Source organism: Doryrhamphus excisus, chromosome 4 (assembly GCF_030265055.1).
Source record: "Doryrhamphus excisus isolate RoL2022-K1 chromosome 4, RoL_Dexc_1.0, whole genome shotgun sequence".
Lineage (NCBI taxonomy): Eukaryota > Metazoa > Chordata > Actinopteri > Syngnathiformes > Syngnathidae > Doryrhamphus > Doryrhamphus excisus.
Window position 1 is genome coordinate 22,031,801 of NC_080469.1, and position 102,500 is coordinate 22,134,300.

At 38.8% G+C, this 102,500-nt stretch overlaps 4 protein-coding genes across 14 annotated transcripts in view; 1 reads left to right on the forward strand and 3 right to left on the reverse strand.

Annotated features, from left to right (window-relative positions):
- Positions 1-982: 982 nt before the first annotated feature.
- Positions 983-14,674, reverse strand: ndc80 (NDC80 kinetochore complex component). Its single transcript, XM_058070585.1, has 16 exons — positions 14,536-14,674; positions 12,378-12,476; positions 11,060-11,143; positions 10,594-10,720; positions 7,726-7,898; positions 7,549-7,651; positions 7,380-7,463; positions 7,225-7,318; positions 7,046-7,146; positions 6,816-6,960; positions 5,353-5,558; positions 3,627-3,863; positions 3,460-3,552; positions 1,665-1,795; positions 1,450-1,552; positions 983-1,371 (listed from the first exon to the last, which is right to left on the reverse strand). The coding sequence occupies exons 1-16, from the start codon at positions 14,541-14,543 to the stop codon at positions 1,243-1,245; spliced, it is 1,917 nt and encodes a 638-aa protein (XP_057926568.1). The 5' UTR covers positions 14,544-14,674; the 3' UTR covers positions 983-1,242.
- A 1,642-nt stretch (positions 14,675-16,316) lies between these two features.
- nipbla (NIPBL cohesin loading factor a) lies at positions 16,317-56,218 on the reverse strand. Of its 3 annotated transcripts, none has more exons than XM_058070478.1 (49): positions 55,831-56,218; positions 52,565-52,639; positions 50,830-50,981; positions 50,562-50,727; positions 49,077-49,177; positions 48,883-48,994; positions 48,643-48,806; positions 46,491-46,639; positions 46,048-46,138; positions 45,044-45,265; positions 44,722-44,973; positions 44,470-44,645; positions 42,648-42,861; positions 42,372-42,542; positions 41,101-41,274; positions 40,868-41,029; positions 39,679-39,782; positions 39,509-39,595; positions 37,962-38,193; positions 36,326-36,477; positions 36,160-36,240; positions 35,971-36,071; positions 34,255-34,384; positions 34,111-34,193; positions 33,901-34,033; positions 33,669-33,812; positions 33,476-33,562; positions 31,515-31,735; positions 31,331-31,433; positions 31,157-31,255; positions 30,933-31,079; positions 28,724-28,858; positions 28,543-28,641; positions 27,171-27,224; positions 26,999-27,107; positions 26,794-26,924; positions 26,566-26,706; positions 25,019-25,112; positions 24,779-24,933; positions 23,758-23,848; positions 22,150-22,323; positions 21,873-22,063; positions 21,668-21,775; positions 19,508-19,708; positions 19,268-19,414; positions 18,841-19,202; positions 18,583-18,757; positions 17,667-17,864; positions 16,317-17,585 (listed from the first exon to the last, which is right to left on the reverse strand). In XM_058070478.1, exons 3-49 carry the CDS (start codon positions 50,891-50,893, stop codon positions 17,223-17,225), a joined length of 7,050 nt encoding a protein of 2,349 aa, XP_057926461.1. In that variant the 5' UTR covers positions 50,894-50,981; positions 52,565-52,639; positions 55,831-56,218; the 3' UTR covers positions 16,317-17,222. The 3 variants fall into 3 exon arrangements, with proteins under 3 accessions (XP_057926461.1, XP_057926460.1, XP_057926459.1); XM_058070477.1 differs by having other exon boundaries at positions 39,679-39,779; positions 43,906-44,645; XM_058070476.1 differs by having other exon boundaries at positions 43,906-44,645.
- Positions 56,219-57,118: 900 nt separating this feature from the next.
- On the reverse strand, positions 57,119-80,193 carry slc1a3a (solute carrier family 1 member 3a). Of its 7 annotated transcripts, none has more exons than XM_058072115.1 (11): positions 80,026-80,190; positions 79,748-79,942; positions 79,258-79,491; positions 73,858-73,995; positions 67,476-67,680; positions 65,767-65,824; positions 65,416-65,684; positions 63,054-63,287; positions 62,788-62,982; positions 61,129-61,263; positions 57,119-59,369 (listed from the first exon to the last, which is right to left on the reverse strand). In XM_058072115.1, the coding sequence occupies exons 3-11, from the start codon at positions 79,439-79,441 to the stop codon at positions 59,165-59,167; spliced, it is 1,623 nt and encodes a 540-aa protein (XP_057928098.1). In that variant the 5' UTR covers positions 79,442-79,491; positions 79,748-79,942; positions 80,026-80,190; the 3' UTR covers positions 57,119-59,164. The 7 variants fall into 7 exon arrangements, 6 of the variants coding, with proteins under 6 accessions (XP_057928098.1, XP_057928099.1, XP_057928100.1 ...); XM_058072116.1 differs by lacking the exon at positions 65,767-65,824 and adding an exon at positions 66,200-66,242 and having other exon boundaries at positions 80,026-80,189; XM_058072117.1 differs by lacking the exons at positions 79,258-79,491; positions 79,748-79,942; positions 80,026-80,190 and adding an exon at positions 76,226-76,334.
- Positions 80,194-91,308: 11,115 nt separating this feature from the next.
- LOC131128823 (G-protein coupled receptor-associated protein LMBRD2B-like) overlaps positions 91,309-102,500 on the forward strand; it is a 16,088-nt gene continuing 4,896 nt past the window's right edge. Inside the window, exons 1-14 of one of the 3 annotated variants that reach the window (XM_058072113.1) lie at positions 91,309-91,456; positions 91,794-92,009; positions 92,083-92,186; positions 93,631-93,729; positions 93,807-93,974; positions 94,047-94,257; positions 94,330-94,404; positions 94,467-94,574; positions 94,634-94,817; positions 96,046-96,227; positions 96,322-96,455; positions 99,973-100,078; positions 100,148-100,245; positions 100,390-100,493. In XM_058072113.1, coding sequence (XP_057928096.1) covers positions 91,836-92,009; positions 92,083-92,186; positions 93,631-93,729; positions 93,807-93,974; positions 94,047-94,257; positions 94,330-94,404; positions 94,467-94,574; positions 94,634-94,817; positions 96,046-96,227; positions 96,322-96,455; positions 99,973-100,078; positions 100,148-100,245; positions 100,390-100,493 — 1,747 coding nt within the window. In that variant the 5' untranslated portion in view covers positions 91,309-91,456; positions 91,794-91,835. Of the gene's footprint in view, positions 91,457-91,770; positions 92,010-92,082; positions 92,187-93,630; positions 93,730-93,806; positions 93,975-94,046; positions 94,258-94,329; positions 94,405-94,466; positions 94,575-94,633; positions 94,818-96,045; positions 96,228-96,321; positions 96,456-99,972; positions 100,079-100,147; positions 100,246-100,389; positions 100,494-102,500 lie in introns of all 3 variants that reach the window. The other 2 variants (XM_058072112.1, XM_058072114.1) reach the window with 2 other exon arrangements.

The following is a 102,500-nucleotide window of genomic DNA, read 5'->3' on the forward strand; positions in this document are numbered from 1 at the left end:
TGTTGGTGTTTAAAGTTATACTTGGTGGTTGTGCAAACTTTGCTGCACAACCACAAACTTCATTTTGACACGCAAGAGCGGTTGAAAAAGAACCCAATAATTCTTCCTGACGTCTCCTTTAAGCAACATGCTGCCCCAAGGATGCATTTAAAAAAAGCCTCAGACAGTACTTGTCATACCGGCTGTATGATTTTAACAGATTCCAGGATGGACTTTTCCAGCTCAGGCGGAACAGGCAAGCGATGGAGGAGACATAAAGCAAACGCCCTTGTGTCCTGTAAACGAGCAAAGAGTGACAAAACAGACATCTTTATTTAAATGGACAATGTTTATGCAAATGAGCTTGTGGCTTTGCCACATAAGACACAGTCAGCAGAGGAATGCCGACAAGATGTTTGTTTCCAACTATTTGCAATAAACGCTCCAAGCAAAAGTGCAAAAAAAGTCTACTTTTTTTATGCTTTAGTAGAAAAAACAAAGTGTCAAGTAGAAACCTTGCTGCTTTAAGTCAGAATAATATAAGTATTAACGGAACTTAACATAACTTTTGATGGCAAAGTGTTGACAAAGAAAATGAGATCAAAGTAAACAAAGCATAGACGTACCACATTTGTGCTGTTTAGATGGCAGTGGTCTTTGCTTCCCTCTAGGGACAGGTTGAGGAAGTGCAGAAAGGCTGAGAACTCACCTCAAGGACACACGACGATTAATGCAAGAAAGGGTTAATCTAAAAGTTCCAATGACATGTTAAGGACGGACGGAAATTCTAATACTACACCTGTATCAAAAAGTCATATGATAAATATACAAAATATTAAAAAGGTGACAAAAACTTGAAGTATAAACTCGCTCTCAAACATGACAATGGCCTGTGCTGCCCCCTTGTGGCAGGTTGAGCAAGCACAGAAAGGCACCAGTTTGTCAATTACATTAAACAATTCAAAATATGCCATAAAAATAAAGCATAAAATATAAAACAAAGCTTTATTACATATTTGAACGCATGTGTATAATAACCAACAACAAGAATGTTAAAATATTAAGGTGAGATTACTAGAATAAGGCATTTGACCTGCATTAAACTGAACAAAAACATATCCTGCAAACATTTGTGTATATATATTTTTTTTAATTCCCAACTTTTTCTATGATAGCAATTAAAAAAGATACAATTCTATCTAAGAACAATTACAAACAATTGACTTCATGCGGCCTTGAAGCTCTTCCAGGCTGCTGTTGCAATTAGGAACGTTTTACCTTGGACTTTATGTCCGCTAAGATTTCCCACATCTTCTGCATGACGTCCTCGTCTTCCTCCACGGCCTTGGAGCACAGACGGTGCACTCGGCCGTGAAGATCCTCCAGACACTTCTACGGTACGACATAAGACGGAGAGCAGAGTGTCTTCACCGGAATACCATTTAGCAAACATATAAACGACTCTTTTACCTCTGTGTCGGACAAATGGTCGGCTGCGATGGTAAACACAGACGCCAGGTTGTTGGCAACGGTTCGTCTCTCCTCGTTGGTCTCCTGCAGGACAATGTGGTACCTAAAATGACAAACGACGCGCTCGGTTCTGCTGCGACGCTACAGGAGGCGTATCGAATACGGCCAATTTTGATTGCAGGTGTGCCTAATGGAGCGTCCGCTCGGCTTCTTACTGCTGCTGAGCCGCCTTCTGCTGCTGCACGGCTTCATCGTAGCCGCAGTTCACCTTCTTCTCCAGGAGTTTGCAATGGTTCTCGGCCGCCTCGATCTCGGCCGCCCAGTCCTGCTCCTCTCTGGCCAGCTCCTTGTGATTTAAAGAAAAAAAAAAGACATACACACACATCATTCCATTTTCTGTGCTTTCCAAAGAGAGAAAAACAGTTAGCATGAGAGGAATGGGACCCACCTATTTGGAGAATAAAAATGCCAAAAATGTTCCATTTACGCACCATTACGCCAAATATGGCCCGCAGGACACTAGTTTGAGGCCCCCGCCTTGATATGAAAGTTTAATGTTTGTGCGGCCCGCGCAAGTTTGATATGGACGCTGTATGGTATCATGTACCCAGAAAAAATTATTACGTTTGATTAATGTTCATGTTAAAGGTTAAATAACTGTTAATAGTTATCCTCCCTATCCGTGTGGAAGTGGTAAGTTTTTGGCTATTTAAGTTTAAAGGAAATAACTTGAAGGCTACCGTTTAGGTCGCTAGCTCTCTAGTTTGCGAGTTAGCCTGTGTCTCAAGACCCTGCAGTTGCGCAATATGTTTTTCTGTCCTTTCCAAAGAGAGAAAACCAGTTAGCATGAAGGGAATGGGACCCACCTATTTGGAGAATAAAAATGCCAAAAATGTTCCATTTACGCACCATTACGGGCATATTAACCATGCTACAGTGGCCGCTAACACCAAAGGACTACTTTTATAGCGTAGTGACACAGCACCAGTCACAAAGGTAACGTTAGCCACCAGATTTGCTACTGCATCGTTTGGAAAAGTTAATGCTCGGAAGACTCGTTTGCTATCAGCATTTTTTTTTTTTTTAAACCTGAGGACTATGCTGAATTTACCAACTCAACAGGGAGCACAAGTCTCGTGCTGGAAGATACAGACATCTTATGTGCTTGCACCCCAGTGACAGCGGACACTCGTGCTACACGCTAACATTATGAGAATAGCTTAGCGTTTCACTGTAGCTGGATCTGCCTGGCACCCAACAACGTTATTCTCTGTCGTTTATTTGCTGCAATGTGATACTTATAGGTTATCACATGGTTTGTCTGGTATCGAGGGCTGATACTGGTACCCGGGGGCATGATACTGAGCCTGATACCAGACAAACCATGTGATGATCTTATTATCACATACTATTTAATCATGAGCTTATTATCACGTACTATTTAATCAAAAGACCATTTTGTTTCCAGAAAATGTTCAGTTTATTACATGTATTATATCTAAACAGTGTAAACACAATAATTGCAAAAATATTTCAACAATAATATTTTATCAACAGTCTTATCTTATCAATGTCTGACAATTAAAGTTCCATTAATCAAGTTTGGGTTTTTTGGTGACTGGAGAAGCACTAGGCACTAAGCACTCGTGTGCTGTTCTCTGATTGGTTGTTTCACGGGCACGATACCAGAGCAGCGCGCTCTGAGTGGACAGCTACGGGGGCTGATACTGGACATGGTTAAACTCTATATTTTATCAGTATCACTGCCCTGGGCTTTGACACAGTATCATTTGGGCCTTTTCCTGTATCATTCATGGGCGGTTTCTAGGGTACAGGGACAATTAATACTGTAGTATGTGATAAAATACAATACACTCAGGAAGGAAGTTCTGCTAATGCTTCAGATGACCAGAATAGTGCAAAAGGTGAATCCCTTGACTTGCATTGTTAGCTGCCTGATGCTAGTAGTTCATGTGCTTTCCTTTAATGCGGTGAAAATGACAAGAATACCTGCTGGTCAGAATCCAAGCGCTCATCCACCTTGCGGATCTGCTCTCTCAGCTGCTTCAGGTCATTGTTCTTGTCCAAGATGTCCAAGTTCAGCTAGAAGAGACCAGTAGAATCAGTAGGGCTATATTACGCAACTAAATTCAGCTGTGTGATGGTTTTTAAGTCACCTGCTCACAAGTCTCCTGCAGGCTGAGCTTCATGTTGGCCAGTCGGCTGTTCTCCTCCTCCACGTCGCTGACCAGCTTCCTCAGGAGCACCTGCGTTTGCGTCGTTCGCTGAATGTTGCCGGGTCCGCATTCAAACGGCCTGAGCTCAAAGTCGTGGCCGCCGGCGTTCTCGGCGGACACTGGTATCAGTTTGAGTTTACGGGCCAGCTTGTGGTAGTCGGCCAGCTTCAGGTCAACCTGGAAACGGTTAACAAGACAGCCACAATGTTATGATATGGATTTCATAGATAATGGTAATGGTTTAATGTTATTTGAACATGCATCAGGTTTCAGTGGGATGCATCACATAACCATTCACAGTTCCACATGTCCAAAAAGGAGTAGGAAGAAGCAAAGCTTATTAAATCCTACCCCTCCATCTGGTACTGTTCGATTTTTCCACTTCCTGCCTTTCTAATGTGTTTTACACATACAGAAGCATAAGGTGATGTAACCACCTTGAATTGCCTCATCCTTGTGCATTGTTTGAGTTCCTTAGTCAATCCGTTGTATGGTTTGATTCCACATACTGAAATGCTATGGCTTTTTAATGTTGTTCTCATATGCAAGTGCTTCAAATTTAGTTATTCCCTGAGATCATATTTTTCCTAGATGACATTTTTAGGTCATAGCTTATTGTTAGCTTTATGCATTATTTTAGCCGTTTGAAAATTAACTATATTAGCAAGTTTTAGTATTTGGGATTTTACAAATAAAAGAGTTTATATGTTCTCAATAGGCAGCATTATGGATTATCCTTACTGATCTTTTTGTAGTGCATTTAGCCAGTGAAGATAGCTTTTAGAATTCATTCATTTTCTACCGCTTATTCTCACGAGGGTCCAGGGGGGGGCTGGGCGGTTGGGTGCTGGAGCCTATCCCAGCTGTCTTGGGGCGAGAGGCGGGGTACACCCTGGACTGGTGGCCAGCCAATCACAGGGCACATATAGACAAACAACCATTCACACTCACATTCATACCTATGGACAATTTGGAGTCGCTAATTAACCTAGCATGTTTGCGGAATGTGAGAGGAAACCGGAGTACCCGGAGAAAACCCACGCATGCACGGGGGAGAACATGCAAACTCCACACAGAGATAGCCGAGGGTGGAATTGAACCATGGTCTCCTAGCTGTGAGGTCTGCACGCTAACCACTCGTCCGCCGTGCAGCCCCCCTTTAAAAACAATCTTTGTACATTTTATTTTTGTAGGATTGATTCCCATAATATAACTTTTTCACCAAACTAATTTTCCAAATACATTTTCCATATTTTCCAAAATCCAGTGTACAGCTGGAATAGGTGCAGATTCCAGAAGGTCTAGAAATCTTTCTATGCGGGTTATGGTGTGTAGCTGCCCTGTAGGAGCCCCCTTTTAAAAACAATCTTTGTAAATTTTATTTTTGTAGGATTAATTCCCATAATATAACTTTTTCACCAAACTAATTTTCCAAATACATTTTCCATATTTTGGACAATTTCACCAATTAACCTAGCATGTTTTTGGAATGTGGGAGGGACCGGAGTGCCCGGAGAAAACCCACACATGCATGGGGAGAACATGCAAACTCCACACAGAGATGGCCGAGGGTGGACTCGAATTGGGGCGCCAACCACTTGGTCACTTTTATACTTATTACCCCATACTTCCAAAGAACTAGATTCCCTTTGCATGTGAACGATACCTTCTCTTTAATTTTAGCCAGCGCAATCTCCTCGTTCCACTTGTGCTGCTCAGCATTTTCTAGAGCCTTGCTGAGGCTGGCGACGGTCTGTTGGAGCTCCCGCTTCTCTCGGTTGATCCTTTCCACGTCGGCCGGCGTGAACTTCTGGTTCTGCAGGATGTTCTGCAGCTCCGCCTTCTCTTGCTTGAGGAGCTCCAGAGAGCTGGCTGCGGAGGATGGTCACAGTAATCATAAAATGAAGACGCTTTGGTTTGTTCAGCAGCAAAGTAGTCGGGGCCTGAATTCCTAGCTTGTCAACAAAAGAAGGCAACTGGACGACTATATTTCCTCAAATAATAATAAGTGCCCCGCTTTTAGCCTTGTTTTTAGCTCTGAATGAATGAATGGATGTTGTATTTTAATGCATCTTTTATGGAATGGCCTTTATTGTCATTATACAAGATGTTACAACGAGATTGGAGAGCTTCTCCTTTCAGTGCAGTACTCAAGTTAAAAAATAAGTATATAAAAGTAGAGTAAAAAAGACAATTTAACAAGATATATACAAGATATATACAAGATATCCAAAATATACACATAGTATTGCACAGGAGCATATGCAGCAGACATACAGTAAACCTCGGATATATCGGACTCGGATATATCGGAAATTCGCTCACAACGGACAGATAAAAAAGAACCGATTTTTCTGTAATGCATAAAATAAAAATTCATTGCATATATCGGATTTTTTATAACGGATTTTGCCTATTTCGGACAAAATCTCCAGTCCCGTTCCCATGCATTTCCATTAAATTTCCCTCGCATATATCGGATGGCCGCATCGTGGCGCTCCGATTCGCCGAATCGTGACAGGCCGCTATACGACGTCATTTGCAGCGTTGCCTGCGCGTCCAGGTACATTGGAAACATAGTCAAGGAAGTGCCTTTTTATAACGGATAAAATGTGATTTACGCATATACCGGATATAAATCCAATATATGCGTAAATCGGATATTTTCCGGTATACGTATATAACGGATTTCGCTTATATCGGACAAAACCAGTGGGAACAATTGAATCCGATATATCCGAGGTTTACTGTATTTACTTTTTTTATCTTTATTATTTTCTTCACTGTAAAGCGTCTTTGAGTACTCTGAAAAGCGCTATACAAATAAAATGTACAATTATTATTATATAGATAAAACTAGAAACTGAGATGTCAGTCCATTACTACGATTGTTTACGCTTTTGATATTTGCGTGGACATGGGATTTCCCTTCTAAATTAGCATCGAGCTAATTGCATTTGATGCAAGTCCAAATTGACACACATTATTTCTGCATGTTCACTATTACAGTGCTGCAAAGTAAAGGCTGGAAATGGAACCCAACTACAACCAAGACATGTGCAGTATTTGAGGAAATTAGGTACTTTGACTTGTACTACATCTTGTCATTTACTGCAACAGATGTCTTACCGGCGTGGTTCATCTCATCCGTCAGCTCCGAGGCTTTGGCCTGCAGGTTATTTTCAAAGGACTCCAGATTGCTGCGATAATCCTGGAGCTTCTTGAGGTCACACTGCAGCTTCATCTTCTCCATCCTCTTGCTCGTTAGACGGTCCTGTGGAGGCGAAGGGATGCGACTGAGGGGATCGTTGCATCGCACGTGACAAACAAAGTACACGCAAGGGAGACGCCACCCTGACCTTTTGGCTCTCCTTCTCGAGCACTTCGATCTCTTCGGTCAGTATCCTGTTCTTCTCCTCCATGGATTTCAGCAGCTCGTCGTCAACGTTGTAGAGCTTCTCTGCGACGGCGCAAACATGGATAATCAATCATCGACCTGTGCATGACGGCTTTACTCCAACTCAGAGGCTGCGCTTACTCAGTTTACTGAGAAAAATGTCGTCGTCGTCCTCAAAGGTGTCGACGCCCTGCATGAATTTGACGTACGTCTCGGCTGTGTAATCGTGGAAGAGCTGCATGGTGAGAAGACATGAGCGAAGAGGGAAGAACATTTTAGGTTTTGACGGAGGTCACCTTGTTGTACTCCTCTTCAATGCCGTCGCTGTCCTCGCGGAAGTCGCTAAAGAGAAGGTCCTGCTTGCTCAGGCTACTGTAGATCTGACAACACAGACAGAGAGGGTGTTCAGGAGAACATTATGCGTTTAAACCACCCATATGAGTTCAAAGGTCGCTTGCCATTCACCTTGACAGTGTCAACCAACCACATGAGGGCGCCCAGCGCCAGAGGCCATGTATGGGGGGCACCAACAGAGTACATGGAGCACTTGGAGAGGACAAATGGATATCTACAAGAAAAAAGGAGATAATTATATATCTTTATTATAGAGGTTTGTTTAAGGCAACTATTATGATGTCTGACCCGAGGCCCTTGAGCAGAGCGGGAACCTCCTCCTCCACTTTGGAGTTGGGCATTTCAAAAGTGGGGTCCAGCTGGCGGTAGCTGAACTCAACCATCTTGACAAACTCTTTGGTGGACGGTGACTGGAGGGCCTTGGGGGACAAGAGGCCCGGGTAGCCGTGCTCTGTCAGGAACTATCACAGGGAAAAGCAATTGTTGATAGTCTTGCATACATCCTAGCCGCAATAATAATAATATATATATAATAATAAAGCTACTACAACACTCTTGATCTAATTTTTAAGACAATTGGTTACATTTTAGCACTGTTGAGGCAGTTCAAAGTGGACAAAATGGGACTGAGGGAGGTGACTGGGATTTTTTCTTGCAATTGTTGAACTGGTCTTAAGACTTTGATCAAGAGTGTATATTGAATCGTAATCGCAAAGTAACAGATGCTTTTACTTCTGCCCCTTTGTGTTACTCAATGAACCGCTGTTACCGGACTTGCTTATGCAGCTCAACAATCCCACCATGTTCAAAGAAAGCTTTTTTTTTCTTTTTTTTTACCTTTTCCTCAAAAGATCATGCCACTGTGAATACATTAGAGCCAAGATTTTGACTTTTAAAGATAGTTGTCTCTAACTTTTGATCAGCTGATGTACAGCATGTATGACTTGGTTTGTGTCATGTCTCTTTTCAATGTCTTCCTTTTTGCATTTGGAGCTCTCCTTAGAAGCGCCTTAAAACAGTGATTCCCAAAGTGTGGGCTGCGGCCCCCTGGTGGGTTGTGGTGGTACAGAGGTGGGCCACGAGAGGTCATGAAAAATATTATTCATTTTCACAATTAATTTTCAAAATTAATTTAAGTTGTAAAATATTTAATGCCCGATTTTAAAACAATATTTATAGGCCTAAGTAATAACCTATTGAGTGTTATTGACCTGTCAAAATATTTTAAGAAAATTATACAGAACGTAGCTCTCTGGTCATCTTGAATGCAGTTATGAAAAGTATGAGAATTAATTCTGTCTTGTGTACACCACAGATTAAAAGTTTGGGCTTCCTTTATCCCCCCACTTTAATTTCAATCAATTTCAATTAATAATAATAATAATAATTATTATTATTATTCACCCTTGGCCATCTCTGTGTGGACTTTGCATGTTCTCCCCGTGCAAGCGTGGATTTTCTCCGGGTACTCTGGTTTCCTCCCACATTCCAAAAACATGCTAGGTTAATTGGCGACTCCAAATTGTCCATAAAATAAAATAAATTTAAAAATAAAATAAATAAATTAAAAATAACAATAATTCATTCATTCATTTTCTACCACTTTTTCCTCACAAGGGTCGTGTGGGGTGCTGGAGCCTATCCCAGCTGTCTTTGGGCAAGAGGCGGGGTACACCCTGGACTGGTGGCCAGCCAATCACAGGGCACATATAGACAAACAACCATTCACACTCACATTCATACCTATGGACAATTTGGAGTCGCCAATTAACCTAGCATGTTTTTGGAATGTGGGAGGAAACCGGAGTACCCGGAGAAAACCCACACATGCACGGGGAGAACATGCAAACTCCACACAGAGATGGCCGAGGGTGGAATTGAACCCTGGTCTCCTAGCTGTGAGGTCTGCGCGCTTTATTATTATTAATATTATTATAATTATAAAATATATTTTAAAATTATTATTGCGTTTAAGTGCTCTGAGAACACAGCATTTCGTCTATGTCAGGGGTGCTCATTAAGTCGATCGCAAGCTACCGGTCGATCGCGGAGGTGGTACTGGTCGATCGCGGCGTGACATTAAAAAAATATCATCCCAGCATCAATGCCGTCACTTGATTGATATACAGGGCAGCCATTCAGATGACAACTGAATGTTGCCCTTCGGGCGACCAATCAAATCAAACAACGTCTCTAAGTGCAGCAGAACTTACGATGTCAGCCTATCATCCATCCCCGTTACTTGATTGACATACAGGACAACCAATCAGATGACAACTGAATTTTGACCTTTAGGTCACCGCTCATGCGTAAACAACGATGCAAAGTGCTAAGCTAGTCGGCGAATTGCGAGATTTTAAGCCCTCGCTAAAGTTTATGGTCACTAAAATGAGTGAAGGAGCTGGACCAAGTAAAAAGGCAAAAACTGGACCAAGTAAAAAGGCAAAAAACATATCACTTCCATACGGATATGGAATATTATACGGATATTATGATACGGATATTATCCATGACTGATAAACATTTGGAAGTGTGCTTGAGGCTGGCTATCAGCAGCTACTGTCCGGACTATGCATCCCTGGCTGGTTCAATTCAGTGCAAGTCATCAAAGTAAACTCAGGTAATTACAAAAAATGTTAATAGTTAATTATGTGTGTTTTGCAACATTGGCTCATTTGGTTATGTAAGGTACATCAACATACATTGTACGTACAAATAATCCTCAATACATTTGAAAATAAATAGATGTTTTGCATTTTTGTAGTGGGTAGATCATTTTGACTCGGTCATTTTAAAAGTAGCTCGCATGCTGAAAAAGTGTGAGCACCCCTGGTCTATGTACTGTTGATAGGACAAAGGTGGACATTTTTTAGAGTTTCAAGTGGGCACTGAATTGGTCAAGTTTGGGAACCTCTGCCTTAAAATTTGGATCCGGAGGATGTAAGTTCTTGTCTTTCTTCATATTTGAAAAAATAATATGCCATGTTGCATAACAATGATGAATGGTTTCCTTCCAGCTGGTAGGACTCAAACCTCTGACGCTCCAATGTTCCTTCTCACCAGTCTGGAAGGCATAATTGCAAGGCAACACAGCCGGCCCGATGATGAAGATATATATATAAAAAATATATACTTGTTGTTTTTTTTTTTTTTTACCTCATGCAGCTGTCTGATGCACTGCTGCAAATAAGACTTGTCATGTAGCGGCCGAGTGTCTTTCATCTTCTCAGTTGCTCCAAAGCCAGACACGGTGCTTGAACGTGGCATGCTGGCTCCACTCATGCTGCAGTCCATCACAAGCACAGACACAATTACATATATATATATATATATATATATATATATATATATATATATATATATATATATATACATACACAATATGTTACATTGTCCCTTCCCTATATAGTTACACATGATTGGTATACAGCAGCCTTGTTTTGCTTTGCCACCTTCAGATAGCTTAGCAAATGTCTTACAGTGGATTGGTTTTTAGCATCTTTAATGCATCAAAGTGACCCCACCCCCTTAATTCTTTTTATATGTCGCCTGGTATATGTGTGTATAGCTACAAATACCACTGATATACGTATCTTGATATTTGTTGATGTGGCTCACCTACCGTGGACCAAAAAAGCTTGTCCTCCTCTCAGACGTCCCAGACTGTGGTTTGGCCATGTTGAGCTTTCCAAATGAAGGCTGTTTGCTGTTCATAAACACAGAGATACGATAAATAACACCATTATAATACGGCCAATCATGTTTCCCACCATAAAGTTCATCACAAATATTTGGTAAATGGAAATGTATATTTTCCCACGAATTATATCAATGTTGTAATGATATGCAAAGTAAGTTGTAACATTACAAAGGAAAAAAAAGAGCAAAAAAACCAACAATTTTAAACGCTACAGTAAATAGGGGTGAGCTATATTGCACATTTTTGTATCTAAAAGATACAAAGTAAACAACACAGACAAATTCATTCATTCATTCATTCATTTTACACCGCTTTTCCTCACAAGGATCGCGGGGGATGCTGGAGCCTATCCCAGCTGTCTTCGGGCGAGAGGCGGGGTACACCCTGGACTGGTGGCCAGCCAATCACAGCCAATTTGGGGTCGCCAATTAACCTAGCATGTTTTTGGAATGTGGGAGGAAACCGGAGTACCCGGAGAAAACCCACACATGCACGGGGAGAACATGCAAACTCCACACAGAGATGGCCGAGGGTGGAATTGAACCCTGATCTCCTAGCTGTGAGGTCTGCGCACTAACCACTCGACCGCCGTGCCGCCCAAAAACAGACAAATTCATTCATTCATTCATTTTCTACCGCTTTTTCCTCACGAGGGTCGCGGGGGGTGCTGGAGCCTATCCCAGCTGTCTTCGAGCGAGAGGCAGGGTACCCCCTGGACTGGTGGCCAGCCAATCACAGGGCACATATAGACAAACAACCATTCACACTCACATTCATACCTATGGACAATTTGGAGTCGCCAATTAACCTAGCATGTTTTTGGAATGTGGGAGGAAACCGGAGTACCCGGAGAAAACCCACGCATGCACGGGGAGAACATGCAAACTCCACACAGAGATGGCCGAGGGTGGAACTGAACCCTGGTCTCCTAGCTGTGAGGTCTGTGCACTAACCACTCGACAGCAAAATGTGTTAACAATGTAACAATTACAATTTGTTTTTGAAAAATAGCTTATTATTATGCCTCAAAGGCTGACTTTGTATTAAATATGGGAATTGAACTTATTGAGAAGTGCAGAGCTGAAACATATCTATCTTATCACGCTACTATCAAGCCATACTGATGCAAATGCTCCTTGACTGACTGACTGATGGACCAAAGCATTGACTATGACCTCTTGAAATAATACATTGATCATATTTGTTTATCACTACTATGCACAGTAACGAGTGAACGAACCTGCGGGGCGTTGTGTACGCCGTGCTCATCCTGTTGCTGTCATGCACTCGCATGGGCAGTTCCGAAGGCCTGCTTCCCGTGGCCCTGCTCAGTCTTCCACTGTCGTGAGAGAAATATAACATCACCAAAATGGAAATTATTATTACACAGGTCATCCAAAATACGGTTTTAATGGTGATGGTTTTATTTCATTTGAACATGCATCAAATTACAATTGAATGCATCACATAATCGGTTCACAGTTCCACATGTCCAAAAGGAGTAGGAAGAAGCAAAACTTATTAAATCCTACCCCTTTTTTATTATTTATTTTTTTGTAATTTTATTTTTGTCATGTACCGAAGTATGTGGTGACCATATGATATGACCATACAATGACATAATGGTTACCATAGTAACTGTCAATATAGTGATATATATATATATATATATATATATATATATATATATATATATATATAGCACATCATGACTGGTTCAAGACTCTTCATCCTTGTATTTAGCAAACATCAACTGCTTGTATTGTTTCTCGAATTGGCTCATCGTTGTGCATTGTTTGAGGGTCTTACTCAATCCATTCCATAGTTTGATTCCACATACTGAAATGCTATGGCTTTTTAACGTAGTCCTAGCATATAAGTGTTTCAAATGTAGTTCTTCTATTGGATGACATGTTTAGGTAATTGGTTATTTTTAGTCTTATGCATTATTTTAGCTGTTTGAAGATGAACTATATTAGCAAGTTGAAGTATTTGTGATTTTAGAAATAAGGAGTTAGTATGTTCTCTGTAGGCGGCATTATGAATTATCCTTACTGACCTTTTTTGCAGTACATTTAGCGAGTGAAGATTGCTTTTATAGTTATTAGCCCATATTTCCACAAAATAAGTAAGATATGGTAGAACCAGAGAGCAATAAAAATTGTTTTGCTTTGTTCAATATTGAAATATTTCTGGCCACCTTATGTTGTATATTTCTAATATGAGGTTTCCAGCTCATATTTTCATCTATTGCGACCCCCAGAAATGTATTTTCCTTCACCTTTTCTTTCAATGTCTACACCGTCTATTTGTATTTGCTGGTGCGTGTCCTTTCTGCTGTTACCAAACAGCATGATTTTAGTTTTATTTAGGTTCAAGGACAATCTATTATCATCAAAGCATCTTTTTAGCGACAATTTCTTCTCTGATCTTTCTAATTATTTTGTCTGTACTCCCTCCAGAACAAAAAGCAGTGGTATTATCCGCCAATAATACCAGCTTTAAGTCTTTCGTGACTTAGGAGATATCATTAATGTACAAGTTTTTACAGTTTTGGTCCCAGTATTGACCCCTGGGGAACTCCGCACATAATGTATGAACTTACAGATGTGTATTCTCCTAGTTTTACGTATTGCTTCCTGTCAGCTAAGTACCTTTTGACCCGGTTAAGAACTAATTCTCTTATTCCGTACCTTTCTAGTTTAGTTATTACTCCGCACATAATGTATGAACTTACAGATGTGTATTCTCCTAGTTTTACGTATTGCTTCCTGTCAGCTAAGTACCTTTTGACCCGGTTAAGAACTAATTCTCTTATTCCGTACCTTTCTAGTTTAGTTATTAGGATGCCATGATTGATTATCAAAGGCTTTTGTTAGATCCATGAATACTGCGACTGCACACTTCCTATGACTTTCTGATAGTAATTCGTTCGCATTAAAACATTTATCCAGCCTATTGTTGAATAGCTTCTCAATAATTTTGGAGAATTATGGTAGTAAGGAGACTGGCCGATAGTTTGTAAATAGGTGTTTGTCATATTTTTTTAAAATTGGAACAACCTTAGCTGTTTTCATTTGTTTGGGAAATCTTCCGGTCTGTCAACCATTGTTATTATTATTTAAAAAATATTATTAAGTTTTTAAGACAGCGTAGAGCGCCTGAAGTTGATGTAAACCATACTAAAGTCCGCCAAAACACACAAAATGTAACAATTTCATAGCAAACTGTCAGCGTTCGGAACAAAAATGCTCGCTAACATCAAGTAACTACACCCATAATTTATCAGTTTCCAAACGCGAGGCTGGCTTCAAGTCGTTTAAAGCCCATAATCGCCTTGCGAAGGTGAATTATAACGTATTCCTACACAGACAGCGACATTTAATTTCGATACATACCGCTCCATTGTTCTTTAACGGAGAGAGCGAAACAAAGTTTAGCTAGCAAACAAAAAAGCTGTAAGCCCCGCCAAAACGATACAAACGGCCGAGTGATGACGTCATAGAACTACGGCGACTCTCTTGGTCCAAACAAGATATTATCGCGCATGAAAGCGGTAATCTGACTCTATAATATAGTTTAGTCACAGGGGGAAAAAACAACTTAATGTTAATTTGAGATTTTTTTAAACCGTTTTGGAAAAAAGAAACACTTCTCTGTTTAACACGATAGTACAACATTGTAACTACATTTATAGGTCAGAAATGTGGAAAAAGCATAATAGGTCCTGTTTAAAATGAGTGTTGTGACATATTTCGTAGTAGAGTATGGGTGCTATTTTCATTACAATTAAGAAAACTGAAGAAAAAAACTAACAATAATAATAATTGAATAAACAAATAATTCTAAATAATTTATAAATAATAAATAACTTCAGACTAATAGTCATAATATTAGATTACAGTCCTGATATTAAGAAAAATATGTAAATTTCTGTGAAAAAGTTGTAATTTCACCAAACATTTTTTTTAAGTCTTAAAATTTAAAAGAAAAAAGTAAAAAAAAAATTGGAAAATTAGGTTAGGGAAAACACAAAAAAAGTAAAAATATTTTGAGAATAAAGTAAATTTTTCACCCCAAAAATATACGAAGAATCACAGGGGGAAAAAACACACTTAATGTTAATTTGAGATGTTTTAAACCATTTTGGAAAAAAGAAACACTTCTTTCGGTTTAACACGATAGTACAACATTGTAGCTACATTTATAGGTCAGAAATGTGGAAAAAGCATAATAGGTCCTGTTTAAAATGAGTGTTGTGACATATTTCGTAGTAGAGTATGTGTGCTATTTTCATTACAATTAAGAAAACTGAAGAAAAAAACAAAAATAATAATAATTGAATAAACAAATAATTCTAAATAATTTATAAATAAAATTCACACTAATAGTCATAAATATTAGATTACAGTCCTGATATTAAGAAAAATATGTAAATTTCTGTGAAAAAGTTGTAATTTCACCAAACATTTTTTTTAAGTCTTAAAATTTGAAAGAAAAAAGTAAAAAAAAAAATGGAAAATTAGGTTAGGGAAAACACAAAAAAAAGTTAAAATATTTTGAGAATAAAGTAAATTTTTCACCCCAAAAATATACGAAGAATCACAGGGGGAAAAACAGACTTAATGTTAATTTGAGATGTTTTAAACCATTTTGGAAAAAAGAAACACTTCTCTCGGTTTAACACGATAGTACAACATTGTAGCGACATTTATAGGTCAGAAATGTGGAAAAAGCATAATAGGTCCTGTTTAAAATGAGTGTTGTGACATATTTCATAGTAGAGTATGGGTGCTATTTTCATTACAATTAAGAAAACTGAAGAAAAAAAACAAAAATAATAATTGAATAAACAAATAATTCTAAATAATTTATAAATAAATTCACACTAATAGTCATATTAGATTACAGTCCTGATATTAAGAAAAATATGTAAATTTCTGTGAAAAAGTTGTAATTTCACCAAACATTTTTTAAGTCTTAAAATTTAAAAGAAAAAAGTAAAAAAAAAAAATAGAAAATTAGGTTGGGGAAAACACAAAAAAGTTAAAATATTTTGAGAATAAAGTAAAATTTTCACCCCAAAAATATACGAAGAAACTGCAAAAAAAAAAAAGTGTATAGCCACAATCATCATTGGGAAAATACAAAGATGATATTGACGCTTTGATAAGACAAGTGACAAAGAGAAGTAGAAAATTTATTGCAGTATTTGTTCCACCAAAAAGGTTATGAATCCCCTTTCCTCTTATTACTAAGGTGACCTAATACAACAAAATCTACATTTACAAAATATCCTCCTGCAATAGGCCACATATACTGCATGCGTAGTTTGAAATAGAATAAATTATATTCAGAGGACTCTTGCCATTGTACAGCATGGACAAATAAAATGGAACAAAAATAAAAATTCTTGTTTTTTTTTTCTTTTTTTGTTTTTCTTTCAAATATCTAAAAGCTAAAAGAAAAAAAAATTAGGTGCTAGTAGTATAATAAACTCGAAAATCACTTTAATAAGAACATCAAAAAGACTAATTTCCAACATTCACTTAAGGTTTTATTCTTTTTTTTTTTTTTTTACAGTTTTTTTGTCTTCAGAGATATAAACATTTTTAGTTTTTTGTTGTGTTAAACTATGATACAGTGGGAGTAGAAATGAGCAACTAGAATCGGCTGCACAACAGCGAAGGAACTCCCATGACAATGTTGACAAAACATTTCCCTCCAGGTTCTCCTCATTTCAGCCAATTATTCCTTTTTAATGCCTTCTGGATCCTAATCCTCTTGCACTTGTACACAGACAAACATAAGCAGTCCCTCTACTATAATAAGTCTTATAATAAGTCTTTTTCTTGAAAGAATAACTCATGTAAAAGTGTGTAGTGTCAAATAGTCTCGCCCTCTTGTGTTTTCTTATAAAAAAAATGACAAAGGAGGAGGGTATGAATCCAGTGAAGTTTGGCTGTGTGGCTGTAGGCGGCCTCTTGAGGTGGAAAAGGAGGAGGAGGTGAACTTTAACAATGTAAAAAATGGGAGCAAGGACAAAACAAAAAAACAAAACAATACAATAAACACGCAGGAGCCATTAGCTAGCTCCTCCTTCCCGCGCTGCATACAGAGAGCGTAAAGTCTGTACTATTTTGTTGCTCAGTTTGTGGTTGCTGGTCAAGGCAATCTTCTTGTAAATGATGTCCGACTCTTTGATAGTGTCCACCCAAGGCACCAGTTTGCGTCCGTCGCGCTTCTTAGCTTCAGCCCAGGGCCCTGAGTAGGAACCCGCCATCCAGTGGATGGTGTAACCGCTGGGGGTCTTCTGGACTACTCGCGCAATTTGCGGTCGGTCCTTGTACTTGGGGCAGCAAAGGCCGATAACGTCCATCACTTCTACTGTCTCGCTCATGCGGCCGGGGTCCGAGGGGTCGCCTACTCGCCTTGACCTCCGAGAGGACTAAGAGAGGAGACAATAAAATGCACAATGAAAGCCACTGTGATTTGTACACAATTGATGTTTCCCTTGCTATTATTTTACCCCTGGGGTCCTTTCGTCGCCATCACTGTCGTCGTCGTCCGTCTCTGGTCCTGCCTGATTGCGTGGACTGGGTCCCGACAAGGAACCCAAGCCTCCAAGAAGAGCGTTTATGGCTTTGTTTCGGATGTTAGCGCTGGCCGATGCTTCTCCTTCCTCGTCCTCCTCGTCCGGGTCCAGATGTTCCATAAGCATCTTGAACTGTGTCGAATTACAAAATAAAACATTTTTTTAGCTAGGAGACGAGGGTTCAATTCCACCCTCGGCCATCTCTGTGTGGAGTTTGCATGTTCTCCCCCGTGCATGCGTGGGTTTTCTCCGGGTACTCCGGTTTCCTCCCACATTCCAAAAACATGCTAGGTTAATTAGCGACTCCAAATTGTCCATAGGTATGAATGTGAGTGTGAATGGTTGTTTGTCTATATGTGCCCTGTGATTGGCTGGCCACCAGTCCAGGGTGTACCCCGCCTCTCACCCGAAGACAGCTGGGATAGGCTCCAGCACCCCCACGACCCTCGTGAGGATAAGTGGTAGAAAATGAATGAATGAATGTTTTGTTATTTTTGATAATTTGAATTATTATTATGAGACCCTTCATTATTGTTGCTCTGCTCGTTCTTCATGAGAGGCCTGGAAGTAGAGTTGACGGGAGGAGTTTAAAAAAAAAAAATTGCAAGTTCTTTCATTACTTATAATATTCCAATACATTTATGCATATCATGTAGACATGTCAAAAGAAAAGTCAATAAAATAATGCAATAATGTGAGTAAAATGGCAGCTGGTGTTGTTTTTTGTATTTTTTTTTAATGTAGTTATTTAGAAATTGGATTGCATGCGAGTATGAATCCCAATCCGAGTTTTATGGAAAACTAACATGAACAAAGGAAGGATAGAATGATGAAAATGTTCATCACTTACGTCCAGGTATTGTTTGACAATACGTCTCTTGACATCTTCCGTCAGCGTGGCGCGAGCCATGTTGTTGGAGATGAAGTCGAGGGTTTGTCGAGGGTGGAAGTGAACGTTGATTTTTCTGTTCACCGCCTTATCGTACACCTTGGCCGACTCTGTTGGAGAGTACTTTTGGATTTTGCTGCAAGAAGACCAAAAATGCGGTGAGGGGTTACGAGAAGAAGTTTGGAATGGAGAACTGAAAGGATGTTTAATAGCTCGTACCCGTCTGAGAAGCCGTACTGGTTCTTCAGATGCTGTTTGAGCACCAGCAGCAAAAGGATGCCTTGCACGGAGTTGGCGAAGTCCAAAAGGCCCGTGGGATTGTCTGGGAGGAGCCTCATGACCTTTTCCGCATCGTCCATATTCAGATCGTCCAGATCGGATTCGGACTCTGAAGTCTCGGAGCCTGCTACTGCTTTTCTGGCCTTTTTGGGCCGCTGTACTACATCGTCTTCGCTGTTGTGTGCATCGTCACTCCTGGGGGAGTCGCAGTTCATTCTGTCCTCGTCGTCCTCCCCGTCTGATGTGCTCTTCCACTCCTTCTTGACGCTCTTCTCCTTCCGCCTCGGCTCCTTTAGCAAAAGCTGGACAGACAGGAAATGAATGTTAGCACAATTTTAGTACCTTGCATTTGTGTTAGATTCCCTACCTCTTTAAAGGTTTGCAAAAGGTTGCTTCCGGACACGGATAAACAGATGTCGATGTGGTGCATGATGAAAAGCGGTTCCTCCTGGCTCTGGTATGGAAAACAGGCCAGGTTGTCCGCTATAAACAGCAACATGTTCACATCTGTCCTCTGAAAAGTAGAAAATAGGACGTGTGTTGAGGGACCAATGCCTGAAAACAAACTCAATTTACTCTAGTTAAGCTTTAGGTCTGCTAGACTCACGGAGCTGTCGTCAAAGAGGTTCAGCAACGAGATGAGGAACGCTCGCCGGTGCTGCCGGTTCCCTCGGATCATGGAGAAGAGGTGCGAGCAGAGAGCCGAGTTGGTCTCGTCCTGCCTGAAGCCTCGTATGATGGTCCTCCGGGACAACTCGATGGACTGCTGCAAATTGAAGGACATCTTCATCCCGGCCACAGCCTTCATCTGATATGAGGGGGGGAGAAAGTTAGCATCATTTCCATAATTAAGAGTCATCAGGTGTAAAAACAAACACCTTTTTAATCAGGCTTTTAACTAATATTTTTAAATTTTTCTTATGTTTGTATCTTTTTAGTCCTATTTTTTGTTCTTAGTCTTCAGCTTTTAACTCCCGTGTTTTGTTTTTATCTTTTTAGTCCTATTTTATGCTCTTAGTCTTCAGCTTTTAACTCCAAGTGTTTTGTTTTTATCTTTTTAGTCCTATTTTATTCTCTTAGTCTTCAGCTTTTAACTCCAAGTGTTTTGTTTTTATCTTTTTAGTCCTATTTTATGCTCTTAGTCTTCAGCTTTTAACTCCAGTGTTTTGTTTTTATCTTTTTAGTCCTATTTTATGCTCTTAGTCTTCAGCTTTTAACTCCAAGTGTTTTGTTTTTATCTTTTTTGTCCTATTTAATGCTCTTAGTCTTCAGCTTTTAACTCCAAGTGTTTTGTTTTTATCTTTTTTGTCCTATTTTATGCTCTTAGTCTTCAGCTTTTAACTCCAACTGTTTTGTTTTTACCTTTTTAGTCCTATTTTATGCTCTTAGTCTTCAGCGTTTAACTCCAAGTGTTTTGTTTTTATCTTTTTAGTCCTATTCTATGCTCTTAGTCTTCAGCTTTTAACTCCAGTGTTTTGTTTTTATCTTTTTAGTCCTATTTTATGCTCTTAGTCTTCAGCTTTTAACTCCAAGTGTTTTGTTTTTATCTTTTTAGTCCTATTCTATGCTCTTAGTCTTCAGCTTTTAACTCCAGTGTTTTGTTTTTATCTTTTTAGTCCTATTTTATGCTCTTAGTCTTCAGCTTTTAACTCCAAGTGTTTTGTTTTTATCTTTTTAGTCCTATTTTATGCTCTTAGTCTTCAGCTTTTAACTCCGGTGTTATGTTTTTATCTTTTTAGTCCTATTTTATGCTCTTAGTCTTCAGCTTTTAACTCCGGTGTTTTGTTTTTATCTTTTTAGTCCTATTTTTTGCTCTTAGTCTTCAGGTTTTAGCTCCAAGTGTTTTGTTTTTATCTTTTTAGTCCTATTTTATGCTCTTAGTCTTCAGCTTTTAACTCCAGTGTTTTGTTTTTATCTTTTTAGTCCTATTTTATGCTCTTAGTCTTCAGCTTTTAACTCCAAGTGTTTTGTTTTTATCTTTGTAGTCCCATTTTATGCTCTTAGTCTTCAGCTTTTAACTCCAGTGTTTTGTTTTGATCTTTTTAGTCCCATTTTATGCTCTTAGTCTTCAGCTTTTAACTCCAAGTGTTTTGTTTTTATCTTTTTAGTCCCATTTTATGCTTTTAGTCTTTAGCTTTTAACTCCAGTGTTTCCTCAGGGGGGGTCCTCCACACTGGGGGCTGTGTCGGGTCTGCTGAGGGGGTGCCATCCTTGGGTCCCTTTGACCCGGCCGGCTGGGGGTTCCTCCCTTTAATGTGGGGGTCCGCCCGTCTGTCGGAGTGCTGGTCCTCCGATGGCACGGCCTGCAGCTCCTCCCAGTGTGGACGGCCCCAAAGGTGGCGTTTCCTTGATCCTCAGTGCCATGCTATGTCTCCCTACTGTGTGTGATTGTGTGTGGTGTGTGTGTGTGTGTGGGGGGGGGGGGGGTCTAGTATGGAGGGTGGGAAGGAGGGGCTTTCTTTTGTTTCTTTGTTTTTTCCTTTTAATTGTGGTAATTGTTTTCATTCTGTAAAGCACTTTGTGTTGCATGTCTTTGCAGGAAAAGTGCTATACAAATAAAGTTGATTTGATTTGAAGTATGCATCAATTCATCAGGGCGTGGGGCCTTTAAGAGTGGAGGCCACTAGATCAGGAAACACTGTCCAAATTATTTTAAATACCTTAATTGTATTTATACATTATACAAATGATAAATAACGAATAATACGCATCGCTATGTGATAAAGATGAATGGATTGCAAGGTTGATGATGCAGATGCCGACTCACATGAATGAACCCTGTGTACTTCTTGTCAATCTCAACCAGCTGCTGGTCAGCTTTGTTCCTCATGCTGGGCTCCGGGTCGGTTCCCATGGCGATCAGGTAAGGTACACACTTGTCAAATTAAATGGAAAGAAAATTAAAGAATGCTATTTAATGCAGTCGATTTGATAATTGAACTCCAAGACAGGAGGGTGGTTTGAGTGCTCACCTGCACCGGATGGATGAGGCCCTGGTTCAGCGTGAGCGCAATGACGTTGAGAGCAAAGTTCCGTACACTGGTCTGCGTGTGGAAAAATGCCTCCAACACCTGTTTCAGATAAAGCTGCATAATGGAGCTGCTCATTCCCGAAGAAATGTCACCCATCTCTTTCAGATCCTCCTGTTTTGAAAGTTTCTTCCCTGCAAAGAAAAAAAAATAAAAAATGACGTATCTCCCTCCTACTTATTGATTGATGTTGCATGAGGTGTATTGTCTTGAAATGTACATTCTCTGTCTGCTTCCTGCATCCTCGTGTCCTCCTCCTGCAGGTATGTCTGCAGGTTTTTGAGGATCTGGATTTTGAGGTTGATGGATGAGGCACTGTCAGCCAGGATGCCATTGTACAAGGACTTCACCTCAGGCACAAACATTTGGCTGGGATGCATGATGACGAGGAAGCCTGAAACAACAAAAACACAAAATTCAAGCCTGAATAAAAAAATCCTTGACTTTAAACTTATACCCGAGAGCAACACAATGCGGCATCATAGTGTGCCGAGTTAATATTTAGACATTTTGGCACTTACAGTAAACCTCGGATATATCAGACTCGGATATATCGGAAATTCGCTCACAACGGACAGATAAAAAAGAACCAATTTTTCTGTAATGCATTTCCAATAAAAATTCATTGCATATATCGGATTTTTTATAACGGATTTTGCCTATTTCGGACAAAATCTCCAGTCCTGTTCCAATGCATTTCCATTAAATTTCCCTCGCATATATCGGATGGCCGCATCGTGGCACTCCGATTCGCCGAATCGTGACAGGCCGCTATACGACGTCATTTGCAGCGTTGCCGGGGCCTAGCTTAATTAACAATTTCTTATGCTCAGAGTCAAATAAAGTTAAATTCTCATTACCTAACGTCTCTTTTCATTGCCCAGTCCAGGTACATTGGAAACATAGTCAAGGAAGTGCCTTTTTATTACGGATAAAATCTGATTTACGCATATACCGGATATAAATCTGATATATGCGTAAAACTGACATTTTCCGGTATACGCATATAACGGATTTCGCTTATACAGTAAACCTTGGATATATCGGATTCAATTGTTCCCACTGGTTTTGTCCGATATAAGCGAAATCCGTTATATGCGTATACCGGAAAATGTCCGTTTTACGCATATATCGATCTATATCCGGTATATGCGTAAATCGGATTTTATCCGATCATTCACTGCTGTGCTAGTATTATTGATGTCACTCACTTTTATATTTGTCCTAAATCTGGAGCCAGGAGAAAGACAATAGCCAGTGACATCAACAAGATTAGCATAACGATGCGGCCATCCGATATATGCGAGGGAAATTTAATGGAAATGCATTGGAACGGGACTGGAGATTTTGTCCGAAATAGGCGAAATCCGTTATAAAAAATCCGATATATGCAATGAATTTTTATTGGAAATGCATTGCAGAAAAATTGGTTCTTTTTTATCTGTCCGTTGTGAGCGAATTTCCGATATATCCGAGTCCGATATATCCGAGGTTTACTGTACTACCTCACTCATATTTATTTATTTAACAACCCATTACAATACACTCATATGTGTACATTCTGTATACACCAGTCATTATTTGCACTATGACCCATTTACCATTGCACTAAAATTAATATATCTGCAATATGTCTGCTCCTGCGCAATACTATGTGTATATTTTGGATATCTTGTACATATCTTGTTAAATTGTCTTTTATATACTTTTACTATATACTTTTTTTTTTTTAACTTGACTACTGCATTGAAAGGAGAAGCTCTCCAATCTCGTTGTACATCTTGTATAATGACAATAAAGGCCATTCCATTCCATTCCATTCCATTACCTAAACCGATGATAGCTTTACTTTTGACTTCCTCGTCCTCGTGTTTGGTGAAGTACAGCAGCAGCTCTAGAACTTTCTCCTTGATGACAACCTGCAGTCCGAAAAAAGATGGTGAAACAACAAACGAATGAAAATGAATGAATGAGTGAATGAGTGAAGGAAGGAAGGAAGGAAGGAGGGAAGGAAGGAAGGAAAGAGGGAAGGGAAGGAAGGAAGCAAGGAAGCAAGGAAGGAAGGAAGGAAGGAAAGGAAGGAAGGAAGGAAGGAAGGAAGGAAGGAAGGAAAAAAGGAAGGAAGGAAGGAAGGAAGGAAGAAAGGAAAAAAGGAAGGAAGGAAGGAAGGAGGGAAGGAAGGAAGGAGGGAAGGAAGGAGGGAAGGAGGGAAGGAAGGAGGGAAGGAAGGAGGGAAGGAGGGAAGGAAAGGAAGGAAAGGAAGGAAGGAAGGAAGGAAGAAAGGAAGGAGGGAAGGAGGGAAGGAAAGGAAGGAAGGAAGGAAGGAAGGAAGGAGGGGAGGAAAGGAAGGAAGGAAGGAAGGAGGGAAGGAAGGAGGGAAGGAAAGGAGGGAAGGAAAGGAAGGAAGGAAGGAGGGGAGGAAAGGATGGAAGGAAGGAAGGAAGGATGGAAGGAAGGAAGGAAGGAAGGAAGGAGGGAAGGAAAGGAAGGAAGGAAGGAAGGAAGGAAGGAAGAAAGGAAAGGAAGGAAGGAAGGAGGGGAGGAAAGGAAGGAAGGAGGGAAGGAAGGAGGGAAGGAAAGGAAGGAAGGAAGGAAGGAAGGAGGGAAGGAAAGGAGGGCAGGAAAGGAAGGAAGGAGGGAAGGAAAGGAAGGAAGAAAGGAGGGAAGAAAGGAAGGAAGAAAGGAAGGAAGAAAGGAAGAAAGGAGGGAAGGAAAGGAAGGTAGGGGGGAAGGAAAGAGGGAAGGAACGGAAGGAAGGAAGGAAGGAAGGAAGGAAGGAAGGAAGGAAGGAAGGAAAGGAAGGAAGAGTGTTTGCTTGCCCCCCCCCCCCATCACTTTTAACTCATTACCTTGTTGGTGCCCTTGAACTCCTCCAGGTCAAAATCAAAGTGCCGGGCCAGGGCGCCCACAGTGAAGAGCGATCGCAGCAGGAAAGGCTTGTTTGCTACCAACGTTGTGCTGTTAGGATCGTCTTGATGCTGGACCTTCAACTTGTTAAGTGCACCTGGAGGTAAAAAAAACAAAAACAAAAAAGGTGAGGTCACGTTTTGTCGTAAAGCTCCATTTGAGCGGAGGAATATGTATCTCACCGTAGAATTTGTTGAAGCACGCCAAGACAAACTTGTAGTTGTGTGTTACTTTGTTAACGACAGCCCCCAGACAGCTAACGCAGTGCTGGACCACCTATAGAAAAGAGGAATGGAGTTAGATAGATAGATGGTGTAATTAGATATTACACTTTGTCAATTATAATAAAAAATAGTAAGAATGGACAGCAAGACATCATTGCTTCAAAAATTGGTTTGAGCACAGACCTAAAACCTTGCTTCTTAATGCACAAGACTAGACACACACAAACTAATAAACACGTCTAAAAACCTCAGGTAGGGCTTAACAAGAAGATACTGATGTTTGGGTTGGTCACCTGTCCAGACACAGTCTCAAGTTCTTGTTTTTTTAATGCATAAGATTAGACACATGCAATCCAGAAAATAAGTAAATGTCACAAAAAAGTGGGCTAATAAATTGACACAAAAAGACTGCGGATTTCAGAAAACAGATGGAATGATACAGCACTCTACAAGAAGCAATGAAGTCTGGAAAATTAAATAATTAAAAATAAAAAAAAATCGAAAAATTGTTAACTACACTAAACCTCGGATATATCGGACTCGGATATATCGGAAATTCGCTCACAACGGACAGATAAAAAAAGAACCGATTTTTCTGTAATGCATTTCCAATAAAAATTCATTGCATATATCGGATTTTTTATAACGGATTTCGCCTATTTCGGACAAAATCTCCAGTCCCGTTCCAATGCATTTCCATTAAATTTCCCTCGCATATATCGGATGGCCGCATCGTGGCGCTCCGATTCGCCGAATCGTGACAGGCCGCTATACGACGTCATTTGCAGCGTTGCCTGCGTGTCCAGGTACATTGGAAACATAGTCAAGGAAGTGCCTTTTTATAACGGATAAAATCCGATTTACGCATATACCGGATATAAATCCGATATATGCGTAAAACGGACATTTTCCGGTATACGCATATAACGGATTTCGCTTATATCGGACAAAACCAGTGGGAACAATTGAATCCGATATGTCCGAGGTTTACTGTATAATGATGAAAATGGTAATATTAATGATGATTATAATGATGTAATAATGATAAAGATTATAACAATAATGATAATAATAATAATAATAACATTACAATGATAATAATAACAGGGGAACAAGACAGTGGCATGAACATGATTATATCTTGCAAAAAGGGGTAGGCATTTATAAGCTTTTGCTTCAGCCTACTCCTTTTCGGCTTGTTATTAGATAGTTGAATACAAATTTAAATAATGTAAAGTTATATTTTGATTGATGTAAGAAATGCACTGTAATGTTTCATATATTTGCCCAAAAGGGAAAAAAAAAATAATAATAAGATGTTGGTGTTTTGTTTTGGGTTCTTTCATTTTCTGTATGTGACCCTCATTACACCTCTGACTTAGTGTATACTACCAAGTGCATGCTACATGCTACATGCTACAGCAGCTTCACTACACTGCTGAATTTTAAGACCATTTAAGACCTTGTCTGATAGATATCTAAAGAAAAGCAGTGGCAACACCTACAGTCATTCCATATTTGATGATGAGCTTCATGAGATCTTCCTCGATGGTGGCAAGGAACGTTTCACTAGGGTGCTCCATCAGCGGTACCACCAGCTCCAAGATCTTGGCCACATTACATATAACCATGAAGTCATTGGCAGTCTGCAGAAGACATAAAAGAACAGCCGTCGGTGTGGAAATACACAGGCAAAGTATTTCTACTGCTAAGTCTGGAAATGCAGTACTTACATTACACTTGGTGGTGAGGTAAGGCTGCATGGTCATGGCGTGTTTGACCATCAGCTGGGCCCTGATCTTGCTGAAGAGGTACAAGGTGGTGATGCAGGCCACCAACCGTGTGGAGTTCACACCCTTGTTCTCTGCAACGCGAAAGAGGACATGCGTGTTTACAAGCACACTTAAAAGTCAAGTCTAAATACAAAGCGTTACAGACCTGCGAGAGACTCTTCGTATTTCAGGATGTGCTCTACTAGATTGTCCACCAGCTGCACGCAGGCCTTCTTGGCTGGTTTATACGACGCGTCCTCCTCAGATTTGAGAAGCTAAAACAAGAGGGACTGTGTTAACTTCCACTTCTGCGTATTTTGCGACAATACAAGACCTACATTCTGAAGAAGCTGCTCAAACCAGTCGTAGCCAGTGTCTCGACATGCGGCGACCTGGTGAAAAAGAAATAGAACGTCACTGAGATAGCTGGTCAATCAATCATTTTATGAAGTGAAACTGTTCCACTTTGCCGTGGCACACTAGTGTACCTTGAGAAACCGCCAGGTGTGCCGTGAGGAATTATCCAATATCACTTTTTTATCATTAACATTGATTAATCATCATTTGCAAATATTATGTCAATAGCCATGAATATATGGACCCAAATATTCCAATTGCATTTGGTATATTTGCGGAAAAACGGAAAGAATTGAACAGGGATGGAATATTCCTTTCCCCAATCCAATTCAGGTATCAGGTATCTTCTTCTTCGTGGTGTTTTTCTTCTTCTGTTGTTTATTGGCGGTTGGCAAGCAGCTTTCATGTGCATTACCGCCATCTGTGGAACAGAATCTAAACCCTTCTATACTTTATTCACAAGTGCAGTTTTATTAAAAAAAGAAAATATATATCTATATAAAACATGTCCTGAGTTTAATTACGTTTGATTAATGTTCATGTTAAAGGTTAAATAACTGTTAATAGTTATCCTCGCTATCCGTGTGGAAGTGGTAAGTTTTTGGCTATTTAAGTTTAAAGGAAATAATTAAAGGCTACCGTTTAGGTCGCTAGCTCTCTAGTTTGCGAGTTAGCATGTGTCTCAAGACCCTGCAGTTGCGCAATATGTCCAGTTTTATTAAAAAAGAAAATATATATCTATATAAAACATGTCCCGAGTTTAATTATAAAATATTAGCAAGATTTGAATTTGATCTTTTCCTGTTTAAATTTATCCCGGGTGTGTTCTTTCAGCGCATGCTGAGATATGACGTAACACGCAGATCCAGACGTTCTTCACTTTTAAAAAATGGAGGCCAGCAATCGGCACTGGACTGCTAAGCAAAGTATGTTTTGAAGACTGGACAGACGAAAAACTGACAATACGGAGTTATTCCAACAAGTGAAAGAAAAACTCGGGGAAACCGGTATCACGTGATGTTGATGTTTACGTTTTACTGGGCATGCTCTATTGACTATTCTGTTGGATTTTCACGGTGCATGTAGACAAGAGATTGGAATATTCCTTTCCATGGATACCATTGTTTCCTGAAAGGTCATTTGGAAAGAGAAAACTCGTGGCTACTGTCGAGTGTCTGTGGTGTAAAGACTAGCATAGCAATGTAATATTGGTCCCTGTGGCAACACCTACCTTGTTCCTCCGATAGACGTATTGTTACATTTTTGGTTAGTGGTGTGCTACAAAATTTTTCCAATGTAAAAAACGTGCCGTGGCTCAAAAAAGATTGAAAAACACTATGTTATGTTACTTACCACGTCTGTGATGTTAAGGATCTTTCTAGTCATGGTCTCTTTGTCGTGGGCCGAAGTCGGAGTAAACCACAACTTCTGGAATGTCTCATTCACTAATTTCTATGAGCAAAAAATATCATAGATAAGGTGGGCTGATGAATTTGCATGGAATATATTGAAATGTTGAGCATTTGGTGCATACCTTGATGCCCTCCTCATCATTGACCCTGCGGATCATCCTCACGCACATCTCTGTGATTTTACTGAAGGTCGGCTGCTCCAAACAAATGTCTCGCAGGATCTTGATCACTCGCTTCCTTACACTGATACCAGTATCCTGTCGGCCAAAACGTACCCGGTCATTAGCATAATAAAATGTGCATATTTATTTATATTTATAACAACCCATTACAATACACTCATCTGTATACACCAGACATTATTGCACTATGACCCATTGATCATTGCACTAAAATTAATATATCTGCTCCTGCATATGCTCCTGTGCAATACTATGTGTATATTTTGGATATCTTGTATGTATCTTGTTAAATTGTTTTTTTTACTCTACTTTATATACTTTTTTTTGTTTTTTTTAAACTTGACTACTGCACTGAAAGGAGAAGCTCTCCAATTTCGTTGTACATCTTGTATAATGACAATAAAGGCCATTCCATTCCATTCCAAATGCATTGAGAACAGTGGTTGTTGTTTCCTGTGTGCAGTTGCATATTTCCAACACTGGGTGGCAGTATATGACTATAATAAAGAGTGTGAACTCTAGGTGAACCCTAGCGATTTCCATGACAACAGGCATAACAATATGAATGTGGCAGTTCCAGATGCTCAGAAGCGATTAACACAGACTGCATTCTGAAATAAACAGCATATCCAATTAGTGACAAAAATATATATTGTTGCATAGTTATTTATAGTCCGTGCAGACTTTTAGAAGTATTTCAAAATAGATGTTTTGTTAGAATGTTTTTCCATCTTTCATGGTTAGAACTCCTCTAGTGTCAACAAGATGCAGCAAACATGACTCTTCCGTTGATGATGGAGCCAACTCGACTGTTCCTGAGGTGACTCAACCAGTCATAGTTTATACTGCAGTAATTCAAAAAAAGTGATATGAAGCGTCTGTGTCACTGTTTGTTAATAAAGCGTCACTAAGTGTCAGTAACATTACACTGATGAGACAATCGCCACCTCAGGTCAAAGGTTACTAAAGGGTTGTTGTTTCATGTCTATGGAGCTAAATAATGGTTAAAAACAGTGTTTACAAGGTCATAAACAGGTTTTTTACTCTCTAACTCAGGGGTCTCAAACACGCGGCCCGCGGGCCAAATGTGGCCCGCAGGACACCAGTTTGAGGCCCCCGCCTTGATATGAAAGTTTAACGTTAGTGCGGCCCGCGCAAGTTTGATATGGATGCTGTATGGTATCATGTACCCAGAAACAATTATTACATTTGATTAATGTTCATGTTAAAGGTTAAATAACTGTTAATAGTTATCCTCCCTATCCGTGTGGAAGTGGTAAGTTTTTGGCTTTTTTAAGTTTAAAGTAAATAACTTGAAGGCTACCGTTTAGGTCGCTAGCTCTCTAGTTTGCGAGTTAGCATGTGTCTCAAGACCCTGCAGTTGCGCAATATGTTGTAAATAAAAAGAGTATAAATGTGACTATAGTCGTGTTTTGTCATGTCTACAGGGCTCTAATAATGCTTTGTTCATTTTAATCTGAAAAAATAATTTGTCTACCCACCAACTATATGTGGTTTCTTAAGTTTTTATTATTTGCCGTTTTATTATTATTATTATATTTATTTATTTATTGCTGATTGATTTTCTTTATTCTTGATTTATTTATTTTTCATCTTATTTTGTGTAGAAAAATAAAAAGTAACATATTTGAGAATAGTGGAATGTTTTATCAGAGCTTTTCTTGTAGAAAATCGGAACCAAAGCAAAGTTTATTATTTTTCTGTTTTTAATAAATGTGTTTTTTTGGAAAACTTGTTGCGGCTCAGTCTCACCCAGACCCTAGCTCCAGTGGCCCCCAAGTAAATTGAGTTTGATAGTAGTAGAGCCCTCTAGACATAGAATAACACCCCTATAGTCACCTTTACACTCATTTTCCCCAATACAGCAAATATAATCAGAAAATAAGCCATTTAAGAGATAAATAAGACTTGTGTGTTTCAATAAATATATTCCGGACATGTAGGGAGGAAGTGACGATGGGGATTTAGACTTTAGTTTTAGTTTGAATGGTACCCCCTGTTGTTGTTATTGTCATTATCCCCAAATAAATAGAGTTTGAGACCCCTGCTCTAAGTATAAAAATATTCTTGAAATTGACTTCTTGTGGTTGAGTCTGGGACCAATGAACCACGATGGAGAAAAACATACCAGGATCCTCTCGATGAGCATGTCGTAGTACTGCTCCGTGAGTTGAGGTCTGCTGAGGACGAATTTGCCCAACAACTCCACGGCTGCCTCCCTCACACTTGTAGAGTTGTCCATCAGTCGGCCATGGACTCCGCGCTGCATGTCCGACTACGGAATCACAGCCGTGTCAGTCGACAAAAACGACAGTAGGACACTTAATGGAGAGAATGGACGTCAACACATACTCGAGCCAGTATGCTGGGGTCCACTGCCACGACCTCAGAGAGACATTTCATGGCTTTTGTCCTCACAGCTATGGCACTTTCTCCAAGGACTCTCAATATCTAAAGAATAAAATATCAGGTAGAAATCAGAATAGTCAGTAGAAATCAATACAGATAGGTGTTACCAAGTATTACCTGTGTTAAATAAATATCAAAGCTCTGTGCAAACGGCCTCATGGAGGCCAAATAACGCACAATCAGACAGGAGTCCTCGTAGTCCACAGTGTCAGAATTCATCCTGTAAAAAGAAAAGGAAAGGAAAGACGTCAGAAAAATTGCAAACACGACCACAAGGTCCAGGACTTTGACGTTGGCTTACTTTAGAGTGGCGAAATGAGCCGGTGTGGTTTTGATGATGGTGCGCAGGAACTTTTTGCGCTTCTCGGCCCGCTGCATAATTTCACCCGTGGTTTCCACCTCCTTGGCGTGTTGCGGCCCATCCGATGAGTCGTCATCCTTCGGATTCTGATTGCGCATGGACTTCTCCGCTTCCGTGGTGGCGTCCCGGAACCACTGAGCGATGTAGAACTTTCTGGCAAACTAGATAGCAAAAACAGGCGTCAACAAACATCCACTCATTTGACATTGTACCTTTAAATTTGATGATATCATAAATTGCTTTAGCTCTCAGGGTTGCTGCTGGCAAACTGTTTGCACTTTACAAATGCCGTGGCGATAGGAACAAGCTCCTGGCTTCAAATGGCTGATAAGGTTTAATGCAGGGGTCTCAAACTCAATTTACTTGGGGGCCCACTGGAGCTAGGGTCTGGGTAAGACTGGGCCACATCAGGTTTTCCAAAAAAAAAAAAACGCATTTATTAAAAACAGAAAAATATACAAACTTTTTCAGTGCTTTGATTCCGATTTTCTACAATAAAAGCGCTGATAAAACATTCCACTGTTCTCAAATATCTTAATTTTTATTTTTCTGCATAAAATAAGATTAAAAATAAATAAATCAAGAATAAAGAAAATCAATCAATCAGTAATAAATAAATAAATATTATAATAATAATAAAACGGCAAATAATAAAAACTTAAGAAACCACATATAGTTGGTGGGTAGACAAATTATTTTTTTCAGATTAAAATGACCAAAGCATTATTAGAGCCCTGTAGACATGACAAAACACGACTATAGTCACATTTATACTTTTTTTATTTACAACATATTGCGCAACTGCAGGGTCTTGAGACACATGCTAACTCGCAAACTAGAGAGCTAGCGACCTAAACGGTAGCCTTCAAGTTATTTCCTTTCAACTTAAATAGCCAAAAACTTACCACTTCCACAAGGATAGGGAGGATAACTATTAACAGTTATTTAACCTTTAACATGAACATTAATCAAACGTAATAATTTTTTCTGGGTACATGATACCATACAGCATCCATATCAAACTTGCGCGGGCCGCACTAATATTAAACTTTCATATCAAGGCGGGGGCCTCAAACTAGTGTCCTGTGGGCCACATTTGGCCCGCGTGTTTGAGACCCCTGGTTTAATGTATTGAAGCTTGGAGGGTTTTATTTGCAGAGCATTTGACAAAATGCAGTATGATTAATATCGCCTCGGTGGAGGTTATCTGAGCTGTGTTTTTAACCGATTTATCAGTATGACGTCATAATTCCTCATATCAGCTCGATAATACTACACCCCTACAAACAAACAAATATTGTCAAAATATAATCACCACAAATGGAACACAGACTCGTCAAAATATTATTGTCATTTAAGAGAAGGTCATAACTTTACAAGAATACAAAAATAACAACTTCAGTAGCATAAAGAGCTGTAATATTATGAAAAACAAAACAGAGAAAAAAGTTGTAAGTTTTGGAAATATAGTCAAAATATTATGGAAATAAAGTCAAAATTATTAGTGTATTATTTTTAATTAATTAATTAATGTATTATTTAATAATAATAAATATATTATTAATATATTTATTAATAATATATCATTAATATATTATTATATAATAATAATAATATTTAATAATACATTAATTAATTAATGTATTATTAATGTACAACAAAAAAGTAGTTGAAAATTTAAATAAACAACACCAACATCTCAAATCTTACAAGAATAAAGTCAAAATATTGAGAGAGAAAAATAGCCCATAAACTCCTAAAATGAGGGAAAATGTAATTTTAGTAGCATAGAGGTTATTTTAGGTTGTAATATTATGACTGGTTGTAATATTATGACTGGCTACTCATCCACCTTGCCAAATATCATCTTTTTCGATACAATATGTTGAGTGAAAACTCACCACAAGAGAGGCATCCGTGTCAGCATTCTCCTCTAAATAATCCAGAAGAGCCTTCTGCAGCTGCTGGGTCTCATCACCACCCGGAGACTACAGAACGATAGCCACGATATAACCATGAATCTCTCCAAAGCGTAGACGTACGCAAGTATGCTTGTGGCTTAAATGCCAAAAAAACGAGAAATGGTTGTTCTACCTGTTGCAGAATGCGATCGATCGACGTCTGGTCCATCCTGCTGGTAACGGCATCCTTCCTTAGACGAGCGGCCACGGTGCCGAGGTAGTCCAGAGACGCCACTCGGAGCGCCATCTCGGTCTGCTTGTTGCTAAACTGGTGCACCTGTAGGCAAGCCAAACATTACAGTAGCAAGATTACAAAGAAATGTCCATAGTCCAAGGAAGATGCATTTAGGTGCGGGCGCACTAACCAGTAGTCTTCCAAGCAGACTGAGAAGCAGCTCAGCCGCAGGCCACTCGGGTTTATTAACTGTTGAGAGCAGGTCCTGTACAAAGTTCTCAAACAGCGGCCGGTAATCTTCCTCTCCTTGCTTGCTGCCACACCTGGGGGAGAAACGGAAAAACACAATATGAGACCGAGTCGAAGAACATAATGCATCCATATGCAGCAAGGTGTTTACTTTTTGAGAAACACGGAGAGGAAGTTCTGTGCTGTTCTCATCGCCGTCTCATACGAGTTGGTAATCAACACATCTTGGTCCACCTAAAATTAAAATAAATACATATTGTATCGTATATAATGTGCATTTAAAAGGTACTCTTACCTTGGTGTCGTGCTCCTCTAAAGTGTCTTTGTCATTAGGGAGGTGGACCACACACTGGATGAGCTGCAAGACCAAGGCCGTCACCATTTGGATGTACATGGGCTCTCCATCTTGGTCCGAGCTGTTCAACCTTAAAGAAATAGAGCATATACGGCCATGGAACTCTACTGTGACACAGCATTGCTAGCAATGGTCATTGTAATGGTAATGGTAATGGTTTTATTTTATTTGAACCTGCATCAGATTACAATTGAATGCATCACATAATCAGTTCCCAGTTCCACATGTCCAAAAGGAGTAGGAAGAAGCAAAGCTTATTAAATCCTACCCCTCCATCTGGTACTTCTGGTGCAATCAGTAACTGTTACATTTGTTCACTTCCTGCTTTCATAATATAATTTAAGTTTTTGTTTTTTTTAATTTTTACCATTTTTATTTTATTTTTATTTTTGTCAGGTGAGGTGATATGACCATACAATGACATAATCGGTACCAATGCACATTTACAGTACATAGTACATTTATTACCATAGTAATAAATGTGTTATAATTAGGGATGTCCAATAATTATCATTATAATTAATTATAATGGTAATGGTTTAATTTCATTTGAACATGCATCTGATTACAATTGAATGCATCACATAATCAGTTCACAGTTCCACATGTCCAAAAGGAGTAGGAAGAAGCAAAGCTTATTAAATCCTACCCCTCCATCTGGTACTTTTACAATCAGTAACTGTTACATTTGTTCACTTCCTGCTTTCCATAATACTGTTTTTTTTTTTTAAATAATGCACCTTGTACCGAAGTAGGAGGTGATATGAACATCCAATGACATAATGGGTACCATAGTAAGTGTCAATATAGTGATATATATATATAGCACATCATGACCTCAATGACCTTGTATTTAGCAAACATCAACTGCTTGTATTGTTTCTTGAATTGGCTCATCGTTGTGCATTGTTTGAGGTCCTTATTGTCATTATGGTAACAAAACACGTTAACTCATTCAATTGCAAACGCACCCGTACCGGCCATTTTTTTTTTGATGATCTTGACTGATTTTTCAAGGCGCACAGAATCGTGAGTGCGAGAGCTACATCAATATGATTTATATCCAAAAAAAATATTACATGCTCCTCTTTCATGAGGCAGAAAAGCTTGTCTCTACCCTTTTCCGTTCTTTAGTAATCAGCAGTAGAACATAGCTAAGTTTCAGCAAAATATTAGTTTTCTACCAAAAAAGGAAGAAAAATTACTTTCAATGTTACTTACAAATGTATCCATATATATTTTGCCAAAATATCTAAACATCTATGCTACAACATATAAAAAAGTTGTTGTTTTACATGAAAATAATATTTTTGACAAACACCATGAGCTTACAATTTTCACATTTGCACCTGTACCATGTGTCCATATGGGCATGTGCAAAATTAAAATTGCCCTTCAATGCATAACCTCAAGTACGCTACACAATGAGATGCATTTTCACTTCAGTTTCAGTTTCATTTGCATGGAGATGCATGCCGAGCGCTTATAAAATTCACTTCTGCCACATTATAGCTTTTTTTCGACTTAAAACTGCATCATACATGATGTCTTCTATTGTGGAGTTGCATCATCACCTTTTCCTGCATCTCGCGGATTTAAATAAAAAGTCTGAATACGTCTTTGGTAAGCAAATGAGTTAATAAAAAGGCACAATACCGGAAGTTCCTGAGGGAGCGTTTACTGGTGGGAAGCCTGGCCAACGATGTGAAGATCTCCTCTAAAATCAGCTGCCTGTGTTTTTCGTAACGCGAGAACACCTAGAGACAGGAAATGGTGAAGTGGTTTTGTTTTTACGTTTTAAAGCTGCAGTTTTGTAGAATTTCTGTAAAAGATTATAACACTTACTGCTGTAACTAGTTTAATAGCACACAACTGCAGCTCGCTGACATTTTCCACAAAGAATGGAGTGATTCCCATTGATGAGACCTGAAAATGATAAAAAAAGAATGTTGAAATATTGTAAGAACAGGAAGTCTTGGGTGTGCTAAAATGTTTTTTGTGATCTTTTTACTTGGAGGATGGTTGTGTCAGTAAGTAGTTGGATCTCGAGAAGCTCAGAGATGTTGCTGACAATGTCGCACACTTTGTTGTACAACATGACGATGACGCGCTGCTTGTGCGTGGAGCATTTTGCCCGCTTAGCCTTGGAACTCAAAAGGCCACCTAAAGAAACAAGAAATGTACAGCATTTTTTTTTTTTTTTTTTTACACAGGATGTTCTCGTTTCAAAGTCTTGTTCTCCTATAATCCAGTGATTTTCAACCTTTTTTGACGTTTTTTTTTTACATTGGAAAAATCTTGTGGCACACCACTAACCAAAAACGTTACAAAATGGCACCACAAACTCACACGTGCATCAATAAGTCTATCGGAGGAACAAGGTAGGTGTTGCCACACGGACCAATATTACATTGCTATGCTAGTCTTTACACCACAGACACTCCACAGTAGCCACTTTTTTTTACATGACGAGTTTTTCCCTTTCCGAATGACCTTTCAGGAAACAATGGTATCCATAGAAAGGAATATTCCAATCTCTTGTCTACATGCGCCGTGAAAATCAACCAGAATAGTCAATAAGGCATGCGTAGTAAAACGTAAACATCAACATCACGTGATACCGGTTTCCCCAAGTTTTTCTTTCACTTGTTGGAATAACTCCGTATTGCCAGTTTTTCATCTTTCCAGTCTTGAAATTTAGTTTGAATCAAAAACAAACTTTGCTTAATCCAGTGCCGATTGCTGGCCTCCATTTTTAAAACTGAAGAACGTCTGGATCTGCGTGTTACGTCATATCTGAGCATGTGCTGAAAGAACACACCCGGGATCAATTTAAACAGGAAAAGATCAAATTCAATAAATAAATATAATAATAATAATATGACAAAACACAACTATAGTCACATTTATACTCTTTTTATTTACAACATATTGCGCAACTGCAGGGTCTTGAGACACATGCTAACTTGCAAACTAGAGAGCAAGCGACCTAAACGGTAGCCTTAAAGTTATTTCCTTTAAACTTAAATAGCCAAAAACTTACCACTTCCACACGGATAGGGAGGATAGCTATTAACAGTTATTTAACCTTTAACATGAACATTAATCAAACGTAATAATTTTTTCTGGGTACATGATACCATACAGCATCCATATCAAACTTTGCGTGGGCCGCACTAACATTAAACTTTCATATCAAGGCGGGGGCCTCAAACTAGTGTCCTGCGGGCCACATTTGGCCCGCGGGCCGCATGTTTGAGACCCCTGCCATACAGCATCCATATCAAACTTGCGCGGGCCGCACTAAGATTAAACTTTCATATCAAGGCAGGGGCCTCAAACTAGTGTCCTGCGGGCCACATTTGAAAGCTGCTTGCCAACCGCCAATAAACAACAGAAGAAGAAAAACGCCATGAAGAAGAACGCACCCTGACAACTTTCCGTTTGAGCGGTTACAAGATACCTCAATCGGATTGGGGAAAGGAATATTTCATCCCTGTTCAATTCTTTCCGTTTGAGCAAATAAACCAAATGCAATTGGAATATTTGGGTCCATGTATACTATTGACATAATGGCTATTGACATAATATTTGCAAATGATGATTAATAAATGTTAATTATAAAAAGTGGAAAGCACTCTTCTTACCACCATGCGGGTCCACCCTGTAGACGGGGTCATACTGTGGATACAGCGTGTTCTGAAGATGGAACTTGGTGTACTGCAGCACCCGCTCGATGACGTCTTCGATGTAGACGGCCTTCGGCATGTGCGCAGACGTCATGACGTTGAGAGCCGTGAGACAGGCATCCGCCGACTTCGTCACTCTCTCCATGATGAGGTCTCTCCACAGCCTCTCCTCGTCTTCAGCTTCGTGGTCCTGCAGTTGGAATGAGAGTGAGAATTCTTCTAGCCTCATACCAGGTTTCCTCAAATAGGTGCAGGTGGCGGTTTACTGTACTACAGAGTGACCATTGCCTGCTAAAGTTGCACACAAATAAGCTCTATGTTCGGTCTAAATCAGGGGTCTCAAACACGACACTAGTTTGAGGCCCCCGCCTTGATATGAAAGTTTAATATTAGTGCGGCCCGCGCAAGTTTGATATGGATGCTGTATGGTATCATGTACCCAGAAAAAATTATTACGTTTGATTAATGTTCATGTTAAAGGTTAAATAACTGTTAATAGTTATCCTCCCTATCCGTGTGGAAGTGGTAAGTTTTTGGCTTTTTAAGTTCAAAGGAAATAACTTAATAATTGAAGGCTACCGTTTAGGTCGCTAGCTCTCTAGTTTGCGAGTTAGCATGTGTCTCAAGACCCTGCAGTTGCGCAATATGTTGTAAATAAAAAGAGTATAAATGTGACTATAGTCGTGTTTTGTCATGTCTACAGGGCTCTAATAATGCTTTGTTCATTTTAATCTGAAAAAAATAATTTGTCTACCCACCAACTATATGTGGTTTCTTAAGTTTTTATTATTTGCAGTTTTATTATTATTATATTTATTTATTACTGATTGATTGTTTTTCTTTATTCTTGATTTGTTTATTTATTTTTCATCTTATTTTGTGTAGAAAATTAAAAAGTAAGATATTTGAGAACAGTGGAATGTTTTATCAGAGCTTTTATTGTAGAAAATTGGAACCAAATCGAAGTTTTAAAAAATTTTTTGTTAATGTTTAATTTGTTTTTTTGGAAAACCTGCGTGCTAACCACTCGACCACCATGCAGCCCACACAAAACGTGAATCCAAATTTGAACACCTCTCACTGCTAATAACATGGCTAAATGTGATTCAAATGTTTTGCTGTTATCGTTTTTTTCAAGAAATACTGCAAAAATGGACTTACTTCAAACATAGTAGAAAATGGTCATTAATCATGATTAATTTGCAAATGGATTAATGATCATTTGTGTATCACAGAAAAGGATATCCTTGAAGGTTTATGTAAATACGTGCTCTGGGGATGTCTATTCAAGTTTGGCTTTAAGACAACACTTTATGTTTTATAACATATATGCAAACATTTATGCAAATAAGCATTCTGCAGGTTCATCTGTTCAAGTCTGCTAAAAAGCCGTAAGACCATGCAGACGTGTATTTTGCTTATTGCATGTTTTATTACAATATATTTGTTTCTTTACAACCCAGTTCTCCTGGGTAGGTTTGCGACAAAATGAGGGTGGAGCTTACATGGTTGATCATGGTGGAGAGCTTGGAGCCATCCTGGATGTTCTTTTCGAGGATGTTGAGCAGCTTCACAAGCTTGTCTGATGGGATCTAAAAGCAGAGAAAAACCATGAAGAACAAGGCGATTCACTGGTGTTTAAACATGAGAATATATTTTGTAAATATATCTTTACCCTGCCAGTGATGCCCATGGCTTTAATCTTAGCAGATTCGCTGCCCAGTTCGTTCAATTGGTGCTTCCCAAGTAACAGTTCTTGAGGTATCTCGTCGTCATCTGCTGCAAGACATAATCCAATTTGTGAGTGAAAATTTTCAAACAAGAAGTTGCTCATATATGGCGTCATTTTGAAGCCATCTGGGAATGAGATCTCTTTGTTGTAGACCAGGGGTCTCAAACTTTTTGACGCTAGTTTAAGGCCCCCGCCTTGATATGAAAGTTTAATTTGTTTAATTAGTTTTTTGATTTGCTTATTTATTTTTCCATCTTATTTTGTGTTGAAAAATAAAAATTAACATTAAACATTTATTTAATAATTAAAAATTTATTTGTTCATTTGTTTCATTAGTTTTTTTATTTGCTTATTTATTTTTCCATCTTATTTTGTGTTGAAAAATTTAAATTAACATTAAACATTTATTTAATAATTTAATAGTAAATAAAAATTAATTTAATTTGTTTCATTTGTTTTTTGATTTGCTTATTTCTTTTTCCGTCTTATTTTGTGTCGAAAAATAGAAAATTAACATTAAACATTTATTTAATAATGTAATAATAAATAAAATTAATTTGTTAATTTGTTTCATTTGTTTGTTGATTTGCTTATTTATTTTTCCATTTTATTTTGTGTCGAAAAATAAAAATTAACATTAAACATCTATTTAATCATAAATAAAAATGAATTATAATAATTTATTATAATTTAATGTTTTAATGTTTCAGAGCTTTTGCAAAGAACCAAAGCACTGAAAAAGTGGAGGGTATAGCAGAAGCATTGAAGACTATTATATTATATATATATTTATTAATATTTTTCTTATATATATATATAGGTCCAGCCTCACCCAGACCCTACTTCCAGTGGCCCCCTGGTAAATTGAGTTTGAGACCCCTGTTGTAGACGATATGATATGCATTCAGGTAACGATACAATTAAAAAAAACATATTTAAGAAAACAGAAGGATTCAGTAGTGGACAAATAGTACGATTTGATTTGATTAGATTCAATTGGATTCATGGGTTACTTTGTTGATGTCGACACTAATTCTACATTCTAAAATAAAGAAGCCGATTGTATGAAAGCGGCACTTTCAGCCCAGTTCTTGGGTTGTGTAAGTGATGTACTGTCAATCCTCATGATTACCCATGGTGGTGAAGTCCACATCCTCCAGGTTCTCCAGGATGTTGTCAATGCTCGTTAGGAACCTTTTGAACGTGGATGAGTCCATGAGCTCTTCTTGCGTGAGCTTGGGTTCATACGCTTTCCGTTTCTTCTGCTTCTCCTTCATCTTCATTTTCCTGGCAACTGAGAGGGGAAAAAGGCATTTTTGTCAAGTCCAAATAAGGTCAAGGCAAGGTCAAGCCATCAAAACAGACCTTCGCTCATGCTGGGTGGTGGCGAATCTTCATCGGACGAATCCCGGTAACGGCTCCCCGAGCCTCGCCGGCCCTCTTTAAGGCCGCTTTTGCGATGCTCGCCTGAGAGCCGTCGCTCTCTTTCCTCAAAGTCCCATGTCCTGTCTTTGTCCCTCCGCTGACGCTTCCTTGCAGCTGTGAATATTAAAACACGATTTTTATACCCAACAGTCACACAGTCATACCCAACAGAGCTCTGGCAATTATCTATGATATTATAATTTATGCATTCTTTGTTTTGTGTTCGGGCAGCACGGCGGGCTAGTGGTTAGCGCCCAGACCTCACAGCTAGGTGACCAGGGTTCAATTCCACCCTCGGGCATCTCTGTGTGGAGTTTGCATGTTCTCCCCGTGCATGCGTGGGTTTTCTCCGGGTACTCCGGTTTCCTCCCACATTCCGAAAACATGCTAGGTTAATTGGCCACTTTCATGTTAACTGAAAAATGCACTAACCAGGGCGGATGTTAACTGAGGTACCTCTGTACTTGTGTATTAAACACAATTTAATTTAAAAAAATATATATAATATATAAAAATTATGGGCTGCACGTTGGTCGAGTGGTTAGCGCGCAGACCTCACAGCTAGGAGACCAGGGGTTCAATTCCACCCTCGGGCATGTCTGTGTGGAGTTTGCATGTTCTCCCCGTGCATGCGTGGGTTTTCTCCGGGTACTCCGGTTTCCTCCCACATTCCAAAAACATGCGAGGTTAATTGGCCACTTTCATGTTAACTGAAAAATGCACTAACCGGGGCGGATGTTAACTGAGGCACCTCTGTACTTGTGTATTAAACACAATTTAATTAAAAAAAAAATATATATATATATATATATATATATATATATATATAAAAATTATGGGCTGCACGTTGGTCGAGTGGTTAGCGTGCAGACCTCAAAGCTAGGAGACCTGGGTTCAATTCCACCCTCGGCCATGTCTGTGTGGAGTTTGCATGTTCTCCCCGTGCATGCATGGGTTTTCTCCGGGTACTCCGGTTTCCTCCCACATTCCAAAAACATGCTAGGTTAATTGGTGACTCCAAATTGTCCATAGGTATGAATGTGAGTGTGAATGGTTGTTTGTCTATATGTGCCCTGTGATTGGCTGGCGACCAGTCCAGGGTGTACCCCGCCTCTCGCCCGAAGACAGCTGGGATAGGCTCCAGCACCCCCCGCGACCCCTCGTGAGGAAAAAGCGGTAGAAAATGAATGAAAGAATGTTTTGTGACTCACATTCTCCGTTTGCGTCGTCATCCGAGCTGACCTCGGCATATTTCGGCTTTTCGTTGACAGTACTCCGCTTCCTCTTGTTCATCTTGACTCTTTCACAAAGCGGCATGGTTGATTCGATCTCTGCAAGTAACTCCGGAGGCAGCTCCTTTAAAACCGCTGGGTCCATGCCGCCTGGAAACGCCACAACTTATCATTAGATGCACACAACATGGACACAACATTAAAAACGGGTAGCTTCGTTCACACGTGTGCTCCGCTTCCGTTAACACGTCTTACTTTTGCCAGACTTTCCTGAGGAGAACCTGTTCTTTCCAGACTTGCTGTGACGAATGATTCTTTGGATCTGGTCGACGGAAAGCTTTTTCAGAACCACCACAGGCTTGGGCCTCTTTTCAAAGTCCTGCACCAGACCCAGCCGCTCCAGTTTGACTTTGGGCTGGCCCCAGATTGTACCGTCTGTCGGAACGGCGCTTTCCTTGTCACGTTTGATCTGAAAGAAAAAGAAAGAAGTCAAGATAGAAGCTCTGTGGTGTCGTCTGACAATTAAATTAGAAATGAATTGAAGTGATTTTGAATAGAAAAAAATATGAGATGGTGCACGGTCAACGATGGTACAAAGTGATGAGCTAAGCGACGCTGATGTTAGTTTCCAGTACAGTTTTTTGTGACAAAGATTTAAAGGAATACTCCACAGGTTTCCCAATGTCATTGTTATACAGTAAACCTCGGATATATCGGAAATTCGTTCACAACGGACAGATAAAAAAGAACCGATTTTTCTGTAATGCATTTCCAATAAAAATTCATTGCATATATCGGATTTTTTATAACGGATTTCGCCTATTTCGGACAAAATCTCCAGTCCCGTTCCAATGCATTTCCATTAAATTTCCCTCGCATATATCGGATGGCCGCATCGTGGCGCTCCGATTCGCCGATCGTGAAAGGGCGCTATACGACGTCATTTGCAGCGTTGCCTGCGCGTCCAGGTACATTGGAAAACATAGTCAAGGAAGTGCCTTTTTATAACGGATAAAATCCGATTTACGCATATACCGGATATAAATCCGATATATGCGTAAAACGGACATTTTCCGGTATATGCATATAACGGATTTCGCTTATATCGGACAAAACCAGTGGGAACAATTGAATCCGATATATCCGAGGTTTACTGTATATATAAAATACCGGCATTCATGAAAGTCTCTCATAGAACAAGAGGCTTTGATTACTTCCCATTTAGGCATTTAGAACATTTGAGAACCAGCAGTGGAGTATTTTTTTAAGATTTTTGCCTTCTTGCTCATAACTTGCACACTGGAGGTACGATTTCATAAATAACACAAAATGTACCTTTTAAAAAAAATGATTAGATGCGGGTTAATGTGTTAACAGAATCTGAAAAATAACCCCATTATACATGACAACGATAATAAATGGCAAAACTAATGAGCTGTGATTTTAGTGAGATTGCAGGCAGTGACATCTGAATGATTGGTAAGCTATTTTTGTTTGGGTCGATCCAGATCACCTTAGGGATCTGGAAGTTCTTCAGTGCGTCAGTGTGTCCTCCCAGCAGGTGAGCGGGGAAGGAATCTGGAAGCTTAGCGCCAGAAGGAGCGGCAGTCGGCTTCAGAGCATCTTGCCTATGGCTGCTACGACCAGGCTCTCCGATGGAAGAAGCCCGGAAGCCGGATCTATCTCGGTCGCTTCTCGGTCGAGCATCGGGAGAGCGCCGGTCTCGGCTGCCGGTCTCGCTCCGATGCCTCCTAACATTGTCAGATTCTCTGTCCCTGTCTCGTCCGAGTGCTGGCTTTGGCAACTCTGCCCGCCTTTCTGAGGACTTGTCGTCATGTCGGTGCTTGGACGACTCCCGACCTTCTCTTCTGCTCTCATGTTTATCAACCCTGTTCTTGATGACTTCCGGTCGTCCGTCTGGTTTCAAGCGCGAGGCTGTGTCAGAACCTTCCACAGCAGCGGGCCCACTAGCTGGTTCTTCGGGCCAGCGTTGGGCTTCTAGGGCTGGAACCGGGGCAGCCAAACAGGGGTCGAGCTGGCCATCAGCTCTTCCTGCCTGCTGGAGGTCGATGCTCACCATGAGGGGAGGACGGCTGGCACCATTCCCAGCTGCCGTGGCCTCTTGCGGGGTCATTTTGCCAGCATTGCCCCCTCCCGTGGGTCCGCTTCCTGGGGCGCCGGTGGGACCACCAGGTCCCCCTGCGCCTGGCTCCAAGGGAAAAGAGTCTTGTTTCCTCTTCTTCAGAGGCTTGTCTGCAGAAAGACGATAAGAACCTTTACATTCCAGAATCCAGACTCTTAAGTACTTATATACACAAATACTACGTACCTTTATCTTGGACTTCCTTTGAACACTTCTCGCTCGCCGCCTCTCGTTCTATTCTTTCGATTTCGGCAAGCGCGTCGAGCTCGGCCTCGTCGTAAGGGGAACTGGGAGCTTGGACGCCACCGATGCCCCCCGCCTGCTGCGGGACCTGTTGGTGTCGGGCTCCCAGATTCTGCTGGAGAACAGGGACCTGCTGGAAGCCAAGTTCTGCCTCCATATTGTCCGAGTTGTGGTCCATGCCCGGCACAACATCACCTGAAAAGTCGGGCATTTATTAGACTTAGTTTGCAAAACATATGTTATATGCGCATGATTTTTTTAATACCTGGTGGATCCGACTCATTTGACTTGACTCTGGACAATTTGAGCGTGAGCTTGGTGGAGTCCTTGTTCGGCGAGCTAACAATGTCGTACATATCTTTCTCCTCTTTGACGGCGGGAATTTTCTTCCGTTGCTGAAGCTGCTGTTTGTGGTCGGGTCCCCCGTCTCTCGGCGAGGGTGCGTACGGGGGCGGCGACTGCAGAATCAGCGGGGGGCGGGAGCCCGCTGGAAGGAAGTAAGACAACCAAAAATTCAATCTTGCTAATATTTTATAATTAAACTCGGGACATGTTTTATATAGATATATATTTTCTTTTTTAATAAAACTGGACATATTGCGCAACTGCAGGGTCTTGAGACACATGCTAACTCGCAAACCAGAGAGCAGGCGACCTAAACGGTAGCCTTCAAGTTATTTCCTTTAAACTTAAATAGCCCAAAACTTACCACTTCCACACGGATAGGGAGGATAACTATTAACAGTTATTTAACCTTTAACATGAACATTAATCAAACGTAATTAAACTCAGGACATGTTTTATATAGATATATATTTTCTTTTTTAATAAAACTGGACTTGTGAATAAAGTATAGAAGGGTTTAGATTCTGTTCCACAGATGGCGCTAATGCACATGAAAGCTGCTTGCCAACCGCCAATAAACAACAGAAGAAGAAAAACACCACGAAGAAGAAGAACGCACCCTGACAAATTTCCGTTTGAGCGGGTACAAGATACCTGAATCGGATTGGGGAAAGGAATATTCCATCCCTGTTCAATTCTTTCCATTTGCGCAAATATACCAAATGCAATTGGAATATTTGGGTCCATATATTCATGGCTATTGACATAATATTTGCAAATGATGATTAATAAATGTTAATTATAAAAAGTGACATTGGATAATTCCTCACGGCACACCTCACGGTTTCTCAAGGTACACAGTGGTTAAAAATCACTGGTTTAAAGTATTTCAGGGTGGAAAAAAATAGCCCCTAATGTCCTTACGTTTCGGTGTTCCGTCGCCCGCTGCTGGAGAACAGCCAGACTGCGGCGACCGCAGAGGGAAAGTGGGATTTCTCAAGGCGGAGTCTCCCTCCTGGATAAAACATGTGGGCAGATTTCAGTGGTACAGCTAAGTACATATTGCAGTTACATGCGTAGCTGTTATGGGGTGCTTCTCATAGTGTAAGATGCTAACACAGCAAATAAACGCCGTCGTTGCCATGGCGGACGTTGCAACTGTAAAGCTCATGTTCATTGTGTAGTTTTGAGTGCTGCTGCATGTATATATTAATTAAAAAATGTACAAATAATAGTATGAGTTATAATATACTCATACTCTCTACACCCCCAGCCACGATATGAAAAAATAGGAATTATATTCCTGGCTTAGGCAGACATTGCTAACACTTTCTTGTTCATTTACGGGCTTGCACATCTTCTAGTACCTCGCTGCCAAGTCGGTGGACAATGTTCAAGTAGTCGTCAGTGCTGTGTCTGTCTGAGTGGTGGTTGGCAGCGTTGGACATCTGCCCCGAAACCTTGCCTTCATGGATGTTTCGTATACTTCCTGGAACCATCGGACTGGCCACAGACACTAAAAAAAAAAAAAAAATTCACACATTTGATATCATATTAATGACTTCCGTGCTGACAAGTCGGTCACTGACACAACAATAAAATCAACAATTAAAACTGCAAGCAGTGATGAGCGGGCTCGGGCACCTTGACGCGCTCGGGGGTACTTGCGAGTCAGGGGTACGCGCGAACACGTCGTACAAAAAAAAACGGGGAGATCGAATAAGTCGTAAGGGAGTTACGGGACTTACAATTTTCTACCAGGAGGGGGCGACACCGGCGACAAGGCGTGTATGCGGTCACGTCCCGTCTGACGCCCCAAACCTCCATAAAAAAAATTGCAACGATCGGACTGTGCGGAAGGTACTTGTGGCGCCTACTTCTGGCACGAAAATCGCAGACGCCATCAAAAATGGCCGACTTCCTGTTGGTTTTGCAATATGGGTTCCTGAGACTTTTTGGTGCGTCCTGTCATGATAGACTTCTCCACCAAGTTTCGTGACGATCGGTGATTAATTTCAAGTTTAGAGAGTCAATTTTGGAACATTATATTTGAAACCCATAAAATATCAAATTTTTCGCCAGACCTGATGCGCTCGCCAAATTTGGTGAGTTTTCGGGCATGTTAAGGCCCTCAAAATCGCGATCATTTTGGCAGAATAATAATAATAATAATAATAACTAGAAACTTCCAGCGAAAATTTTGATGGGCTTGCCACCTGTGCTGTGAACCTCGGGCCCGGTGTGCCAACGGCTACCGTGCTAGCACCTAGCAAGACAGCCTCAAGTACCGAAAAGGTTGATGCAGTCCCATAGTGTCCCCACATCATGCCATGTGTCTATTTGCCTTTAGAAATGAGTAAATTAGCTAAAATGCTAACATGCTAACAGTCACCATGCTCGCACCTAGCAAGAGAGCCTCAAGTTTAGAAAGTGCCAAGGTTGTCCTATAACCTTCCTACATCATGCCATGTGTGTATTTGCCTTTAGACATGAAATTAGCTTAAATGCTAACATGCTAGCAATTAGCTTTTAGCCACAGGGAGAGTTGAGAAGTTTATCTCAAAAATGAGCCGTTAATCACGTTTCTACGTGGGCCGTATGGCTGAGCTGCAAGGCTGTGAAAAGTCTGTAAATTCTCGTTTTCCCTGGAATGTGGCTGTTCTAAAAATAGAAGAGATGTATCTAATCTAGTGGCCCATTTTTGAACGTTTTGGTGAATAGCGTCGCCATGGTTACACAAAACGTTCCAAAAAATAAATACCACTGTAGTCCTGGGCGTCAGGATTTCGGCGGTGTAACATGTGTGGGGGTCCTTCTTGCGGTTTTGGCCGCATTACGAGCGCAAAAATGGGAAGATTAAGATATAATAATAGCTAAACATCACAAGGAATAACAATATGGGCTTGCTAAGTAATGCAAGCTCGCTCGTAATGCATTACTTAGCAAGCCCATAATAAACATTACGATTACAATAGGGCTTTCGCACTGTCAGTGCTTGAGCCCTAATAAACGATGAGTATCATCATCTTTGATTGCGGTATACCTAAAATGTCCCATGGGTGTCTGTTTTTCAAAATCATTTTTTTTTTCCCTGAGTTTACCCTTGTAAAAAAAATCCCTGCAGCTGTTTAATGCCTGAGCATCTGGGAATTACGGTTTCAGTAACCTCATTTGTTTGAACTGATTTCATTTGAGCTCAGTGTGAGAGTTGCGACTGCTGTTTAGCTTTCAGGTAAGCCTGCTGTCCTGCCAACTTGTGTCACTTTTTTCCACTGCCTTCCCTTTTTCACCGTGTGATGAAACAAAGCAGAGACGCAACAGGTAATATTCCACGTCCAATAACGTCATGTCACAGTGTGAGCTATGGACACAAACCTTCGAAACTTCATTTAATTCAAAATGGTCGACCGGTGCTGACATACATAGTTCCTTAACAGCGCAAATAAACAGAGGAACTTGTGGTCAATCCAACCAAAAAGTGGTATTCTTACATGTAAACCAGGTAAACACGCCACTCACCTTGCTGTATCTGTTGATGTTGGTTATAGCTGGGTGGTTGTTGGTGGGGGTACTGCTGGATGTAACCGGGGGCGGGGCTCTGAGGAGTGTAGGGACTGGGTACCGGACTATTTTGCTGGCCCATGTACCGACTACTGGAGCCAGTCTGAGGGGCCACGAAACGACTGGAATCGGAACAAGAGCGTGAACGTTAGTGAGAATAACGATTTTAAACAAAGCATTTTGGGATAGATGGTTGACCTCGATGGATTGGGAGAGATCGCTGCTGGCTGGAAGTTTGCAGACTGCGCCGGACTATGCATGGAATTTTGTGTGATCTTGTACTGTTGTACCATTGGCTGCTGCATAACATCTATTAAGGGAAAGAGACATAAGTAAGTCACACATTTAAATCTATGCATATAATTCATTTTAAGACGTATGATATGGTGTACTTTTCTCCCTGAAGATGCCAGGGTTCCTGGCCAGCATGGTCTGCAGCAAGAGTGGTGCGTCTCCTTCGGGCTCATCGCTACCGAGGTTGTCTTTTAGCTCTCTGTGACAATACGCAAAGAACAGGTTCAGCCACATCCAGTCTAATTGTGATGACAAGCATGTAGCAGCAAGTAAGTTATTATATTTAATGCTTTTGTTAAACCACAAGCAAATCAACAATGAAGAATTGCTCTGCTTTTTAATAGGGATGTCTCGATCCGATCTTCAGGATCGGCTGCCGATCCACTGTATTTTCAAGATCGGATATCGGCTTCCGCCGTTTTGCTGCATCACATTCGGAAGTGAGCTACACTCAAACATGGTAGGTGCAGGAATAGGCGTCAAAGTTGGTTGCCACAAGTAGTGGAAAACATAAACCCACAATGCACACATGTCCGTGGTGACGTTAATTTCAAGTTGAACATATGTATATTCAGCTCCGTAGCGCCTCTGTTACATGAATGGAAGCTGCCGAGGGTTAGCAGAGTTTAGTAGTGCAGCTGTGTGTGTGTGTGTGTGTGTGTGTGCGATTCAGGATGGATCAGTATATTTTCACTGTGCTGTGTGTAACGTAAGAACCATTTTACAATACCAACGACAGGTTCTGAGTGGGACAAGAAAAAAAGACAAGCACCAATCAATCTCACATTTCCGACCTTAAAAATAATTTTCCCAAACTTGATTGTGTAAACAAAATAAGTGTGTCATAAAAATATCTCACATTAATAACGCAATTGGGAATTACATCTGTGACTACATATATTTAATCACAAGCATTAAAGTTAGGATATTTTGAAGCATTTTGTTGATGTTGACATCCATAAATCAATAAATGTAAGGATTTTCGCATTTTATTTGCCGACCCAAATAGCACACACTGTATGTTGGTAAAATACGCGGGAAAGGTTAAAAACTGTAAAAGGTAAAAATCCAAACAATGTGTATCAGGACATCCCTACTTTTTAACATGGTGGTAGCATTACATTACAAACAGCTTTGTAAACAAAATAAGTGTGTCATAAAAATATCTCACATTAATAACACAATTGGAATTACATCTATGACTATATATATTTAATCACAAGCATTAAAGTTTGGATATTTTGAAGCATTTGCTGAGGCTGACATCCATAAATCAATAAATGTAAGGATTTTCGCATTTTATTCGTCGACCCAAATAGCACACACTATGTTGGTAAAATACGCGGGAAGGTAAAAATCCAAACAATGTGTATCAGGACATCCCTACTTTTTAAACATGGTTGTAGCATAATCATTGTCACAAACAAACAACAACATTTTTTCCTGTCCAATATTATTGCGGAACGTGAGAGACACCGTTTAATGTCATGACTGTGTTGAAGCTAACGTGCATGTGTTTGGACCGTGGGGTGAACCTAAAAGCATGAATGAATAAATGAAGGAACGCTCTGCCGGACACTTACATGTGCTCTGTGGAGACCTGGTTGAGGCCGTGGGCGAGCTGGGAGGCCAGGTTCTCATCCCGACAGCCCAGTAGGCAGTTAACCTCCTCTGCGATCCTCCCATTGTAAAGGAGGCTCTTAGTGGTGGTAGCCGGGAGCGGGGACGGGAGGGGCAGCTGGTTCAACACTAAGACAAGAGATGATGGAGAAAGAAGATGATTATTGCTCATCTTCAGAAGAACATGTGTGTGTGTGTGTGTGTGGAAAACAGTATGTGGGCATGACTCACAGTCTGTTAGGCTAGCGATCCCAGCGAGAGTGGTGATGGGAACATGAGGCATATCCCCATTCATGCTTGAGGTGAGGGTGGGGGGAGTGTGTTGATACACAGGTAGATCAGGGGGGTCGATGGACGACACCCGTCCTCACATCTCCTGACACCTGGGAAAGAAGGATAAACAAGACATTCCTCTTCAGCACTGACTGACAGGACAGTAACCGGTGGAGACGCCATTTATCTATGTGTACGCGCCTGCATATGCTTTACATTAATTCCCAAAATCCATAATAATTTTTTTAGAATTCCATTTTTGACATTGGACACTTCTGATTCAACTGAACTGTGTGTGTGCATACATTTGCACGAGTTAAAATTTCCTTTCAATGCGCAAACTCCAACACGGCTCCACACGAGTCTTTTCACTTCCTGGTTGCTGAACGGTGCTCTTTTACAAGGCTTATGGCCACAAAAAAACCCATAAATATGTATAAATAAATATATCTTCGGGTTGAAAAATAGATATAACTACATATTTGGTAGCAAATGACTTAATATTAATGACACTTAAATTCATACCGCCTTTAATAGTGTTGTAATATACCCGCAGAATATCTAAAAGTGCAGGTTATAACAGGGGTGGGCAAACTACGGCCCGGGGGGCCACATCCGGCCCGCCAAGTGCTTGAATACGGCCCACCTGTTCTTTCCAAAGTATTTCATTTAAACTCAACATACAACCTGACATCAAGGCTTGAGCCTTAATAATATAATTAATATAATATTATTAAATATTGACATTATTAAATATTGACATTATTAATTATTGACATTATTAATAATTAATAATAATATTAAATAAAATAATAATAATTATTAATAATAGCAATTATTATTAATAATAATACTAAATAAAAATATTGAATAATAATTATTATTATTATTGTTATTATAATACATTTAATTTATAACACACTTTACATCAAATAAATCATCTCAAAGTGAACATATAGCAGATTGCATGACACTTTTACATGTAAAACGTGTGTAAAATATACGTGTAAAAATGGACCGTTACGTGTAAAATATTATATAGTCTGGCCCCCCCGTCAATGTTGTTAAATCAATGCGGCCCACAAGTCAAAAAGTTTGCCCACCCCTGGGTTATAAGCATAACATTTGAGTTTTTCCCATTATATATATATATGTAATATATATATAATATTTTCCCTATTTTCCCATTCAGCATGGCACATGCCTAAGCTGTGGCCCGTACAAGGACCAATGATTCACAGCCATGGTGACAATCTAATAGGTCAAATAAGCCCTTAACATTCCACTGTGCCTGTGTAATTTAAACTATACAATGAGAATTTTTTTTTTTCCACAATGACTCGTTTTAGGTTGAATTTCTTTAGAGCGGAACATTAAATTCAATTAGTCTATTTATGATTACATTTTGTGCAGCTTTATTTTTGATCTTAATGAATGGAAATGTCAATGACGCAATGGAACAAACAACCCACAGATATCATTTTTTGACGGTGTCATTGCAAAATATTGCAACTTTGACTTAATGTGTGCAACAAAGTAACAACATTAAATATGTGGACTTCTTGCAGGTGTCAACATGATAAGGAAACATTCTTGGCCCGTACCCAAAATCATTAGACACAAAGACCGACACTGTGAATCAACGAGTGACCACAATAATAAGAAATGAACAATATGTGAGGCGTGATTTCACCTTGTTGAAGAACTCTGTGCCGTCTCAGGTGGACACACTGACATTTCAGACCAAAAGAAATCCTACTCAGATAATCTGTGGAAGGGGAAGAAGAAAAAAAAAAAAGAATGAGGATTCTTTATCAGGCATTTTGCGCACACAGCTTAAAAATCCAATTATGTAGCATTAAAGCGAGCATTAAACATCAGTGCTGCTATAATTCAACAGCCTTCCTTGCAACAGTTTGGAAGAGCAAGACAAAATGACCCTAAATAAATTAGGAAAGTTAATTTTAGACATTTGGTTCCTCTTTTAGTTATTAAAAAATATCATGAGTTGCCATCACATGCATATCTTTACATAGAAGAACATATAAAAGACAATAACCTGCTTCGTGACCACAATAGTTTCCTTAATACTTGTAGACAGCCTCAACGTAGCCAAAACATTACATTACATTACAAACCGCTTTGTAAACAAGCAGGCTTCACTACACATCTTAAAGTACACCAGTCAGCTGCAGACGTGAGAGTAAGTTTGATCATTTTGTTTCTTTTCAGCGAATAAGCTAACTTTGCATGATGTTGCTGTTAAAATGTAAGTGGAATGTTAGCACTGTTGATCACACAGCAATGCTATGCTAATGTTGCTAACGTTAAGTGACGTTGTTTATGTGATATATGGCATATATTATGTTGGAAAAGTGCAGAGCTCAGAATGCTCATCACATTTTTTAATCCCTAATGAATTAATGATTGCTATTTCCTGTTTGAATATTGTCTATTATTAGTGAAAAACATATGCATATTTAAGCTGTTGTTTAAGTTGTTGGCGTCAGCAGACTCGAGGCGACTGTCAGCAGGTTCGCAGTGTAGAGAGTGGCCGACAGCAGCTCCTGTGTGAGTGTTGACTGAACGTGTTCTCTGCTTGCTAATAAAGCGACTCAAGTGCATCGAGAGTCTCTCCTCAACCATAAACAGTAGCGTAGTGTTCTACACTACCGTAATAATAATAATAATCACCCCAATGCTCATGTGCGAGTCTTATTTATGTCTAAACTGGCTTATTATATATTATTATGTCGACTAAATTTGGTAATACAAGTGTAAAGGTCACTATAGGGGTGTTATTTCATGTATACGGCACTCTAATAATGGTTAAAAAAACTTTTTTAGAAGGTCATAACAACAAAAATATTTCATTTACTAATATTGAATCCGGGCGGCACGGCGGTCTAGTGGTTAGTGACCTGGGTTCAATTCCACCCTCGGCCATCTCTGTGTGCATGTTCTCCCCGGGTTTTCTCCAGGTACTCCGGTTTCCTCCCACATTCCAAAAACATGCTAGGTTAATTGGCGACTCCAAATTGTCCATAGGTATGAATGTGAGTGTGAATGGTTGTTTGTCTATATGTGCCCTGTGATTGGCTGGCGACCAGTCCAGGGTGTACCCCGCCTCTCGCCCGAAGACAGCTGGGATAGGCTCCAGCACCCCCGCAACCCTTGTGAGGAAAAGCGGTAGAAAATGAATGAATGAATGAAGTGTAAATGTCACTATAGGGGTGTTATTTCATGTCTACAGCACTCTAATAATGGTTAAAAAAACGTTTATAGAAGGTCATAACAACAAAAATATTTCATTTACTAATATTGAATCCGGGCGGCGCGGCGGTCTAGACCTCACAGCTAGGAGACCTGGGTTCAATTCCACCCTCGGCCATGTTCTCCCCGTGCATGTGTGGGTTTCCTCCCACATTCCAAAAACATGCTAGGTTGTCCTATTGTCCATAGGTATGAATGTGAGTGTGAATGGTTGTTTGTCTATATGTGCCCTGTGATTGGCTGGCCACCAGTCCAGGGTGTACCCCGCCTCTCTCCCGAAGACAGCACCCCCCCCCCCCCCCCCCCCCGCGACCCTCGTGAGGAAAAGCAGTAGAAAATGAATGAATGAATATTGAATCCTACTTTGCGGAATTCTTTTATTGCCGTCGGGCCTGGAACCAATTAAGCACGATAAACAAGGGACAATTGTACATGCAAAAAGTTAGTAAAATGCGCAATACTGTTTCTTGAGATACACACACACACACACACAATACATGATTGTGGGATATTTAATAGTTGAACACATTTAGTTTTATTATATATATGTTTAAAAAATATTGCCTCAACAGCTAATAAAAGTTTTTGTGACGGCGGTGCAAATGACTTCTACATACACACACACACACATTAAAAATCAGCGTTTCAACAACCACAAATCGGTGGTAGTGATGTTAGTCTCAAACATCAACACAAACACTGCCTGGAATATACCCAAACCCATTTGCTGACTCAGTCTGTCAGTAGACAGAAACACAAACCAAAAGAAGAAGCAGCATGAATAAGACGAGGGTTGTAAACAAGGCATGAGAGTAGTAACACACACACCACACACACACTGATGGGCTCTCCTTTCAGTCAGTGTGTCTGTGCTAAGACGCTGACAGCTGAGGAGAGTGACAGGCAGGAAGGCGGCACAAAGGAACAGATGCACGGTGATGGTGGCTGCCTGATCCACTAGCAACCGCGGAGCTACACACTTTTTTTTAAATTATTATTATTATACTACACACCATTCTAACTTCGCATTTACGCTCTTCCTGGTGACAATTAATTTAGTAACACATGCAGCAAAATTACAAACATAATTAGTTTGCATGCATTTCATCAGCTTGCTAGATAGAGCTGGAATCAGCTATAGTAGACTTCCACGAAGTTGCTGTCTGCTTGTTGACTGATGATGCTAATGCTATTGCGATGCTAATACATAGAAGAGGACATTATAGGTAGATTTGCTGTCAAATGTGTATGTTTTTTTTTGACAGGTTGCTACAAATGTCTTGTTTGGACGGCTAGCGCTAACTAGCTGCAAATGTTGTTAAGTTAGCATACAAGGGGAGGACGACATAAATGTTGTAGGTTAGCGCTTGACGACGGCTAATGTTAGGTTAGCCGATTACTCCAGCAAATGGAGACGGCGGGGGGACGTGTTGTCGGGAGAGGGCAGGCGGGTAAAGCAGTGGTGCACATTCCAACTCCGAGGCAAACGGCCCTATGCCTGGGCTCCATAAATGACATCCAGTTGAGGCCGAGCGCCTGGCTGGGCAAGAGCAAAAACACACCTAGCTAGCCTGGCTAGCCCCGCTAGCATCCGTGAACGACGCCGTAGGTGGTCTCTCGTCAAGGTAAATGATAGCGTTGTTGTTAATAATGGCGTTTTTTGGCTCCAAGTGAGTGGTAATTTACCTTCTGATGTTGCGCCCAAAGGGAGGGGAACGTTTTATCTGGATTCCGTGTCTCTAGCTCCCCCTTTCTTCTCTCGAAGCTCCTCCAGAAGGAACTCGACTGGCTTGCCAGCTAGCCGCCGAGCTAGCTAGCCTGCTAGCTATCAACAATAATCCGGGTCGGGCTGAGTCGCTTCTTCTTCCGTCACTCGCGGCTGAATATTTCCACCTACATTCGCGACGGGAAACGTCCCTTCGTCGGTGTTTCAGTCCGTGTGCGCCGACATGAGCGACGAGCGCGGCCAATTTCGAGCGTAAACGAGAAATATGACGATTTGTTGCGATCACCGAGAGGCTCTCCTCTCGTAGAACAAAATGCCGACCGGAAGTGCTGCCGTCTGACTGACCAAAGATCTCACGAGTGACTCCCTCCATCGGCGCCAAACAAAATGCCAGGCGGCGGTATCACCCGATGCCGCTAGAGGGCGACATAATGCAAGCTTTGTACATCTATTCATACCAGTACATATAATATAGCATATTGTAGTACTGTTAGCTGGTAATAATAAACATAATTAACACTAATATGCACCAATTATGCAATTAATAAAGAATTAAATACAAATGAGTGACAATAGATGCATTGACTGGATCTTTTTGCAAACTTAACTGTATATAAAAAACATATATTTCCCCCCTAATAGAAATAATAATTTAAAATTAAATTATAAAATGTAAAAAAAACATAATTTTGTGTGTATTTATTTGAATTACACATTTGCTGATAGGTGTGTGATTTTGTAAATCATTAAATCATACGTCTGCTCATTTGTATTTGAAATGAATTAAATCATTTTCATAGTCACTATTGTGTTATACACTATATTAAACACTATTATTTAGAGTTAGTACTATATACTAGTAGTGAATGGTGTTAAGTATGCGGCAAACGTAGTAAAAAAAAAACGCAATTTATTTTAATTCTTTATTTTTACAAAAATGTCATGCAATCTAAAAGTATTTCTTTTGTGTGTTTGTGTTTCCATGGCAGCAGCAATTGTAAACAAATGAACTAGTCCATTAATTGTGAAGAAAAAAATATTTGGTTCTTTACATCATTAAAAAAATCAAATTTGGTAACTGGATTTGATGAGATTACATAACAGGAAGTAAACATAAAAAAATCTATATGTACACATTTATTTATGTACATGTCTCTATAAATCTCTATAAATAGCAACATCTATATGAATGTTACATCTGCTATACAAAATTATTTCAAAATATAAAATAAACTACAAATTTCAAGCTAACTAAAAAAAAATTTATGGGTATGAGAAAGAACATGTTAAAATACAAAAGAGCTGAATTTAATCCCCCAATTGAGAAAACTAAAGGCAAATGAATGTATTCCTCCAAACAGGATCATATTCATGGCAGATTTGTATAAAGTAATATGCAAAAAAACTGATTTGGTAACAGAATTCTCAAAACACGACTGATACTTGGGTGTCTGTGTTTCCGTGTGATGGTTGAATACACAATTCCAGTTCATCTCTAGAAAATAAAGCCACTTGTAACCCAAAAAAGACTGCCTGTTCACAGTATATGTGCACAACATCCAACACTACATTGGTTGTGAAGAGTGAAAGTGCCTCTAAGTTGCCAGGGAAACTTCAGGTTTGTGCTGTAAGTCTGCTGCAAGTGTTTAGGACTCAAGAGCAGCAGTGGCCTCTAGTGGTAGAGATGAGTCATCACAGTTGAAAAGCCACGTTTCCACCATGCTGGTACAGTTTGGTATGCTACACTTCCATGTCGCTTTAACACAGTACGTTGCAGCATTGGGTACCATATTATAGAACATATTATAGTCACCTTATCAACTTTGCATCATGGAAAACAATAAAAATAATAAAATTAAAAAAAATATATTTAAAAATAGAAAAAGAAATCAGATTTCGAGAATGATGTAAATGTACGAGAACAAAGTTTTACATTTCCCAGAAAAAAAGTCTTACATTTACAAGAATAAAGTTGTAAATTTACAAGAAAAAAAGATGTAATGATATTGCCTTCTTGATCCTATCCATCCTGGTCACTCCCAACATCAATTTTTAATCTTGTGAAGAAATTTTTATGTTTGTTCTTGTAAATATTACTTTATTCCTGAAATATAAAAAAAAACTTATTTATCATAAATGTACAACCTTTTTTTCTGGTAAAAAAAAAAAAAACACCGCCTTTTTTTTCCTCATAAATGTATGACTTTATTCTCGTAAATTTACAACTTATTTTTCCCCGTAAATTTGCAACTTTTTTCTCATTAATTTATGACTTTATTCCTGTAATATTGATATATATTTTATATTGATGTAATAATATTTATTTATTTTTATATTTACATATTTATTTTTATATTTATTTTTAATATTTATTTAATAATTAATATTGATATCATATTTATATCCCGTAATAATAAATGTACAACCTTTTGGTGTTGTGAATTTGCGACTTTTTCTTGTGACTTTATTCTCGTAAATTTACAACTTATTTTTCCCCGTAAATTTGCAACTTTTTTCTCATTAATTTATGACTTTATTCCCGTAATATTGATATATATTTTATATTTATGTAATACTATTTATTTATATTTATTTATTTTATATTTATATATTTTTATATTTATATATTTTTATTTTTATATTTATATATTTATTTTGATATTTATTGTTAATATTTATTTAATAATTAATATTGATATCTCATAATAATAAATGTACAACCTTTTGGTGTTGTGAATTTGCGACTTTTTCCTCATAAATGTGTGACTTTACTCTCATAAATTTACAACTTTATTCTGAAAATCTCAGCAATTTTTTTTAATTTATTATCCGTTTGGCCCTAATACTCGTAGCACTGAGACAAATTTAGGAAGTAACCAATGTATATCTTCATCGTATGTACCAATCATGATGAAGATCCGATCTTGTGGAATTGACTTATTATTGTTTACATTTGAGTGACGATCAAATTTAGTTGCTATTCCCCGCCCACATTGTATGAAACAGACTAGTTTCAAAATGTCCGACTTCCTGTTAGTTTTGTTATGATGGGTTCTTGAGACTTTTTTGCACATCCTGTAATGATTGACGTCAGGCCCCTAAAAATGAATAACAAACTGTACTGCTCAGTGGAAACGTGACTTACGGCGACCATGCTGATGGAGAAGATGCAAGGACTTAACTATGAAGGCATTATCATGCGAAAAAAAAAACCCACTTTTCCACTGTCCTGTCCTTGGCTCGTATGAAAAAGTCTCTACCCTCTTGGTCGTTCCACGAATAGCAAAATATCCGCTACATTTTGGTCATGTTCTCGACAGGCCTCTCGTTCTCGTACTCGTGTTCCTGGCAGATGAGCTGGTAGGGCTTCTTCTCCGCTTCCTCCACCACCGAGTTGCACGTCTCCGGGTCTCGAGTCAGCTCGTGGCGGGACAGGTGTTCCACGATGCCTGCGCCGATGGAGTCTCCCAGAACATTGGTGGTGGTGCGCAATCGGTCCCTGAAGTGAACAGAAGGAGAGTCGTGAGTGGTTTGAATCCGGCAGCTTGATCCAGCTCTGCGTGCGCTTTAAAGTGTTGCTACTCTCCAATTACAATCCCAAACACGTGGCCCGCGGGCCATACGTGGGCGTACCTCGAGGAATCAATTAAAGAGACCGTTTTGGGTCGGAAGCAGGAAGTCCATGGAAACACTGCAGAAAGAGGTGTAGAATCTAGAACAGGGGTCTCAAACACGCGGCCCGCGGGCCAACTGTGGCCCGCAGGACACTAGTTTGAGGCCCCCGCCTTGATATGAAAGTTTAATCTTAGTGCGGCCCGCGCAAGTTTGATATGGATGCTGTATGGCATGGGTCTCAAACACGCGGCCCGCGGGCCAAATGTGGCCCGTAGGACACTAGTTTGAGGCCCCCGCCTTGATATGAAAGTTTAATCTTAGTGCGGCCCGCGCAAGTTTGATATGGGTGCTGTATGGCAGGGGTCTCAAACACGCAGCACGCGGGCCAAATGTGGCCCGCAGGACACTAGTTTGAGGCCCCCGCCTTGATATGAAATTTTAATCTTAGTGCGGCCCGCGCAAGTTTGATATGGATGCTGTATGGCAGGGGTCTCAAACACGCGGACCGCGGGCCAAATGTGGCCCACAGGACATTAGTTTGAGGCCCCCGCCTTGATATGAAAGTTTAATCTTAGTGTGGCCCGCGCAAGTTTGATGTGGATGCTGTATGGCAGGCGTCTCAAACACGCAGCCCGCGGGCCAACTGTGGCGCGCAGGACACTAGTTTGAGGCCCCCGCCTTGATATGAAAGTTTAATCTTAGTGCGGCCCGCGCAAGTTTGATATGGATGCTGTATGACAGGGGTCTCAAACATGCGGCCCGCGGGCCAAATGTGGCCAGCAGGACACTAGTTCGAGGCCCCCGCCTTGATATGAAAGTTTAATGTTAGTGCGGCCCGCGCAAGTTTGATATGGATGCTGTATGGCAGGAGTCTCAAACATGTGGCCCGCAGGACACTAGTTTGAGGCCCCCGCCTTGATATGAAAGTTTAATGTTAGTGCGGCCCGCGCAGGTTTGATATGGATGCTGTATGGTATCATGTACCCAGAAAAAATTATTACGTTTGATTAATGTTCATGTTAAAGGTTAAATAACTGTTAATAGTTATCCTCCCTACCCGTGTGGAAGTGGTAAGTTTTTGGCTATTTAAGTTTTAAAGGAAATAACTTGAAGGCTACCGTTTAGGTCGCTAGCTCTCTAGTTTGCGAGTTAGCATGTGTCTCAAGACCCTGCAGTTGTGCAATATGTTGTAAATAAAAAGAGTATAAATGTGACTATAGTCGTGTTTTGTCATGTCTACAGGGCTCTAATAATGCTTTGTTCATTTTAATCTGAAAAAAAATAATTTGTCTACCCAACAACTATATGTGGTTTATAAGTTTTTATTATTTGCTGTTTTATTATTATTATTATATTTATTTATTACTGATTGATTGATTTTCTTTATTCTTGATTTGTTTATTTATTGTTCATCTTATTTTGTGTAGAAAAATAAAAAGTAAGATATTTGAGAACAATGGAATGTTTTATCAGAGCTTTTATTGTAGAAAATCGGAACCAAAGCAAAGTTTATTAATTTTTCTGTTTTTAATAAATGCGTTTTTTTCAGTGGCCCCCAGGTAAATTGAGTTTGAGACCCCTGCATTAAATAATTCCAGCTACTGTATATTAGGCAAATAGACACTGCTAAGGGCTATACTTACAGGAACCAATCCACCGCAATGATGAGCGTGATGTCATCAGTTGGCAGGCCCACCGACGTTAGCACTATCACCATGGTAACCAGCCCTGCCTGGGGAATTCCAGCTGCTCCGATGCTGGCTGCTGTGGCTGTGATACTGCACAGGGGAGTGTGGGGAGATAAGACAGATTGTTCTCGACTGAAAGATGGGACACACATGACCTCCGACACAGTAGTGAACGGGTTCAAAACCCTCTCAGGTGCATACTGATTAGATTACAGCAACTTTATGTATCCCACATCTGAGGAAAGTCCGCTGTTGGAGTATCAAATAGAAGTTATAAATCAAAGTAGTATCCAATTAGACCACTATGATAACAAACAGAGAAGTTGAGCATTTAGCATTTAGCATTTAGATTAGCATGGCTACTAGCCTTTCTCACTGCCGCCTACTTTTTTTCACATAAATTGACAACATGTTATCTCGTAAATGTACAACTTTTTTCTCGTAAATTTACAACCTTATTCTTGCTCATTTTCAAAAATTCACCTTTTTTTCTATAATTTTTTTTAAATTTCTCGTAAATCTATGATTTTTTTTCTCATAAATATACAACTTTTTCCTAGTAAATGTACACATTTTTTCTTGTAATTTTTTCTCTCCTTTTTCTCATAAATTTACAACTGTATAATGATAAATGTATGACTTTATTCTCATAGATTTATTTTTTTTTAAATCATGAATGTAAAACTTTGTAATGTAAAATGTAAAAGTTTTTTCTGTTTTTTTCATAAATGTACAACTTCATTCTCATAAATGTACAACTTTATTCTCATCCATTTATGACTGTAGTCTCGTAAAATGTACAACTTTTGCTCATAAATTTCTGACTGTACTCGTAATATTTACAACTTTATTCTCGTAAAAAAATTAAACTCTTGCTCATACATTTACAACATTATTCTCATAAATGTATGACTGTATTCTCGTACATTTACATTTTTTTTCTCATGAATGTACAACTTTTCCTTGTAAATGTACAACTTTTTTTCTTTTTTTCCATACATTTACAACTTTATTCTAAAAAATGTACAACTTTTGCTCATACATTTTTGACTGTATTCTTGTAATATTTACAACTTTTGCTCATGAATTTACAACTTAATTCTCGTAAAATTTAAAACTTTTGCTCATACATTTACAACTTTATTCTCATAAATTGACAATTTTATTGTCATAAATTTACATTTTTTCTCATAAATGTACAACTTTTGCTCATACATTACAACTTTTGCTCATACATTTACAACTTTATTCTTGTAAAATGTTATAAACTTTTGCTCATAAGTTTACAACTACTACAAGTACGTCTTCTGGTGTGAGCGGTCTGGTTGAAAACTTAATTATTAATGTAAACATGTAAGCTTTTTCTTTACATTTTTACTCTATTTTTCTCATTTTTTATGTAATAAAAATAATGTAAAAAATAATAAAAATAATACATAAATAAAACAATAATAAAAAATAATAAAATAAATAATAAAATAATAAAATAAATAAATAATAAAATAATAAAAATAATAAGCAAATCCAAATTCTGACCCAAAATAGGATAATTTTTCTGAATGGTGAATGGTGGTCTCATGTTTGGGTCAATGTAGCACGTGTGCGCCTGCTTACCTGATGGTGAGAATCTGTCCGAAGTTGAGGTCGTAATTATTAACCTGAGCGATAAAAATGGCTGCCAGCGCTTCATACAAAGCAGTGCCGTCCATGTTTATGGTGGCGCCCACAGGAAGCACAAAACGGGTCACACGCTTGTCCACCTTGTTGTTCTCCTCCAGGCATTTGAACGTGATGGGCAACGTGGCCGAACTAAGATGGAGGAAACGTTACACATGAAATACCGCACACCTTTAACGGCAAAAAGAGCATAAATCCCAAACCTGGATGACGTTCCGAGGGCGGTGATGAGGGCCTGCAGCAGGCCGGCGATAAAGATGAAGGGGTTCTTTCGAGTGACGATGAAGTAGAGCGTGGGCAGGACGAAGATGGCGTGGATGAGCAGGCCGCAGATGACGGTCACCGTGTACATACCCAGCTGGCCGCCCATCGACGTGATGTCGTCCATTTCTACTATTTTACCCGCAATCAGGAACAGAATACCGATGGGGGCGTACCTGAAACGGAGTCTGACGTTCAGTATTTCTGCCTCTGATACTGTAGGGGGCACTGTGGGCCTTTTAGGTCTGAACAATGGCAAATCAAATGTACTTTTTTCGCTTTTTTCCATACATTTACAACTTACACATTTATTCTCATAAATTTAGGACTGTATTTTTGTAAAACTTACAACTTTTGCTCATACATTTTTGAATGAATTCTCGTAAAATGTACAACTTTATTCTCATAAATGTATGACTGTATTCTCGTAAAATTTGCAACTTTTTCTAATAAATGTATTAACTTTATTCTGTTCTTGTGTTCTTGTAAAATTTCAAACTTAGCTCATAAATTTACAATTTTATTCTCAGAAATTTATGACTATATTCTTGTACAATGTACAACTTTTGCTCATATATTTTTGACTGTATTCTCGCAAAATTTACAACTTTTGCTCATAAATGTACAACTTTATTCTCATAAATGTATGACTATATTCTCGTAAAATTTACAACTTTCGCTCATAAATTTACAACTTTATTCTCATAAGTTCAAGACTGTATTAATTTACAAATTTTGCTCATTAATTACAACTTTATTCTCATAAATTTATGACTATATTCTCGTAAAATTTACAACTTTTGCTCATAAATTACAACTTTAGTCTCATAAATTTATGACTATATCCTTGTATAATTGACAACTTTTGCTCATACATTTTTTACTGTATTCTCATAAAATTTACAACTTTATTCTCATAAATGTATGACTGTATTCTCGTAAAATGTACAACTTTTTCTAATACATTTATTACTTTATTCTAATAAATTTATGACTGTTCTTGTAAAATTTTTAACTTAGCTCATAATTTTACAACTTTATTCTCAGAAATTTATGACTATATTCTTGTAAAATGTACAACTTTTGCTCATAAATGTACAACTTTATTCTCAGAAATTTATGACTATATCCTTGTAAAAGGTACAACTTTTGCTCATACAGTTTTGACTGTATTCTCATAAAATTTACAACTTTTGCTCTAAAATGTACAACTTTATTCTCATAAATTTATGACTGTATTTTCGTAAAATTTACAACTTTTGCTCATAAATTACAATTTTATTCTCATAAATTTATGACTATATTACTGTAAAATGTACAACTTTTGCTCATAAATTCATGACTATATTCTTCTAAAATTTACAACTTTATTCTGAAATGTATGATGATGTATTCTCGTAAAAACTTTTTCTAATAAATTTATTACGTTATTCTCATAAATGTATGTGTTCTTGTAAAATGTACAACTTTTTCTAATAAATTTATTACGTTATTCTCATAAATGTATGACATGTTCTTGTAAAATTTACAACTTTAGCTCATAAATGTACAACTTTATTCTCGTAAATTTATGAGTGTATTCTCATAAAATGTACAACTTTTGCTCGTACATTTTTGACTGTATTCTGGTAAAATGTACAACTTTTGCTCTAAAATTTACAACGTTCTCATAAATTTATGACTGTATTTTTGTAAAATTTACAACTTTAGCTCATAAATTTACAACTTTATTCTCAAAAATTTATGACTATATTCTTGTAAAATGTACAACTTTTACTCATACTTTTTTTACTGTATTTTCATACATTTACAACTTTATTCTCATAAATGTATGACTATATTCTTGTGAAGTTTACAACTTTTGCTCATAAATTACAACTTTATTCTCATAAATTTATGAAATTATGACTTTATTTTTTGCTCATACATTTTTTACTGTATTCTCGTAAATGTATGACTGTATTCTCGTAAATTAATATAAATAAATGATATCATGTTGTGGACTGAACAGTATGAGTATGAGTTGTTTTTATACTGATATCAGGCTGATACATCCCTACTTGCTAAACATTTTATAACCATACATGTTATACTTTAAATGCCTTTAACAAGAGTGTGAGGCATATTTAGGTCCTAACAATGGCAATCAAATCAAATGTAACTTTTATTGCAAATGTTTATCCAAAAAAGGGCATTTTTTGGGTCATTTGCATGTGAAAAGCATAGATCTACTGTACACGAATGAGGAATTATAGCATTTTTGTTACGATCGTTGGAGAGGCACATGGTCTCGTTTGGACCTACCACATGATTATGGCCACCAGCCTCATGATGGCCTCATTGAGACAGTCGAAAAAGTCCCTCAGAGGCTGGCCCTGTTCCCGCATGCTCCCGATGATCAAACCGAAGCACATGGAGAACACCACCAGGCCCAGAGCGTTGACCCCATTGACCGCCCCCGGCACGGGGATCATCTCCTCCCTGCTGATCAGCTGGCTCCCGTTGAGCGCGAACAGGGAATCGTTCACCGTCAGCTTGACGTGGACTACTCTCTTAGCGTACTGCGTCTTGAACTGTTGAAAACAAACAGCGTGTTAGACTGTGAAACCCTAACCATTGCTAATGTAGCAGTGCGGTGGCAATTTAATGGCTTGCCATGTATTCACAGTGCCTTGGTGATCCTCGGGATATGACTCTAGTGAAATGACTACATCTGTAAAGAAAAGCATATGAAACAAAACAATTCCAAGCATAGTTGCACAACACTTGCAAAAGCGCTTCCTTATTCACCATGTGGCACGTTCCGACAGCGGGACATTGTTTTTCCATTTCATGAAAATGTCTACTCATTTACTCCTGCTTGATGATGGAGCAAACAGAAGCACCGGTAGCCATGATACAATCAATTAATGCCATTTATCTACATTTATTCACTGAAAATCACCCCAAAAAAGTGTCACATAAACAAATATCAGTAATGGGAAATGAAGGCAAGACAAGAAAGAGTGTATTTCACTACTACTAGTGCTACAACCGCTACGTGTTTTTTTTATTTATTATTTGTACAAACTACTGTATTTCAAGTTACCTGTTTGGTGCAAGCCTCCACAAGGTTCGGAGGGAACATGTTCCTGCAAAACAGTACACCCTTGAATCAATGAATGAATCCATGCAGACTTTTTTGGGTGGGAGGGTCATATTGGGGCCCTTTGATCTCCAAGAGTTTGGACTTTCAAAACTATGACGCCCAACAATAGCTATAACCATTAATTAATTTAATAATAATAATATTCATAACTATGACACCCAACAATAGCTATAATAATTAATTTAATAATAATGTTCAAAACTATGACACCCAACAATAGCTATAATAATTAATTTAATAATAATAATATTCAAAACTATGACGCCCAACAATAGCTATAATAATTTAATAATAATAATATTCAAAACTATGACACCCAACAATAGCTATGATAATTAATTTAATATTTAATTTAATAATTAATCTAATAATAATAATATATAGTAATAAAATATAAATAGAAATAAAATAAAAAAATATTTTCATTATTAGCAATATTTCCCTGAGCAGTATCAAGTGTGTCGATGTATGTATGCATGTGTGTTTTTAGCAAATAATAATAATAAAAATACATAATAATAAAATATTAATAAATTAATATTATTATTATATGTTATTAAATACATAATAATAATAAATTATATATATTAATAATTATTATTAGTATTATTAAATTATTAGAGCTAGTGTTGGGTGTTATAGTTTTTTTTAATTATTATTAAATTAATATTATTATTAATAATTATTATTATTATATATTTAATAACATATAATAATAATACAATAATAATAATAAATACAATAATAACATTAATATAAAATAAGAATAATAATAATTATTATTATATTTTATTAAATATATAAGAATAATAATTATTATATATTATTAAATATATAATATTAATAATAAATTATATATATTAAATAATATATACAATTATTTATATTATATGATAATATTATTATATAATGATATGATATTATTATTATATTATTATATTATTATATGATATTATTATTATATTATTATATTATTATATTATTATATTATTATATTATTATATTATTATATTATTATATTATTATATTATTATATTATTATATTATTATATTATTATATATTAGTTGTTTAGATATTTCAGCTGTCACAAAAGCAAACAATATTTGTGTGAATGTAAAATCTGGTTTTCTACCTTTTTTATTTGGGAGCTGATATTTCCCTGAGCAGTATCAAGTGTGTGGATGTATGTATGCGTGTGTGTGTGTTAGCAGGTACCTGATAAGGTCCAGGAAGGCATCAGCGGGGCTAACCTTCTCTATCTGCTGCTGGTTAGTGAACTCCTCCTTGGAGCCTTTACCAGGGTGAATGATGAGCACCATGACGATGCCGATAAACACAGCAATCACCGTGGTGGTGGTGTAGTAGATCACCGCCCTCATGCCCATTTTCCCCGACGCACGGCTGTCCAGGGCAGCCATACCTGCAAACAGAAGAACACCAGGGGCCTCATTTATAAAACTTGCTTACGCACAAAACGGGGCTTGAATGTTGCGTACCCAAGTTGCTAATATCATTAGTCACATTTATTTACATCACTATTCTCAGAAACGCCACATTTGCTTGCTAACACAACAACAAAGTAAACATGATTCAGCAACATTGCAGTGTGTCAATCATCAACACTGTTGCGTTTGGACATGCAAAGCAGGTGAGCTGCCCCCCACCTTACACATGTACGGTAAATAAAGTGGTGTTTCCCATCAAGCATACATACAGTAATCCTGGGAACAGGTGGTGTAATTATAGACGGAATACACCCATTCACATAATCTGTCCGACTATCTACAAGAACAAAGCGCGCTAGGAAACATAAAACCGCTCTGACCTTCACCGCCGGGTAAACAACACCTACTGGAAGGCACCCAGGGAAAGATCTTATTCGCGTAACGTATTGTATATTTTAAATCGCACACACGGTAAGGAAACGCTTTGAAAACATATCAAGAGAGCCCCGCCGATGATCAAGTCGAAGCATCGGGTCAAACCATTTTCTTATATTTAGACTTTCACGCAACAAAGAAGCCAGGCGTGACTGACGAATGAAAGCAGGACAGTATCAGACAAGCGGTAGTATTTCTCATGCGATGGCAACATCAAGTGGCTTCCTATTTTGTGACGCCACCACATTAAGGGTGCCAATAATGGCAATGGGGGAAAATGCGGTGAAGACCATAGAATTCTAAAATTGCTAATTTTAGAACGCTAGCAATGCTAACGTTAGCATGCAAACACATAGCATCACAGTGCTCACAGTGTTTATATCTGTTGACTAGCTATAAAAATGTATAAAAATGCTACTATGCTACTGTTGCTACATGCTAGCAATGCTGAAGTGCCAAAATTAGCATGCTAACAACAAGCATGATAGTGCTACGTCTTTAAATGTCTACTTATGAAAATGGCTAAAAAGGCTACTATAACAATGTTAACATGCTAGCAATGATAACATTAGCATGCCAACACCTAGGATAATAGTGGTAAGTGTACATTCATTCATTGCTGGAGCCAATCCCAGCTGTCTTCGGGAGACCGGTGGCCAGCCAATCACAGGGCACATATAGACAAACAACCATTCACACTCACATTCATACCTATGGACAATTTGGAGTCGCCAATTAACCTAGCATGTTTTTGGAATGTGGGAGGAAACCGGAGTACTCGGAAAAAAAACAAGTTTAATATTTGCAATGGTAAAACTTGATCTGGCTTAAGGTATGATGGTCATAACTAAGGATCGACCGATATATCGGGCCAATATTTGCGTTCTTTACTTGAATCGGCATCGGCCGATCTACATGTTTAGATCGCTAATTTTAGAATGCTAGCAATGCTAACGTTAGCATGCAAACACATAGCATCACAGTGCTCACAGTGTTTATATCTGTTGACTAGCTATAAAAATGTATAAAAATGCTACTATGCTACTGCTAGCATGCTAGCAACACTCAAGTGCCAAAATTAGCATGCTAACATGTTAATGCATTGAACTTGGGTCTCCGAGCTGAGAGGTCTGCGCGCTAACCACTCGACCACTGTGCAACCTGATTTCTAAAACATTCATTCATTCCAATTAACCCAGTCAATATAGTGATATATATATATATATAGCACATCATGACTGGTTCAAGACTCTTCATCCTTGTATTTAGCAAACATCAACTGCTTGTATTGTTTCTAGAATTGGCTAATTTAACACCTGAACACAACATTCTATCAACATTTAGAGGTCAGAAAAGTGGAAAAAGTAGAACAGGTCCTCTTTAGGTCTTCGGTTTTCCTTTAAATGCGAGATATTTAAAAATCCTGCCTGTTATTGTCGGGGGGACGGTTGGTTTGAGAACCACTGGTCATATAAATTTATCGCTGAATCAGTTACCGTATTTTCTGGACTATAAGTCACTCCGGAGTATAAGTCGCCAAAAATACATAATTAGGTAGAAAAAAACATACATAAGTCGCACTGGAGTATAAGTCGCATTTTTTGCGGGTAATTTTAACTACTTGACCAAAACAAACATTACGTCATCTTGGAAGGCAAGTTCTAATATTAATAAAAGAATAGAGAACAGGCTGAATAGGTGTAAGATATGCTAACACAATACTTATTTAGCTACACAAAAAATAAACATGAACAGAAAAGGTGTCCAATATTTATGTAACATAAACAATTTTTTCGCTCTGGAGTATAAGTTGCAGGAACAGCCAACCTATGAAAAAAAGTGCGACTTATAGTCCGGAAAATACGGTAATTTCCCCTGTAATCAAGGAAGTGTCGTTAAATGGCGAATCCTGAAGCTTTTTATGCCCTCCCACCCCCAGTGCTGACCTTCTTTGACCTTCTTCAATAGCTGTGATAGCATTAAATAGACCGCGGCAGACAGGGCAAGGACGATGTCATATTTTCAAAGTGTCACCTCCCATTATGGTCGTTATCTTCAGTCAGAGCAGGCCATTGTGGGATGAAGATTTATGTGTTTCTTTTCATCATACGTGGCACTGCTGTACACCAGAGTGTGTGTCTGTGCGTTAGAATGGATGCACCCGCTGTTCCTGTTTTGTCTCAACGCGGCCGCAAACCTTTTTTTCCATCTCGCCCTCCTCTAATCCTCAACCTCCAGAACATTCACTTCCTCTTGTCGGCCTCTTATTCCTTTTCTGACAAGCCTGGGAAAACTTGTTGACTTAGTCTGCCTACATACACGCACTCGCACACAATGATGTCCTGACCCGTCGCCACGGCAACAACATACACAGCCTGACCAATTCCATCCATTGAAAAGAATGAAAGAAGCAAGATTGAAGGAGTGACTTTCTTTCTACTTCGGGCGGAAGCGGTGGGAGGTGTACAAATACAAATGCAAGCCCTTCTTTAGAGAGGGAAAGTTGAGATCGGGGGGCACAAGAAGCCCTCGTGTGGTCCTCGTGAACCTTCAAAATGGAACCCAACCAGAGCTTCCCAGACCTCAAATTACAAATTGTGTTGAGTTCAATAGATTCCTGAGAGAACATCACCTTTAGGACCTTAGGTTACCATGGCGACATGTGAATATTTTTATGTTTTTAGACAGTTTCTGCTTCTACATGCTTTAAATCAAGGGTGTCCAAACTTTTTCCAGCGAAGGCCACATACGGAAAACGTAGTCCGTATTAACTGAATATTTTGGTAGTTAGAGCATAGGAAACCAGTTTAGGACTTTCTAAGTATGATTTGTATCATTATTAGAGCCCTGTAGACATGAGATAACACCCCTATAGTCACCCTTAGCATAAGGCTAAAAATAACCATTCATTCATTTTCACAAGGGTCGCGGGGGTGCTGGAGCCTATCCCAGCTGTCTTTGCGCGAGAGGCGCACCCTGTACACCCTGGACTGGTGGCCAGCCAATCACAGGGCACATATAGACAAACAACCATTCACACTCACATTCATACCTATGGACAATTTGGAGTCGCTAATTAACCTAGCATGTTTTTGGAATGTGGGAGGAAACCGGAGTACCCGGAGAAAACCGAGTTTAATATCTGCAATGGTAAAACCTGATCTGGCTTAAGGTATGATGGTCATAACTAAGGATCGACCGATATATCGGGCCGATATTTGCGTTCTTTACTTGAATCGGTATCAGCCGATACGCATGTGGGTTCGCCAATGTATTTTATCGACATGTATGTATGTATTTTATCTACATGTTTACATCGCTAATTTTAGAATGCTAGCAATGCTAATGTTAGCATGCAAACGCATAGCATCACGGTGCTAACAGTGTTTATATCTGTTGAGTAGCTATAAAAATGTATACAAATGCTACTATGCTACTGTTAGCATGCTAGCAACGCTGAAGTGCCAAAATTAGCATGCTAACAACTAGCATCACAGTGCTAACAGTGTTTATATCTGTTGACTAGCTATAAAAATGTATACAAATGCTACTATGCTACTGTTAGCATGCTAGCAACGCTGAAGTGCCAAAATTAGCATGCTGACAACAAGCAAGATAGTGCTACGTCTTTAAATGTCTACTTATGAAAATGGCTAAAAAGGCTACGATGACAATGTTAACATTAGCATGCCAACAGGATAATAGTGGTAAGTGTACATTCATTCAATGTGGGAGGAAACCGGAGTACCCGGAGAAAACCCACGCATGCACGGGGAGAACATGCAAACTCCACACAGAGATGGCTGAGAGTGGAATTGAACCCGGGTCTCCTAGCTGTGAGGTCTGCGCGCTAACCATTCGCAGCCCTGTCTATAACCTGATATGTTATTTCCACCCTCCATGCAACAGTAATTATGTGAAATGGTGACGTGGTGTGTGGCACAAAGGAGCCTCTGGTGCGATGCCCCGTCAATAACCTCTCTCTCTGTGACCCACGCTGCACGTCAAAACAAACACGTCTCAATGACAGGACCTTTTTGTCCAAGTAAACATCCCCCGCGTTTGTCCGTGCTGTCACAAATGTGCAAATAGCTTTGTCGTGTCTTTGCTGCTGTTTTGCTTATCCAATCAATGAAGACCTCATATGCTGTTCTCGTCCACCTCTGGGTCCACAAACAAGCGTTGCACAGTGGAAGACACAACATACTGGTACAGAGTCGGGAATGTTTATTAATTGCTTCCACACCTGATGGTGATAAGTGAATTTCTTCCAAGATGCTGTTTTTACCATTATTAGAGCCCCGTAGACATGAAACAGCACCCCTATAGTTACAATTACACTCTTTACACCACATTGCACAGACTAGGGGCTCACATCAGGGACATAATATGACAACTGACGCACATAGCACAAGCTAATTGTTAGCTTCAAATTTATTTGTTCTAAACCAGGGGTCTCAAACATGCGGCCCGCGGGCCAAATGTGGCCCGCAGGACACTAGTTTCAGGCCAACAAAAGTTTAATGTTAGTGTGGGCCGCGCAAGTTTGATTTGGATGCTGTATGGCAGAGGTCTCAAACATGCGGCCCGTGGGCCAACTGTGGCCCGCAGGACACTAGTTTGAGGCCCCTGCCTTTGATATGAAAGTTTAATGTTAGTGCGGCCCGCGCAAGTTTGATATGGATGCTGTATGGTATCATGTACCCAGAAAAAAATTATTACGTTTGATTAATGTTCATGTTAAAGGTTAAATAACTGTTAATAGTTATCCTCCCTATCCGTGTGGAAGTGGTAAGTTTTGTGGAAGTGGTAAGGCTATTTAAGTGGAAGTGGTAAGGCTATTTAAGTTTAAAGGAAATAACTCGAAGGCTACCGTTTAGGTCGCTAGCTCTCTCGTTTGCGAGTTAGCATGTGTCTCAAGACCCTGCAGTTGCGTAATATGTTGTAAATGAGAGTATAAATGTGACTATAGTCGTGTTTTGTCATGTCTACAGGGCTCTAATAATGCTTTGTTCATTTTAATCTGAAAAAAATAAATTGTCTACCCACCAACTATATGTGGTTTCTTAAGTTTTTATTATTTGCCGTTTTATTATTATTATATTTTTTTATTTATTACTGATTGATTGATTTTCTTTATTCTTGATTTATTTATTTTTCATCTTATTTTGTGTAGAAAAATAAAAAGGAAGATATTTGAAAACAGTGGAATGTTTTATCAGAGCTTTTATTGTAGAACATTGGAACTAAAGCGAAGTTTTTTTTAATTTTTTTGTTTTTAATAAATGCGTTTTTTTTCTGTTTTTTTTTGGAAAACCTGATGCGGCCCAGTCTCACCCAGATCAGAGCTCCAGTGGCCCCCTAAGTAAATTGAGTTTGAGACCCCTATTCTAAACTGAAAGTGTTTCAAACCGAGTCGGGAAAAGGACACTCATTCATCCCTAACACCGGCTACTGTTGCCTACAGCAACCAGATGGATAGAAGGAAGCATTTAGGTACCGAAACCTGGTCGATACCCGGTAGTATCGACAGAATTTGTTTGGTATACCAATGATAGTACCGGCTTCAGTACCCATCCTTGAGCAGGGCTTTCAAAAAGCACTTTGAAACAGACTTGGCACATAATAATGATCAGAAACTCTTCACCTAGTATACAGTACCTTATGTACAATACCGTGTTTTACCATATTCATGAGTGAAGGGGTTGTGCACTGACCCGTGATGAGACTGGACACCAGCAGGGGCAGCACCAGCATTTGAAGCATCCTCATCAGCAGCTCGCCAGGGAAAGAGAAGAACTTGATGTCACGGTAGGACATCTTGTACGGCCGCAGGACAAATCCCAATATGATACCTGCAGGGCGGGATTACATATAAAGTTGTTGTTTTTTTTAATGTATTCAGTATTTGGCCAAGATAAAGTATAATATTCATTCATTCATTCGTTTTCTACTGCTTAGGTACACCCTGGATTGGTGGCCAGCCAATCACAGGGCACATATAGACAAACAACCATTCACACTCACATTCATACCTATGGACAATTTGGAGTCGCCAGTTAACCTAGCATGTTTTTGGAATGTGGGAGGAAACCGGAGTCAAACCCACGCATGCACGGGGAGAACATGCAAACTCCACACAGAGATGGCCGAGAGTGGAATTGAACTCGGGTCTCCAAGCTGTGAGGTCTGCACGCTAACCACTCGATCGCCGTGCAGCCCAAAATATTCATTTATTCATTTTCTACCGCTCTTCCCTACGAGGGTCACGGGGGGTGCTGGAGCCCATCCCAGCCGCCCCCGGGCGAGAGGCGGGGTACACCCTGGACTGGTGGCCAGCCAATCACAGGGCACATATAGACAAACAACCATTCACACTCACATTCATACCTATGGACAATTTGGAGTCGCCAATTAACCTAGCATGTTTTTGGAGTCAAACCCACGCATGCACGGGGAGAACATGCAAACTCCACACAGAGATGGCCGAGAGTGGAATTGAACTGGGGTCTCCAAGCTGTGAGGTCTGCACGCTAACCACTCCCCCGCTATGCAGCCCAAAATATAATATAGTTATTTTATTTTCATGAAATGACGGCAAAAACCAGTAATCAATCATTCTAAAAGGTAACAAAGGTGTTTTTACTAACATTTTTTTAACATCATATGCAAATGATATGCAAATTTGTCGACTTATAGCGACTTCTAGGACAGCCAATAGCTACTTTTCTTACTGAAACCTTTGCCAACAGCAAATGCAGGCGGCGCTATTGATTCTATTTGTGTGTGGATCTGCAAGGTGGAAAATTTGTGCCAAAAGTTTTTCGTAGTACTTGAAGTAAATATGTTCCTGTGTACTAGTATTTGTTCGTTAGGTATGTTTCTTATTTACAAAACAGAATGCTGTTCTGTATTTGCTAACCACACTGGGTTTGTTTGTCAATCGTCGGTTGTTGATAAAACATGTTTTGCGTGTTTGTGTCGTTGTGGCATGATTTTAACTTCTTCCAGAAATGCTTCGATATGCACCATTTCCATTGTTTGCACAAAAGTTCACAAAAATTATGGGCATCTAGTAGAGATGGGATTTTTGGCTCTTCGAGGGGAGCCGCATCTTGGTGAGCCGTTCCTTTTAAAGAGCCGTTCATCAAACAACTGGCTCATTTGGCTGGTTTTTATAATTAAGTTTTAAGAAGCCAGCCTGGCCTCAACTCGTTTTATTTTGGAAATAATCACTGGGTGGAATAAATTTATAAATATCCCACCAATATGAGTTTGAGTTATTCTGAAATACTGATTAAAACCTTTTAAAGTCAGATCTGGATTCATTGTAAATATTCCACAGGGTGGTGCTATAACACTCTGCTTTGACAGTGACGTCGCTGTTTTGAATTATCCATTGTACAAATTATGTGTATGCATATGTGTAAACCATGACTTGAACATGTATAAACATTAAAAAACAAAGCAGGATACAATGAATTTCTGTGCAACAGCTTTTAGTGCGAAGAAAAAAACCTTGACATCGTTCATGTTAATGAGCCGTTCAAAAGAACCGGTTCATTCGTGAACAAATGCTTAGCTTAGCTTAGCTTGTTGTCATTTCCATTAGTGAGCAAATTAACTCATTTGCAACCAAACAACAAATGTATACGTTTTTTTCCAACCCAAACGCTCGCTCCCAAAGACGTTTTTATGGCTGAAAAATAAAAAAAATGGCTGGGATTGAGTTAAGTTAACAATATGGTTACCTTCGGTTAGCAAGCTGTAGTCAGTTCACTTAGCTAGCATGACTACGCAAAATTGATTTTTGATATCAAATGAGGTGTCACATGAGCAATGTTGGGCATGTTACTTTAAAAAGTAATTAGTTACTAGTTACTTCTCAAAAAAGTACTTAAAAAAAGTTACTGAGTTACTCCACTACAAAAGTAACTAGTTACCAGTAAAACTATTGCCCACCCACAGCAAAGACGGGTACCATTACAGAGGTTTGCATTTATTGCAGTCGACATGTGTTTCTGTGGGTTGCTCACACAAGACGTGGACAAAGTTTTTTTTTCGGGGACATAATGTGCATTTTACCTTTGACGTCAAGGAGGTTAAAGTAGTGTGTGTACTTCTATTTGGCAAACGCCGTCTTCTCCATAGAGTCGTCCTCACTCTATCTACTACCCGGCACTTTGGACGTGCTCTAACCCGCCCACACACGTTCTGTGATTGGCTGAAAAAACAATCTCACTAAACCTTAGCCAATCCTCATTGCTTATGTGCTCTAAACACCCGCCCACCTAAGTTCTCTGATTGGCTAAAAACGCAATCTTACTAAATCTTAGCTAATCCTCGTTGCTTATGTGCGCTAAACACCCGCCCACCTAAGTTCTCTGATTGGCCGAAAACACTATTTTACTAAAACCTTAGCCAATCCCTTATTGCTTATGTGCTCTAAACACCCGCCTACCCAAGTTCTGATTGGCTGAAAGTGCGATTTTACTAAATCTTAGCCAATCATTGTTGAATATGTGCTCTAAACACCCGCCCACTTAATTTTCTCTGATTGGCCGAAGACGCAATTTCACTAAATCTTAGCTAATCCTCGTTGCTTATGTGCTCTAAACACCCGCCTACCCAAGTTCTGATTGGCTGAAAGTGCTATTTTACTAAATCTTAGCCAATCATCCTTAAATATGTGCTCTAAACACCCGCCCATTTAATTTCGCTGATTGTCCGAAGACGCAATTTTACTAAAACCTAGCCAATCCTCATTGCTTATGTGGTTATCTCCTCTCCCTTGTCACTAGTTGTGATATATGATATGATATATTTTGAGGCGGCCTCAGTAACGTGCAGTAACGGGATTTGCCAGTCTAGTGTTTCATTCAAAGTGAACACACATGCTCCTCCTCTGATGTAGGTCAGTAAAACGCGCTCTCATTGGAGCCCGAAGCCACAAAGTGTGCGGCTTGCCTGATATCTGGGCTGCGGTTGTAACTCTAGCAGGGATGCAGATGTGCAGCACGTGGGTGGGCACCCATCACTTCCTGTTGCGTAGGATGCAAAGGTTAACGGCAAAAGGTCAAAAGTCAGACCTCTTCCATCCTCACTTGACCAAGTTTCTATTTATTTCCTTTTGGCTCCCTTTTGGAGACGGCAACTGCTCTTCTGCAAGTCAGCCATAACGGCCATATTATCTTGTGTTGTGCAGTTACTTTCTTTCTCTTTGTTTACTTTTGCTATCATGTTGGACTAGTTGCCCATTTCGGGGGAGGGGGGGGACACAGTAATCTCTTCTTTTTCTGAGTTAATGTGTTCCAGACTTGAACATGGTTAAGTGAATTTAAGTAGGATTTCCTCTTCATAAATGGAACATTTGTGTAGTTATGGCATATAAATCTGTTTACAATCTTCTAAATAATGTTTTTATATTTATTAGAGCCCTCTGGACATGACATAACACCCACACAGTCACCTTTACACTTGTATTACCCAAGAGATTCGACATAATGTGGGGGTGGAAAGCCATTCAGGACAGGATTAAATGTGTGCAAAGGGGAGCGGAATCAGTGGCGGACAGGAAGTTACAGGGTTGACTTTTAGCTTGTTGTGGGTTAAAGCCCAAAGAGTAGCTCGTGTTATTATTGTGCCTGTTGTGAGATCACTGAAACCTGCAATAAAAATCGGGTGCTAGTCAGCAATGTGGAATATAGCTTTTATTCCATTTAGCCTTTTTTTTTAGCTTGGAAATGCTAGGTTTAGGCATAAAACATTCCGTCCTATCTTTTCCTTTTTGTGTCATTTCATAGCTGTGATAATGTTTCTTGCTCTCCGGCCTTATAATAAAGTGTAAGGCTCTACACCAGCGGCCCGCCGGCCAAATGTGGCCCGCAGGACACTAGTTTGAGGCCCCCTCCTTGATATGAAAGTTTAATGTTAGTGCGGCCCGCGCAAGTTTGATATGGATGCTGTATGGTATCATGTACCCAGAAAAAATTATTACGTTTGATTAATGTTCATGTTAAAGGTTAAATAACTGTTAATAGTTATCCTCCCTATCCATGTGGAAGTGGTAAGTTTTTGGCTATTTAGGTTTAAAGGAAATAACTTGAAGGCTACCGTTTAGGTCGCTAGCTCTCTAGTTTGCGAGTTAGCATGTGTCTCAAGACCCTGCAGTTGCGCAATATGTTGTAAATAAAAAGAGTATAAATGTGACTATAGTCGTGTTTTGTCATGTCTACAGGGCTCTAATAATGCTTTGTTCATTTTAATCTGAAAAAAATAATTTGTCTACCCACCAACTATATGTGGTTTCTTGAGTTTTTATTATTTGCCGTTTTATTATATTTGTTTATTACTGATTGATTTTCTTTATTCTTGATTTGTTTATTTTTCATCTTATTTTGTGCAGAAAAATAAAAATTAAGATATTTTATCAGAGCTTTTATTGTAGAAAATCGGAACCAAAGCACTGAAAAAGTTTGTATATTTTTCTGTTTTTAATAAATGCGTTGTTTTTTTTTGAAAACCTGATGCGGCCCAGCCTTGCCCAGACCCTAGCTCCAGTGGCCCCCAGGTAAAGTAAAAAAAGGGTAGACCCCTGATCTAGAAGATCTAGAAAGCTTTCTATGCGGGTAGCTGCTCTATAGTGGCCAAAGTTGTACATTTGATATTTTAAAATATGAACAAATCCAAGGTCATAATAGTCAGAGAGTGAAGTCATAATATGACGTTGGAAAAATAATAAAATAATAAAAATAATTTAAAAATAAATAAATAAATAAAAATGATAAATAAAAATAATAAATAAAAATAATAAAATAATCCATAAAAATAATCCATAAAAATAATCCATAAAAATAATAAATAAAAATAATAAAATAATAAAATAATAAAATAATAAAATAATAAAATAATAAAATAATAAAATAATAAAATAATAAAATAATAAAATAATAAAATAATAAAATAATAAAATAATAAAATAATAAAATAATAAAATAATAAAATAATAAAATAATAAAATAATAAAATAATAAAATAATAAAATAATAAAATAATAAAATAATAAAATCCTCCTCAAAGACATCAATTGTATGGATGAGGTAAACATCTCCACTCACCGATGATAACCGCCGCGACGGTGAGTATGACAAAGGCGTTCCTTATGAAGAATCCCTTCAAGTCATTCTTAGTGATGTTCTGCACTCTCTTCCTGGCCAGCAGGGACCGGGATTGGATGCCTGACCGGAACTGTCGGAAGCCCCGGCAGGCTCTCTGAGGATCCTCCCCGTTGCTCTGCGTCATGTCGGTGGAACTCTCCAGATCTGCCGTGCTGGAACTTGAGTGGCGTTCGACTAGTGACAGGAAAATGAGCTGATAAGGCGTTTTTTGTTTTTTTTTTTGCAGTTGCATCATGCCAAGTGATCATCAAAGCTCACAACTTTATTGATAAAAAGGAAAAAACGTTGCTCTTTATTAAGCCTCGATGCTTCTGAATGGGAAGCACTTCCTCAAAAAAAAAGCACGGCTACTGCTCACACACACACACACACACACACACACACACACACTTCATCATGACACCTAAAACCATAGAAGCTGTTTCCGTACCTTTTAGGCTGCCGCAATCAGGAGGCTTTGGTGTTGCTGTGGGTTAAAGCTCAGTCAGTGTGTGTCTGTGTGTGGAAGTGGAGAGGAAGTGAGGAAGCGGGGCTGCAGGGTGGGTGTCCGGGGGCTTGTTCTTTGGTTGTGAGTGAGTAGAAATGAGTGGAGGGTAGAAAAGAGGGAGAGCTGCTGTGGTGGCGGCTGTGATGAGAGCAATGAAAGAACCAGTGAGAGAATGGAGGCGGTGCCACAGTTGGACAAGGGGGAGGGGGGTGGGAACTCACAGTTGTTGCCTCGTGGGGAGGTGAAGGGGGGAATTAAGGTAGAGGAGGAACCCGCATGGGGGGGCGGTATCTTGAGGAATAATGATTTTTCAAGCAGGAAGAATTGAAAAGAGCTTCTTGTTCCTCCTTTCAAAGGGTTTGTCACGCCTGATAAGTTCGGCCTGATTGCAGATTCCTGCAGAGAGGGGGGGCTGGGGGGGGGTCAAAGCAATATTAAGAGGTTTTATTTTGACACAACACACACAAGTCAATCAATTCAATGATATAAAAAATACTAAAATTCCTGTTCCTTCTTTTTCCTCATTTTCCTCATTCCTCACATCCATAACGTGGATGTGCTAAATATTTGCCAAGCGTTCCGGACGTAGCACGTTTGAATGTGTTGAAGTTTGGTTACTTATTGCATGGCTGGTGAGGACTGGTTGGGGTGGGGGGGGGTATATAATATAATATAATATTATATATTAACAAAAGATTAAGAGGGTGAAGTCATAATATGAAGTTGGAAAAATAACAAAATCATAAAATGATAAAATGATGAAATAAAATAATAAAATAATAAAATAATAAAATAATAAAATAATAAAATAATAAAATAATAAAATAATAAAATAATAAAATAATAAAATAATAAAATAATAAAATAATAAAATAATAAAATAATAAAATAATAAAATAATAAAATAATAAAATAATAAAATAATAAAATAATAAAATAATACAATAATACAATAATAAAATAATAAAATAAAATGGAAAAAATAAATGGTAATATGACAAAAAATACAAAATGATATAAATGTACGAAAAAAATTACAAAAAAACGTCATCCTATTATACAGTCATCCCTTGCAATATCTTAGCTTGCTTGAAGTTTGGTTACTTATTCCATGGCTGGTGAGGACTGGTTGGGGTGGGGGGGGTATATAATATAATATAATATTATATATTAACAAAAGATTAAGAGGGTGAAGTCATAATATGAAGTTGGAAAAATAATAAAATAAATAAATGAATGAATAAAATAATAAAAAATTAAAATAATCAAATAATCAAATAATAAAATAATAAAATAATAAAATGTAAAAAATAAATGTTAATATGACAAAAAATACAAAATGATATAAATTTACGCTAAAAAAATTACAAAAAAAAACTCATCCTATTATACAGTCATCCCTTGCAATATCTTAGCTTGCTCTTTCTCTTTTTATCTAAAATGAATGAATAAATCATCATTGTTGTGTGGTTGACTAGGGCGTATTAGTCCAATAAATACAAAAAAATTATAATAATAAGTGTATATAGTACTCTTAGGGGTCAGCCATGGCATGTCTGACATGATATTGTGAAAAAGAAGTTCTCCTCCCATTCCGTGTGGAAGTGGTACCTTTTTTAAAACCCTTTATGTTGAAAACGCAGTCACCAAATTAGAGGCTATTGATAGCTTGTTAATGTTTGTGTATTCTAGTTGAGCAATGTGGTATAAATAAAGAATAAATAGTGTTGTATTTAAAAAAGGTCACAGTGGTCTCTTACATTAGAATCATTTCATCAGTCCTGTCTTTTCGTATCTATACTGACAACTATCAATTATCAAATAATGCATGTCATATTTATGTCACATAGGTTTCAAACAAGTCTATTTTTCAATCAAAGACTTAAAAGGCATGCATTTTTAGCATCATAATCGACATAGGAATTGTCATATTCTTTGAATAATACAATTACAGTCCTGTGATGCTTGTTTTTAAGAATTATGTCTGGATATGTGGCGGCACGGCGGTCGAGTGGTTAGCGCCTGGCAGACCTCACAGCTAGGAGACCAGGGTTCAATTCCACCCTCGGCCATCTCTGTGTGGAGTTTGCATGTTCTCCCCGTGCATGCGTGGCTTTTCTCCGGGTACTCCGGTTTCCTCCCACATTCCAAAAACATGCTAGGTTAATTAGCGACTCCAAATTGTCCATAGGTATGAATGTGAGTGTGAATGGTTGTTTGTCTATATGTGCCCTGTGATTGGCTGGCCCGCCTCTCGCCCGAAGACAGCTGGGATAGGCTTCAGCACCCCCCGCGACCCTCGTGAGGAAATGGGGTAGAAAATGAATGAATGAATTAATTAATCTGTATATGCAGTTGATGTTAAGGATAAAGAGTCTTGAACCAGTCATGATATGCTATATATATCACTATATTGACACTTACTATGGTACCCATTATGTCATTGTATGGTCATATCACCTTGTACTTCGGTTTGTGACAAAAACTTAAAAAGAAATTAAAAAAAAAACCTTATTAGGAAAGCAGGAAGTGAACAAATGTAACAGTTACTGATTGTAAAAGTACCAAATGGAGGGGTAAAATAAAAATAAAAATAAAAATAAAAATAAAAATAAAAATAAAAATAAAAATAAAAATAAAAATAAAAATAAAAATAAAAATAAAAATAAAAATAAAAATAAAAATAAAAATAAAAATAAAAATAAAAATAAAAATAAAAATAAAAATAAAAATAAAAATAAAAATAAAAATAAAAATAAAAATAAAAATAAAAATAAAAATAAAAATAAAAATAAAAATAAAAATAAAAATAAAAATAAAAATAAAAATAAAAACTATATTAGGAAAGCAGGAAGTGAACAAATGTAACAGTTACTGATTGTAAAAGTACCAGATGGAGGGGTAGGATTTAATAAGCTCTGCTTCTTCCTACTCCTTTTGGACATGTGGAACTGGGAACTGATTATGTGATGCATTCAATTGTAATCTGATGCATGTTCCAATGAAATAAAACCATTACCATTACCATATGCAAGCTCTGTTGTAAAAGTCTGATCACCTCCTGGTAAATAAATCAAATGGGTAAATAATCTTCCATCTTGGCAGTCAAATTCATTAATTCATTCATTCGGCAGAGCATAAAAATATCTGGCTTGTTGCTTTCCAACTGCCAAAGATAGCAAGTGACAAGCATCAATTCCATGTACTGTATATGGATGTGAAAATACTGTACAATTGGTCAGTTAGATGCATCATTGGTGATTCACCGTGGAAGAGTGTATGTTTGGCAACAGTGTTGTGAGTTGCATCAGCAATCTTATTCTCTCTCTCTCTTTCGCTCGCTCGCACACACACACACACACGTCAAACCACAAATAACAAAACTTGCTGAGGGCAATGAACTACTTTCACTTGAACTTCTGAAAGTAAATAACTTGGGTCTCTACCAGCATATTGCAATACAAATACATGTAAATAAATGCTTGTTGTTGCTATTTCCGTGTGTGTGTGTGTGTGTGTGTCACAAATAAATCCCAGTCAAGTCGGGACAAGACCAGTCCAGTAAAGTCCAAAGTCATAGGCTTGAAACTCGAGTCCTCCTAACAATTCCTAAGCACTGTTTAGTGGGGGTGTCATGGGATTTTAACATTACTTTTAAGTATAATGAAGAAATATAAAAACATATATGACGATATATTGCATCCATTTATTATTATTGTGTGAATGCCTGCAAGCATTCTTCACCGGTTAGATTTACATATAAGTTTTATATATTTTTTGGCATCATATTGAAAGTATGCGAATCAAAAAGATCCACTGTGGCAACTCCGCAATCAAGAGAAAGCCGAAAGAAAACAAACATTTCTTGTAGTATTTTGCCTTCATCCTTAACATTATTCTTAATATGTTAACATTAGCATTAGCAATGTTAGCATTCATTCGTTCATTTTCTACCGCTTATCCTCATGAGGGTCGCAGGGGGTGCTGGAGCCAACCCCAGCTTCTTTGGGCAAGAGGAGGAGTACACCCTGGACTGGTGGCCAGCCAATCACAGGGCACAGATAGACAAACAACCATTCACACTCACATTCATACCTATGGACAATTTGGAGTCGCTAATTAACCTAGCATGTTTTTGGAATGTGGGAGGAAACCGGAGTACCTGGAGAAAACCCACGCATGCACGGGGAGAACATGCAAACTCCACACAGATAGGGTGGAATTGAACTCGGGTCTCCTAGCTGTGAGGCCTGCGCGCTAATCTGACCGCCGTGCAGCCGCAATGTTAGCATATTTTTGCAATTTCATGGAAAAATATATATACCTATTAACACAGCACTATCATGATAGGTGTTAGCATGCTAACGTTAACATGTCAATGTTAGCACACTATCATTTTTTTGCTATTTTCATCGGTAAACATATATAAACACTTAGCACTATCATGCTAGGTGTTAGCATGCTAACGTTAGCATGTTCGCATTGTTAACAGGTTAATGTTAGCATACTAGCATTCTTTGTTATTGTCATGGGAAAACACATATATAAACACTAACTACTATCATGCTGGGTATTACTATTCTGCACTGTTTAATATTAAAAATACTAATAAACAAACCCAATGAATCGAAAGTATATATATATATATATATATATATACACACACACAATGTACATAAAATACACTGTAAATGTGCTTAAAAAAGCAAAATATTATTTGAATATGTAACAATATACTACAGTATTGTAATGTTTTTAGGTCTTTTTAGTGTTTAAAGTCAGCAAAAAATACTGCACTTTTTAATATTAAAAATACTAATAAACAAATCCAATGAATCAGATATAGTATATATATATATATATATATATATATATATATATATATATATATATATATATATATATATATATATATATACATATATACACACACTGTACATAAAATACACTGTAATTGTGCTTAAAAAAGCAAAATATTGTTTGAATATAATAACAATATACTACAATATTGTAATGTTTTTAGGTCTTTTTAGTGTTTAAAGTGAGCAAAAAGTACTGCACTGTTTAATTAAAAAAAAAAAATATATATATATATATATACATACACACACACACAGTACATAAAATACACTGTAAATGTGCTTAAAAAAGCAAAATATTGTTTTAATATAATAACAATATATTACAGTATTGTAATGTTTTTAGGTCTTTTTAGTGTTTGAAGCTGCAATTTGTGCATGATGATGATGATGATGATGATGATGATTTGGGGGCTTTGTTAGGTTGCAGGTTGGCCGCCGGTGAGTTTGCCATTGAAGTGAAAGTGTTTACTTTGCCGTTATGTAATGCCTCAACTTTCCGTATGCTAGCTGATAATATTACGTCATCTCCAAAAGCTGAGTATTTATGACCGATCTGTCACATCAAAATCTATTGAAAGAAATCATACAACATGCACTTTTACCCAACTCCCCAACGTGCAATACAAATATCTCCCAAGCCTTGCATTCCCACTCATGAACCCAAGCACTTTCAAGCGGGAACCCCCACCATTCTTTCATCCTCGCCGTGGTCACCCACATGGCGTCAGTTGCACAGCAAATCCAAACAGGCCACAACCGACTCCATTGTGAGGAGTCGTTTGTAAATAATTGGCGTAAAATGCATGGAAACAAGTCAATTATTACGGCTGTGTGAGACCTGATCTGAGGACCACCGAATTGGAGGTTGCCGCTGCATTTGTTGAAGACGTAATCTCATTCAGTAAGTCTTCAAAAGTTTGCATTTGCGGGGAAAAAAGGTGGCCCCTTCCTCAAACACTCCTGCCGGCATTCTGGTAAAGAGATTACTGGAAGAATGTGGAACAAATATGGTTTTCTTTCTGCATTTTTATCCAATCTTCTACTCATTCATGAGCTTGTGTACTTTAATAGGCTGGTTAAAAAGATCATAGAAGGGCAGGGGTCTCAAACTCACGGCCCACGGGCCGCATTTGGCCCGCGGGATGCTAGTTTTTTAGGCCCCCGCCTTGATATGAAAGTTTAATTTGTTAATTTGTTTCATTCGTTTTTTGATTTGCTTGTTTATTTTTCCATCTTATTTTGTGTTGAAAAATAAAAATTAACATTAAAAATTTATTTAATAATAAGTAAAAATTAATTAGTTAATTTGTTTCATTTGTTTTTTGGTTTGCGCATTTATTTTTCCATCTTATTTTGTGATGAAAAATAAAAATTAACATTAAACATTTATTTAATAATTTAATAATAAATAAAAATTAATTTGTTCATTTGTTTCATTTGTTTTTTGATTTGCTTTTTTATTTTTCCATCTTATTTTGTGTTGAAAAATAAATATTAACATTAAACATTTATTTAATAATTTAATAATAAATAAAAATTAATTTGTTCATTTGTTTCATTTGCTTTTTGATTTGCTTATTTATTTTTCCATCTTATTTTGTGTCGAAAAATAAAAATTAACATTCAACATTTATTTAATAATTTAATAAGAAATAAAAAATTATTTGTTAATTTGTTTCATTTGTTTTTTGATTTGCTTTTTTATTTTTCCATCTTATTTTGTGTTGAAAAATAAATATTAACATTAAACATTTATTTAATAATTTAATAATAAATAAAAATTTCTCAGTTAATTTGTTTCATTTGTTTTTTGATTTGCTCATTTATTTTTCCATCTTATTTTGTGTCGAAAAATAAATATTAACATTAAACATTTATTTAATAATTTAATAATACTAACTAAAAATTAGTTTATAATAATTTTATGTTTTATCAGAGCTTTTCCAAAGAACCAAAGCACTGAAAAAGTGGAGGGTATAGCAGAAGCATTGAAGACTATTATAATATATATTTATTTATTTATTAATATTTAATAGAATTAATATTTATTAATATTTTCTCCGGGTACTCCAGTTTCCTCCCACATTCCAAAAACATGCTAGGTTAATTGGCGACTCCAAATTGTCCATAGGTATGAATGTGAGTGTGAATGGTTGTTTGTCTATATGTGCCCTGTGATTGGCTCTCTTTTACCTTGAGAGAGGAGGCACTGTTTATTTCCACTAGGCTTCACTACACTTCTTAAAATGGAGCTCAGACAGCTAGGAGCTGTAGGTTTTTAGTCATTTTGCTTTCTCTTCAGCAAACAGGCTAACCTAGCATGATAGCGTGAGTGTAATGTTAGCACTGTGCTAGAGTTGCTAACATTTGTGTCCCACACCTTAATGTTAAATTCTCGACGGCTTAGCTATCAAAGCTACCACACTTCAAGTACTGTACCTTACATTACATAAAGTCATCATCAGTAACCTTACCACTTCCACACGGATAGGGAGGATAACTATTAAGTTATTTAACCTTTAACATGAACATTAATCAAACGTAATAATATTTTCTGGGTACATGATACCATACAGCATCCATATCAAACTTGCGCGGGCCGCAATAACATTAAACTTTCATATCAAGGCGGGGGCCTCAAACTAGTGTCCTGCGGGCCACATTTGGCCCACGGGCCGCATGTTTGAGACCCCTGTATTAAATAATAACTTTATTTAATATTTCACCTTAATACTAGGGATGTCCGATGTTGGCTTTTTTACCGAAAACCGATATCGTCCAACACTCAAATTCCGTAACCGATATGTATGAACATGTATGTGTTGTGTATATGTATAGCATTTAAAAAAATATCAGTTTTCATGATCTGTAAAAAGATCCGATATCAACCGATATAGCATTTTTATGGTATATATCATATATGATTTATATCATATATATTTTATGATATAAATCCACTCCTGTTTATCCCTTCTCTTCCCCCTCTGTGGCCAACCTTGTTAGCATTGATGGCCTCATTGAAAGAAAAGGTGTGCGACCATACGGAGCTCATAGAACAACAGTAACGAGTGCGCCGAGACTCTCTCTCTGTGATTTGATGTCTGCAACATCTGATCCATGGGAAACCCTCGTGCACAATGATGATGAAACAATGTGGCCCCAGTTCTGTGCGTCCCCGGAGGACCACTGGAGGCTGCAGATCTTATAACCTGTCCTGGATACATCAGCCTCTAGGGAGTCGACCCCTCCCCGCTGGTCGGAGCAACCCGGGTCCGGTAGAGTTACACACACTGTGAGGGGTTGTGAGAGGGTGGTGCATCTTTGTGTGTTTTGATATAGTATACATCAGGGGTCTCAAACACGCGGCCCGCGGGCCAAATGTGGCCCGCAGGACACTAGTTTGAGGCCCCCGCCTTGATATGAAAGTTTAATGTTAGTGCGGCCCGCGCAAGTTTGATATGGATGCTGTATGGCAGGGGTCTCAAACTCAATTTACCTGGGGGGCCACTGGTGCTAGGGTCTGGGTGAGGCTGGGCCGCATCAGGAAAAAAATTAATAAATAAATACCAAAAAAAAAAATATATATATATATATATATATATATATATATATATATATATTAAAAAAAGAAAAAAATATTCATTATATTATAATATTAAATATATATAATATAATAGTCTTCAATGCTTCTGCTATACCCTCCACTTTTCAGTGCTTTGGTTCTTTGGAAAAGCCCTGATAAAACATTAAATTATTATAAATTATTGAATAGATGTTTACACACAAAATAAGATGGAAAAATAAATCAGCAAATCAATAAACAAATGAAACAAATGAACAAATTAATTTTTATTTATTATTAAATTATTAAATAAATGTTTAATGTTAATTTTTATTTTCGACACAAAATAAGATGGAAAAATAAATAAACAAATCAAAAAACAAATGAAACAAATTAACAAATTAAACTTTCATATCGAGGCGGGGGCCTCAAACTAGCGTCCCGCGGGCCACATTTGCCCTGCGGGCCGTGAGTTTGAGACCCCTGCTGTATGGTATCATGTACCCAGAAAAAATTATTACGTTTGATTAATGTTCATGTTAAAGGTTAAATAACTGTTAATAGTTATCCTCCCTATCCGTGTGGAAGTGGTAAGTTTTTGGCTATTTAAGTTTAAAGGAAATAACTTGAAGGCTACCGTTTAGGTCGCTAGCTCTCTAGTTTGCTAGGTTTGCTTATGTGTCTCAAGACCCTGCAGTTGCGCAATATGTTGTAAATAAAAAGAGTATAAATGTGACTATAGTCGTGTTTTGTCATGTCTACAGGGCTCTAATAATGCTTTGTTCATTTTAATATGAAAAAAATAATTTGTCTACCCACCAACTATATGTGGTTTCTTAAGTTTTTATTATTTGCCGTTTTATTATTATTATTACTATATTTATTTATTACTGATTGATTGATTTTCTTTATTCTTGATTTCTTTATTTATTTTTCATCTTATTTTGTGCAGAAAAAAAATATATATATATATATATATAAAATATTTGAGAACAGTGGAATGTTTTATCAGAGCTTTTCTTGTAGAAAATTGGAACCAAAGCACTGAAAAAGTTTGTATATTTTTCTGTTTTTAATAAATGCGTTTTGGTTTTTTTTGAAAACCTCAGGAAAACCTGATGCGGCCCAGCCTTGCCCAGACCCGAGCTCCAGTGGCCCCCAGGTCAATTGAGTTTGAGACCCCTGATTAAAGTTATCATGTATTTGCTATTATACTGGACTGTACTTAAAAAAACATTGATTGCATTCAGTGACATCTAGTGGTGAAGTTATAAATTGCAGGGTTAGATTATAAAATGCAATGTTTACTTGTAGTCTAATAGTGTGAATGGAAGCTGCCACAGACTGTTGGAGTGTTTCTGCAGCTAGTTAGGATAATCCCAGAGAGAGCAAAGGGATGTAGGCCAAGATGGCAGATGGCCACCTTAATGCTGACATTCTTTTGCACACTGAGGCCGTTGGAATCAGGACGGTTTGTCTGATCGGAATTAAGCCATTTTTAAACAAAATGGACAACTTTTTGCAGGAATGGTCAGGGTCTTCGGGCTTTTCTGGGACAGGTTGGATGGAGGAGCTGAACAGAGGCACCGGAGGGTGGTCCACCTGTCTCACTCTGGTGGAGCATATGTGTCTGGATCTTCTGGGCCAGATGGACACTTTACTGGAGTACAGAGACGTGTGTTTCAATGTTATTGGTCCTCTTTATTCTGACGACCCATTCATGTGGACGTACCATCAGATTTAAAGTGGATTTTTTTTCGATTCTTGAATTTATTTTGTTGTGCTTACTTTGGAAAAATTACCTATTATAGAATAATGTATAACTATGGATGTTTTTATGTGATTTGTTGTAGTAAACAGAGCTTTGATTAAATATTACTTCAACAATAAGACCATGTTGTCAACTACAACACTGCTGACCTTGAATAATATACAATAAAAACATTCATGTTGATTGTTATGTCCAGAAAAAAGCATGAAAATATAGTATATATGCTCAGTGTGTTGATAATATATATTAAAATATAACATTTGTGTGATTTGTTTAGCTTTCCCAATGTCTACTGTGCTCTCTAAATTTGGAACATCTGGTCACGTGATGTGCTTTTAAACCCTAGCTTACAACCCGCCAAAAAAAACAAAGATATAAATATATTATGCAGTCTAGGTCAATTAAAAAAATACGTTTTTTTAATTTGAATAGTTTACATCTATAATGCTTATGTATTAATTATTTAATCCTTACAAATTTGTGACGTTTATTACGGACATCCGGTAAAACACTGCCCTGTTTGATGGTAGAACTACAACACCCACATTACCTTGCGTCGCGTTAGCACAAAACGGATGTTATTATTGCCTTCGAAAAAGGCATAAAAATATAATATATATGCTCAGTGTGTTGATAAAAATATATATTAAAATGTAACATTTGTGTGATTTGTTTAGCTTTCCCAATGTCTGTCTACTGTACTCTCTAAATTTGGAACATCCGGTCACGTGGTGTGCTTTTAAACCCTAGCCTACAACCCGCCAAAAAAAAAAAACAAAGATATAAATATATTATGCACTCTAGGTCAATTAAACAAATACTTAACACGATTGGAATAGTATACTTCTATAATTCTTATGTATTAATAATTTAATCCTTACAAATTTGTGACGTTTTTACGGACATCCGGTAAAACATTGCCGTGTTTGGTGGTAGAACTACAATACCCACAATACCTTGCGTCGCTTGCGTGTTAGCACAGAACGGATGTTGTTATTGTGTGTCCGTAGGCAATTTGTTAGTTCAAAGGTTTTTTTGCGATTTATTTTGGACTGACGCCACGTCACAATTACGCGCAGTCAGTGGCCTTCGAAAAAGGCATGAAAATATAATATATATGCTCAGTGTGTTGATAAAAATATATATTAAAATGTAACATTTGTGTGATTTGTTTAGCTTTCCCAAATGTCTACTGTGCTCTCTAAATTTGGAACATCTGGTCACGTGGTGTGCTTTAGAACCCTAGCATACAACCGGACATCCGGTAAAACACGGCCCTGTTTGGCGGTAGAACTACATCACCCATAATACCTTGCGTCGCTTGCGCGTTAGCACAGAACGGATGTTGTTATTGTGTGTCCATAGGCAATTTGTTAGTTCAAAGGTTTTTTGGCGATTTATTTTGGACTGACGCCACGTCACAATTACGCGCAGTCAGTGGCCTTCGAAGATAGAAGGTAAGAATAAGGACATTTTGAGTGTAGTCTTGTGTCTTGGACACTTTTAAAGAAGTGCAATAAAAGGTTATTCGGGCTAATTGGCGATGTAAATAAACACCCATCGTTTCGTTTATCGTTTAGAGGAAGTATTAAGAATCGGCGAAAACCAAGTGAAACAGTTTTGGGAGGATTAGCTGACACATCCATGCTAGCAGTATGTTAGCCTGAATTTTCTGCATAAATAAACACTATATAATATCATAAAATAATTAAATAATGACCTACTGTTGTTTTATAGTTATTTAAACGATATAAATCCATCTCTTCCGAAGCTGAACTATTAGACCCTTCCCAGGTTGCCATGACGACATCCTCCTGACATCAGCCTCCTGCCACTATGAGCGGTGCCGTGCTGGTCGTCGTGCTCGTGGTGGTGTTCTTCCTGGCGTTGTATCTTCTCCATCGCTATGGCGATCTGAGGAGGCAGCAACGGATGGTCCTGCTTGGGACGCTAGTGTCCTGGTACCTCTGCTTCCTCATCGTCTTCGTACTCCCGCTCGACGTCAGCACGGTACGACAGACGATGGAGGCACCCGGCGTGTCTGATTCAACTTCACTTAGTTTTTTTTTTGTTTGTTTTTCAGACCATCTACAAGCAGTGTGTGCTGGATAATGCGAACCACCCAACTGCTGCTGCTGCTGTTGTGACTCCGACAAGGAACTCTAGCGGTCTTTATCCAACTGACAGGTAAATAAAACTACATGTATTTAATTCATGTATTTATTTATGGTCCCCGGCCCAGTGCCCATCTGATATTTTCTTTTGAAACCAATGCTTTGCCAAGAAAAATGTTGAAGTTGTTGAAAAATATGAATTGGGAGGCGAAGTCAGCTGATTCTGAGACTTATCTCGCTCTCATTTTCCTTCATGTCCGACTTTTGGGACTTTCAGTTAAATTCCAAATTAGTCAAAAGGTCCACTATACATAAAATAATGTTCTTATAGATGTTATTATATTATATAGATTTTAACCGCCTTACAATAAGCCAAAAAATGTATAATGAAATGTACACGTACAAACTAGTGAGCTAACTTGCTGGATGGATAGCTAACTAGCGCGCTGTTGGAAACATAAGCAAAGTTAAATGAAAGATTTTATGTTTAATAAAAACCCTTCATGGGGTCGCTATGCTAAGCTAGCTAGCAAGTTAGATAGACGAAACCAAATGATAGGGCAGCTATGCTAAGCTAGCAGGCAAGTTATTTCAACAAAACCAAATGATAGGGCGTCTATGCTAAGCTGGCAAGCAAGTTATATAGACAAAACCAAATGATAGGGCAGCAATGCTAAGCTAGCAAGCATGTTATATAGAAAAAAACAAATGATAGGGTGGTTATGCTAAGCAAGCTAGCGAGTTAGATAGACAAAACCAAATGATAGGACAGCTATGCTAAGCTAGCAAGCAAGTTAGATAGACAAAACCAAATGACAGGGCAGCTATGCTAAGCTAGCTAGCAAGTTAAATAGACAAAACCAAATGACAGGGCAGCTATGCTAAGCTAGCAAGTAAGTTATAGAGACAAAACCAAGTGATAGGGCAGCTATGTTAAGCTAGCAAGCAAGTTAGACAAAACCAAATGACAGGGCAGCTAAGCTAGCTAGCAAGTTAGATAGACAAAACCAAATGATAGGACAGCTAAGCTGGCTTGCAAGTTACATAAACAAAACCAAATGACAGGGCATCTATGCTAAGCTAGCTAGCTAGCAAGTAAGTTATATAGACAAAACCAAGTGATAGGGCAGCCATGTTAAGCTAGCAAGCAAGTTAGATAGACAAAACCAAATGACAGAGCAGCTATGCTAACCTAGCAAGCAAATTATATAGGCAAATCCAAGTGATAGGGCAGCTATGTTAAGCTAGCAAGCAAATTAGATAGACAAAACCAAATGACAGGGCAGCTAAGCTAGCTAGCAAGTTAGATAGACAAAACCAAATGATAGGGCAGCTATGCTAAATAACTCACAAAGGTACAAGATAAAGTACATGGTTAGATGAATACATGTATTTTTTTTAATTGTAATTTCTACTTTCTACACTAGTTAGCAAGGGTACGACCTAGCTAGGCAGCTGCCTCCAAAGATAGACAAAACAGTATACATTAGAATAGACATGTTCATGTCTGTTTCCAGTGTGCCAAGCGTGTGTGAGCAACCATGGAGTTACATACCAGATGGAGTTCTTCCTGTCTTTTGGAGGGTTGTTTATTGGACCTCACAGTTTCTCACCTGGTAAGACGTTTTCCAAGTTAAAGAGATCCTCACTGAATGAAGTGTGGGTGTATTTAACCCTTGTTGTGTGCTTGCAGGCTGCTGCTGCCTTTCATGCAGTCGTATGCCCGCTCAGGAGCTTTTAGCATCATTGGAAGAACAAAAACGGCGCTGGTTGAAAACGCCATCTACTACGGCACCTATCTTCTCCTCTTCATCTCTCTGCTCATCTACGTGGCGGCTCATCCTCAGTGGCGACTCACGTGGTTGGTTTTGATTGACGGGAGAGAATTATTAATATCAAGACTGAAATATACGCCATTATTGGTGATATGTAGGCCCCAGCTCCAGACCATCGGCATCACCGCTGCCAACACGTGGGGTCTCTTCCTCCTGGTGCTGTTGCTAGGATACGGCTTGGTGGAAATCCCGCGTTCCTATTGGCTGTCGTCAATGCACGCTCACTCGTTGGCTAAGGCTTACTTCAAGGTGGCAAAGATGGCCACTGAGAAGGCTGCGGCTGAGGAGAACTTAGCCGATGTCATGGAGGTGAGACTCAGTTCTTCATAGTTCTTCATAATAGCGCATAATTAAATCCATTTGTTGTGATGTCATCACCAGGATGTGTCCGTGGTCCATGTGTCAATCAAGTACAACCACTCCCTCAGGAAATGTGTAGACACCATTTTAACAAAGGTGAAGCTATTTGATTCAATTTGTGCTGTTAGTGTTTTTACTAGACTACTGTGTCATCACAGTGTCCTGCTGACTACCAAGAGGAGATGTGCAGAGACGTGGAACGCCCCCCTTGTGACGAGGAGACGGTCCTGCCAAGCAAAAGAAGCCTGGTTCAGCTCCATAAAAAAGTACCGAAGTGAAATGATTTACCATCGGGGTGTGTTTGTAAGTGTTGTGTTTGTTTCAGGTCATCTCTGCAGTGCATCGGTGCCGTCAGACCCGGGTTCAGTGGTCCATGTTGCTGGAGGAGGTTTTCCACTTGGAGGACGTCGCTAAGAGCCGCAGCAGCCCGATACGCCTCTTTAGCCACAGCTTCTCGGCAACGCGGCACCACGGCTGGATCCGAAGCTTCCTCTACACTCCAAAAATCGGTAAGTGTTTGTGGTTGTCAAAAGACAAGTCATGTTTAGTGTTCTGGTGACATTACCAATCATCATATTACCTTAACTTGCAATATGGAGTCAGCCGAGGATGCAAAGTCCAACATGACGTAGTGGAAAAATGTTCTCCTCCCATTATGTGTGGAAGTGGTAGGGTTTTGGCTTCTCGATGTGCCCTTCTTCCCTACTCCATTTCAAACCCTTAACTTTACAGTAAATAAATTGACAATAAACAATAATAATGTTTAATAATAAACAATAAATTGAATTAACTAGTTAGCTCAGGCGTTGCTATGCTATGGAAGCTCCCTCCATTATTAACCATTCATTCGTTCATTCATTCATTTTCTACCGCTTTTCCTCACAATGGTCACAGGGGTTGCTGGAGCCTATCCCAGCTGTCTTCGGGCACCCTGGACTGGTGGCCAGCCAATCACAGGGCACATATAGACAAACAACCATTCACACTCACATTCATACCTATGGACAATTTGGAGTCGGCAATTAACCTAGCATGTTTTTTTGGAATGTGGGAGGAAACCGGAGTACCCGGAGAAAACCCACACATGCACGGGGAGAACATGCAAACTCCACACAGAGATAGCCAAGGGTGGAATTGAACCCTGGTCTCCTAGCTGTGAGGTCTAGGACCGCCGTGCCGCCCATGGAATGTGTTTTGTGTTAAAAATCTTGGGCATCCGGAACGGATTAATTGGATTTACATTATTTTCTATGGGAAAACTTGCCTTGGTTAGAGTCTGTTTTGGTTTGAGTCAGAACGGATTCATTAATGAATGTTAACCAAGGCACTGCTGCGCTAGCCTATGGACAATTTGGAGTCGCTAATTAACCTAGCATGTTTTTTGGAATGTGGGAGGAAACCGGAGTACCCGGAGAAAACATGTGGAGAACATGCAAACTCCACACAGAGATGGCCGAGAGTGGAATTGAACCCTGGTCTCCTAGCTGTGAGGTCTGCACGCTAACCACTCGATCCCATTATTATTATAACCAATCAATTATTAACATGACGTACTTATATGGGCATAAACAAAGGGCGTAAAACATGCAAAGCAACAACTGGCACCAATTCATCCCAACCGAGTCAGAGCTTTACTTCCTGTCACTCACATCCTGAAAAAGAGGAGTCGATCAAACGTCACTTACCAACACAAGACCTACCTTACTGTGTGTGTGTGTGTGTGTGTGTGGTGGCCAGAGTGGTACTGGGAGTGTGTGTTCAGGCAGGTTTTCTACAAGCTGCTGGCAGTGCTGCTGTGCTTCCTGTCAGTAGCAATTGTATGGTCCGAGTGCACCTTCTTCAGCACACGTCCTGTCCTTTCCCTCTTTGCTTTCTTCATCCAGACGGCTGAAAAGAAACACAACTACATCTGTATCGAGGTAGCCACCGATTCACACAAAAAACACACAACAAAATCCCCCCAAATAATAAACATAACACTTAATTGTTTTATTTCTTTTTTCTGTCCACTAGGGGGTGTGCTTTGTCACAGTGCTCTTCCTGTGCGTGTGCGTCTACTCCACAGTGTTTCGGATACGAGTGTTCAACTACTATTACCTGGCACCGCATCACCAGACCGACGCCTACAGCCTGCAGTTCAGCGGCATGTATGTTTGGTTTATATACTTTATACGACATTAGTTGCACAATTTTCTATAATTTATGCAACATTAGTTGCACAATTTTCTATACTTTATGCGACATTAGTTGCACAATTTTCTATACTTTATGCGACATTAGTTGCACAATTTTCTATACTTTATGCAACATTAGTTGCACAATTTTCTATACTTTATGCGACATTAGTTGCACAATTTTCTATACTTTCTGCAACATTAGTTGCACAGTTTTCTATACTTTATACAACATTAGTTGCACAGTTTTCTATACTTTATGCGACATTAGTTGCACAATTTTCTCTACTTTATGCGACATTAGTTGCACAATTTTCTATACATTATGCGACATTAGTTGCACAGTTTTCTATACATTATGCAACATTAGTTGCACAATTTTCTATACTTTATGCGACATTAGTTGCACAATTTTCTATACTTTATGCAACATTAGTTGCACAATTTTCTGTACTTTATGCAACATTAGTTGCACAATTTTCTATACGTTATACAACATTAGTTGCATAATTTTCTATACTTTATACAAAATTAGTTGTACACATTTCTATACTTTATGCAACATTAGTTGCACAATTTTCTATACTTTCTGCAACATTAGTTGCACAATTTTATATACTTTATGCAACATTAGTTGCACAATTTTCTATATTTTATACAACATTAGTTGCACAATTTTCTGCTTACTCTAAATGCTGTAATTCAGGGGTGGTCAAAGTATGGGCCAGGGGCCATTTACAGCCGACTGCTGGGTTTTTTTTGGCCCAAAATAAAAAAAATAAAGTGAAAAAATAGTAGTAAAAAACAGAAAAGAGCAGTAATATTATAAGAATAAAGACAAAATATAAAAAGTGTAAAGTTATAACAAGAGAAAAAAACAGCAGAACTTTAATATGAAAAGATCAAAATATGTAGTTTTTTGTAATATGAGAAACAAACAAAAGGAAGAATTAAGTTGCAATTTTAAATTGGGTACAAGTTACAAAATTATGATATTAAAGTACATTCATTCATTCATTCATTTTCTACCGCTTTTTCCTCACGAGGGTCGCGGGGGGTGCTGGAGCCTATCCCAGCTGTCTTCGGGCGAGAGGCGGGGTACACCCTGGACTGGTCGCCAGCCAATCACAGGGCACATATAGACAAACAACCATTCACACTCACATTCATACCTATGGACAATTTGGAGTCACCAATTAACCTAGCATGTTTTTGGAATGTGGGAGGAAACCGGAGTACCCGGAGAAAACCCACGCATGCACGGGGAGAACATGCAAACTCCACACAGAGATGGCCGAGGGCGGGGACCGAACCCTGGTCTCCTAGCTGTGAGGTCTGCGCACTAACCACCAGACCGCCGTGCCGCCCCATATTAAAGTACAAATATATCAAAATAATATTACAAAAAATGTTGTAGAAGACAGTTGAAATATTTTTGAATAAAGGATAAATGAGCAAACAAAGTGTAATGTAATGAGAAAAAGCCATATACTGTAGAATAATACACAATAATAAAGATAATACAAAGCTTAGATGCAGGCTGGTTTTTTTCTCCAAATATAAAAAACGTATTTGCATTTGTACGTAGGTTTTACATTTTTTAAATGTAAACATGTCCCCCGCTTCCCTCGATTTTTCAGTTGGTTTTCAGATTTTTCAAGCAGGTGGAACGATGCTAGCGCAGCGGTGCCTTGGTTAACATTAATTAATGAATCCGTTCTGACTCAAACCAAAACAGATTCTAACCAAGGCAAGTTTTCCCATAGAAAATAATGTAAATCCAATTAATTCGTTCCGGATGCCCAAGATTTTTAACACAAAACACATTCCAAGGGCGGCACGGCGGTCCTAGACCTCACTGCTAGGAAACCAGGGTTCAATTCCAGATGCCCACATATGTTTGGATAAACAGGAGCAGTACTTGGAGGTGGGACACAGCGCAGCCATGTGTTGTTTACATACCTCTGAAATGACGATGGTCTTTCTTCTCTTTAAGCCGTCGGAGGTCTTGCACCCTTCCCATGTCTCGGTATGGTCCATACCACTCTGTTGTATTAGTTACATTGTGTATGTATCTCTGGCAGCAGCAAGGCTCATATAAACAAATGCTATTGCCCTAAAAATGGTACCCCGGGGCCCACAATGCATTGCACGTTCATGTGCAAGATTTTATCATGGCGAATGAAAACCAAGGCAAAATTTTAGCAAAAATATTGGATGTGAACTGAAAAATGTGGGGGTGGATGTTAACCAAGGTACAGGACCAATGTAGGTCCGAAATGTGAAATCTCATTAAGTATAACGAGGCTAGCGCAGCAGTGCCTTGGTTAACATTAATTAATGAATCCGTTCTGACTCAAACCAAAACAGACTCAAACCAAGGCAAGTTTTCCCATAGAAAATAATGTAAATCCAATTAATCCGTTCTGGATGCCCAAGATTTTTAACACAAAACACATTCCATGGGCGGCACGGCGGTCCTAGACCTCACAGCTAGAAGACCAGGGTTCAATTCCACCCTTGGCTATCTATGTGTGGAGTTTGCATGTTCTCCCTGTGCATGTGTGGGTTTTCTCCGGGTACTCCGGTTTCCTCCCACATTCCAAAAACATGCTAGGTTAATTGGCGACTCCAAATTGTCCATAGGTATGAATGTGAGTGTGAATGGTTGTTTGTCTATATGTGCCCTGTGATTGGCTGGCCACCAGTCCAGGGTGTACCCCGCCTCTCGCCCGAAGACAGCTGGGATAGGCTCCAGCACCCCCTGCGACCCTCGTGAGGAAAAGTGGTAGAAAAGGAAGGAAGGAAGGAAAGTAAAATGAAGGAAAGAAGGAAGGAAGGAAGGAAGGAAAGTAAGTAAAGTGAAGGAAGGAAGGAAGGAAGGAAGGAAGGAAGGAAGGAAAGTAAGTAAAGTGAAGGATGGAAGGAAGGAAGGAAGGAAGGAAAGTAAGTAAAGTGAAGGAAGGAAGGAAGGAAAGTAAGTAAAGTGAAGGAAGGAAGGGAGGAAAGTAAGTAAAGTGAAGGAAGGAAGGAAGGAAGGAAGGAGTTAGTATGTTCTCTGTAGGCGGCATTATGAATTATCCTTACTGACCTTTTTTGCTTGTACTGCTGCTCTGCTTACATAAGTAGAAGGAAGGAAGGAAGGAAAGTAAGTAAAGTGAAGGAAGGAATGAAGGAAGGAAAGTAGGAAGGAAGGAAAGTAAGTAAAGTGAAGGAAGGACGGAAGGAAGGAAGGAAGGGAAGTAATTAAAGTGAAGGAAGGAAGGAAAGTAAGTAAAGTGAAGGAAGGAAGGAAGGAAAGTAAGTAAAGTGAAGGAAGGAAGGAAGGAAAGTAAGTAAAGTGAAGGAAGGAAGGAAGGAGTTAGTATGTTGTCTGTAGGCGGCATTATGAATTATCCTTACTGACCTTTTTTGCTTGTACTGCTGCTCTGCTTACATTAATAACATAAGATGTAATAATTAAATATCCGTTTCCGGCGTCTCCTTTTAGGCTCTTCTGTCGCCTGACTCCTCCACTGTGCCTCAACTTCCTGGGTCTGATCCACATGGATTCTTCTGTTTCCCATCAGGACGGCATACAGACATCCTACACCTCTGTAGGGTTGCAGTCGTATCGTAATCCAATGGAATCAATGGAAGTTGACTTATTGCGTTGCCTCTGCTAGATAATGGGCTCCATGAATCTGCTGTCTTTCATATCCAACGGCTTCTACATCTACTACCCCATGCTTGTACTGCTGCTCTGCTTTGCTACACTGTACAAGTAAGACAAATACTTCTTGTCATAATGGCGTACAGTATATGAACAATGGAGGAACATTATTTAGCACTTGTTGCTATTATATGGTCGTTTGTGTTTCTTGTGTAATCTTGATAATAATGAAAGAATGTTTTTGCATGTTTTCAGCTTGGGGTCTCGTTGTTTAAACCTGCTGGGCATTCATCAGTACGTCACCAATGACGACTTGACCACTGACCTCGTGGACGAGGGCAAGGAACTGGTCAGGAGAGGTACATTGGTCTTGTCATTTTATCGTTCGCTATTTCCAACGACTGCGCAACTATGTGTTCCTCTTTTCTGGTCACCTGGTGTTGACAATGAATGAATGAATGAATGAATGTCTGCGCAACTATGTGTTCCTCTTTTCTGGTCACCTGGTGTTGACAATGAATGAATGAATGAATGAATGTCTGCGCAACTATGTGTTCCTCTTTTCTGGTCACCTGTTGTTGACAATGAATGAATGAATGAATGAATGAACGAATGTCTGCGCAACTATGTGTTCCTCTTTTCTGGTCACCTGGTGTTGACAATGAATGAATGAATGAACGAATGAATGAATGTCTGCGCAACTATGTGTTCTTCTTTTCTGGTCACCTGGTGTTGACAATGAATGAATGAATGAATGAATGACTGCGCAACTATGTGTTCCTCTTTTCTGGTCACCTGGTGTTGACAATGAATGAATGAACGAATGAATGAATGTCTGCGCAACTATGTGTTCCTCTTTTCTGGTCACCTGGTGTTGACAATGAATGAATGAATGAATGAATGTCTGCGCAACTATGTGTTCCTCTTTTCTGGTCACCTGTTGTTGACAATGAATGAATGAATGAATGAATGAACGAATGTCTGCGCAACTATGTGTTCCTCTTTTCTGGTCACCTGGTGTTGACAATGAATGAATGAATGAACGAATTAATGAATGTCTGCGCAACTATGTGTTCTTCTTTTCTGGTCACCTGGTGTTGACAATGAATGAATGAATGAATGAATGACTGCGCAACTATGTGTTCCTCTTTTCTGGTCACCTGGTGTTGACAATGAATGAATGAACGAATGAATGAATGTCTGCGCAACTATGTGTTCCTCTTTTCTGGTCACCTGGTGTTGACAATGAATGAATGAATGAATGAATGTCTGCGCAACTATGTGTTCCTCTTTTCTGGTCACCTGTTGTTGACAATGAATGAATGAATGAATGAATGAACGAATGTCTGCGCAACTATGTGTTCCTCTTTTCTGGTCACCTGGTGTTGACAATGAATGAATGAATGAACGAATGAATGAATGTCTGCGCAACTATGTGTTCTTCTTTTCTGGTCACCTGGTGTTGACAATGAATGAATGAATGAATGAATGACTGCGCAACTATGTGTTCCTCTTTTCTGGTCACCTGGTGTTGACAATGAATGAATGAACGAATGAATGAATGTCTGCGCAACTATGTGTTCTTCTTTTCTGGTCACCTGGTGTTGACAATGAATGAATGAATGAACGAATGAATGAATGTCTGCGCAACTATGTGTTCTTCTTTTCTGGTCACCTGGTGTTGACAATGAATGAATGAATGAACGAATGAATGAATGTCTGCGCAACTATGTGTTCTTCTTTTCTGGTCACCTGGTGTTGACAATGAATGAATGAATGAATGAATGACTGCGCAACTATGTGTTCCTCTTTTCTGGTCACCTGGTGTTGACAATGAATGAATGAATGAACGAATGAATGAATGTCTGCGCAACTATGTGTTCTTCTTTTCTGGTCACCTGGTGTTGACAATGAATGAATGAATGAACGAATGAATGAATGTCTGCGCAACTATGTGTTCTTCTTTTCTGGTCACCTGGTGTTGACAATGAATGAATGAATGAACGAATGAATGAATGTCTGCGCAACTATGTGTTCTTCTTTTCTGGTCACCTGGTGTTGACAATGAATGAATGAATGAACGAATGAATGAATGTCTGCGCAACTATGTGTTCTTCTTTTCTGGTCACCTGGTGTTGACAATGAATGAATGAATGAATGAATGACTGCGCAACTATGTGTTCCTCTTTTCTGGTCACCTGGTGTTGACAATGAATGAATGAATGAATGAATGTCTGCGCAACTATGTGTTCCTCTTTTCTGGTCACCTGGTGTTGACAATGAATGGATGAATGAATGAATGAATGAATGAATGACTGCGCAACTACGTGTTCCTCTTTTCTGGTCACCTGGTGTTGACAATGAAT

Excerpts from the sequence above, each read along its gene's own strand:
- ndc80 (XM_058070585.1), bottom strand. Across the intron at positions 3,864-5,352 it reads TGGCTAAAATTAAAGAGAAG|GTTGACCTGAAGCTGGCCGA; the intron begins GTATCGTTCACA and ends AACCGTTTCCAG. Across the intron at positions 1,553-1,664 it reads CAGAAGGCGGCTCAGCAGCA|GTACCACATTGTCCTGCAGG; the intron begins GTAAGAAGCCGA and ends TTGTCATTTTAG.
- nipbla (XM_058070476.1), bottom strand. The coding sequence starts at position 50,893 with ATGAATGGGGATATGCCTCATGTTCCCATCACCACTCTCGCTGGGATC. Across the intron at positions 49,178-50,561 it reads CAGGTCTCCACAGAGCACAT|AGAGCTAAAAGACAACCTCG; the intron begins GTAAGTGTCCGG and ends GTATTGTCACAG. Across the intron at positions 23,849-24,778 it reads AGTTCAAGGGCACCAACAAG|GTTGTCATCAAGGAGAAAGT; the intron begins GTAATGAGTTAA and ends TTCGGACTGCAG.
- slc1a3a (XM_058072115.1), bottom strand. The coding sequence starts at position 79,441 with ATGACGCAGAGCAACGGGGAGGATCCTCAGAGAGCCTGCCGGGGCTTC. Across the intron at positions 67,681-73,857 it reads GGTGTCCAGTCTCATCACGG|GTATGGCTGCCCTGGACAGC; the intron begins GTCAGTGCACAA and ends TTCTGTTTGCAG. Across the intron at positions 59,370-61,128 it reads ATTGCGGTGGATTGGTTCCT|GGACCGATTGCGCACCACCA; the intron begins GTAAGTATAGCC and ends TGTTCACTTCAG.